This window comes from Lissotriton helveticus, chromosome 2_1 (assembly GCF_964261635.1).
Source record: "Lissotriton helveticus chromosome 2_1, aLisHel1.1, whole genome shotgun sequence".
Classification (NCBI taxonomy): Eukaryota; Metazoa; Chordata; class Amphibia; order Caudata; family Salamandridae; genus Lissotriton; species Lissotriton helveticus.
Genome location: NC_136059.1, coordinates 5,667,856 through 5,812,034, shown reverse-complemented (window position 1 = coordinate 5,812,034; position 144,179 = coordinate 5,667,856). Strand labels below are relative to the sequence as shown.

At 46.5% G+C, this 144,179-nt stretch overlaps 2 protein-coding genes across 2 annotated transcripts; one reads left to right on the top strand and one right to left on the bottom strand.

The window, feature by feature from the left end:
* The first annotated feature begins 42,592 nt into the window (after positions 1-42,592).
* LOC144819171 (vomeronasal type-2 receptor 26-like) lies at positions 42,593-43,796 on the top strand. The gene has a single exon (XM_078677144.1). It carries the CDS (start codon positions 42,593-42,595, stop codon positions 43,502-43,504), a length of 912 nt encoding a protein of 303 aa, XP_078533270.1. The 3' UTR covers positions 43,505-43,796.
* Positions 43,797-79,347: 35,551 nt separating this feature from the next.
* On the bottom strand, positions 79,348-136,393 carry LOC144817662 (uncharacterized). Its single transcript, XM_078674390.1, has 4 exons — positions 135,600-136,393; positions 123,424-123,558; positions 122,810-122,854; positions 79,348-82,283 (listed from the first exon to the last, which is right to left on the bottom strand). The coding sequence occupies exons 1-4, from the start codon at positions 135,616-135,618 to the stop codon at positions 79,678-79,680; spliced, it is 2,805 nt and encodes a 934-aa protein (XP_078530516.1). The 5' UTR covers positions 135,619-136,393; the 3' UTR covers positions 79,348-79,677.
* Between the last annotated feature and the right edge of the window lie 7,786 nt (positions 136,394-144,179).

Genomic DNA, 144,179 nt, shown 5'->3' with positions numbered 1-144,179 from the left:
CCCAAGGTACGTCTGCGCTACGAAGGGCACCAAGAGCCTGACCCGTCCCCCTGCATCGAGGGATCACTGTCCACTTGCTGTGTCAGTGCGCCTACTCAAGAATTCTACAACGGGCTCGGGGCCCGCACCGTTCTTATTTCCCCGCCAGCCCTGTACGTCGCGTACCAAGACTGCATGCCGCGTACTCCTAAGGACCTTCAAGTTTGCCCAGAGTGCCCGGTACCTCGCGTACCTATCCGCAGCGCATTTGAAATCCAAAGCGCATTTTAGAACTGAAGAGCCTTTGAAGTCGGAGCGCATTCCCTTGACTGTACCCTTGCCCCGCCTGTTGTGACCTGTTCTCTAGATTGAGGCTGTGCGCTGCGAACCGCCTGGTCTGTACGCCGCGCACCCCTCTCGGTCAGTCTCTCAACCCGTACGCCCCGTACCGCGAGATGCGTGAGCATCGGTAGGGCCGCGGGAAATCGCACGGTAAGAAGCACACAGGAGCGCTGCGAAGCGTACAGTTCACTTCCATCCTTCCAAAGGAGCCGAGACACTAGATTAGGTGTTTTGAGAAGGGAAAGGAGCCTGAGTGAACATTCGTAAAGTAACTTTAATCATTTAAACTGTAACAGAAGGAGAATTTGCCTATTTTAAGATCTTGTGGCCTAAAACTGTGTTATACTGGTCTTGTGATGAGAGTGTACTTGACGGAGGCGCTAGGGGGCGCACAGCGGAATGGCTGGGTGACAACACAGCTCCGCCAGACGGCTCCCTAAAAGCGGCTTAACCTGTCCAGTTTGGCCCCCACGACCGCCGGAAAACATGAAATCAGGGATGTGAATACATCCAGCAACGACGGCGACCAACGAAAGCACCCGAATAACGCTTTGGCGACATGAATCGGCGAAAGTCTCTGGAGTCCCGGAGGCGGGATGGCAAGATGGCGGCTGCCGCCGCGGTCGTCTGATGCGCGTCGCAGGGCTGAGATCCCGGAGGCCCCTGAGATCCATCCGGAGATACCGAGTGATTGCTGCAGACGTGGACTTGCAGACGCCAGGAAACACTTTAATGAATGGCTCGGCGCAATTGTGAGTGGCCCCTTTAAGACACCCTGGCCGTGGAGGCAAAATGGCGGCGCCCGTAGGCAAGGCGCGAAAGAATGTTGATAATACCCAGAGGCGGCGAGTGACACCGTAGAAGTCCGGCGAGGTGGAGGATCGCGGAGGCGGCCCCGAATAGTAACGTGGTGTGGGGCATACGGAGGGTGCCTGGAGAAAATCGCCGTGGTGCACTCACGATAGCGGGACTGCGGAGCCCAACGACCTCCTGACCAAACGCGCGGTAGGCGGCCACTGCCCCCTCCGCATATCAACAACCGGGTAAGCCTCTGAGCCGGGTCTCGATACGTACACCTGGGAGGACGGGCGCGAGCTCCGCACCACAATCTGTCAATTGCGCACGAATTTCCCGCTGGCAGCCTGGGACGGAGGGAAACGATTAGCAACAGTGGAGCACATCTCAGGGGACTTGTCAGGAGCAGGAGACGTATACGCCGACTAGCTGTAACACACGGGGTAAAGCTGGGACTACATCACAGCAAAGAAAACGTCAATCTGCGAAGGGCACTGACCCTATCCGACTGGACACCTACCACGTGCAAAAGGCTGAGCACAGGGAAGCTCCATAAGGGCACTATACATCCGCGACTTGTCAGACGCAACTACGGTCTGTGCAGACGGCTTAACAATTGGGTCACTAAGCAAACATCTGACAATACCACTCCATCCCAAAGGCTCGCAGTTGGAGAACAGCAAACGTATTGGCCCGCTTAGCTCTTGCCCAATAAGTGGCGCGGTACGGGGTAGGAAGAATCTGGGAGACCTAGACACAGCGGAGCCTCTCAGAATAATTACTCGAAGTGCAACGGTAGCGACCAGACCCTCCAGATCCACGAGACAGCTAGGGAATACTGAGCCCCCTGCATCGTCTATAATGGGAAAACCGGATAAACAGCAACAGAAACTCTCTTTTGAGGGCAAGAAAGCGCCAAAGGGCACGGAACAAGTGACGGAGGGAGACGGGGCGCCGACTGTGGAACCTACATCAAACATGGAGAAGATATTACTGTCTATACAAGCGAATGTACAAGATATCAACGGAAAATTGGATAACCTTACATGTAGAATGGACGGTATGTCGGACAAGCTTGAGAAGCATGACGAAAGGCTGGAGCACGCAGAATCAAGGATATCAGCAGTGGAAGATGAATCGCACGCCACGACTAGCAAATGCACCGGTATGGAACGAATCCTGGAGGTGATTAAAGCAAGGGAAGAGGATTTGGAAGCGCGCTCCAGACGCAATAATGTACGCATTGCGGGCCTGCCGGAGTCCACCAACACGGGCAAGATGGAGGTCTACATAGAGCAACTATGCAGAGACATCTTTGGGGCGGAGGCGTTTTCGCACATTTTCATAGTTGAAAGAGCCCACAGATCGTTAGCGCCCAAACCAAAGCCGGGTGCACCACCAAGACCGAATGTGGCACGAATCTTCAACTACCGCAACAGGGATACCATTCTGAGGCTGGCACGCGAGAAAGGGAAGATCACGCATCAAGGCAACACCCTGGAGTTCTACCCGGATCACACTGTTGCGGTCCAACAGGCACGGAAAGAATTTGCATCGGTAAAGGCCAAACTTAGGGAACTGAACGTCGGATATTCCATGCTGTACCCGGCACGACTGCGAGTGACATGGAGAGACAAAGCGGTGGTGTTGCTGTCTCCTAGGGCAGCCCAAGACTTCGTCAAAAAAGTGGTGCAACACAACAAGCAGCGAGCACGAGACGACCAACACACGGATTCCGACAGAGTAGAGTAAGCGTGGAAGGGGAACTGGGTCGGAATTATGGTAAGACTCCCTTTCTTTGATCACTCAGGAATGCTGCACACCTAGGACATCAAACCCGCAGACTTTATTGACTCAAATACGTAGGTTATGACCCGAATCTTGTGAATAACACGGCTGGGCTGAAAAGTGCATTGACAGCATACCCCTTGCATGTTTCTGAAGTGTTGTCTTGCAGGTCTATATGGCCGGGGATTCCACACAATTTAACACAGTGCATTATTGATCACCAGAAGGGAGGGCTGCGCATAAACAAGCACGGACTGCGCAACTATTGAACGCTGTGCTGCACTACTGCGTTAATACTACAGGTTGCTGCATTAGCAGGGAGGATTCAGCAGCCAAAGAGTACTGTCTTAACACACCGGTATGTCCGGGGTCGATGGGGGTACTGAGTTGGATAGCCATAATGCGACCATATGTATCGTAAAGGTGGGAGTCGTCTGCTCCCATTTAGTTGGGTGTAGAGTTGTGCCGTAGGCGGACCTCCAAAAGGGTAATCCCCACCAAGTTGTTTGTATTTAACTGTTGTATAAGGGATGTTTACAATGGGTAAATGGCTTCGGCAGAATTGGGGTGCTGGAGTGGGCGGGGGAGGGGGACAGGGGGTAAGAGTTACAGATTTGAGACTGGAGAGGATACCGCATGTTCATTTACGTGGGATTGAGGTGCAGGAAACGGGTGACGCACCGTTGTTTTCAACTGGGGATATGTATTGCTGTTCTGTGTTTATTAGACATCTGCTACTTAGGTCAACCAACCCAGTGGACGGATGGCACAGGTAGCTGGAGACACCAGTAGGAAACACATAAACCTCCTCACATGGAATGTGCGAGGATTAACTCAACCGAAAAAAATAAGACAGGTGTTCGCTTACTTGAAGCGATGGGAGGTAGACATTGCTGTATTGCAGGAAACGCATATTGCACCTAACACACATACGCAGATTGGGGGTCGCTGGTCGGAATCCTCCTACATGGCTAACTACTCCTCTTATTCGAGAGGAGTGATCACGCTAATTCGAAGAGGCTTGAACTTCACAGTACATAAGGTGATAAGTGATCCGAATGGCAGGTATGTTATTGTGTCAGGCACCCTACGTGGACAAAAGATAACACTACTCAATGCATATGGCCCGAACACGGACTCCCGGAGTTCTTCCAGGAACTGTGGGTACATCTCCAAACACTAGCGACTACACACATCATATGCGGAGGGGACTGGAATGTAACGATGGTAGACGGGGTGGACCGTTCCTCACACTCAACGGAACAGCACAAAAAGGCCAGGGCTAAACTTCAACACATGATCACAGACTTATCACTGACAGACATCTGGAGACACAAATTCCCCGATCAACCAGGGACTACACACATCACTGCTGCTCACCATAGCTGGTCACGCTTGGACTACTGGCTGGGTTCGGATAGCATCGCATTGTGGTCAAGAGACATCAAGGTCCTACCCAGGACGCTGTCGGACCACAATCCAGTGTTGTTGGCGCTGGTACTCCCGAACTATTCCACCCCCCCTTTTCACTGGAGATTTAACTCAAGTGCACTCACAGACACGGTCTATGCGGACACTATTCATAAAGCGATAAAGGAATACTTCCTTGAATGAACCTATGGTAGACGACCCGGGACTATTATGGGAAGCATTCAAGGCCACGATACGGGGAGTGTGCATGAGCACCACGATTGGTATCCTAAAAGACATCCGTAGGCAAATTGCACGTTGTGAAACACGCATGAGGGAACTGGAATTGGCCTATGACGACACACAGGATATCACAGTCCTAGGCGAATTGAGAACACTACACTCGGAACATTAAACATTCGTTGAAGACGAAATTAGGTATTTAGATAGGAAACACTCAGCCAGAACATATGGGGAGAGCGGCAGACCAGGCAGTATACGGGCGGCCAAAATTTGTGAAGGCAAGGGACACACGCCTATTCTACGTGTTAAAACGAAGGAGGGCGCAATCCACACGCAGGCTTCAGACATCTTACACTGTTTTGCGGAGGAGTACGAAGAACTATACAGATCCCGACCGACTGCATCACGGGAGGACACTTTTCACTATTTAGATAATGTTGCAATAGGCTGGCTTTCAGACGGACAGAGGGAAATATTAGCGGCACCGATCACGGTAGAGGAAGTCACCGAGGTGATTGGAACTCTTCCGAATGGGAAGGCTCCGGGACCTGACGGGTTCACTAATGAATTTTACAAGAGATACGTGGATATTATTGCCCCACATATGGTAGGCATGTACGGGGCAGCGTTTGAAAAGTCGGAACTACCACCAACCTTACGTGAGGCAGCAATAATAGCGCTCCTTAAGCCAGCCAAAGACCCGGAGAAGTGCGACTCCTATAGGCCACTCTCACTTATTAACACTGACTCAAAGATATTGGCCAAGTTACTGGCCCTACGTCTGAACCCACTAATGACAAATTTGGTCCTGCCAGATCAGGCGGGTTTTATCCCTACTCGTTCCACTTCCCATAATACTAGGTCACTGTTTGCCCTCTCCCATTATCTCCACCCATCAACTAAAGCAGTGGCGGTCATGTTGGATGCCGCTAAGGCATTCGATTCCATTGAATGGGAATATTTACTTACTATTTTACTTCGAATGGGGTTCCCCAAACGATTTGTGCAATGGGTCTCACTCATATATACCAAGCCATGTGCCAGGGTGCGCGTTAATGGTTATGTATCGGAGTCGTTTCATATTCAGCGAGGTACCAGACAGGGATGCCCACTCTCGCCGCTGTTATTCGCGCTAGCACTCGAACCACTAGCCTGCATAGTACGCCAAAACTACAAAGATTCGGCGTTACAGTTTCCAGCTAGACCACTCCATATATCTCTATACGCAGATGACATGCTGCTATATATCCGCGATCCCGTCACACACTTAAATCCAATCTTACGTGAATACATTAAATTTGGTGGTCATTCGGGACTAGCTATAAACTGGTCTAAATCCTCGATCATACCTCTGACTGATACGACGGCCCCTCAGGACACTGACTACCCGCTGGAGTGGCAGTCGGACCCGGTGAGGTATCTAGGAGTACTATACCATAGAGACCCCGAAGTGGTTGTCAGATCGAACTATGGCACAACTATATCTAAATTGGAAGATAAAATAACACGTTGGATACAACTGCCCCTGTCACTAGCGGATCGAATAGCGATCGTTAAGATGAACATTCTACCTAAACTATTATACCTCTTTAATAATATCCCTATAGAACCACCAGCAGCGGTGTTCCGTAGTATCAAATCACTGGTACTGAAACTTATATGGGCTGGTAAGCAAGCACGGGTGGACCTTCAGACACTAACACTGCCTTATGACAAAGGGGGTCTCGGGGTACCAGACTTTCTACTGTACTACTTATGCGCTCAAGCGCAATACGCTGCATATTGGTTCCACGAAATTCCATACCTCACACACACTGCTATTGATGAGGGAGACGCGGCACCAATACCATTGACGTCGATCCTCTCCCATATCCGACCACCCCTACATGCGCAAGACATTAACACCGTGGACACCACAGTTAAGGCTTGGAGGAGATTGGGGCGATTAGCGCATAAAACACCTTTATACGCGCAGGCGATGCCATTACCTTACCACCAAGCACTGTCAGTCACGGGGGAAAAAGTGGGCATGTCACTATTACAGCAAGTTGGTATTGAGAAGATGGGAGACATGTTTCACGAGGGCTCCTTTATAGGAGCGGATGAGATGGTATTTATCCAAAATAAAACACCCATGTTCCACTTCACACACTATAGGCTAAGACGTGCTATGCAGGCGCACTTCCCAACATTCCCTGCTGAACCCGATAGCCTGAACGCACTGCAGATGATCATTACCACACAGAATCTATCACACCTGGTGTCTAGATTGTACAGCACAGCTAAGGCTGAGATACCGTATACCACGGACAAGGCCAAAGCAAGGTGGGACGAGGGGCTAGAAGTACCACTATCTACAGAAGAATGGCAAGAAACCTGCTCGCTGACTCAAATCCTCACTCCCAACGGTAATCTAAGAATTATACACTACAAGTTTCTACATCAAGCATATTACACACCTGCGCGGATGTATAAATTTGGTCTACAGACGGAAGACAGATGTAAACGTTGTAATAGAGAAGGGGCAGGGTTTACACATTTAGCGTGGTACTGTCCCGCGGTACATGATTACTGGAGGGAAGTGGTCACTGCACTATCTGCCATGTTAGACGTTGAGATAGAATGCACAATACGCACATGTCTGCTGGGATTGATACAGCAACTTAGGGCTACGCGACGTAAGTTTTGTGCGATAGCACTGTTGTTAGCCAAGAGACAAATTGCACAATGCTGGCACAGCAAGCAAGTACCCAGAAAGACCAGGTGGTTGCTGGACATGACCAGCTGTAGAGATAAACTACAGACCTACGAGGAAGGACTACCTGCAAAATCTAGGCCCAAAGACGTCTGGTGCTATCTCACGGCCTATTTACTAACTCTGAACACAGGAGAAGAGGACTGACCCAGTAATGGGAACTACTTGGTGGAAATTACGCGTCATTTGGCCCCGTATAGCTATGCACACCGTATGTCAATCTCATACTATTGCTGCACTAGATGTTCTGTGAGAGTCTCAAATCTGTTTTTGTTAATGAGTTTGTACTTTTGGAGTTTACAGTTGACAACCTACAAAATGGGAAAATTCTAAGACCTCAGTCTGTGCGTAATAATGCCGAAGATCATATGGAACTGCCTAGTAATGTCTGAGTAACGTATAACTATAACATGTGTGTTGCTTTGCAGCCGGCCCCAGGGTTGTAGGCGCTCGGCTGAGTATGATTCACGACGTGTAATAAAGGTCTTTAAAAAAAAAAAAAAAAAAAAAAAAAGATACTGGTCTTGTGATAAGTCACTGCCTCATATATATATATATATATTTTACATAAAGGACGTATTTTTGTATAACTTTCCGCCTGGTGTCCATTTGTGGGGGGAATCAGTGTGTTTTACTGTGAAAGGTTACAAATGCTTAACTAACTTATCTCTCCTGAGTTTAGCCTTGACTGCTTGTGCCACGCAACCTAAAGGGTGAGCAGGGGTTATTCTGAGGGGATAATTCGCACCTTGATTGGAGGAGAGGGTCCCTGTTCGTCACAAGTGTATACCTGTGCCAACCAGAGACCCCCAAGTCTAACATTGTTGGCAGCAGTGAGGATTCAAATTTGCATTTGTAGTTTATTTACAGTAAAATTGCTGATCACCACATAGTGAGAGCAGACCTATAACGCAGCCACAGATTTCTGTTCTTTTAATTTTGTTGAGAGATCTCCCATTTTTTAAGCCATTCCTGGCTCACTCCCTGCTGGAAGAGCACTCTCTGTGATCTCTGGAATTGAGGATGTAGATTGGGAACCACGTGGCCTAGAGGGCTACACAGTAGAGCAATTGAGAGGCTACTGCCAAAAGTTCAGAGTTGCACACCCAGGGTGCAAAAAGAAAGCCCAATACATCAAGATGCTGAGAGCCTGGAAGGAGTCAAGAGAGCCACAGAATGCGGTGGAAGTCATACCACCAGATGGCATTGTGGATCCCAGCAGAGGCCTGTCACCAGAGGAGCTGGCGGACAGGGCAGCAGACAGGGCACATGAAGTGGAGATGGCAAAGTTAACTGGACAAATGGAAATGGAGAAGCAAAGATTGGCAATGGAGGAGAAAAAGCTCCAGATGGAACACGACTTGAGATTGAAGGAGTTGGAGCTGAAAGCAAAACGTTTGGAAACAACTCCCTCTGGTGGCAGCACGACGCCGGTGCAGGTAGAGTCCAGGGTGTAAATGCCAAAAGATGTGGTAAAGGAATACTTTAAGGGGGATGACATAGGACAGTGGTTTAGGGCCTATGAAGTAGCCATGTCCTCCCACCTGGTCCCTGACAAGGATTGGGGAGCGGGGTTGTGGGGCAAGTTCCTTAGCGAAGGGCGAGACACACTGCTAGATTTACCCTCTGGAGAACACAATTCCTATTCTCACATGAAAGATGCCTTAATGACCAGGTTTGGGTTAACTCCTGAAATGTAATCACAGAGGTTCAGGTGTTGTACTAAGATTCCTGGGGGTACGTATGTGGAGTATGTAACCTTTTTCTGCAGAGCACTGGATGGTTGGGTGAAGGGTAGCCAAGTGAATGATTTTCAAGGGCTTCTTGATTTGATTGCGTGGGAGCACTTGTCTGGTAATTGTTTTCCTGAGCTACGCCCGCACCTGATTGACAGCAAGCTGTCCAATCCGAGGAAGCTTGCTGAGGAGGCGGACCGCTGGCTCAGCACCAGGGTCCACAAGGGTCCAGTGGGAGACTCCGCCAAAGGTGGGCAGGGTCCCCAGCAGAAGAGTGGGGGGGACAGAGGTAAACCAAAAGGGTTCCCCAAAGGCCCCCAAAGTAATCCCCAAGGGAACCAAGGGAAAGGTTCTCAGCCTCCCCCACCCCCGAAGCAGACCGGGGCCCCGACAGGTAAACCTGTTCCAAGAGGGCCCTTCAATTGTTTCAGGTGTGGTGACCCGGGTCAAATTGCCACTGACCCTAAGTGTCGCCTGTTTGGTAAACCAGCACCCACTGGTGCTACGCCCCGGCAAATGACTAGTGTTAATTTTGGGGAGGAAGTAGCAGTCCCAGGGGGTGGAGATCCTGTTCAGATGACCCTAGTCTCTTTAGGAGACAGTGAAATGGTCCCTGAGAACTACCTGCCCTCCAACACTAAGAAATATGGGCAGGTGGTGACCATCAATGGTAAGAAAGCTGAGGCTCTTCGAGATACAGGAGCCAGTGTGACTGCAGTGAGGCAGCACCTGGTGTCTCAAGAGCAGGTTGTACCCCATGCCTATTGCCGTGTTGTCAATGCTGACAACACAGAGTCGTAGTCCAATGGCTCAGGTTCCCTTAGAGTGGGGGGGGGTCTCTGGTACTCTGCAGGTTGCTGTGAGTACTTCCATGCCTGTTGACTGTTTGCTGGGAAATGACTTGGAAGACTCCCCTTGGGAAAAGGTGGAGAAAGCAGCTCACCTGAGGATGGTGGGTTTGCCTGACTGGGCGTGTGTAACCACCCGGTCAATGGCAGCCAGTAGGGGTGCTCAAGAGATCCTGGGGCCTGAAGGAGAGGCCCAGGAACCGGCCTTAGAGAGGAGGCACAGGGGGCGTGGGAAACCGGCCCCTGAAGTTCCCACGGTCCAGGAGGAAGCAGACCTCGAGGGGGATGCCCTGGAGCCTACAGGGGAACAGAGTGCTGAACTGGGGAACCTGCCTGAGCTGACCCATTGGCAGCAAGAAGGAGGCCCCTCCAGGGAGGAATTCTGCCGGGAGCAGAAAGAGGTGCCCTTCTCTCAGGGGTATGGCAGGCTGCAGACCAGGCCAATGGTGTTCAGTCTGGAACACATTATGTGTACTGGGAGAATGACCTCCTCCATTCTGAGCCTAAGGTTGCTGAACCTGGGTCAGCCCGTGCGCTGGTGGTACCCCAGAAATTCAGAGCCTTCCTACTGGGGCTGGCTCATGATGTGCCTTTAGCAGGACATTTGGGGATGGACAAGACCTATGACAGGCTTGTCACCCACTTTTATTGGCCCCAAATGCACAGGAGCTCAGATGCTCACTGTAGGACCTGTCAGACTTGCCAGGCAAGTGGTAAGAGTGGAGGGAAGCACAAGGCTCCTCTCCAGCCCTTTCCTGTGGTCAGTACTTCATTCCAGCAAGTGGGCATTGACATTGTGGGGCCTCTGGACCCCAAGACAGCCATGGGCAACAGGTTCATCCTGGTCTTGGTGGACCATGCCACCCGGTACCCTGAAGCCATTCCTCTGAGGACAGTGATGGCCCCTGTGATGGGACGGGCACTGATGGGAATTTTCTCCCGAGTGGGATTCCCTCTAGAGGGGGTGTCTGACAGGGGCACCAATTTCATTTCCAAGTATATGAAATCCCTTAGGCAAGAGTGTGGTGTAACCTACAAGTTCACCACCCCTTACCATCCCCAAGGAAATGGGTTGGTTGAGAGATTCAACCGAACCCTGAAAGGCATGATTATGGGTCTGGAAGAACCCATGAGGCGTAAGTGGGACGTCCTCTTGCCATGCCCTCTCTTTGCATACCATGAGGTGCCACAGAAGTCCCTGGGGTTCAGCCCCTTTGAACTTCTGTATGGTCACCACGTGAGAGGACCTCTGAGTTTGGTAAAGGAAGGCTGGGAGCAATCTCCCAGGAAACCTCCCCAGAATGTATACAGTTACATGCTGGCATTCAGAAATCAAACCAGGTGATTCAGGCAACTTGCTGAGGCAAATCTGGAAGCCAGCTAGGAAGAGATGAAGCGGTGGTACGACCAGAATGCCACTCTGGTAGAGCTTCAACCTGGACAAGAGGTGTGGGTCTTTGCCCCAGTGGAACCCTGTGCCCTTAATGACAAGTGGACAGGTCCATTTGACGTTGTGGAGCGCAAGAGTCCGGTAACCTACTTGGTGGACATGCAGTCTCCCAGGAACCCTTTGAGGGTCCTACATGTTAACCGCCTTAAGCCCCACTTGGAGAGGTCCAAAGTGGGCATGCTGTTGGCCACAGATGATGGGAAGGAGGAGGAGACTGAGCTATCAGCACACTGAGCAATGGCGAGACATAGCTTCGTAAATACCTTCCCCATACCGCCGTGCGCGCACATGTACACATATACCATTACATGCGCACAGCTATGACACACATAATTGATGACGCCCTCCAAATTCTGGATCGCAATGAGTCCTGCCTCCTCATCCTTCTTGACCTCTCGTCTGCATTTGACACGGTCAAACATGAGAACTTGCTGGAGCTGCTAAGTACTAGAATGGGGCTATCGGGAACTGTTCTCAAGTGGTTTTCGTCCTTCCTTCACAACCGGTCTCAGAGGTTCAAGATCGACAATGTGCTATCTACACCTGTGCCTGCAGATCTAGGTGTTCCACAAGGATCCACCCTCTCCCCTACACTGTTCAACCTCGTTATGGAACCGCTCGCCACCTTGCTTCAAGCATCCAATGTTCAATTCCATATGTACGCCGATGACACACAACTCTATCTAAAGGTACAATCCCCGGAAGATATCAAACATCTGAATTCCACGCTTATTAACACCCAATCTTGGCTGGCCGATAATCACCTTAAACTAAATGCTCTGAAAACTGAGTTCCTACTCATCTCACCCCCGGCGAAAATCTCCACCACCCAAACCTGGCTCAACAACCTAACAGCACTCAATGTCCAACCTACCATCGTGGACTCGGCGAAATCCCTAGGCATCACACTCGACGCCAAGCTCAACATGCAGCAGCACGTCAGCAAAGCCACAAAAGCAGCTAATTTCCAAATTAACACGCTGAGGAAAATTAAACCCTTCCTCCCGGCCAAAGACTTCCAAACTGCTGTACAAGCTTTAGTCATCCCTCGAATAGACTACGGAATTGCGGCCCTCAGCGGTCTCCCGCTATCCACAACAGCACCCTTAAGAGCCTCCCTGAACGCTGCCGCGAGACTCATTACTGGCTCTAGAAAGCATTCGCACATATCCCCAGACCTAAAGTCTCTAAAATGGCTGCCTTTTGAAGCCAGAATACAGCTAAAAATTGCAGTTATGACACACGCGGCCGTGCACCACAAGGCACCCAACTACCTCGCTCAAAAGCTGTCTATATCAGGAGGCTCGAGATCCAATAGGAGCACAAAAAATCTTCTCCTGAAACCTCGTAGATACCGGAAAGTGAAAACTTACAAGCGCTCCTTCTCAGGAATGGCACCCAGGATCTGGAATGCGCTCCCTCCTGAAACCAGGCTGATCTCCTCCACTGCACTCTTCAAGAAAGAGGTGAAAACCATCCTTCTGGCCAAGATCTCCTGATCGTTATAGATGTTGGTTCAGAGACTCTGCACTGCTTTGTATCACTGCTCACCCTATCCCCTGGCACTATACTATACTTGCGGGGGGCACTACTACGCTACTCTCTTACTACCGACCAAGATATGATACACGTTGGTTTACTGATCCACCTGTACACCTCTGTAGTGGGATCAATGACTTGTGCTGTCCTATATTACTTCCTTACCTGATTGTATATGGATTGGTTTTATGTATGTTTTTATTATCCATGTTATTACCATGTTATTGACTATTATACTGCTCCCATTATCTCTGTTGACTCCTACTGCCCCTTCCCTGTCTTTGTGAAGCGCTCTGATATCTGTAAGGATCCTGTTCGCGCTATATAAAACTTTGAATAAATAAATAAAATAAATAAATTTCTAAAGCAGACTTGCACATCTAACCTGGGATTCTATAAGAATTCTATAACGCATATTAGCAAGCCCTCTATCGCCGTTTTAGCTGCAGTTTCCTGCTGATAAAATGGCGATCATTTTACGCAGGGTTCTTGCTAATATGCCCCATTATTAGTTAAATGTCATCCACAAGTAAACGCACAGCCCACACGCGAACAATGGTAAAAACAAAATACACACACTACCAGACATCTTTTAGACTGCCCTTACATTCACTCCTTCTGCGGGGGGGGGGGGTTGGGGGGGGGCACTCTGGTGCTTAACATTCTGTCCTGGTTTATTATTTTGCAAAGATTCCAGAAAGCTCCTGTACCCACAGAGTCTGTGTTGCAAATGACAGAGGTTGCATGGAGAGGCCAAACCATAGTGAGCATGACCGACAGCCCCAGGTCAAGTTCTCAACCCCGGCATTGTGCAGCTTCTGCCAGAGGGAGTGGGGATTTCTTTTATAGAAGGAGGATGTTTAGTTTGGTTTTGAAATATGAAGAATAACCTGTGATATTGGCCAGCTATGAGCATACAAATCACAGCTATCGTCCCTGCCATAAAAACAGTAAGCACTGCTTACAACCACACCATATTTATACAAATCAATAACGGATACAGACAAACTAATGTCATTAGACACATCTCCAGACAGTCATGAGACTGAATCCAGAGTGACCTTTATAGGAATGTTAATGTGGTATGCTACGTCACCAGTGTCATTTGTGATGTCACCCATGACATCATGCGTGATGTTGGAAGCACCGCATTGGCAGTGCCCACTCTGTAGTTCTAGTTAGAATTCAGAGAGAAGTTAACTCATCAGATTTGGGCTTCCTAATAACTTTCTCACCGTTTGATGAATCTCCAGGGAACTTTGCAGACCTATTCTATTTTTCCTAGGTTGACTGATGATGCAAAGTTTCATGATGATTCGGTAAGGGTTTGCAAAGGAAACAAGCACTATTTTGTTAAAGTTTTTCATCTCCCTGTAAACGGGCAGGACCACACTCTGGTCAGGATATTTCTTAACTTTTGGGTGTAAAAGGCCCCAAACAGCGCTTTCACGTGAATGGCGGCCCCGCCCCTTTCTTCAGACGAGCTGTGCCTAAGGAAAGGCGCACATTAAAGTGAAAGCGCTGCACAGGGCGCTTTTGCCAACAACCATTTGTAATGCTGTAGGTCTCGCATTTTCGAGAGTTTAGTAAATGCGAGCCTATTGCATTGCAAATGCTTGTCTTTGTCGTGCAGCCCGATTGCAGATATATTTGGGAGCTGAAGCTACTACTCGAGCTTTAATCACCGAGACAGAGAGCGCCGCCCCAGCCCCTGCAGCCTCTTGAAGCCTCTGTTACTCGACAACGCTGATGGCACTTTCACGTTTAGTTAGTCTCTTAGGGGCAGATTTACAATAACTGGCACATCCCTGCATATCAACAGGGAAGTTCCATTTATGGGGTAAAAACGGCACAGATGCGTGACACATCTGTGCCGAAAAGGCGGCGCATTGCTGGAGTTGCGTCACAAGCACGACGCAGCTCCAGCAAGGCTCGGGTGCCCTATCTTTAAAATGCTGTGTCAATCCTTACACCTGCTTCAAGCAGCGCAGGGTTTTGACGCAGCATGGGCCCAAAAGTGACTGAGTGAAATATTGTAGATTTCACTCCGCCATTTTTAGGCGGCGTTCCTGCACCGGAACACACCCCCATGCGACGGAATGCCTACTTCTGGCGCAGGGCTTTACAACGTGACGCATCTCCCAGATGAGTCACGTTGTAAATACCCTGCACCATGGCGCATCTTTTGCGCCGCCGCTGCATCACAAAAGTGATGCAACGGCGGCACAAAAGAGGCGCGAGTTTACTAAGCTATTTCATGGAGAAATATTTGCCCTGGTGAAAGCTTGCTTTTTTCCGCTTTAGAGAGCAATAGGAACGTGAGGGTTGATTACAGACACAAACCATATGCACAGAATATTTCAGTGAGGTGTTTTCGGTATCGTTACCTTATGCTGTGTTTACCCTGGTTTCCTGCCATCATACGCAAGAACATCCACTGTCAAAGGCTTTCTTTTTTAAAGAGAAAGTTTGTCAAAATGAAGAAAACGTAGCATTTTTTACATTGCACATTTAAGCTTTTTTAACTTTGTCAAGTTACACAGCAACTACAGTACACTTTGTTTTTAATTACCTTTTACAAATTTAAATAATCAGGTTAGAAAATAGCATGGACTGCAATAAAAAAAGATATAAAAAAGAAAATAGCTTCGGTGTTTACTCCTAGCCTTTTGGCTTTTTTTGCTTCCGTGTGAAATGGATCCAAAAATAAAGAAGCGCGAGCGCACAACAGTGCGAGCCCTAAGTTTCAATTATCATGCCCGTGTCTGGGCACGATAATTGAAACCACGTGATGGCCTATTGGTGTCTATTACGTGCACCAAGCGTGTAATAGACACCAATAGGCTGTGGGCGGAGCAACGCGCCTGCCTTTGGCCAATTGCGTGCAGTCTTTCATTAAAAAACGCACGCTAAGGCCAATGGGGTAGCTGAAAAGGAAACACACGCGCATGAGCGTGTGTGATTCCTAGGTCAGCTACCCAAACCCCGTTTTTCACTTACTAAAGGTCTCGCGACCTGCGCAGTGCAACGCAGGTCGCGAGACCTAAAAACTGGTAGGTCACAGGATTATTAGATCACGATGAATATCTATTTCTCAGAACTAACCATCCACGAACACCATGTTTATGTCTGTTGCCTAAGATTCACAAGCATCCCACTGGACCACCAGGGAGACCCATTGGATCATCTAATGGGGGTCTTCTGGAGAATACCTCGATTTTTCTTGATTATTTTTTGCCTGCCTTTGTAGTTAATTTGAGATCATATTGCCGTGACAGTACTGACATCTTAAGGAGAATTCATGATGTGAAATGGGAGAGTGCATATTTGATGATATCACTGGATGTATGCTCACTGTATACATGTATTGAGCAAAGAAAGGGAGTGGATGCCTGTATGTACTTCCTCCAAGGCAGGCCATTATCCATGTTAGAACACACTAACATGTTGTTTAGTTTAGTTTACTAGTTTATAAAGCGCTCACCTCACCCTGGGGCATCGCGGCGCTGTCCAGACAAGACAACCTACCTAAAGGGGAAGATACGAAAATACTCCAAGTTTAAAATAAATGGGCTTTCAACTGTTTCCTAAAACCGTTGTAGCTAATTGTTGTACGGAGTCCCAGCGGAAGTTGGTGCCAGGTACGAGAAGGCTTTGCCTCCCGTCCTGACCAGTCGAATGTGAGGGGTCTGTAGCAAATGCTGAGTTGTGGATCTCAGGTGCCTACTTGGGGTATATTTCCGTATTTTATTCCGTAGGTACACTGGGCCAATCTCATTGACTGCCCTGAAGGTCAGGCAACAGATCTTAAAGAATGACCTCGTCAGGCAACAGATCTTAAAGAATGACCTCTTTTTTTACTGTCAGCCAGTGCAGTTTCCTCAACAGTGGCGCTGAAGGGGAACCCGCCGGTTGGTTGAGGATCATTGTAACGGCGGTATTTTGCACCACCTGTAGCTTGGCCAGAAGTGTCTCCCCGACTTCCGCAAGTAGGGCATTCCCATAGTCCAATCGTGAGGTGACCATTGCTTGAACTAGGGTTCTCCGATGGTGGAGCGGAATGTAAGGTAATATTTTCCTCACAAGTTGGAGGGCATAATAACATGAGCTTGTTATTGCCGAGACTTGGGCTTTCATGTTTAAAGCTTGATCCAGCTTTAGTCCCAGACTTTTCACTGTCCCTTTAGGTGATGGTGCAGTCCCTAACTCTTGTGGCCACCAATCATCTGACCAGACGTCTGTTGCTTTACCTAATAACATCAGTTCGGTCTTATCCGGGTTCAACTGGAGATAGTTTGCAGTCATCCAGTTCGCGATGGTAAGCATCCCCTTGTCAAAGCGAGTTTTGTCTAGAGTGGGGTTCGATCCGATATTAAAGATCAGCTGTGTATCGTCTGCATAAGAGACGATTCCAAAGCTTAATTGCTCCACCATCCTGGCCAGTGGGGCCATGTACAGATTAACCCCTTCCATGCTGATGACGGCCCCCAGCGCTCATGTGCTGATGACGGCTGGGGGCCGTCATGACCACGCCCGCGATCGGAATGTCCAGCACAGAAGCGGAATTCCGGCCGCGGGCAAGGGGTTAAAAAGTGTCGGGCTTAAACAGGAGCCCTGCAGAACCACTCTGCTCAGGTGCCTTTTTTTTTATGAGTAGGGACCCAGCACCACCGTTTGGAATCTCTCTGACAAGAAGTTGTTAAGCCACTTCAGTGCAATTCCGTTGATCCCTGCCTCTATGAATCTCTCCGCCAGCCTAGAATGCGAGATGGTATCAAAGGCTGCAGAGAGATCCAATAGAACTAAGATTACTGAACCTCCTGCTTCGACAGTAAGTCTTAGCGAATCCGTTACCTCAAGGATCGCCATCTCGGTACTGAACCCTGGTCTAAAACCTGATTGCGAAGGGTCCAAAAGCTGGTTTACCGCAAGATAAGAGCTTAGTTGCTGATCCCTTCCAAGATTTTGCTGAGAAGAGGCACGAGGGAGATTGGTCTATAGTTTCCGAGTGTGGCTGGATCCGCCGAGGTTTTTTTTTTAAATCGGGCGCACAAAGGCCTCCTTCCATATTGGAGGGATCGCACCCGTGAGGATTGACAGATTAAAGATGTCTGTGATTGGTTGAACACAACTGGTTGCCAGCAGCGTCATTATCCTGGGGGGACAGATATCAGTCGGAGATCCAGACTTAGCTGTCATTAAGCCTTTTCTGGACCTCCTCGTTAATGACTAGTGAGAAACTGCATAAGGAACATGCTGCAATTTCATCCGTCCTTCCTAACATTTTTTGAGGCCCCTCAAGGGGTGGATCAGGTGGGGGGAAATTCTCGTAGATTTGAGAGATTTTGTTGTGAAAGACGTGTGCTAAGGAGTCACAGAGCTCCTGTGACTCCACTGGGGCCTGACTACATACAGTAGGGGCCACAAACTCCTTCACTATCCCAAACAGTACTTTGGCAGAGTTGGGAGCGCTCTCTATCTGGGTCGTTATAAACATCCGCCTAGCCTCTTTCATATTCAAATGATATTTGGCCAGTGCCTGTATATACGAAGTTTTGTTATCATTAGTCTTGTTTGCCCTCCACCTTCTTTCCAATTCTCTACAGCGTGCTCTTTCTTGTTTTAATTCCCTGGTGTACCAGGGGGCTGAGGCCCTCCTAGTTAGGATATTCTGCTTCTGTGTGGGAATTATGGCATCCAATGCAATTTCCAAGGCCGAGTTGAAGGCTTCCAATTTGGCCCCTACCTCACTAACGGATGTGGAGAGTCTCGAGGGAAAGACCTCCTCAAAGGCTTCTGCTGTGAGCTTATGCCATTTCCTCCCTTGCCTGAAGCCTGTGTGCACAGGTCGATTGGCTGCATGTAGATTCGAAAGCTGCACCTTGATCTCGATCAGAGAGTGATCGGTCCAGAGGATGGGTATCGGGGCCTTACACAAGAGCTGGTCTATATTAGAAAAATCTAGGTCCAACTGGAGACCCGCTACATGTGTAGCCCCTTCTCCTCTTGGAGTACGTCCTATTAGTTCTAGTGCAGATAAAAGTTTATTTACTTCCAGATCGGATCGATTTTCCCCGTGGAAGTTAAAATCTCCCAGCAGAATAAATCTGTTTGTGGCTAACACGTGCAGAGCAATTTGTTTCATCAGGCGATCAGTAAACTTGGCTTTTGGTCCAGGGGGCCGGTAAATTAAGGCACCATACCATCCCTCCGAAACCGACACCTTGACTTTAAAAATTCCCAGTTCTAAACAGTCATCACTCATTGTTGATATCCAATTCACAGTCAGATGTTTTTTTAACGCAATGGCGATCCCTCCTCCCATTTTTGTTACTCTGTCGAGGTGAATACATTTATAATTCTCCGGGATGGCCAAGGTTATGGCTGGTTGGCTCGCCTGACTTAGCCAAGTCTCTGTGAAAAAGCACAGGTCAGGGTCGTGAGTATCTAGCATATCCCATATCTCACATGAATGTCTCACCAGGGATCTGACGTTACACATCAGGAGACTCTGTGAGTTCGCTCTCCTGGTGAGAAGATATGGTGTTCCTTCCCCTCTTATGGAGCCCTCTACCAGTGCTTCCATTTGAAACTGGCAGGAGCTACAACTTACTGGTCCTTCCAGCGCCGGCGGTACCTTCTGGTTACAGTGTCCCAGCCCCTTCCCTGTCTGCGCTTGTATTGCCCACAAGGAATCGGCTGAGTAGATGAAAGTCTGAGTGCCTCGAGGGGCCATTGTACCAGAGACAAGATCCCAGGTCGCTGGGCGCGATCTGGCGTGGACGGGCGCAGACGGGCCTGCCTTTGGCACGCAATCGACGCGCCCGCTGCACACGTCCGCTGCGCTTCCGTGTGATCATTTCTTTTATCCTGCCCCCCGTGTCAGCCACTATAGCGCTAACCGCACTGTGAACCCCAAGATGGCTGCCCGCGTGGCACGTGAGAGCCCCTCCGTGTTCTGCACCAGCTGGAGAGACGCAGCGTTAGCCTGCAATGCGCCCCACAGTGATATCAGGTAATAGCTTTGAATGATACCAGTGAAACAATCCTCGATCCTTAAAAAATTTTTTAACTTAAAACACTCCCAGCTTCCGCCTCAGGAGAGCTGTCTATTCTGCAGGTGGTGATGCTTTACTGTCTAGAACAGAATATTTTTCTGTTTGAAAAGACATTATACAGACAAAAGTCAGGTCCAGCTATGGGCACCTGCTTCGCCCCCAGTCTAGCAAATCTTTTCCTGGGATGGTGGGAGGAGCAGGTGGTCTGGGTAGAAGATAATGAAAAATACATGGAGCACATCCCAATTTAAATAAGATATGTTGATGATCTGTTCCTAATTTGGGATTTTGATGAAAGTACAGCCAAGGAATTCATCAGTGTATTGGAGAGGAATGATTTTAACCTGAGTTTTACTTACAGTATAAGAAGAACGTATTGTGAATTTTTGGATGTAGCCATACGTATTGAAATTGACAAACTACACACATCCCTTTTCAGAAAGAAGACAGCTGGCAACAGTATATTGCATGCACAAAGTCACCATCCGGTCCCACGTATCCATAGCATACTTCATGGGGAGTTCCTTAGAGCTCACCAGAACTGCAGCAGGGTTGAACCTTCAGTAAGGAACATGAAGCCATGAAACACAGGTTTTAAAAACAAGGTTACTCGCATAGAATACTGTCACAGGCCAGTAAAGAATTACAGGGAATGAAGCGGGAAGATGTCCCATTTACAACTAAGGACACCACCAAAAACAAGAGTGATGATAGCAAGCCAAGGCTGATTACAACTTACAGCAACAGATCTAATCATTTTAAACAAACCCTGACCTGACACTGGAGCCTGTTAGTAACTGATCCCATAATTGGCAGTATAATAGACAATGCACCCCTTGAAACATACAGGCAGCCACAGTCATTGAGGGACACTTTTGTACATTTCTTCCAGGATCCAACCCCTATGACCAGGTGGCTAGGTACCCAAAGGGGAGGTTTCTCTCCCTACAGTTCATGCAAAGCATGCAAGAATAGCCCAAGTTTCAAAAGTTACATCCTGTGGAATGGAAGAACCAGACAGATTCTAAAATACGTTACCTGTGCTACCGATTTTGTTATATATGTCCTGGAATGCCCTTCTGGCCTAAGAAATGTTGGTAGTACCAAACTCCCCTTAAAGATGAGAATTCTCCAACACCTACAAGCCATTACCAATAATGATTCAAATTATCTAATAGCTCGTCTCTTTCAGGCAACACACAACAGCAACAACAACCAACTGAAAGTTTTTGGTATTGACTGCATTGTGAAACATACAAGAGGGGGTGATAGAGAAAAGAAGTTACGAGCATTGGATTCCAGATATATAATTTATCTAAACACTAAGATACCCCATGGGATGAACAGCAGTGAGGAACTTACAACACATAATGGATGACTGGACATCATCTCCAATCATGCCCCCTAACTTACACATTTGTATTCACTTATTTTAGCACATACCTTTTCACTTATTGGCACTTTGTAAGATAGGTGAACACTCTCCATCTATATATGGGCACTTGCTCGTTATTGACATTTTGGTTGAGGCTTTTAGGAATTGTGACCATCCTGAGTCACAATTAGGCCCAGTGGTTCACTCATATGTATCTATTAAGGTATCATTCAAGTTTTAGGGATGTTCTCTAGAAGTTGACAATTTTGGATTGACTAGGTTGACAACCACTTTTATCCCACGTGGAGCCTAGATTTACAGAGGCTTATTGTCCAGGGGATGCCTATATTCCCAAAGCCCAACACACACATTATTCATGTGTGAAATATTAACTTTGCGAATGTTATCACCTTGTGTACACATTTCGAGTGCCAGTTTATTTAATTATGACCTTTTAATACATCTGAGCAATGCCCTGAACATACGCTGCTAGCATTGGAATTGAGCTTAATGGTGATATTTTCATATGTTATTTAATATGATGAATTATTTTTTATTTAGAATATTGATTTATGACAAGGTTCTAATTTAGATCAAAGTGGAATGAATTGTACAAAGCATGATTGTAAAGGAATTCCGATCATCGCAGTATTTTGTCCATGTCCATTGTAAGCAGGCGTATTTCTATGGTGAGTGGTGCACACTGTGTAAACTTGGCAAAGGCTTCAGAGCTGAAACGCTTTGTTTTGCACATTAAATCTCTCTACTACTTCACTTGGTGTGCCCCTTTTTATCATTCTGGATAATTCTACTGGTTTACTGTGGAATATATTGGATGGTTGATGCTACCATCTCAGGCACCGGCACTGTGAGGCGAGTCGCAGCGTTCGAGCAGCTCTTCTGGTTTGAAAAAAAAATATTATATACATATATATTTTATTTCCTCCCACATTTCCTTTCTTCACTAAAGAAAAGACGGCACTTCAGTATGTGGTTTCAACAAGTGTGCTATTTATTGAACAATCAGTCATCGCCAAGGCTAAACATTTATGCATTTTGGTCTTACAGCAGCCTTGATCATGATGTTGGGCACCATATTGTTTGAGTATTATATACCAGCGTGTGTACAACTATTGACATAAAGAAAATATTGCATTACAAACTTATTAAATGTATATAACTTTCACTGTGGCCTTCTTAAAAAGGTTTAATAAATTCACGACTTCACACAATTCATTCACATAATGCCAATCTTAATACATTTTTTTCATAATGACAATTATAATCCAACTTGTATACCAGCTTTCATTAGTTCAATCTTGTTATTTAACCTACACGATAACTACTCACGGCTCATTAAAAATAATACATAATTCAGGTTTGCTCACCTCAAGCTCCAGTGAGCAAATTATCTCAAGTACATAATCATTATATAGTTACATTCTGATGTCAGTCACATTTACTTCTTTCCTGACTCCAACCTGTAATATACCTAAAGAAAAAAGAAAATGGAAACAATTTCTATCCATTTGAAACCCATGTCCCCCTTGCTGAATACAACATGAATCATATTTAGACACCCTTTCCCTCAACCAGTACTTCAGCTGTAGTGATTCAAATATATACATGTAATTCCTCATCTACATTCAAAGTTCTAGGTTCCAGCGAGTCTAGTCTGAGGATATTTCTGGATTGCATTTTACGTAAATCCTTTTCTCTGTTGCCCCCTTTGACCTTTTTGGGAATGCTGTCAATTACTATGTATCTCAATTTACTAGTATCGCCATTTTGCTCTTTCCAAAAGTGTTTCACCACTGGGTAACTTTCGTCTCTCCACATAGATGTGAAGCACCCCTTCACTATGATTGGTTGGCAACAGCTAGTCAGATTGAAGAGAGGAGACTGAATTCATTCTATTGGTCAATCCACTGATAAAAACAGCCTTCTCAAAGGGTGTTGGATAAGGATTGAGGAAAGAAAACACAGGTTGTCTTTGCTTCCAGTGAGTTCAAGGTCATACAACATTTAATTTTTATTTAAGTAAGTGTTTTTCTGTTTACACAGGCCTCTGTGGAAAGGTCTGGTGCTTTGCAGGAGACAAGGGGTCTCCTACCTGTGCCACAAATCAAGACTTGGAGAGAGGGCTACACAGTTAATCTGAAACCTTTTTTGGTTTCAGTTTCATGGGTAAAAACTCTGTGCAGGCCTTGCTCTTCTTTGTTTCCTATACAACTAGTGCCCAGCCCCTAAAATCTGCAAACTGCAGGGAAAATAAACAAAGCAGCCTCAGACTAAAACATGTTCTTTGTTTCAAATAAAGCTGAAACCAGAAAAGGTTTCTGATTAATTGTATTACCATCTCCAAGAGTTTGTTTTAAACATTTTATTTGTTACAAAAATTAAAGTGAAACCAGAATGTTGCGGGGGTGTTGATGAATTGTATTACCGTCTCCAAGAGTAGATTTTAAACATTTTATTTGTTACATATTAAAGTGAAACCAGAATGTTGCAGGGATTCTGCACATATACAGAACTATGCACAGGAAAACAGGACCGCGGTGTGTAGGGGCTAAGCCTTCCCGCTGCCTCAGTACCCATAATCCCGGAACAGCCTAGCTATAGTGTCTCATTCGTTCTCCTACATAATCACGAAGTTACAAATGATTAGACAACCCAGAACACAACACTCCCGACTCTCTCATGAATCGTGGGAGCAAGATATACCATTTGGCTCACTCACTCGTACTTGTCCACAATGAGATTAGACAGAGTCACTGTTATAGTTCAAAATGTTTATTTTTATCTATCGTGCTCTATATTGCTGTATACGAGCAACTACCAGCAGAAAAACGTGTAAACCTAGCACAGCATTGTAGCAAGTCCATAGACTATGAAAGGGGAAATCATCATATACAGACAGTGGATAAAGGACTATGGGCCAGATGTAGGTCCTATTGGGTGCTAAAATACCGAATTCAGGTGTGCATGCACATCTGTGCATGCACACCTGTGCCATGTGACACACAGACATGCCCTTAGGGCATGTCTGTGTGCCACATGTCACACATGCCTGTATTTGGGGTGCTAGAGGGTGTCAAAGTGACACCCTGGCAGGATTCGGTACTTCACAGCCCATAGGAATCAATAGGAAATACCGATTCGGTATTTACCGAATCGGTAAATACCGAATGTTAACGATTCGGTATTTCTATTTTCAAAAATACCTACATCTCCCACCTTCATATTTACCGATTCATAAATACCGAATCGGTAAAATTCGGTATTTATGAGTCGGTCTTTGTCAGCAGACCCCATACCTTAGTGCATAGATGGTAGTTTTTACATCATGGGAACAGCATAGCTCTTCTCCCTGGAAAGGTCCGTCTCCAAGTGTGTGCTAGACCAACATGCAATCCCATAATATCAAAGTACGGGGTTTCCAGCAGCAGCAGCTGTGTAGCATGTTTTGTCTAAGTGCTAGATAATAACCAGAACAGAATAACAAGGGGCATTGTTTATCGACCTTGCACATCGTGTTCAGATTAAACTCCAGGAATAAGCAGAGAACGGAGAAAGCAGACAGTTCTCATGTGAAAGGCACAAACAGAATCTTGCATAATAAAGTCATGTAGTAACGTGCACAAAAGCAGAATTAATGACAGTCGACAATGTACCCAATGGCCGTATAACAACCTCCCCCTGCCAGGTAGTAGCATATAGATAAAAGGACTCCAACAGAGTTCAAAGTTAAGCATAGTCAAGAAGCGCTCGAAAAAAAACACATTTAGAAAATGTAAAAAAATGTTAAAAATTGTATTACTTTGTTGTCGTTCATTTAGAACGGGATTAATTTGGAGTTGGAAAATCCATCAAAGTACATGATCCCAAGATTGCAATTCATTCCAAAAGGTCATCCCTATCATTTGTAGCAAAAAGGGATGCCATCCAATCAAGTATCTCAAAGGAGCACAAGTGTTCCTCATAATCCGATGCCTCCAAGAGCATATCTGGGTAACTTGCGTGATGTTCGATGAAACTCCGTTTCAAGAGGTGCTGTGCCGCTGCACAGATATTCCATTCAGCCAGCACTTCAAGCGCAGCCGCAAGTGCCATGCGGCCATCCCATGAACAGGCCTGGTCATGGGCCACTAAGGGACCCAATAACAGATCATAATCTGGGTCAGTGCATGGCGCATTGGAAAGGGATAAATCCAAAGCCCAATAAAAAGTAGGCAAAGCGAAAATTTAGTCCATAACTAATTGTATGTTGCATAGATACATCTTTTTGATCTAGGAGATTTAGGACTATGGCACAGTGGATAAGCAGACCAGGACAAAGTTATAAGGGTTCACGAGTTTTGGGTTTTATTAATGTTTAATACAAAGAATTGTGGGAACTGTTGTGGTCTTGTCCCTTCTGTAGTTTTCCAGCTGGGGTTCTCTTGGGCTTGGGAGGTTCTTGCCCCGCTCCAGAGTTTGCCGGTGACTCAGTACACGGATGGGAAAAGAAAACAAAAACGAATTGTAAGGAAGGGGTCTAGGTTTCTGGAGGTGTGTCACAGGAAGCCACGGGGGTGTAGACAGTGAGGGAGGGGCCACTGCACCGTAACCTTCACCAGTGTGTTTGTGTTTTTACGCCCGTTCTATACTCAGCTCAGTTACGCGCTAGTGCTTTCTCCCCCACCACCCACTCCTCTGCTCTCCCCACTCGTGCAGCCCTACAGAAGCACCAAGCGTCCCCGTACCTTGGTTAGCCATGAGCCTCAGAGGCCGTGGCTAGAGTCTTCGTGGTGCCAGGTGGGGTCTGGCTGCCCGTCTGTTCCTCCTGTATCTCCTGCCGCGTTAGGGCGTTCCAGCTGTCCGCTTGTACCTTCGGCGTCTTCTGTTCCGGTTTTCCTGACGTCCCGTGGCAGTACAAGGAAGGTCCTCACTCGGGTCTCCTCTTCCACGCTGGCTTCTTATCCCGGCCTGACGAACGCCGTCCTTCCTCCGTGTTTCCGCTCTTGAGCTCCCCGAACCCACGTGACTCCGTCACATGACCCTGTAGTTCCGGGGTCTTAAAGAAACAGTACTCTGGGAAGGTCTGTGAATACAGAAGTGGAGACGGAGACAGGTAAGGGGGAAACTGGTCCGTCTGGGGGTCCATGGCATCATGGCAGGCGCGTCCTCACAATGACCCAAGAGAAAGTCAGACAAGTTGATGTCGCTTGACAAGACTGACAGAAGTTGTTTCACAGGTGACAGAGAGGAATGTTCTAACCACTGTTGACACAATTTTCCCACTAAATATGTGGTGACCGAGTGTGAATGTGGGTACTGGGGATCAGGTCTGGTTTGTGTGAAACCAGTGGTCATATTATAAAAACAAGCATTAGAATTGGTTTGCAACAACAACCATTCCAAAGAGTCAACATCTGAGATATTGAAACTGTCATTTTGAAACAGAGCTTGTAGGCTATCTATTGGTTATTTGGTGTGATTAAGCCAATCATCAAATTCCGCAAATGATGGAATAGAAGGAGTATTTAATTTTTGGCAGTAGCCAGGCTAAAAAAAGTAGTTTAGTGCACTATGTCATTCAATAACAATATTTGAGTCGGTATCAGACATACACGATGCAAAGCCTCTGCTCCTTGCACCTGCCAAGTCTTAGAGCCCCAAATAACCCTGCAAGGCCAAGTCAGTCCTAAAATTGTTTGAATATATTAACTTTGTGTGTGTCAAAATAAATTTAGATTGAGTCTGCAATTTCAATTTAAAGACATAGAAGTCTGGATTGGATGTGTAATAATCAGTGAAGTAAGTGAACCTATTTTTAAGTGTTTTTGAACTACCCTGTAAGGGAGTTGGACAATGTTCCCACTGCGTGTCATTAAAATTAGGTCTTAACGTGTTTGTCTTTTGCAGGAAATGGTGGCCATAATGTTGATAACAGAATAAGTCAGCATAATTGGCAGTATTTAAATGCATATCTTTAGCATCAAAAGGAGCATAATATTTCAAATCAGAAAACAATGAATACACTGCCTGTACATCCCATTCATCAGAATGTATGTCCTGTGTTACCACATCTCCTAAGGAGACCCAAAACATGTATGGTATCTTGAGGACCTCCGTTGGGCCATGAATTTCGAATGCCACTTTATTCCAAACGATGCCATCTGCAACTGGGAAAGCCGAAATGTTCACAAGGGCTTGATCACATTTCATGATATGGGACAATGTGTGGGGATGTAACAAGAAACTCCCTGTGTTCTGTAGCAGATTTTAATTGCTGAGGGAGATTATCCCTAAGGGGTTTCTGCAACAATATTAAGGGGCGAACTCAACGGTAGACCAATGTCAGTAAGCAACAAAATTTCACTGTGATTAAGTAATAAGCATATACAAACGAATAGAAATCAATTTGCGATTTATTTGAACCTCCCAACTGGGTTAAATTAAAAACAACTAAAAAAACCTTTTTTGAAAAGGTCAGACATTCAATCTAAATACACTTTAAAAATTATTTCAAGACAAATCAATTTACAAAACAAGTCGACGCGGCGTTTCGGTGTCTTTCAATCTTTACACCTTCATCAGGACAAACATATGTATTTTGAAGTATCTGCAATGTGGTTACAGACTCAAGTTTAGTCAATTTCATCAGTTCTTTTCTCTTGGCGTGGACTAGGTTGTGATGATTGAGCCACGATTGGAAGCTTTTGATTATGCCTCAGCGTTTTCACATTGCACGGAGGAACCACCGTATATCGGTGAGAAAGGATTTCTCAAGTCTGGATTTCTGTTTGATGTCCAACTCAAGATTGGTTAGAATTGCCGGTGTGCTCTCTGAATTATGCACCTCCACTTGGTAATCTCATTATCAGGTCAACGATGTCTGTGGTTTTTCAGCCGGCCTCCCTGTTCCTCCGTGCGTTCGCCTTCGTGTAGATTCAAAGGGTCGGGGAGCCAGTATACCATCGACAAACTTTACAGCAAAGCTTTCTGATAAATAAAAACCATTGATGAGCAAGAAGAACACTATCACAAATCCATTCAACAGAAAAAGAAAAATCAGGATAAGCACCAACTAGATGTAGGTCCAGGGTGGGACCAGAAAAGTCTTATTGAACCAAGAGAAAAAAACATTTGTTTTTGAAGGTGGCGATGTCACAGAAGAAGAGGAATAAGAGTCCTATGAGAAACTCGTACGGTCCTCAAAATAACCGCTTGCACCCACATTCAACAACTGTGGCAGGACAGCATTAGCATCATGTTGTAAAGGACTGTCCAGTACCTCAATATGGAACTCATCAGCAGGATAAGTATATTCAACGTCCAAGTTGGAAGGCACTGTGGATGAAGGCACAGCAGGTAAAAGACTAGTCGGACTTTCTATCTCACCATCAACGACACAGGGATTAGTTGAAGATGCAGGCGACACCAGATTCAAAGCAAAAGCGTTGCATGAAACACCCGGAGTAACACTATTGAGAATCAGTCAGATGGTATAGCTTTACATTGTCAACTTAAATGTATCTATTGTCATTGCGACCAGGCAAAGATGGCAGTGTCACTGTACAAGTACCCTTCAATCCAAGAACCGGGACCGGTCCACGATAAGAGGGACCAAATTCTTTTTTGTTCTCCAGCTTTTCTCGTACCAGATCTGCAATCTAAGGAAGCCAGCTGGTGACAGGAATCAGCATTGCTGTGTCAATGCAAGAGGGTATATGTTCAGTAGCGTAGCTGACACAAGTCTTTTTTAAGGTCCTGTAACATAGTAGAATGATTATCTACGTCAAATGTGGCAGCTGTCGCCACCACGACTAGACCATCAAGATCAGGCACAAACATTTTGATACCAAATAGCATTTTGTATTGGGTCTGCCCACCCAGAGATCTTCTTGGGAGATTATTAAATGCACGTTGTACCCCATACAAATGGGCCAGCCAGTTCCTGCCAGTACCTAAGACTGAAGCTGTCAAAGATTTCTTTAAGTCACAGTTAATTCGCTCCACTATGAAATTCCCCTCAGGCCTGTATGGAGACGAAAACTGCACCAGCACCTCCAAAGACTTCATTGCGTCCTTCTACGCCTTAGAGGCAAACGCTGGACCTTGGTCCGAATGGAAGGTGCCACAGGCAAAGGTCCAGAAAAAGACACTCACATCTCTAATGACATTTCAAGGGTCAGCACTGCGTTGTGGCCAAACCCAGAGGAATCTAGTGCACTTATCAACTGCAACAAAAATATATTTATATGCAGTATCAGAAGTCAATGGACCGCAGTGATCAAGATATATACAGCGGAATGGCTTATTTGATATATATAGATGTGTCTGCAGTGGACGTGAAACCGTAGAGGGCTTGATTTGTTTATATAAACCACGCCACCAATAGTGTTGTTGTAGAATAGACACTGTCACAGAAGCCATGCCTTCATGTGCTGCTACGATCAATGGAAGTCTGTGATCTATGTTGGGAATCAGCCGACCCCCAACCGATGGAATTGAAGCATAAGGAACTTGTTCGGGAGATAAATGATAAGAATATTTAGATGGGAGATGGGCTGCCCTGTGGGTAAGCAGTTCCATCTTTCATGGCAGCAATAGCTGCCAGAATTTCATTATCTATCTTAGTCATGGATCTTGTAACTGCTGCAATGGAACAAATGGTTACTGCAGATTTGGCCGCCTCGTCAATAAAAGAATTACCAACAGCATGTGCTCCCACAAGCTGATGGCAAAGAGTATGAATAACGTGTGTGAGTGACAGAAGTTTTTTAAGCACCGCCACTCGAACCCATAGCATTTTATGCTTTATTGCGCGACCCTTAGAGTCTTGATAATCATTTTAAGACCAAAAGAATAAGTTGTCATTAAAAGACTGGACACAATAGTAAGAATGGAAAATAATAAGAGTATTCACATTAGGATCAGCAAACTCGAGAGCAAGAACAAGAGCACGCAGCCCTGCCAATTGTGCCGTATAGTCTCCAAGTCCTTGTGTATGCACAATGGAAGACTTAAATTAGCCATTTCCAATCGAACCATCAACAATCGCGCAAGCCGTGGAATATGCATGTTTGGATCCGATGGCCAGTTGAGCCGAGCCGTCGGTGTAAATGATATATTTGTACTCTTCCAAAGGAAGCATTGACAATGGAGGAGGATAAACATGTTCATACTGTAAAACCTCCTGTGTCTGGAGAGCAGGATCAACTATAAACATGACATCAGCCGATATCAAAGGAGTAGCCTATTTGATCCAAGGGATCTCGAGGACAACTCGCTTCTGGACCCCACTCAAACTGGATTCAGATCCAACAATAGCACTGAGGCTACGCTGCTGGCAGTGTCGGACAGTGTCAGATGCATCACTGACCAAGGGGGCTCGGTGGCTCTGATACTGTTGGACCTGTCGGCAGCGTTCGACACAATGTCGCACAAATGTCTATTGAACATTCTCCGGAGCAAAGGAATACAAGACATAGCGTTGCAATGGATTGAATCCTTCCTGTGCAACCGCACCCAAGCAGTGCATATGGGCCAATTCCATTCTGAACCCTGTCCCATTGGCTGTGGAGTCCCACAAGGGGCTTCCCTAAGCCCCACTCTCTTTAATGCCTACGTATCATCTCTGGCTGACATCGGAAGAAAGTGGGGCATCGGCATTTGCTCATATGCCGACGACACGCAGCTGATGGTGACCTTGGATGAAAGATCGGAAAAATTAGAAACAACTAAAAACAAACTCCACAGCTGCCTCTCCGAAATGGCGGACTGGATGCGTAACCACTGCCTCAAGCTCAATGCCGGAAAATCCGAAATTCTATTGTTCGGAGGAGCCAAACTTTCGTGGAACGATTCTTGGTGGCCACCGTCACTGGGAACAGCCCCCGCCCCGAAACAATATGCCAGGAATCTGGGCATTATGATGGACGACGCACTATCCATGAAGTGCGCACACTTTGGGGTAAGGGATTTGCAATCCTGAAACTCCTCGCTAAGATCTTCACATGGATCCCACTTGACTGTCGTCGTACGATCACCCAGGCCCTTCTAGTCAGCCGCCTGGACTATGGCAATGCTCTGTTCGAAGGAATGAACGAGCAGTTGTTCTCCCGCCTTCAGGTTCTGCAAAACCAGGCTGCCAAGCTGGTATGTAACAAAGGCAAACGAGACTCTGCATCGGCATGTCTAAAACAACTCCATTGGCTGCCGATGCGCCAGCGCGCCACATTCAAACTACTTTGTCATGCGCACAAAGCCCTCCATAAAGCAGGCCCTACAATCCTGCAAGGGAAAATTGAATTTTATATTCCAAACAGGAACCTAAGATCCATTAACTCAGCCCTAGCAAAACCCAAGCGTATTTACAAAACAAGAACAGGAGGACGAGCCTTCTCGCACCTGGCGGCCAAACGATGGAATGAACTACCTATGGATCTGAGACACACTGTGAACCTTCTTTCATTCCGGCAAAAACTCAAAACACATCTCTTTCCCAAATACTAACCCCCCCTGCTCAAACCTCAGCAGCCCTTTCTTATTCAGCGCCTTGATATCCCCTGGGATGAATGCTGCGCTTTACAAATACCACAAATAAAAAAATAAAATAAATAAAGCTTAAGAGTTTGGTAAAATTGCCTTAGTCACCGCTTCTAGAGCAGGGATAGGTGAAACCATTAGAATGTGTTTCCCCTGCACCAGCGAGCGTTCTTTCAGAATCGCCATTTGAACTGCCGTAAAAAAGAAATTAACATTGGAAAACACATTTCCGCTGCTGTGTACAGATGTGATTTGTATGCAATAGGTACTGTGTACCCTTTGTTGAATGTTTTGCACATGAAACCCACCGTTCCTGGTACTATACTTATGACTAGGTTCGTAGAATGTCCAGTGTAGTCTTATATTTTTTAGGAACTATACTGTTCACTAGCGTAGAGCTGTGGGTGTTCTGTACCACAAATGTACAACAATGTCTATTAAAATTTTTATAATCTAATACAATGCAATATGAACTGTCCGGTTTTGATACCGGAAAAAGAAGCTTATTCATCAGTGATAGACAGGATTCAATTACCCCTTGATATTCCAATTGAGTCAGAATGTCACAAACAGGAGCCTTAGCTTCCCATCTGATTAGATATTGCGGTTGTGGCTGCAGACTTGACCGTAATGGAATCTCATGTGCTGGGGAATCTTTATCTCAGCCCACTTGATTGCAGTACACTGCCGGGGCAAGGGCCAAAGCCCACACAGCTGCGAAAGCCTTTGCATGTTCCTCAGGGACGTATGGTGAAAAACTCGGAAGTATCATGTCCTGTCCTCTAGAAGCGGGCAACACAAATGGTGGAGGCCAATCCGCCGCCACCAACAAAATATCATAGGAAGAAGTGAGATTTTCCCCCAAAACACTGTAATTGTACGCTGTATATCACCCTCAGTTTGGAGGACTATCTCATAAGAGTCTATCCGGGGGAGCAACTTGGCTATCTGCTGTTTCTACTGTAATAAATCTATCAGTTGCTCTCGCCTCCAGACAGGGACGCATTGCCTCCGCACACAAGTAACCTCCGCTGCACTGTCGAGCAGAGTCACTGCCCATCGCCAGTCTAGGAGTGGGGTCCTCACCTTCTGAGGCATATTCAGCTGTTAAAGCGGCAATCTTTTTCTTTTGATACAGGGGTCCAAAACGAGGCAGTCCCTCTTGTTTGGCTTTCACGTCAAACAGGCGAGGTTGATCCGTCCTCGCTGTGTGGTCGCACCTTTGCCACGATCCTGACGCTCCCCTCCACTGACTTGAGAATCAGATGAGTCCTGTAAAGAACAAGGAGAGCGCTGCTCAGGGACTTGAAATCTACCAGGAGATTTAATTTTTACACAATCGCGCAAATTATAAGTTCGATAAGAAGCTTCAGGTGTCGTGAACCTGCACGCGGACCCTGCTTCTGTTGTTGCTGCCCCTGTTTTTTGGTTTTCCAGTTCTTTTTCGGAAAGAACGGGCGTGCTTCCTTCTCAGGTTGGGCTTCCTGTGTTGATATTGATTTTGAGGTTGCGGTGGAGTAAAAGGCTTAATTCCCAGACGATTAAACCCTAGGGTTTTATAAGCTTTAGCAATAATCTTCTGCACTTTCGCGCTGTTTGTGTTTGCAACAGCATAGCGCCACCTGCAAGCTTACTGCATCACCCTTAACATTAGCACGGATCATATTGCAAACAATACCAAACACTCCCACCAGTTTCATTCCCAACTCCAGTGCCGCCTCAGCCCCATGTTCATATCTTACACACGTTTAATCATGTATGGGAGAACGGTCATGGAGGGGGTGCCGAAACACATCAAATAAATCGCTGCAAACACTCTGCCCCAAGTGTTACAATCAGCTAACTTGGGAACCAGGCCTTTAGGTAAACTCATTGTCAGGATTCTGTGTTTCTCCACTGGTGTGGTATTTGGAAAAACAGCTTCGAGTTGTCCGATTTTTTCAGCAAGCCAATAAGGAAGTTTGTACTTATTTTGCGGTCGCTTGGCCATTACTGAATTAATCATGACGGGACTGATAATTACGCCACTAGGTCCGGGTGGTTGTGCAGCAATGCCAGGTGGTCCCACCTGGAAGTTGCGCAACACGAACTGAATACCAGCTCTATGTATATGTATTAATGAAGTGTGTGATACGCATAGCTCTGCGACTGGGACATTGAGGTAATTTGGATGTGGGGTATACCCAGCCAAAATGGGTCATGTGGTCCTATCAAATTGCACAGGGGCCTAAATGGACCGCAGTTACAGGGTGAGAAAGGGCACCATTAAACCATGTAGTATGTTGCGAAGCCGTTAGCGGAACTTCAAGAGATCTATAAGGTTGATAATTCTGCGGAAGAGCAGTGGCAGTATACTCGTGGACAACTTATTTGTCCCATCGACTGCCAGAAAGTTGGGTCAAGAGTAACATACCTCGATGCGATGAGCTGCATCTGCTTCATCAACAAAAATAAGCGCAACATCGGCATCAGGGACTCCTTGTTCAATCAATCAATCAATCATTTGTAAAGCGCACTACATGCCCGCGAGGGTCTCAAGGCGCTGGGGGCGGGGGGTGGCTACTGATCAAACAGCCAGGTCTTGAGTATCCTCCTGAAGGTCAGCAGGTCTTGGGTCTGTCATAGGCTCAGTGGGAGGGTGTTCCATGTCTTGGCGGTGAGGTGGGAGAAGGATCTCCCACCGGTGGTTGTTCTTCGGATGCGCGGGATGGTGGTGAGTGAGAGGTCGGCGGAGCGAAGCTGGCGGTTGGGGATGTAGAAGGAGAGCTGTCTGTTGAGGTAGGCTGGGCCAGTCTTTGGGAGTGCCTTGTATGCGTGGGTGAGGAGCTTGAAGGATATCCTCTTGTTGACGGGGAGCCAGTGCAGGTTTCTCAGGTGGGGGGTGATGTGGCCGTTGTGTGGTACGTCGAGGATCTGTCGTGCCAAGGCGTTTTGATGCGTTGTAGTCGCTTGGTTAGCTTGGTCGGGGCTCCCGCGTAGAGGGCGTTTCCATAGTCGAGTCTGCTGCTGACGAGGGCCTGGGTGACTGTCTTTCTTGTATCTGTTGGGATCCATCTGTAGATCTTGTGGAGCATGCAGAGGGTGTTGAAGCAGGAGGAGGAGACGACGTTGACTTGCTTGGTCATTGAGAGCGTTGAGTCGAGGATGATTCCCAGGTTGCATGCATGGTCGGTGAGTGTCGGGGCTGCACCTAGTGCCTTCGGCCACCAGGAGTCGTCCCATGCTGAAGGGTTGGAGCCGAGGATGAGGACCTCCGTCTTGTCTGAGTTCAGCTTCAGACGGCTGGTCTTCATCCAGTCGGCGACGGCCTTCATTCCTTCGTGGAGGTTGGCTTTGGCTGTGATGGGGTCCTTGGTGAGGGAGAGGATCAGCTGAGTGTCGTCGGCGTAGGAGATTATGTTAAGGTCTTATTGAGTCAAATAAGCTGTGACTGGTATGCGGTTAGTAGGTGCTATGGCAACGGCCATAATCAACTGTAGAAAATAACAACGTATGTGTGTCAGCGCAAAAATGGGTAAAAAGAATGAGAAAGATTTTCTTTAATTCAAGCTTGAAAACCCTATTAAATATTACAATATAGGAGGCTACACCGTCAGTGACAGAAGTGAGGGGTTTGTGGACAAGCACAAGCACTTCTCAGGCGTCTCGCAGATAAGTACCAGACCAAACGTTGGCGGCGCCATGTTCCAGGGATTCTGCACATACACAGAACTATGTGCTGGAAAACAGGACCTCGGTGTGTAGGGGCTAAGCCTTCCTACAGCCTCAGTGCCTAAAATCCTAGAACCGACTAGATATAGTGTCTCATTCATTCTCCTACACAGAACACAACACTCCCGACTCTCTCAGGAATCATGGTAGCAAGACCTACCCTTTCGCTCACTCACTCGTACTTGTCCACAATAAGATTAGACAGTCACTGTTAAAGTTGAAAATGTTTATTTTTACCTATCGTGCTCTATCATGCAGTATACGAGCCACTACCAGTACCAGTAGCAAAACGCATAAACCTCACTCAGTTAGCATTGTAGCAAGTCCATAGGCTGTAAAAGGGGAAATTATTGTATACAGACAGTGGATAAGGGACTATAAGGCCTAACCACCCTCCCCTTGGAATGAAGAAGTTTCATCATATAAAGGACGATCTCTGGGCTTTGTCAGCAGGCCCCATACCTTAGTGCCTAGATGCTAGTTTTACATCATAGGAACTGCAGAGTTCTTCTCCTTGGAAAGGTCCCTCTCCAAGTGTGTGTTAAACCAACATGTAATCCCATATTATCAAAGCACGGGTTTCCAGCAGCTGTGTAGCATGTTTTGAGTAAGTGGTAGGGACTGACCAGAACAAAATAACAAGGGGCATTGTTTATCGACCTTGCACATCGTGTTCAGACTAAACTTCCGGAACAGGCAGAGAACGCAGAAAGCAGGCAGTTCTCATGTGAAAGACACAAACAGAGTCTTGCAAAATAAAGTCATGTAGTAGTGGCCACAAAAGCAGCATCATGACAACAGAGCTCATGCTAACTTAGCAATGTTGATAATGTCCCCAACCCCTGTCTCCAAGTGTTAATTTATGGCCCAAGCCAAAAGGAAGTGATTTGAACTAATATTTGCTTCCATTCCCGAAAAACTGGAGATAATGTGTGTGTTATGAATGAACTGATAGACAAGCATCGTTGAGATATGTCTTCACCAACCAGTCCCATTTGGAGTGAACCCCTTAAACATTGTATCCTCTCAATTTTGAAGTGACTGCATCGGACAAAGTTGTTCAAATGTTTTAGATTCACAAATGGGCAAAAGCCTCCAGACTAAGAAGAGGAAACCTTTGGAATAGAGAGAAACTTCCTGAATTGTGCCCTTTGAGAGTAACTCTTGAACATCTTGGGCAATCACTTCTTTTTCCAGTACAGAGAAACATGGACAGGGAGGAATTAACTACACTAGGGTAGCATTAAACTCTATTGTTTAACCTAGTATTGTATGTACCACCCATTGGTCTGATGTGATAAACCCCCATTTGTGACAAAAGAAGGCAATTCAGCCATCCAAAAGAATTAAATTGATATGACCTACCTGGATTGGCACAAGCTCTTCCTCTCCCTTGTTGAACCTTTCCTCTGTATTAGTTGCCACTGTAAGTAAAGAATGAGGCATATCCTGCTCTGTCACTGAATCTAGCAGTGCGGCCTCAACTGGGGGAATAGAATGACGGTAGGAATGAGCTCTTTTGAGGCAAGCCAGAGGAGTTCTCTCTCTCTCTCTCTCGCTCTCTCTCTCAACCGACTTTTTGAAAAACACGAGGTAAGAAAATGTTTTTAGGTTTGTTGTGCTTATCCAATGCATGAATGTTAGCACACAGGCAGAAATAATCGTTACGAAATGATCCGCAAACAAGTGACCATCTGCTTCTGTACCCAACTCCTTCGTATCCATTCCAGATAATTTGAGATCAATCCCCTTGAGGCCCAACAATGGTCCTGATTTAGATATCGTTTGATGGGTTACTGCGTGACAACAGTTACGGATATCCTGCCCGCCGAAATATAAATCCAATACGATATATATATCGGCGGACAGGATATCCGTCATCGCTGTGACGGTTTTACCCGTCCGCCGAGATTTAAATCAGGCCCTAACTTTCTTTCTCCAACAATGACATGGACTTTTTTCCTGACCAAGCAATACACTTAACTAAGCCGTACTGTCAGGCTACTTGGGTGTTCCTTTTTAACTGTCCTGAAGAAGACGCTTTTTGATGCACAACTGATATGCATTCACAGCTGAGCTGGTCCAACATAGTCCTTGGAAATTAATCAGAAATGTTCTGAATGTAGAAATTTTATGAACTATGTCCTTTGACCACGCTCTCATATCAAACAAATGTGAATGCTGTTTATGTCTTTTCCATGTTTTTTATACACCAATTTTTGCACAGCCAAAGCGACTTTTGCCCCGTCAGCAGAAACCATTGTAAACTTTATTGGTGCATTGGTTTCATAGATTGTCACCTATAGCTTTTAACTCCTGTGTGTTTTTGCTATATCTTCTTTCTATAAATATCAAGTTAATCTGCAGAGCCATTTAATGTGATGAAGATATTTAGAGCCCAGGATCCCCGCAGAGTGCAGATCCATGCGGCATTTTCTGGGACACATATATTCATGGTGGAGCCCTTGCATTACAGGCTGAGCCCACACAGCTCAAGGTGCATTGTGGGAAGCCCTGCCCCCACCCCTATTTATATTTATCACCCGGTTCCCCTCTCTGAGTGGCGTGGCCCTTGCCTCCTCTCCTGATCCCCATTAGCTGTTTTATGGGGGAGACAGCCAGGGCCGGACTGGCCGTTTGCGGGCACTGGGCAATCGCCCGGTGCGCCACAAGGGTGGGGGCCGGTTTTGGACCCCTGGGGGCCGTTTCTATTACATGGCCGTGTATGCAGCATAGCTGCAAAATCGACCCTGCAACAAAATCGGCCGAAAACCAGCCCTGGCAAAGCGCTCAGACCTCCACCCCGGGGAGCAGGCCGAGCACTTTGCCGGGCCGGTTTCGGTTCCCAGTCCGGCCCTGGAGACAGCCCCTGCTTCAGTGGATAGAGGCTGCTCGACCCCTCTGCCCGGCTCTCATTCTCTTAGCCCAGCCAGGGGGCGGTGTAGCCCCGGGCCAAACATATGCTTCTTTCCAGCGTTCTAATCTGATGAATAATTGCCGCCATGTCCACGGTTCCCAGGGCTTTTGTCCCCCTCGATCAGGCACAAGCCGGCTCCTGTTGGGGGGCTGTCTGCTCCCATCGGAGCCTGAACTCTCTGCAGCGCTTTTCTCTCCCTGCTTCAGGTGACGGTTCAGCCAGGGGCCCCAGCCACCCAACACTGGTGTTTCTGCCGCCTGAATCACATGCGCGTTTATGTGCCAGGCCTACTCTTCTAAAGTCAAAATAGTACTACGTAATTTTGTATAAAGCGCTTTGTAGCGCACTGCTGTCATTCAGAGCGCTGTAAATAGCAGGTGCTATAATTACACAGTGCAATAGTACAGATAAACAAGCATTGAAAATACAATAGGTCTCGCCTTTGATTAAGTTAAAGCCATTTGCTTGCTAATGGTATTGTATAGCAAAGCAAATGGCTTTAACTTAAAAGGTGAGGCCTATTGCATTCTTAATGCTTGTTAATATTGCCTATTAGTCTCAGCTATACTACTGAAACTAGGCCCATTGGCTTTGCCACTGCTTATGTAAACTTTTGAAACAAATACTTACAAATAAACTTTTTGAAATTGGGTGCGTTTCGTGGATGGGATGGAGTGTAGACGTAGAAAACAGCACACTCTGGGGAAAGCCATTTGAACAATAAAGAAAATACAGTGGCGGCAGCAGGCCGCAGCAGAGAGCAGAGCATGGAGTAGGCGGGAGCTGTTGCTATGTAGATAGCCGGGGAGGGGCCTGCTTAGCCAGGCCTGGCTGCTGCCTACACCTGGGGCAGTGGAGTGGCGGAGGCGTGGTGTGGTGTAGGGGAGGTGAAAGATGAGTGTGGTGCTAGGAAGGGGGGAAAGGGCAGGGTGAGGATGCCCTCCCACTGAACTCACGCACATTGCCCGGGCAGGGACAGGTGCACCGAGCAGCGAAGAGCCTGAGTTAAGAAGAGAGACACTTAGCCTTTTTTTCCACCGGGCCCTACACACCAAGAGTACGAGGTGGCACAGAAGCGACTATACACCCGCCTTCCGCGCCCAAACGCCCTCCATGCCGCAGGTGGGTCACCTCAAGTGAATGTCTGTTGCGGATCTAAGCGAGCCTCAGATTCTTGTTTAAATAGTTACAGAGCAGGAGAGTTGGGGTCGCTTGACACTATTGACAGCACTCAGTGGGTCAAGGAACCCGGCAGAGAATGAAATCGAAAGCAGCATCCTTGAGGGAGGGAAGGTGACGAGCAGGAACTTGCTGTGGTGGTTGTTGTCCAGTATTTTCATGCATGTGGTTGGGCGTTAATTCGTTTGCAGGCCATAAGTGCTAAACACGCATTTCTAAAGCCAATATGTTTCATCTATGTGAGACCTATTGGCGTTGTCAATGTGTGTGTGTGTTTTTTTTAAGATGTTGCACTTTCACAGCAGCACGGGCTGTGGCACAACATGCTCAAAGTAAATACAAGTGCAGAAAGACCAGCGCGGTCCCGCGGCCGCGAAAGTTAGCCGAGAGCAGGTTTGGCAGGAGAGGAGGAGGCAGCAGGGGGAGGGGAGGGAAGAGGGGGCCTGCGCATGTTTCCCTTGCGGGAGCGAGCAGGAACCATATGTTAATTAAAAACACATGGTTTCAAAGCTCACTCCCGCAAGGGAATCGCCAAAGGTGCACGCGTTGCATTCAAAGCAATGCAACGTGTGCACGTTTTTCCCTGAAAAACTGAATCGATGGCTAAAGGTCTTTTTCCTATGCGTGCTGCGAAGGCGAGACCTAAAATGAAATGAATAACGTGGGAGAACTGTGTCAGAGAAAGCAAGCTGCATATCAGTGTTGCAGGTAAAAAAAATTCTCCTACTGTGTCACCAACTATTGCTGCAGGCTTCATCCGCTGAAGGCCGTGCCAATCTCCCGGCATTTAGTTACTGAGGCTCCATTGCAGCAGAGAATAACCCCCAGTTCTGTTGGCCATATTTTTAAAGAAGCTTGACTTAAAGGTCAAAAATCCTAAATGACAGAAAACATACCCGTGTAGTGGCCATGAAAAGGGGGCCTTTTCACCTTTTCTACCTTGTTACTTATTCAACTAGCCACACGGCTATCGTCTTCTTTCTCCTAGACCCCCAGCTCTCTGTGCTGTGACAGATGCCCCCCTGGAACCAGAAAAGCCATCCGGAAAGACCAACCAATCTGCTGCTATGAATGTGTGCCCTGCTCAGATGGCGAAATGTCCAATCAAACAGGTATGCAACCTATATTGTTAGTACAAGGAAAAGAAGCTGGCACCTGGTACCTGTGTGGTAGCCCAGGAAGGACGTTGGGAAAAATTAACAGGCTGGAGAGAGGGTCTCAGTCCTGGCATCCACACCTGGCAGTCAACCGTGAGAGGGGTCTATGTCTTAAATACACCTTTCTGATTATTTTGAAATTATCAGGCCACGAGATGAATAATGTAAAATACAAAAATTAGCATAGGAATTATGTTGCACATTCACTAAATTCTATTACACATTATATGTCGCATTAATATATATATATATATATATATATGAATAATTGGTTGGCTTTCAAACTATAATAAAGCAAACATTATATGTTGAATATGTGCTATCAATCCTACAAAAGCAAAAAGAACAATTGATGGATGGAATGCTGAACAATGTCATACATTCACCCCAGTACAGAGATCTGGGCCTAAATCCATCATTTTTTTGCTCACCATGCCATTCCAGTTTGGACCCAGCCATATGCAAATCAACCTTGACCCTGCTCCCCATGGGAACAGTCCAGCCAGAACTGCCAGGCCAGACCCTCCCTGGACTGGAAACACGCATCCTGGGACGAGGTTTGGGGTATCACCCCTCACCAGCCAGGATAGTTTGAATTTAGTGGCATGGAGAGCATGGGACCCACGTCTGGGCATACCCGCCCCACTCGGGGTGCCCAAACAGCCCAAGTGCAGAAAGCCGCGGTTTCTGTCCTAATTCAGTGATGGTGGGTGCGCACACTGCTTCCATGGAGACCACTCCCACTGCGTCACTGGTGCTAGGCTGCAGGATCCTTCTCGGGCACAGCCATGAGGTGCTGGTGCAGTAAGAGCAGCCTGTAATATCATTACCCGTGTTGTGACCTGGTGACTTAAGTTTTCACATTCCTATTATTTTTCCCTGGCACAGTTGGAGTTATATCTGAACAATTTGCAATGCACAGATCTGTATTTGAATGATTTCTTAATTATTGATATTTCAGGAACCATTTCTGGCTGGCCATCTTGACATAGTTCATGGTGTACTGGAATGTGTAATTATGCATCCCTTTACACCACCACCTTGTGCAGAACTTTGGCTTTGTTGTGCGAGCTCACTACCAGAAGTGAAGAACACAGACTTTGAGCCCAGTTTTTTTGTTAACACTGGTAGTAACTGTTCTGCTGGGTTGAAAGAAAGCTCAGGTAGTGCAACAGTCTGGAGTTCCTAACTATCCCATCACTACTGACCCATGAAAGCCAGACCATGAGAATTCCCTTAAAGAGGAAACATCCTTTACAACGCAACTTTTACCACGCAGTGCCTTTACGACGCAACTTTTACAACGCAAACCATTACAACGCATTGCGCTGGGGGGCGCTCTAGGATAGGGAATAGGTTTAATTTACTATCCAACACCTTCCCTACTATCCACGGGGACTAGAGTTGGAATAGTAAATTAAACAATTCACTATCCAGCGCCCCAAAGCCCTATGCGTTGTAAAGGCATGTGTTGTAAATACCGCGTTGTAAAGGCATGCGTGGTAAAAGCATGCGTTGTAATGTCATACATCCCCTTAGAGTGGTGAATGTAGGCGAGTAACCAACCATTAGTCAACCTTAAGTTCAATTTGGGGGGTTCAAGTGCAAATTCTCATTGCAAATATTGAGCGACAACATGATATTCACTGAACCTGCCCAGACCATGCCACTGTGCTTGGGTTACTCTGCCAATGGTCTCACTGCAACACATAGCCATAAAGTTTATGTCTAAAACATAAAACTAATATTATAATTTATTCAATTGTTTCCAGATATGGACAGTTGTATAGCATGCCCAGAAGACCAGTGGTCCAACGAGAAGAAAGACGCTTGCGTCCCCAGAACCATTGAGTTCCTATCTTACGACGATCCCTTCGGTGCGAGTTTGGCTTCCATCAGCGTCTCCTTGTCAGTAATCACTGTTGCCGTGCTGGCAATCTTCCTGAAACACAGGGACAGTGCAATTGTGAAAGCTAATAACCGGGATCTCACCTACATCCTCCTCCTGTCTCTCATGCTTTCCTTCCTCTGCTCCTTGTTATTTATTGGACGTCCTCAGAAGGTGACCTGCCTCCTCCGGCAGGTTGCCTTTGGGATTATTTTTTCTGTCGCTGTTTCCTCTGTTCTGGCCAAAACTATCACCGTTGCCATTGCTTTCAATGCTACAAAGCCCGGCAGTAAGTTACGAATGTGGGTCGACTCCCGGGTATCCTTTTGCCTTATCCTTCTTTGCACACTATGGGAAGTCATCATCTGTACCGTGTGGCTGACCCATTGGCCTCCATTCCCAGACTTTGACACAAAGACTGAATCTGGGAAGAAGATCCTGCTCTGCAACGAAGGGTCTGTCACTGCGTTCTATTGTGTGGTTGGATACGTTGGTCTTCTGGCTTTGTTGAGCTTTATGGTGGCTTACAAGGTGCGGAACTTACCAGACAGTTTTAACGAGGCTCAGCACATCTCCTTCAGCATGCTGGTGTGCTGCAGCGCCTGGGTCGCCTTCATCCCAGCCTACCTGAGCACGAAGGGCAGGTACATGGTGGCCGTGGAGATATTCGCCGTTCTAGCCTCCAGCGCTGGACTGTTGGGCTGCATATTCATTCCGAAGTGTTACATTATCTTACTGAGGCCAGAATTAAACACCAAAGAACAACTAATGAAAATAAAAAATCTGCATCAAAAGTAGAAAGCTATGAACAGCTCTGGGGTCTTCTATGCCGCATTGCATCACATAAATTAGAGATCAGAAAATGGAAAGTAGAAAAAGATCACACTTGTTATTTAGAATGTATGTTCAAACACTGCCCAGGATGCTCCATCTGCTTCAGGAATTCAGAGCATATAGTTAGAAAATGCAATTAATCTAGAAAATTGAATTTATGTATACCTATTCAGCAATGGTAATTTGTTATATTAATGTATATCTGTTTTGACAGAAGTCACTGTTTCTAACCTCAAAATTCAGATTGTATTGATTCAGATCTAGGCAGAGATCAACAATATTCACAATTGAAAATCATTACAATTAAATGTGAAGAAAATAGGCCTGAGAGTCTCAGTGCAACCCTCACAATAAATACATGGGTAAAAATGATTTTAAAAAACGTGTGCGAATTATAACAAACAAATTCATCGGGAGGTGACTTTGCTAGGGCAAGCAGTCTGTCAGTTTTGAGTATGTTATATTTAAGATACAAAGGTTTTAAAAAGGGCTTTCTAGCCTCCTTCACCAGTGTAGTGGTACAAACTAATGAATGTGCTTAATTTCCTGTGTCCCACCATTCCAAAGTTCACACATTCCAGTCGTCTTTCCTTTATCAGAGCAGTGCTTTTTGAAATTATATAAATTGCCCAAATACCATACGCGATGTTCACAGAAAATTTTAAGTATTCTTGATTCTGTTGAAAAGATATACTGTCAGAGTAAGGCTGTTATGTTCCTAACAGCGAACAGGAGTATAGCTGGTTCTGGCAGCCGTATTTTTTAGAAACACACTGGGGCATATTTACAAGGGCCATATCTCCGCTCTTTTGGCTTTTAAAGCCAAAAAAGCAGAGGTAAAAATATTGCCCTATTTACAAGAGGGTGATAACATGCATTCACGCATGTTTGCACCCTTTTACCTGACGCCTCTCTTTGCATCTCTAATGAGATGCAAAGTGGGCGTCACTGGGCAGAACAACCTTGTAAATATCGCTGATGTGCACATCGCGATATTTCAGGGAGGCCCAGGTATTTTTGCAGACGTTAGTTTTTGGAGAAAACCGCTGTTTTCGCCAAAAACGAACATCTACTAAAATGCAGACTTAGCTATACTTATGATAGGGGGTGGATTATGCTGATACGACCGCAGGGTCGTATCAGCAAGGTTATCGCCGTTTTCCATGGAACATCACTGGAAAACCAGCGATGTTCCATGGAAAACATCGATATCGCTGGGAAATTATCGCCCTTGCGCTACGCGTTGTTAATACAGCGCTAGCAGCGCGATAATTTTCTGCGCTAACTATTTTCTCGCCAGGCGCGGCCAGCGATAATTATCGCTGCCGCTTGTTGATATGCCCCTTTGAACTGTGCTGGTGTCCGCAGCTGCAAGGGGGCAATAGTGCACTGGAACTGCACTCGTACAACCTTGAGATTATCTTTAAAGGTATACACTCTTACTTTGAAAGTTTCCTGCCTCAGCTTAGTTTAACAATATTATCTTCAGGAGAAGCTTTGCTTCAAATAAAATTAAAACAGACCATTTGCTTATGGGAATACGTTCTAGGGCATGAGATCAAATAAGAGGTACAATTGCCCTATAAATATCCAAGCGGGTTATAAAATGTTGGCCATCGGAGGAACGGTACAACTTTTTTGAAGCACCTATACGAGCTACTGCCTTAAAGCCTCTGTGGAAAAGAAGAGATGTGTTTTGTAGAGACTGAGAAAAGCCCCTTCCTTGGTATGTGTATGTTTGCACTCTATCCAGTGGCCTTCCAGCCAACCTCTAATTAACAGGGTGATGCCGCCCCTTTCCTCTGAAAGGCAACGCCCTGGTCTTAGCAACATTCATTTCCAGAAAGTCATCCTCCGCGTACTCACAAAGAAGATCGAGATCCTGCTGAGGACCAACGGGCGTGAGATCAGAGATGACTACGTCATCAGCGCACTATAGAACAAACAAACTATGAAGCGCCATTCGAGGAGGAAAATTATTAACATTGTTAAAACAGTCTGATAAATCACTTAGATAAATTGAAAACAAAAGAGGAGCTAAAATACAGCCCTGGTTCAATCCATTTTGTGTTCAAATCCTAGGATTCAGCTGCTTGCCCCCCCCCCTTTAAAACTCTACACCAGGTGGACGTTTGAAGCGCAATCATACGTCTTAATAAATCGCTTGGGATCCCCAGATTATCCCGTTTTCTCCAAGGGTAAGCCTACGATCCTATCAAATGCTGTCGCGAAATCAACGAACAAAGCCTCATCCCGCGGATTCTATTTGTGACCTGGAACGCAGGAGGTGCGTGGACGGAAGACCGAGCAGAGTGAACACAGGTCTGCAAGATCTGCATGACCGCGGGTCTACATGATCTGCATGAACACAGAGGTGCATGACCGCGGGTCTACATGATCTGCGTGACCGCGGGTCTACATGAGCATGGATCTGCATGAGCATGGATCTGCATGACCACAGAGGTGCATGACCGCGGGTCTACATGAACTGCATGAACACGGATCTGCATGAGCATGGACCTGCATGAGCATGGATCTGCATGAGCATGGATCTGCATGAGCATGGATCTGAATGATCTGCATGAGCATGGATCTGCATGAGCATGGATCTGCATGAGCATGGATCTGCATGATCTGCATGAGCATGGATCTGCATGAGCATGGATCTGCATGAGCATGGATCTGAATGATCTGCATGAGCATGGATCTGCATGAGCATGGATCTGCATGAGCATGGACCTGCATGAGCATGGATCTGAATGATCTGCATGAGCATGGATCTGCATGAACTGCATGAACACGGATCTGCATGACCACAGAGGTGCATGACCGCGGGTCTACATGAACTGCATGAACACGGATCTGCATGAGCATGGACCTGCATGAGCATGGATCTGCATGAGCATGGATCTGCATGAGCATGGATCTGAATGATCTGCATGAGCATGGATCTGCATGAGCATGGATCTGCATGAGCATGGATCTGCATGATCTGCATGAGCATGGATCTGCATGAGCATGGATCTGCATGAGCATGGATCTGAATGATCTGCATGAGCATGGATCTGCATGAGCATGGATCTGCATGATCTGCATGTGCATGGATCTGCATGAGCATGGATCTGCATGATCTGCATGAGCATGGATCTGCATGAGCATGGATCTGCATGATCTGCATGAGCATGGATCTGCATGATCTGCATGAGCATGGATCTGCATGATCTGCATGAGCATGGATCTGCATGATCTGCATGAGCATGGATCTGCATGAGCACAGGTCTGCATGAACAGAGGTCTCCATGATTTACATAAACACATATCTGCATGACCTGCATGACCAGGGATCTGCATTATCTGCATAAATACAGATCTGGCATGAGCACAGATCTGCATGACCGTAGATTTGCGCGAACACTGATCTGCATGATCTGCTTGACTGCGGATCTGCGTGAAGACAGATCTGCATGATCTGATGAACACTGATTGTTTTCACTCATTTTGTCATTTGCCCTCAATGAGTTCATGAGTGAGCGGGACAGCATTTATAGCACCCAGATGCAGTGGAAGACCTCAAGGAATCCTCGCAGAACACGTTGAAGAAGACGCGGTCCTGGGGAAGGACAAACAAAGAAAAATCAAGAAAGCAGCCAATAACATTATAGAAGAAGGCCGTCCAGTGAAAAGCCAGTGCCACAAAGCCGACCATCTGGAAAGAATGTGTTGAATTAGAGAGAGAAGCTCTTCCAGGGCTACAGCTGTAGGTGAGCTCCCCCAGCACCATTCACAGGGTCAGCAGGGCAAGCACACATGTTGTAGCCACAGTTGAAATGAAACAGTGATATGTATGTTGTAGTACTATGAGGTCAGGCTTACACGTCACCGGAAGGACTCAAAGAGTTGAAGGCCAGTTGCCTGCCAGGGCCGTAGCTATCAATGGTGCAGCGGACTCAGGACCCCAGGGTGTAAAGCGCTCTCTGTACCCTAACGACGGGTGTCTTTCAGTAGCCAGTGGGTGTCAGGAAAGCCCATATTCCCTGGTTGCTTGAGGGCCAAGGAACTCCTGCGCCAGCACCGCCGCCGCCTGATGAACGAAGGGACGGTGAACAAGCATCAGAGCTCTCCCCGACTCTTTAGGAAAACAGTTTATTTCTGAGAAACGTGTAATTGGAAAGATGAACCTATTACCTGAGAACACAACCCCTGGCACCTCTCTGGAGCAGGATGAAACTCCCTCAAGAGACGAGGCTCACCCTGCGAGTCTGAAAGATCTGCAGAGCAGGCGTCACTGGTTCCGCTGATCACGAATGTCCCTAGTACCAAAGCTGAAGAGATTATGGATTAGCTACACCCCATAGTAAAGTCACCTACAGCTAACATGCAACGGGAAGACCAGGCATTGAAATTGAAATATCATTTATAATGCGCAGCTAAGCCCAGTGGGCGTCAAGGCGCATGTAGAAGTATATGCAGAAAAGACAATGGCAAAGCCGATTAGTCTGGTGATGACTTCCAGTCTCTTGGCTTTGCCAAAGCTTGTTTTGTTTTGGTATGGGATGGTTTTTATAATAGATTGTTGTAAGAGCCACCAGGCCCTCTCTAAACACTACACAGTGGCTGAAACAAATCTTTTTTGGTAGCAAAAGCACAGATAGCCATAGTGGCCCCTGGCACTGAAGGGGACGTCCTTGTGTGTGGCTGTGCTCCTTGTGGAGGGGCAGACTGCTGTCACTCACAGGGAGGTTAGCCAATAGCTGAAGTGGGCTGACCCACTGACCTGAGCGTATGCTGCCATGGGCGGAATGTGAATGACACAATTCCATACCAGCGGATGAGGAGGGCGGGTGAAATCCACTGTTAATATCCGATACAAATACTTTCACTAAAAACAAATGGTCTTGGCTAATGCCAGGTGTGGAAAAGATGAATGAGGTATGTTTCCTCACTCACAGAAATGCAAAGTGGATACAAATGCGATAGATGAAAAAATCTAGAGGAATAACAGCGTTGAGTCCAGTAACCGGCCAGCAAGAATAGTTCATGAATGCAGAGAGTGTGGCAAACTTCTTCTGTTCATACAAGCGGGCCCAACAGAGGCGCCCCTGAGCTCACGCCTGTGCCTCCCTCAGGGAGGTGAGCTCGCGCCTGTGCCTCCCTCAGGGAGGTGAGCTCACGCCTGCGCCTCGCTCAGGTAGGTGAGCTCACGCCTGTGTCTCCCTCAGGTAGGTGAGCTCACGCCTGTGTCTCCCTCAGGTAGGTGAGCTCACGCCTGAGCCTCCCTCAGGTAGGTGAGCGTGGACTGGGTCTCGGTGCAGGGAGGGCCCTATGAACAACCATCAGCTGAAGCTTTTCAACCCTCCAGGCCAGCACCTCAGTCCCACCATCTCAGCCACACAGCTTCCACCTCTCTGGGATTCCAAGGCATGGATTGCGTCTTCTCACCGTCATCCGAACCTGCGGCCGGAAAGACTTTTTATGAAAAAGAAAGGTTATTCATTATGATTGTGTTGACTGTGCGTTATCATATTTGAATTTGCAATCATCCTGTCACACAGAGCTCCCAAGGTACAATTAACACCACCCTTAGCCTTGCAACACAGGACACTTATCTAAAGGACCTTTCAAAGACAAGGGAGGAAAGGACACGCTCACCCTTCTTCAGGAGCTCAAGGAGGGAGGAAAGGACACGCTCACCCTTCTTCAGGAGCTCAAGGAGGGAGGAAAGGACACGCTCACCCTTCTTCAGGATCTCAAGGAGGGAGGAAAGGACACACTCACCCTTCTTCAGGAGCTCAAGGAGGGAGGAAAGGACACGCTCACCCTTCTTCAGGAGCTCAAGGAGGGAGGAAAGGGCACGCTCACCCTTCTTCAGGAGCTCAAGGAGGGAGGAAAGGACACGCTCACCCTTCTTCAGGAGGTCAAGGAGGGAGGAAAGGACACGCTCACCCTTCTTCAGGAGCTCAAGGAGGGAGGAAAGGACATGCTCACCCTTCTTCAGGAGATCAAGGAGGGAGGAAAGGACACGCTCACCCTTCTTCAGGAGCTCAAGGAGGGAGGAAAGGACACGCTCACCCTTCTTCAGGAGCTCAAGGAGGGAGGAAAGGACATGCTCACCCTTATTCAGGAGCTCAAGGGACTGACTTGTACAATCTCATTTTTACAATGATCATTTTTCAAGTGGTTTAAACTACTGAATAGTAAAATAAAAGTGAATTAATATACCTTAAGAAAATGAAGTGAAGTCTGTCGTTCTACCGCACTCCACAAGTCAGGCTTGAACCTTTCACTTTGGAGGAAGAGGCTTTTTTATTTACATTTGAAAACGCTTATTAAATTGAATAAAAAATACATCATATACATCCATATCTCAGTAAAATCAAATAATTCCAGAATAATAATACATATCTTTTAAATGAAAGAGGAGGGGTAATAATGAATCAGGTTAGTGTTAATACAAGCTTCAAAATGAGATCAAAAGAAGGAAGCGATGAAAGAAGAAAGAGTGAAGGAGGGAAGGTGAGAAGAATCACGGGCACATTCAACAGATCAAAATAATCAATCAGATTTGTAACATAAAGACACCGGCCCAGACTTATGGAGCATTTACGCTGCCCTTGCACCATGCAAGACGACACATGGACGATGCAAAGCCTTCTGTAATATTTACAAAGCTGCACTTGGAGTGGTTTGCACCGACTCGCGTGGCTCTGTAATGAAATGTAATGCTGCGCGGGTGCTTGCACTGTGTTCCATGACATTTACACTTGGGAGCAGTTCTTACTCGTCCATCCATGGATTTGGGCGCATTTCTAGATTAAAAAAATAGTAAACCTGGGAATTTGTTCAAATACTATGCCTTCCCAGGGAAAAATTCTACGATTCCACGTGTCTTCCGGTGAAAATGGTACCTTCCTTGTGTGGGTAGGCTCGTGCCCACAAAAGAGAAAAGGGCTAAAAAGAGCAAAGTGGACACTTCACATTTTTCCAGTGAAAACTGGGCGTTTATTGCAAAGTGAATAGCAGTGGATTTTGAGCCCTAGCTCAGTCAGCAAGTAAGGAAACAGCAAATATGTATATTTTTTAAAACTTGACACCTAGGGAATTCCACAGTGGGGTGGCTTGCATGGCTCTCACTGGGTGATTTTATGCAGAAGTCCTTGCAAACCTCAAACTTTGGCAAAAAACACACTTTCCTCACATTTCTGTGATAGAAAATACTGGAATCTGCAGTGGGACACAAATTTCCTATGTTTTTTTCCTCCGGGTGCTGAGTTCCTGCACGTCTCCCAATAAGAACATTAACACACTTGAGACCAACATACAAAAGGCCCCAAAGGGCTACGTTGAGGGGTAAGGAATAGGGATTTCTGCAGTATTTGGGGCAGTTCTGTGTCGCCACCTATGCAAACCTACTCACCATAGATATTTTTTAAAACTAGACAACAGGGGATTCCAGGGTGGCGTGCCTTGCAAACCTCAAACTTTGTATAAAATGATGCGTTTTGGTTACATTTCTGTAATGGAAATGTCCAGAATCAGTAGGAGTCCGATTCCTACCACACAGAGTTATACTACATGTGCCAATAAAAACTCTGCCCCACTTGTGTGGCTCGGCCTTACACCTGCAACAGGAATGGATCGAAACAAGGTGATCCTCTCCAACACCTTTCTTTTAAATTATGGAGCGCAATTTCTGAACAGCCCCTTATTAAAGCTTTAGCTGCATCCTCATCCTCAGTGGAGGATTCTTTTAAGGATATTTTCTAGTGTGTCAACAACTGGATATCATCAACTCTAAATAACTTGGCCTTCCCTAAAGTAAAAGTTTCAGATCGCTCCTCCTGGTTCTCACAAGCCCTAGGGGAAGAAAGAAGCAAGCGTAAAACTCTTGGAAGTACATGGAGAAGGAATGATGTAATTTACGATAAATACACCTACAAAGCGGCTATAAACAATTGTTGCAACCCCGTCAGGAAAACAGAGGCAGATTTTTACACGCACAAAGTTACTGAAGCACTTAATGGCCCTAATGACAATTTTTACAGCTGTAAAGTCATATTTAATCCCCAGACGTGCAACCCTGCCACCACTCCCTCTCTGATCTTTCAGAGTTCTTTCATGACAAGAGTGAGACAATGTACCTGGATTTTCTGGATTCTCCAGGTAACTTTGATGTCTTGCCTACTATGGAGCGGGCGACCCTCTTCCTGGGTTGCACCTCTCTCAATGTATCATCATTTCACTGGAGGCTCCGGCCTAAGCCTCGCTTAAGTGCCGGTCTGGCTCCCCTTGGACCTCGTACCCCACAAGTGTTCAAGAAGGCCCTACTGATCCCAAAACCAAAGCTCAACCCACTCTTTAATCAGTCTCTAGAGATAACTCCTGACTGCTGCAAGCACCGGTGCTGCTGCACCCTTTACATAATCCTTCTCTCGGATTCCCGGCCGATGTAATTGCTTCCAGCAGCCTAAAAAATGATCGAAAAGTTATTTTTCGGCCAGCCCGCGAACTAGCTAGAACAAAGCAGGTTTCTGCATCTCACGCAATCCGTTTTTTGCTCAAATCAAAATAATGGCGATGGCGCAGCTTGACGTTACTGAATTCATTCAATTCAGCGTGGGTCGAAGGTCACTCTGCTGAGGCTTATCCGCTTTATTTGACACTGTGACGTACCCATCTTGCTTGCAAAACTTGCTAGACTTTAGGGCGATGGGCTGGCTGTTATGTTTATTATATTTCTCCTAACTGTTGTAGGAGAGTAGGATCTGCTTCTTATAGTTACTCCCACTTTTTGCTGATGTTTCAGTTTTCAACTTAGTCTGGCTGGGGTCCTGCTATTCAGGACCCCAGCCAAGCTGCATTCTCCTCTAAATTGATTGCATGTACATTAGGTACACTCCAGATTGGATTCTGGGGTACCCTTGTAAGTACCTAGTATAGGGTATACTATGTACCCAGGGCTGCAGCATGTATTGTGCCACCCCTGAGAGACCACTTAAACTGAAACCACGAGTCGGCTGCTGCGGCCTGGGTAAGGTGGTGCATGCACTATATCTACCTTATCACTACACATACAAACCTATCAGTCACACCATTGGCAGGCCTTATCAATCTTGAAGACAGTGTGCTGGGTGAGAGGGTGCCCATACATGAGCAGAGCCCCTCTGCAGCCTTCGGAATCTATCCTCCGGGGTTGTTAGTGATGCAGTCTAGACCATATACTCGTAAGCGCATTATAACCTCATGGTAAATGCTAACTTTAAAACGGCTGCACAGAAACAGGTTGTGTTGGGTGCCAAACACCTTGGAATCATACCTCCAATCCACTAACTGGTGTGGGAGGTATGATTCCTCCATGGTAGAACCACTAATGTGGGGAACTGGGCTACCCGGTACCAGCATTCCTCGACTCTGGCATCACAGGATGGATGCTGCCAGCCACAGACACGAGTCTGCCCTCCTGCTGCTGGACGAAACTCCGGCAGGGGAGGCCTGGACAATAGGTTTCCTGTCACAGGGAGGTGTGTCCACCTCCCAGACAGGCTTTAGTGTATTGGGGCTGGGTGGGTGCACTCCAAGAGTGCTTTGATGTCTGCACTGGGACCACTTTTAGTGTCCCTGTGCGTAGTCCTATTCAAACCGGTTGCAGGAGCTGTTGGCTCCTGCTCTGGTGCGAAACTGGACAAAGGACATGGGGGTAGCCACCCCTCTGTCCTGACCCTCCCGTAGGTGGGTCCCCAGAGTTTGTCCCACCCCTTCCTTGGGTATAAAGTAGGAGCCCCTGACTAAAGGACTTTAGATTTTACCTGGACGAAACTCTGCTACCTAAACCAAGTACTTCGACGATCTACACGACTAGATGACTAAAGAATCTCCCTTGGAGTAAAGGAGTTACTCCCCTGCTAAGCAGACACAAATGACGCATCTGACCGGTTTGCAACTTCAAACCTCCTACGGACTCCGAAGGCTTTTGCAACACAAGAGGTAGGTTTCCAAGTGTCCGCGAGGTCGACTAGTGTGCTTAGCAATCCTGAAACCTGTATCCCTTGTGGGGACCGTACAACCTGAACCCCTGGGCATCATGTCCATTTGCAGAAGCAACTGCTTTCCGGCGACCCCTGAAACTGTGCTTTGGGCTACTCAAAGTCCAAACCCCAGGTAGTGATTCCACCGAATATTACCGGCCTACACTCCACAAGTGTTCCGTGGGCTGGTGTTTTGTGATTCCTCTCGAGGACTCTTCGCGATCACTGGCCGTTGGCCTGTGGGTCCCTGGGAAGGTAACTTTCACTTCCTAAGGGTTTTTCTGGTTGCTCCAGAAGTGCTCTGACTCTTCATTGCTTGGGGAGTCCCCAGGACCTTGCTGGTCCTCAGCGAAGCATCTTTTCTCTCACCGCGTGGGTTGCAGTTGCCAAGGCTTGTTGGTGTTCAATCCGGACACTGACCCCCCAGCACTCAACATCCTTCGTGGGACAGCTCGTCTGCGGACTCAGGTCATCGTCAACATCTCCTGATCCCTGTGGCTGTAGAGTCAAGCTTCACCTCATCTCACCTGAAGCACCAGACATCGGTGGGCATTCGTCTATCATGGCCCTGATCACTGGAGGCCAAGCGCTGCGAGGCCTCAGGGTAGTTATGCGCTATACAAATGCAATTTTTCATTTCATTTCATTTCAACTGACCCAGAATCTGTCCCCTCTGTTTTCAGGTTCTTCTCAGCTCCGATCCAGGCTTGGATCACACCGGACACTTTACCTCTTCACGGCAGCAGCACTTTGCAGCATCTCACCATTGAAAACTACGAAGGTTCCCAATACGCTTTGACACCTATGCACCCAGCGTCCCTGGGTTAGGTAACACGAGTACTCCGGTGCTCACATGGGTGCGGGCCTTAGAACCGTCTAAGTTTGAAATGGTTTGCTCAAAGTCCTCTTCTAAGTATCCTTATTCTTTAAAATTCCAACCGCGACTTTGCCATAGAGTTGTACAGAGCTCGCTGCTGTGTTCTCACACTGCACACCACCGCCGTGGGTCCCGTGTCACTACCTTGGGTGGTTCCTTGGGGGCCAGTGATTCTATGTGCTCTCGCACTGTGTCTAGTCAAGTTGTGGCTGTTATACCACTTTCTTAATATATGGACCGGTCTACCCCTGGAGCCCGCTGTATATTGTGCTCTTTACTGTTGTTGTAGTACTGTAATATTGTGTGCCTTGTTCTCTAATCTCATAAAGAGGTTAGTAGAGAGTGGTAAGCAATAACTATATTTATTTTATATATACCTTGTGTAGTTATCTTTTCATTTGGTCATTCAGGAGTTATAATCTGGTAAACCAAGCTGCTTTACAATCCTTCGAGACTTAGCCTGAAGGCTGCTCTCCACAGCTACCACTAGGATAGCTTTCAATAAAGGTTGTCTTTAACCTAATCATCAATAAGGGTCGATTGGACTGGTACAAGGTGCCCAGTATAACTAGTGGAGAGCATATACCAGGCCGACTGCTCACAACTGTTTTACCTGCAATTGTATGTACTTCATCGGTCTCGCGACCAGCCTCGCGCCGTCTCTTCTGCTGCGAGCCCTCGCCCAGGGTTCTATGACGTCCATGCGTTCTGTGGTGGAACCTTGGCATGAGTGGCGCTGCTGGGAGCCCGCGCTCAGAGTTCCATGAAGTCCATGCGTTCTGTGGTAGAACCTTGGGCAAGGGCGGCGCTACATGAGCCTGCGCCCAGGGTTCTATGACGTCCATGCGTTCTGTTGTTGAACCTTGGGCATTGGTGGCTCTGCCATGAGCCCGCGCCCAAGGTTCTATGATGTCCATGTGGTCTGTGCTGGAACCTTGCACATGGGTTCTATGACGTCCATGCGTTCTGGGGTAGAAACTTGGTCATGGGTGGCACTGCCACAAGGCCACACCTATGGTTCTATGACGTCCATGCAATCTGTGGTAGAACCTTGGGCAGTCCATGCGTTCTGGGGTAGAACCTTGGGCATGGGTGGTGCTGCCGGTGAGTCCATGCCTAGGGTTCTATGACGTCCATGCGTCCTGGGGCAGAACCTTGGGCATGGGTGGCACTGCCGCGAGCCCACACCCTGGGTTTATGACGTCCATGCGTTCTGTGGTAGAACCGTGGGCATGGGTGGCGCTGCTGGGAGCCCGCGCCCTGGGTTCCATGACGTCCATGCATTCTGTGGCGGAACCTTGGGCATGGGTGGCACTGCCGCGAGCCCACACCCTGGGTTCTATGACATCCATGCGTTCTGTGGTAGAACATTGGGCATGGGTGACACTGCCGAAAGCCCACAACCAGGGTTCTATGACGTCCATGCATTCTGTGGTAGAACATTGGGCATGGGTGGCACTGCCGCGAGCCTGCACCCAATGTTCTATGACGTCCATGCGTTCTATGGCGGAACCTTGCGCAGGGGTGGCGCTGCCGCGAGCCCGCGCCCAGGGTTCTATGACGACCATGCGTTCTGTGGTAGAACCGTGGGCATGGGTGGCGCTGCTGGGAGCTCGCGCCCTGGGCTCTATGACGTCCATGCATTCTGTGGCGGAACCTTGGGCATGGGTGGCACTGCCGCGAGCCTGCACCCAGGGTTCTATGACGTCCATGTGTTCTATGGCGGAACCTTGCACATGGGTGGCGCTGCCGGGAGACGGCGCCCAGGGTTCTATGACGTCCATGCGTTCTGTGGTAGAACCGTGGGCATGGGTGGCGCTGCTGGGAGCCCGCGCCCTGGGTTCTTAGATGTCCATGCATTCTGTGGCGGAACCTTGGGCATGGGTGGCGCTGCTGCGAGCCCGCGCCCTGGGTTCAATGACAATTATGTGTTCTGTGGTGTCATATTGCTACTGATATTCTAAATACTGTGTTAAGTTAGAGTAGGCTCATTTAATGTTTAAACGCCATTTTTTCCTTTGCTGCTTCTGCACACGTTACATAATTGGTGATTTAGCTTTCACCTTAGTAGCTTACTTGAGAATAATATGTTATTGCTTTCAAATCAGCGTTGCTTAATAAATAATGTCTGTACAGTGAGTGCTGAAGCCACAAGGATAACAAGACACAGATTGTTGTGAGAACTGATCTCCGCACCTACATAGACATAACATAAGTGCAGCTCCTGCCAAATTCTGGTTTTAGGCGGGTTTTATATTGCAATGCTCAGGGCACATACACACACTTGATGCTGTTCGCATGCAGAGACCTGGTGAAGATAGATGTGATTCCTTCATACTAGGATCTTGAGGTATGGGCCCGCCCTGACAAACCCAAAGAGACCTTCTTATATATTAATATAATATACTAATTAGGGGGTGTGAGAATTAGGTGTGGTTAGCACGTGTTTATTTCAGCATAATAGCATGCTGTCACCGTTTGCCTTCTATGGACTAGTAACTATGCTGATAACTTTGCTTCTGATAATATGTTTCCTTGTATTATCTAAGATACTGCGTTTGAGACAAAAGCATTAGTAAATAAATATTTCAAATATGCACGTGTCCTCATTACTCCACGTTCTGGATTGAAATGATTGTATAACGAAAGAGTGCTCATGTGTTCCACGTAACCTGAGGTATTGTGAGTTCATGTTCTGGTTAGTCTAAGCATTGGATGTTCTTTTATATCCAATGAGACACTGTAGCTAGCTCGGTAAGGGGTTTTTTGGGTACTAAGGTGAGTTTTGGGTCACCCTCATTCGCCGAGGTTCCAATCCTCTGTGCACACTTCTGTGGGAGAACAGAAACCCTGCAACATGGCGCCCAACGTTTTCGGTGGTCTTATATCATGACACTTGAGTAGTCTTTCATTCAATCCTTAACCCCTTCACTGTCGTTTCCGGTAAACGGTGGTGTCGGAAAAACCTACCTATTTACGCAATAGGTCTTTTCAAGCTTGAATCTTTCTAAAACGGTTTCCTTGAATTACTACCCAGTTGTGCTACAAAGTTTCCTTTGTTTCTCCGTAGTTCCGGTGCATCATGGCACAGGCTGTGGACATCCCGGTGCATAGTCGCATCGCGGTGCGCAACCATTTACAGACTTTTCAAGTTCCAGTGGATGGCTTGGCTGTGATTTTGGTGGTGTCAGCGGATCCGGCGTTCCCGTACGAACTCTTTTATTCGTGGGTGACGTTTCCGGCACTAGACGCAGTTTCTGGTGTGTTTCAAACCTACACCCCCTCACCTGTACCGGCTGAATATACACCGTACAGGGCACTGGAAATACCTATTGATCATTGGCAGCATCGCGTTTGGTTTGGTGGCGCCCTACCCCATTCATTAACCGCTCCGAGGTTGGGTCCTTTGTCCATTCCGGGCACAAATTGGCCTGCTTTGGCTGGATTTACTCCTCATCCTCAACACGGCAATTGTACCTTGGTGGAGGTTCGTAGACTACATGTTGTCTCGATTGCCGTGATTCGTGCATTAGTGCAATACATAGGACGACATCTCCCGGGTGGTTCCCCGGGGGGTCAGGCTGTCCGAACGGAACATGGCGGTTTAAAGCTCAATCCAGTGATGGTCAATTCAGTTTTTGGCAAACGCCCGGATGACAGGGATGATTTTCCTTTCTGGCTTGCCGAGAAGTTTGATCAACTGGAGGCTGTGTTGCCGAACTCTACTCCTGCTGATAAACATAGAATGTTGACGATTACTTTGCCTAAGGATTTAGCTCCTGAGTTAATTGACTGTGAAAGTTGGGGGAAAACTTTTGCGGCTGTTTATGCGAGGTGTTTCGGCACCCCATCGATGGCTGTACTGCCTACGATCATAAAACGTGTTCAAGATGATCACGGACCGGAAGCAGCGGTTGAATTGGGTATGCGCCTGTGTGGTTCTTTTGAGATTGTTAGTGATCTCATTCTCTCCAATGTCAAAGGGGATGCAGTGAACTTTCAGGTGTTTAATGCTTTGGCTGCTATACCCGAGGCCGAAAGACCCCGCCAGTTGGCGAAAATTGTAGTGGCCGCTTATAAAACAATTGGTCGCACAAGTAAGGGCTTAAAGTATTTCGCAATTAAGGAGAAGAAACAACCACAAGGGCAATCTGCTGAGGCAGATGCCCAGCCCAAGTCCAAGAAACAAAATTGGCCTAAGAAACAGAAACAGGGAAAGCAACTGCAGCAAACACAGGATTCTTATCCTGCGGTTCAGCAACCTGCGCCAACAGAACGAGTTTATGATTTGCGTGATCGCGCATTGATTAAATCACCTGATAGATTTCAGGTTTCTGATCAACGCTCTCCTCGTTCCTTTCAGGACTCATCGGCCCCGAAGACCGGTGGAGGAGGAGGCGGTAGGGGACGTGGTGGCCAACAGGGACGTGGCCAACCCCGCCAGACTGACGGCGCAGGGAAGCAGGAAGACTCAACGCCAAAAAGACCGCAGTTTGCGAAGAAAAAGGTCGCGGCTTTGACAGCGCATCGATATGCCACAGATAGTGAGAACGCGGCTTCGGAATCTGACGTGGGCTCTGACCTTGCTGGACAGCGCGGCGGAGATTACCATGGTCAGGGAGACGCTGCGTCCACTACTGGAGGTGACAGCGACTGACGTTTATGTTGTAATAGAAACGGCAGACACGAGAGTAGCTCCCCCTGATAGACTTTTTGAAATTGTCCTGTTAATTGAAGGAGACATACAACGCACTATTAAAGGGGTGTTTTGGGAAAACCTTTCGTCTACGTATGACATTTTGCTTTCAGAGGCTGACTGGCCCCCACCTTTTGTGCTCGCAGCGCTGCGAGGGGAGGAGGTAATCCTCCCCAGTTTCGCGAACACTGTCTCGAAAGAGCATGCGCAGCATTTTGCAGAAGAGTGTGCTCTGGCTCTAGCACCGGCTCTGTACCGCAACCAATGTGGTTGGAATAAATTGTCCCCAGACCACGAGATTCCGTTGCGGTCTCAGCCGCAGCCTCAACCTCAATATCCCATCCGTCGGGAAGCGAAGGCTTCCGTCGCGGCAATCCTTGAACAATTGGAATATCAAGGTGTAATTGAAACGTGTGTGTCTCCGATGAATAACCCCCTTTTCACTGTGACAAAGCCAGACGGTACATTTCGTTTGGTTTTGGATTACAGGCATTTAAACTCGCATTGCCGTAACTGTGCAGTACAGAATACTCACGGCTCTGCTTTTGTGGATAGTCTTGTGCGTAAGCGTTTCAAAACAACGCTGGACATTTCCAACGGTTTTTATGCCCACAGATTGGACGGTCTAAGTTCCCAATGGACAAGTTTTACTGTGGCTGGAGTTCAAAAACAATTCCGGCGTCTTCCAATGGGCTATAAGAATAGTCCTGGGATTTTCACTGCCCGCATAGTCTCTCTTTTGGAGAGAATCGATCCGGATGCTAGTTCTTATGTGGATGATATTTATCTCACAGACGACGAAATTTGTGGGCATCTGTGTCGAGTGAACAGTATAATTTGTAACTTTGCAGATATGGGTTACAAGTTTAACTTTGCAAAATCGCACATTGCAGAGTATACGGTGTTGTTCCTGGGCTATGAGCTTAGCAATGAAGGTAGAGGTTTGGCTCCTCACTTCCTGGAGAAATGCGCCCAGTTGCGCGCTCCAACAACACTGAAAAAATTACAGTCTTTACTGGGTTTTTTAAATTTTGGAAGGACATACATTCCGGAATATGCCCAGCGTATCAAGCCTTTGTATGCTTTGATACAACTTACATTTTCCAAATCATGCTGGCTGCCTGAACACTCAGCCGTTTTGCAATCTTTGCAGGCTGATCTACTAGCTTCTAAATTTCTACTGACTCGTGATAACCACACTAACCTGGTGATAAGAATTGTTCCTGGGACGGTGGGTTTCACGTACCTGACTTTTAATGAAGGAGACACAGTACCTATTGCTTACAAGTCACACTTGTACACTTTGGCTGAAATGTGCTTTTCCACTGTGGAAAAGGTTTTAACAGCTGTGCAGATGGCGATCCTGAAGGAATGTGCACTGTCACAGGGAAAACGCATGTTGGTTGTTACACCCTGCCCTCATTTAGAGGCGGTTACGAAAGCCAGTGTACCAAATTCTAAAGCTTTGCACCCTCGGTGGATTCAATGGGCTGCATCCTTGACATCCACGGATGTCACGTTTATTTTTGACGCCTCATTGCGTTCGCAGGAGTACTTGCAGTATGAATTCGTTCATCCCGCTCCTCTTGCGATGCGACCTTTGGAGGATTTCCATTGCATCATTTACACTGATGGTTCGGCGCAGGTTGCGCATGGCTCTAAACACGCCTACGTTTCCGCATGCGCTATTGTGGTCGGTGCCATGGTGAACGATGAGTTCAAGTCCAAGTTGGTACAATCGCAGACTCTAGGGGACTGCACCGCACAATTAGCAGAGCTTCGTGCTCTTTTACTAGCGTTAGAGTACGCAGATCCGAGTGTGACAACTCTTATTGTGAGTGATTCTTACTACTGTGTCCAGTCTTACAATGAGAACTTGTTCTTTTGGATTCAGAATGAATTTCGTGATTCCAAGGGTAGCACAATAAAACACAAGATGATCTGGGTTCGAGTGGCTGAGCTTAAGGCTCAGCTGCCACTTGTTTTTGTAATTCATACTCTCGGCCACCAGCGTGTGGGAGTCCACGCTGTCGGTAACTCGCTTGCTGATGAGGCAGCAAAATTAGCAGTGTCTAAGTATTTAGTTGCAGCAGTTACACGGTCCAAAAGTAAGATTGATAATGATATCTTGGCGGCAGTAGCTGCCACTGAGAAGGGAGGTAAACATCCTGCGGGATTCCCTTCGAAGTACACATACCACTTAAGTCCCGAAAAGGTTCCTTTTGTGAAAATACCTGAAGTTGGCGAACGCTTGATTCCCAACTCAGATCGCAGGGCAGACTTGATTATAGCGGCTCATGAAGGTGTGGCGTCTGCGCATGCGGGCGTCTCAGCCACTGTGACTCAATTACAACAACGTTTCTGGTGGCGGGGACTGTACAAACAGACGCGTGACTATGTTCTTCAATGTGACATATGCCAGCAGATTAAACCTTCTACTGCAACGCGTCCGCCACAGACACAGTTGTACATCTCGAATAAACCCCTTGGTTGTGTTTATTTGGATCACTGCGGTCCCTTTTCTTCTGACACTGCGTTTAAGTACATCTTAGTAGCAGTGGATTCATGCACACGCTTTGTATGGGTATGGCCCCATCGCAGCGCTGATTCACGGACTGTCATCAGAGATTTGCGTGTCTTTGTGGGAATTTTTGCCTGTGGTACCTTCCATTCGGATCAGGGTCCGGCTTTCGCCTCTAAGGCGTACAAGGATGCCATGACTTCGATGGGGGTCCAAGTCAAGTTTTCGTCTCCCTACAGACCTGAGGGTAATAGTGTAGTGGAACGGATGAACCGCAACTTAAAGCAATCTTTGACAGCCCGAGTTATAGGCACTGGCAGAAACTGGCTGGCCCACCTCAATGGCGTGCAGCGTGCTCTTAATAATCTCCCTAGAACGTCTCTGGGTGGGCGGACCCCATACGAAATGCTCTTTGGCATCAAGATGTACGTCCCTGACCTTGACGGTCTAGACTGTGTGGTTCGCGCCACTTCCTTTGACGCAGATGAACATTGCAATGTTTTACAGAATCTACAAGAGACCAGAGACAGTCTTGCAAAGGAACATTTGCCCTCCACATCGGATGTTGCGTTGCAGATCCCGGTAGTTGGCTGGCTACCCCAAGTTGGAGAACTGGTTCGTGAGAAGATCGACAACAAAAAAGAATTTGGTCCTTCCTATCGAGCTCCGGTCCCGGTACTTGGCGTGAAGGGTACAAGAACAGTCATTTTACCACCTCTGCCAGGTCGTAAAGAAAACAGGTTTATTTCCATTGACAATGTCAAGGTACACAGAATGGCCGATTCTTCTTAGTATGACACCAGCAGTATCCTGTCCTTCTATGGTGAGAAATTCTGTGTTGGCTACTGCTTCGAATCCTGAACCTGATGTGGCCATCGAATTACCTGCGCTTTCCAGTCCTTTATTAAGTACTTTGCCTGGCACTGACCATGATGATATCGATTACACTTATCCCACTGACTTATCGATGCCTGACCTACAAGCCCGTTTGGCTACTGAATCAAGATTTTCGTTTGACACTGTTTCCCTAGCCTCGAAGAAACCCTCACGATTTGCTGTTTGTGCGACATTATTTAAAAAACATTTTTTGATACCCCCTTGGACATACATTTGGCTGGTTCTTTTTTCAGTTTACCTTTTTATGTCAATTGGTTTTGTGTTTTATTTTTTTCGACTCATCAATGGACACTATGTCGAGGAAAGAACATGCATTACACATCTTAATGGAACTTTGGCCCCACTTTCCTCGTCACATTCTGCACACAGTTTGAAAAGAGACTTGACTTTGGTTAACATCACTGCCTGGCCGGTCCTTGATGGTATAGTGTGGGATGCAGTTAGATTTCAAATTCATGGCCCTACAGAAGTCGTTAATGTTCCTAATGTCCTTAGAGTAAATATGGGAGATGTAGTAAAACAAAACATTCGTTCTGATGACTGGGATGTTCATGCTGTAGAAAGTTTGTTTTCTGATTTGAAATACTATGCTGCCTTTGGTAAACAGACATAATATCGATTCCAAAATATCGTTTGGACAAAATATCGAGTAAAAAATATAGACTAGCCAAAATATCGACCAGACATAATATAGACCACAAAAATATCGAGTAATATCGATAATAATAGCCAAAATATCGAATCAAAAATATAGACTAGACATAATATCGACTAGATAGAAAATAAGGTAAGTTTTTAATATTTTTTAATAATTGTGTAATATAAATCTGTAGCAGGTTGTGGGTTTATAGGGGAATAGGGTGGGAAGTAATTTAATTATAATTAATTAATCATGTAATGTAATTGTAATTGTTAATTAATTAATAAATGTTAATTAATTAAAATCTAATTGGTAATTAATTATAATAGAATAATTGATAAATAATTAATTTTTAGTGCATTATTTTCAGTAGCGGGTTGTGGGTTTATAGGGGAATAGGTTGGGAAGTAATTTAATTATAATTAATTAAATATGTACAATAATAATTATTGTTAATTAATTATTAATTTGTAAATAATTGTAAAAAAATTGGTCATTAATTTTAATTGATTAATTGATAAGAAAACAGTTTTTTAGTACATTGTTTTATATAGCGGGTTGTGGGTTTATAGGGGAATAGGGTGGGAGGTAATTTAATTATAATTAATTAATTATGTAAATTAATTATAATTGTTCAATAATTATTAATTGCTAATTAAATAAAATATAATTGGTAATTAATTATAATTGATTAATTGATAAATAATGAATTTTTAGTAAATAATTTTCTGTAGTGGGTTGTGGGTTTATAGGGGAATAGGGTGGGAAGTAATTTAATTATAATTAATTAAATATGTAAATGAATTATAACTGTTAATTAATTATTAATTGTTAGTTAAATAAAATATAATTGGTAATACAAAATAATTGGTATTGATAATTAATTTTAATTGCTATTTATATTTATATTCATTATATATATATATATGAAGTATTTACTTTCCCTACTGTTGCACCCATTGGAGTGGGAATAGTACATTTTAATCCCTACGCTATCCAACGCTTTCCCTACTGTTGCACCCTCTGGAGTGGGAATAGTAATTTTTAACCTTACGCTATCCAACGCTTTCCCTACTGTTGCACCCACTGGAGTGGGAATAGTAGTCTTTACCCCTACGCTATCCAACGTTTACCCTACCGTTGCATCCACTGGAGTGGGAATGGTAATTTTTACCCCTACGCTATCCAGCGCTTTCCCTACTGTTGCACCCACTGGAGTGGGAATAGTAATTTTTACCCCTACGCTATCCAGTGCTTTCCCTACTGTTGCACTCTTTGGAGTGGGAATAGTAATTTTAACCCCTACGCTATCCAGCGCTTTCCCTACTGTTGCACTCTTTGGAGTGGGAATAGTAATTTTTACCCCTACGCTATCCAGCGCTTTCCCTACTGTTGCACCCACTGGAGTGGGAATAGTAATTTTTACCCCTACGCTATCCAGCGCTTTCCCTACTGTTGCACCCACTGGAGTGGGAATAGTAATTTTTACCCCTACGCTATCCAACGCTTTCCCTACTGTTGCACCCACTGGAGTGGGAATAGTAATTTTTACCCCTACGCTATCCAACGCTTTCCCTACTCTTGCACCCACTGGAGGGGGAATAGTAATTTTTACCCCTACGCTGTCCAACGCTTTCCCTACTGTTGCACCAACTGGAGTGGGAATAGTAATTTTTACCCCTACACTATCCAACGCTTTCCCTACTCTTGCACCCACTGGAGTGGGAATAGTAATTTTTACCCCTACGCTATCCAACGCTTTCCCTACTCTTGCACCCACTGGAGTGGGAATAGTAATTTTTACCCCTACGCTATCCAACGCTTTCCCTAGTGTTGCACTCACTGGAGTGGGAATAGTAATTTTTACCCCTACGCTATCCAACGATCTCCCTAATGTAGCACCCACTGGAGTGGTTACATTACATTTAAACCTTTTGCTATGCTACGGTAAATTTATTATATATGTTTTATTAATTAATATGTATTTATATATATATATGTATTAATTTTTTATATATATTTTTTAAAGTTACATTAATTATTTAATAATGTTACATGTATTTAATAATGTTAATAATGTTTATATTAAATATATTTATTACTATATTAGTTGTAATTTAATTTAAAGGCATATAAATATGTATTTATATATATATATAAGTATTATATTTTAAAAAAAAATTTTTAAAGTTACATTAAATATTTAATAATGTTACATTTCTTTAATAATTTTAATAATGTTTATATTAAATATATTTATTATTATAATACTTTTCAAATTATTTTAAAGACATATAAAAAAAACGATATTTTGACAGTCTATATTTATAACACTCGATATTTTAAACTCAATATTTTTGTACTTACCTTTGTAAAGATAGGAACTCGATATTATGTCCCTCGATATTTTTTCCTCGATATTTTAGGTACTCGATATTTTGGTAGTCGATATAATTTCAGTGATCCGCTGCCTTTGATGCTGAGGATTTATATTTAGAATCTGCTAATTATGGTGATTTGTTTTGTTTCCAACATTTTGGCAATCACTTCTTACACAAAACATCCTCCAGGAGGGATACTGTTAATTTTACGCAGTGGGAACATTGCCCAGCTCCTGCACAAGGCAGTTCTGACACATTTCTGAAGAAGTACACTTATTTTACTGACTTTAACCAATCCAGTCCCGAGTCTTTTTATTTTAAAATTGCAAAGAAGCCAATGTCCAAGGTTAGACTTACCGATACTAAATTGTTGTATTCGAAGTCCTTCCTTGATCAGTTAGTTACTGGAGGCTACGAACTATGGAAGGAAACCATCGACCTTAAATCAGTTTGGGGCTCAAAAGCTTGGCAGGTACAAGGCACTGAGGCTTTGCACAGTGCATGTTTCATCCCGAATCATATGTTGTTTTTGAATGAAACAATTTCCCAGACCACTTGCTTTGGATTGGCTAATTCTAAAAAGTTAAATACCCCTACAATCCCAGATTTGGAGGAATATAATGGCTGGAGTCATTTTACTCATTTGTCCATTAATGAATTACAGGCCCTTTTCCTTAATTCTTCCTTTAACATTTCCAGCTTGGATCCAAAAGGTTGGCTGCTTTGGCACCGAAGTGCTGATTCTTGCCAAACACAGGTTTTTGGGTAAATCTGACGGTTTTAAAATGGTTAGATCGGATCCCCGTTTTGACATGGTCCACACTGTCACAACTTATTCTGTAGGCAAGTTGTGTCAGAATTGGCTGAAACATTTTACTTTACCTGCAGTTAAAAGTCACCTTTCTAAACTGAATGCAGATGTAGATTTGAATAATTTCATAAAGGGCCCGGCTAGTGGTAGGTCAAAAAGGTGGAAATATGCTATTTACAATGAAATCTGGAAAACATCACAGGTTGAGGCTGCTACACGCCTTAGAGCAATTGATCAAGCTAATCTTGAGAAAGTGCTTGCAGTAGTTGATAATAGTATTAACATGCTTTCCTCCCGCATTTACACATTAGATAATATTATGTCCTCAGTTTTGGATATTGTACATGATGAAGTGTCAGTTTTATACCATGGCCAAAATCAATTGCGTTCAATCATGCAATTTGCATGGACCCTGCAAACTTTAAAATCTGGCAAGGTGCCATGGACGTACATGAACGTTTCATCTCTTTTTGCCCCTTTTAATTTAACTGACAAGCAGCACTTGCTTTCAATGTGAGATGCATCTTTTGCCATGTTACATATTGAGAGGTTGGAGTCTTTGCCTTTTTCTGTTGCAGAGACAACTGCTGCTACGTGGCTCATCCACGGATTTATAACGCTGCCTTTTGCTTTGTATAAATTCACTAACTGTATGCGGTATGTGCCCATTGGTCGTTATGAACCTTTAGGTAGCGGTTTTCTTCATGAAATCTGGTCCCTTCCATATACTTACAGATGTTTTAAAGACGATCAAGAGGTTTATCTCAATGGAGAGGAGTGTACAGAGACGCCAGATCATTCATTAATGTGTAGACACATACAATTACACGGTTTATGTAACCAACAACGACCAAATTTAGCTTGTGTTTTAAAGGGCACACCGGTTCCTGCTATCATCCCCACGTTTACCTTATTAAGGAATGGTAGTTATTTACTTTTGAATAATGAAGATTGTTGTGGGTTAATAAAAGGTATTCCTTATGTGGTAACTGTAACTGAAAGGGTAATTTACTGCAGAAATGTTCTGTATCCACCCACACATGAACACAGGGAGGCCTCCATCTGGCCGCTCATCCCAACCTTGAGAGCTGAGTTCAGCGGCATGAGCAGAATAAGGGCTCTTTTGTCCCAAAAAGAAGTGTCCTTGAGTTCGGCCCGTGAAACCTTCGTTCTTCACATAGCCAACACCCGTACAGAGGTTCAGGCCCTTTTAAATACTGATTTGCCTTTGCATTTCGGCGAGATGGTTCGTACTATCTTTAACGCGTCCTCCACAACGGACCTGGCACATTTTTTTAAAATAGTTAGCGGCGGTCTTGTGACTTCCTTTGAAAAGATTTTTGGAGTCATTCCTGCTTTCTTTCATTCCATTTTTTCGAGTTTGTTTGGTGGATTCCCGGTTTTACTGGCATTAGCAGCGGGCGCTCTAGTTGTTTTCTGTTTCTTTAAATATGGATGCCCTTCCTGTGCAAGACGCCGCCCAGCCCCTTCTGACGTTGTTTCGCAACCGGATGCTTGAATATTATGGCATATTGCCGCTTGCGACTTTAAGCACGGCATATGGATTATCGTTTCGATTTTCCTACTTCACCTGCGTCCAGCCTGTGTTTCACTGCCTCAGCTGTGACTTTGATTGGGCCATTGATTTGTGTCTCTGCCGACCAGTTTCTCCTGACATCGACTTTAATCAGCTGATGAGTCCCGTCGTTACTCACGAGTTGGTTTGTACTGGCGAAAGGATTATGGCCTTAGCAGCGATGCATGGACTAATGGGTCCCTGGAATATACTCGCAGCTGCTCAAGATTTCTTGGCTCTAAGCTTTCTGGAAAACCCACCGAGTTGTCCTCTGATGGTGATAGAGGCTCCGGTACTAGAGGATCACGTATGTTGTTTTCCACTGTTAAATTGGATGGCTGAACTGTTTTCGGATGAAGACGGTGATTTCATGTTAGAGGCTGTTGCTGCTTATTTTGCATACACGGTCATGACCTAGATACTTTTTGAACTTCCAACTTGAAATGGCATGCTGATAACTAGCGTTTCATTTACATTTTTTTTTCTCATCGAAATTTATGTCAGCATTCTAAACTTCCAAAACAATAGAGGAAGTGAAGAGGTATTGACAGAATCACCCTCCAATCCGATATGCATAAACAAAGAGATTCTATCAATGTGTAGTGATTTAATTTTTTATATTTATTTTTTGTGGGTGGTGAAATAAAATATAATAAACTCTCTCTTAGGGTGGTAAAGATGAGAGCACAATGTGCTTTTTAAAATACCCCTCACACACTAAAAAAATCCAATAGTGTCATGCTTCATCATTGGGGTCTTCCCGTCCCTCTACGGGGCGGGGCGTGCTACGACCTGGCGAACTACGCGGGAGCACTAGTATGGTGACAAGGCTATGTGACAGTGCAAAGTGAGTGGTGTCAGTGAAGTGTAGGGACCTAGTAATGTGTGGGAATTAAAAAAGTTAAAAATCCTCTGGCTAGTGGAAAAAAACAATGTATTCACTTCCCTAGCTGGGGACGTTAAGAAGGGGGTTTTGAGGTAGAGCAATTAGCTACAACCTGGTCTACATGTTTCGTAAGCAGTCCCCTACTGCCTACTCATCAGGACCTACTAATGGCCCCTACTAGAATAAAGCTCAGTTGCTAAATGTGGTAAGCCTATTGTCCTAAAAACTAGCAGTAAAAATCCACTGTTAGTTTTAGCTTCAGGGCATGAGCTGGCCCCAGGGAAGCAAAAATTTCAAAAAGATGACCTGATTATGGTCTCTGTAAAATAAATGAGGAAAAAAAGGGAGAGAAAAGCACAAATTATAACAATTGTAGCTGTAATTTGTCTTTAGGCACACATAATTCTTAGCGCCACAAGTCCCACTTGTCATTTGCCCGTTTTATAAAGAATATACTTAAGACTTTATGGACAGAGTGATGGTTCAATCTGCCATCCCCTGAATGTTCGTTTTTTTGCCCGAACATTATGTTGCCCCATGTGATTAGGGCTGGTTTCATCTCAACACACACACATTCATAACTCAATGCACACAACGACACTCCACAGGGTTAAAAACGAGGAACCCAACTCTTTTTATGCCAGTAATGGTTTTAGAAATAATCATTAAAATCCCCAAAAGGCACATCCAAGTGATTGGATAGTTAGCGATACATACTGCTGTGGTGCATGTGGTATGCCCCATGAGCTGACAATCGGTAGGTATTCAACGCGGCGCTCTGAAAAAGAGAAACCACGCCCTTAGCGTCGCAAAAACACACATAACAAACATATGAGCCCCCGTCTCCAATGCCAAGTGTTTAGAGACCTTTGACAAAGTCTTTTACTCACATTGTCCGCATAATCATATTGCCTTACTTCTACCCATATTGCCGCTCTGAAGAATGATCGCGTCTGGGCTAGCGTGATCATAAAAGCTCCACTGAGCGCGGGTGTCGCGTTAGAGGTCTGTTTGCAAGACTAGCGCGCTGACCTAAGATGGCCGCCTGGGGTGGAACAAGGGTGTGTTTAAACGGAAGTCTGTCTTCCGTGTCTACTAAGTTATCACAAAGCTTTCAGCCCGATTATTATTATTCAAAAAACGTGATTGAAAAAAACGTAATCCCATCATCTAGGTTCGTCCGTTCTCAGTGTTAATTCTAATAAACGGGCATTTGTGTAGATTCTGTTTGTTAAATCACACTGGAACCCCTTGAATTGCAAAAACGGGCCGTTGTGAAGTCCTGGTGGCCCCTCTAGAAGGTTCGGGGGGGGGGGGGGGGTTTAGGCCCAGATTGTGTTACAGGTTCGCAGAAGAAAATCAGAAGAAAATCTGCCAGTCTATAAAAAGACTGTCAGTTACTGTTGGGCTTGTGCCCAGATTATGTTACAGGATCACAGTAAGAGATCTATCAGTGTTTTTAAAAAGGTATGAAAAGTGGGGACTGTCCATGGCGGATATTCTCCAGGGGCTGGGTAATTTCTACAGAAATATTTCCGGGATATATTTTAAAAAAGTTTTAGGCTTTGCGAACTTTGCTCTTATGGTTGGAAGGGCATAGCAGAAGTGCTGAAAAAATGCAAAAATGTTCATTCCATTGTACAGTTGCATTGCCAATGATGTAATCGAATGGCAGATTTTTCTCCATCACTGGGCTCTTGAGGGGGACCAAGTTTGTGTGAATGGCTCATGGGCGAAGGGGTGCCTATCAATGGGGAGTGGGTATATGTCATCTATAGCTGACCCCACGGAATTTCATCGTTCAACCCATGTTTGTTGGACTGGACACGAAAAACCCATCTTTGTTCTTTCTCCAGCAGGTGTTTCTCATTGTCAATCTGTTCAATTACTGTCCAGGCTATGTCCTCAGGTTTATGCCCCCTTTCCAGGAAGTGGTTTGTTAGTTTTGTACTTGCCTTCTTACATTTGATTGTACTTTTGTGCTCGCCTATTCTTAACTTTACTGCCCTGCTCGTCATGCCAATATACTCGAGGTTACAGGGACAGGTAATTAGATAGACGACATTGGAACTGTTGCAGTTGCTGAAGCCTCTCTGTTCCCATGTAGTCCCATTGTTGAAGGTAAGTTTCTTGCTCTTTCTGGTGAGGCAGCATACCTTGCATCCGCCGCACGGGTAGTGTCCTTGTACAAAATTGGGGTTGCCTTGGGTGTTGGCCTTGTTTTCCTTGGGTCTGGTGTGTACCAGTATATCTCTCACACTCTGTGCTCTTTTATGTGAAAACATGGGTTTCGGAATTTCGAGACCTCCGCTGTTAGAAGAGCCTCCTGGAAGAAAAAGTGAAAAAAGTGGAAGTGCAGAGACCTATATGTGTAACCACATATAATACCAACTCAGATCAAGTAACCAAGATCATTAATAAGAATTGGAAGATTCTTAACAGCGGAGGTCTCGAAATTCCGAAACCCATGTTTTCATATAAAAGAGCACAGAGTGTCAGAGATATACTGGTACACACCAGACCCAAGGAAAACAAGGCCAACACCCAAGGCAACCCCAATTTTGTACAAGGGCACTACCCGTGCGGCGGATGCAAGGTATGCTGCCTCACCAGAAAGAGCAAGAAACTTACCTTCAACAATGGGACTACATGGGAACAGAGAGGCTTCAGCAACTGCAACAGTTCCAATGTCGTCTATCTAATTACCTGTCCCTGTAACCTCGAGTATATTGGCATGACGAGCAGGGCAGTAAAGTTAAGAATAGGCGAGCACAAAAGTACAATCAAATGTAAGAAGGCAAGTACAAAACTAACAAACCACTTCCTGGAAAGGGGGCATAAACCTGAGGACATAGCCTGGACAGTAATTGAACAGATTGACAATGAGAAACACCTGCTGGAGAAAGAACAAAGATGGGTTTTTCGTGTCCAGTCCAACAAACATGGGTTGAACGATGAAATTCCGTGGGGTCAGCTATAGATGACATATACCCACTCCCCATTGATAGGCACCCCTTCGCCCATGAGCCATTCACACAAACTTGGCCCCCCTCAAGAGCCCAGTGATGGAGAAAAATCTGCCATTCGATTACATCATTGGCAATGCAACTGTACAATGGAATGAACATTTTTGCATTTTTTCAGCACTGCTGCTATGCCCTTCCAACCATAAGAGCAAAGTTCGCAAAGCCTAAAACTTTTTTAAAATATATCCCGGAAATATTTCTGTAGAAATTACCCAGCCCCTGGAGAATATCCGCCATGGACAGTCCCCACTTTTCATACCTTTTTAAAAACACTGATAGGTCTCTTACTGTGATCCTGTAACATAATCTGGGCACAAGCCCAACAGTAACTGACAGTCTTTTTATAGACTGGCAGATTTTCTTCTGATTTTCTTCTGCGAACCTGTAACACAATCTGGGCCTAAACTCCCCCCCCCCCCCGAACCTTCTAGAGGGGCCACCAGGACTTCACAACAGCCCGTTTTTGAAATTCAAGGGGTTCCAGTGTGATTTAACAAACAGAATCTACACAAATGCCCGTTTATTAGAATTAACACTGAGAACGGACGAACCTAGATGATGGGATTACGTTTTTTTCAATCACGTTTTTTGAATAATAATATTCGGGCTGAAAGCTTTGTGATAACTTAGTAGACACGGAAGACAGACTTCCGTTTAAACACACCCTTGTTCCACCCCAGGCGGCCATATTAGGTCAGCGCGCTAGTCTTGCAAACAGACCTCTAACGCGACACCGGCGCTCAGCGGAGCTTATATGATCACGCTAGCCCAGACGCGATCATTCTTCAGAGCGGCAATATGGGTAGAAGTAAGGCAATATGATTATGCGGACAATGTGAGTAAAAGACTTTGTCAAAGGTCTCTAAACACTTGGCATTGGAGACGGGGGCTCATATGTTTGTTATGTGTGTTTTTGCGACGCTAAGGGCGTGGTTTCTCTTTTTCAGAGCGCCGCGTTGAATACCTACCGATTGTCAGCTCATGGGGCATACCACATGCACCACAGCAGTATGTATCGCTAACTATCCAATCACTTGGATGTGCCTTTTGGGGATTTTAATGATTATTTCTAAAACCATTACTGGCATAAAAAGAGTCGGGTTCCTCGTTTTTAACCCTGTGGAGTGTCGTTGTGTGCATTGAGTTATGAATGTGTGTGTGTTGAGATGAAACCAGCCCTAATCACATGGGGCAACATAATGTTTGGGCAAAAAAACGAACATTCAGGGGATGGCAGATTGAACCATCACTCTGTCCATAAAGTCTTAAGTATATTCTTTATAAAACGGGCAAATGACAAGTGGGACTTGTGGCGCTAAGAATTATGTGTGCCTAAAGACAAATTACAGCTACAATTGTTATAATTTGTGCTTTTCTCTCCCTTTTTTTCCTCATTTATTTTACAGAGACCATAATCAGGTCATCTTTTTGAAATTTTTGCTTCCCTGGGGCCAGCTCATGCCCTGAAGCTAAAACTAACAGTGGATTTTTACTGCTAGTTTTTAGGACAATAGGCTTACCACATTTAGCAACTGAGCTTTATTCTAGTAGGGGCCATTAGTAGGTCCTGATGAGTAGGCAGTAGGGGACTGCTTACGAAACATGTAGACCAGGTTGTAGCTAATTGCTCTACCTCAAAACCCCCTTCTTAACGTCCCCAGCTAGGGAAGTGAATAAATTGTTTTTTTCCACTAGCTAGAGGATTTTTAACTTTTTTAATTCCCACACATTACTAGGTCCCTACACTTCACTGACACCACTCACTTTGCACTGTCACATAGCCTTGTCACCATACTAGTGCTCCCGCGTAGTTCGCCAGGTCGTAGCACGCCCCGCCCCGTAGAGGGACGGGAAGACCCCAATGATGAAGCATGACACTATTGGATTTTTTTAGTGTGTGAGGGGTATTTTAAAAAGCACATTGTGCTCTCATCTTTACCACCCTAAGAGAGAGTTTATTATATTTTATTTCACCACCCACAAAAAATAAATATAAAAAATTAAATCACTACACATTGATAGAATCTCTTTGTTTATGCATATCAGCATTCTAAACTTCCCAGGACTATTGGCTTGAACTAGTAGGATTTTTTTTTACTGTTCTAAAAAATAATTTTTCTTCTGGATTTTGACACTTTTCCCATCAATTTGTTAAATACAACAAGCTCGTATGTTGTTGAACTCTGCTCTCATGAGATGGCCCTTCTGTTATCTTATCTTGTCCGTGCTCGGATCATGGGGGGGGTGTCATATTGCTACTGATATTCTAAATACTGTTTTAAGTTAGCGTAGGCTCATTTAATGTTTAAACGCCATTTTTTCCTTTGCTGCTTCTGCATACGTTACATAATTGTTGATTTAGCTTTCACCCTAGTAGCTTACTTGAGAATAATATGTTATTGCTTTCAAATCAGCGCTGCTAAATAAATAATGTCTGTACAGTGAGTGCTGAAGACACAAGGATAACAAGACACAGATTGTTGTGAGAACTGATCTCCGCACCTACATAGACATAACATAAGTGCAGCTCCTGCCAAATTCTGGTTTTAGGCGGGTTTTATATTGCAATGCTCAGGGCACATACACACACTTGATGCTGTTCGCATGCAGAGACCTGGTGAAGATAGATGTGATTCCTTCATACTAGGTTCTTGAGGTATGGGCCCGCCCTGACAAACCCAAAGAGACCTTCTTATATATTAATATAATATACTAATTAGGGGGTGTGAGAATTAGGTGTGGTTAGCACGTGTTTATTTCAGCATAATAGCATGCTGTCACCGTTTGCCTTCTATGGACTAGTAACTATGCTGATAACTTTGCTTCTGATAATATGTTTCCTTGTATTATCTAAGATACTGCGTTTGAGACAAAAGCATTAGTAAATAAATATTTCAAATGTGCACGTGTCCTCATTACTCCACGTTCTGGATTGAAATGATTGTATAACGAAAGAGTGCTCATGTGTTCCACGTAACCTGAGGTATTGTGAGTTCATGTTCTGGTTAGTCTAAGCATTGGATGTTCTTTTATATCCAATGAGACACTGTAGCTAGCTCGGTAAGGGGTTTTTTGGGTACTAAGGTGAGTTTTGGGTCACCCTAATTCGCCGAGGTTCCAATCCTCTGTGCACAGTTCTGTGGGAGAACAGAAACCCTGCAACAGTGGCAGAACCTTGGGCATTCATGGAGCTGCTGCGAAGCCTGTGCCCAGGGTTCTATGGCGTCCATGCGTTCTGTGGTAGAACCTTGGGCATGGTGGCGCTGCCGCGAGCCTGCACCCAGGGTTCTATGACGTCCATGCGTTCTGGGGTAGAACCGTGGCCATGGGTGGGGCTGCCGCAAGCCCACGCACAGGTTTCTATGGCGTCCATGCGTTCTGTGGTAGAACCTTGTGCATGGGTGGCGTTGCCATGAGCCCGTTCCCAGGGTTCTATGACATACATGCATTCTGGGTTAAACCCTTGAGCATGGGTGGCGCTGCCGCGTGCCTGGCCCAGGGTTCTATGAAGTCCATGCATTCTGTAGTAGAACCTTGTGCATAGGTGGTGCTACCGCAAGCCTTCTCACAGGGTTCTATGAAGTGCATGCATTCTGTGATAGAATCTTGGGCATGGGTGGTGCTGCAGCGAGCCCGCGCACAGGGTTCTTTGGTGTCCAAGCGTTCTTTGGTAGAACCTTGGGTATGGGCGGCGCTGCCGCGAGCCCGCGCACAGGGTTCTATGGCGTCCATGCGTTCTGTGGTAGAACCTTGGGCATGGGCGGCGCTGCCGCAAGCCCGCGCCCAGGGCTCTATGACGTCCATACATTCTGTGCTGGATCCTTGGGCGGTGTTAGAAGTCATCCTTGACTTAGGAGAACATTTCTTGAACATAACAAAAGGATTAAATGTTGCTAAGTGGAAAAGATGGATAGCCAACTCCTTACACCAAGTGTAAGCCTTACAAAGAGCAGTGTAAAGTTCCAACCTCTGATCTACTCTATCAACACCACCCATGTGCCTATTATAATCTAAAATGCACACAGGTTTGCGCACTTCAGCAACCTGACCCCAAACTGTCACAGGTGACGTACTTTCATCATGGATGGTAGTCAGCATGAAGACATCTCTCCTGCCTGCAAACTTCACAGCTAGAGGTTCCTGACCAGGCAACGCACTGCACTGTCCCTGCTCAAGCTTTTGGCAAACAAGTTCTTTTGGGAAACCTCTACAGTTAGAGTGGATGATGCCACAAGCAACAGTGTCCACTTTGACCAATTCCCTGAACAACTGCAGACCAGTGTAGATGTTATCTTCCTATATGTACAACACTTGAAAGTCTGAGTTTATTAAATGCAACTTTATTCTACATATATTACCTACCTTATGCATATATATTCCTTCCATGTACTTATGTATCTTTATATTTATTAGTTAGCGTTTAATTCAGCATATCCAAAGAACGACTCTCTCCAATGCACTGCCCAATTTCTCACTGTATACCACTCTCAGTATATAATCTACCTCAACTCTGTGACTCATCTCAGAACTCATTCCACTACTCTTTCCAATGCACTACCCTATTTCTCACCCTGTACCTCTTTCAATATATCCTTTACCTTCACTCTCATTCATCCAAACAAACCCCATACTACTATGATCCCTAAAATAACTCTTCCTAGACTCTTACCACCCTTACCAGTCCTTTCATCATCTCATACCTTTCACTATTCAGATCTCCTAAACAAACCTTTCCAAAACTTCCCTCTGACTCTTCCCCCTCCAATTCCCCTTTACTCCTAATGCTATGAGCTCCAAAAAACAAACTTTCTAGACCCTTCCCTCTTCTATCCCTCCACTATTCCTTTTCAATCCAAATAACAGACTAACATTTTCACCACTGACATTTATTTCATATTTCCTTATACTAATTCCCCAATAATCCTCTTTGGGTTCCGGTAGCGTACTACCCGCCAAAAAGCATGTCAACACCTCATCAGGGGTAGAAAGCGCTATATAAATGCAACCCCTTCCCTCTTCCATACCTCCCCTATCCTTTTCAATCCAAAAAACAGGCCAACATGTCCAGCGCTCAAATTAATTTCTTATTTCCCCAGACTAATTCACCACTAATCATTTTTTGGTTCCGAATTAGCGTGCTACTCACCTAAAAGCGCTGCAACACCTCATCAGGGGCAGCAAGCGCTATATGTGTTTATTATGTGTTTATTTTTGTATAGCGCATATGTCACCGTTCGGTCTCAGAGCGCTTGCTGAGTCTGAGTTTGGAGAGACAGGGGGCAGTGGACTGATTAAAATAGCCAGGTTTTTAGATTCTTGCGGAAAGTTTTGTGGTTTGGATCAGTTCTAATGGATAATGGTAAGGAGTTCCAGGTGGTGGGGCCTATTTTGGAGAAGCTTCTGTCCCCATTTCTGACAGTCCTGACCTTTGGGACTTTTAGAAGGTGTTGATATGATGAACGTAGAGCCCTTCCCGGGCAGTAGCCCTGGAGCTTTCTCTGCAGGTAATTTGGCCCCTGTCCATTAATGGACTTGTGCACTAGGCAGCAGATCTTAAATTTGATGCGCTTTCTAATTGGGAGCCAATGAAGAGTCCTTAGGCACGGAGCTGAAGGAGTACGGGGAGGGAGGTCGAGAATCAGCCTTGCAGCGGAGTTTTGCACGGTCTGAAGTTTAGTTAGGAGACCTTCGTTCACATCAGCCAATAGTGCATTCCCATAATCAAGGCGACTGATTATAAGGCCCTGGATGAGGGGTTTCCGGGAAGCAAGTGGAATCCACTTAAAGATTTTTCTTAGGTTTCTCATTTGCCCAATGCAGGTATGAACCACTTTATTTATGTGTTGGGACAGGGTCAGCTTATCATCGATGATGATACCCAGGTTCCTAGCAGAATTTTTTGGAGCTGGGCAAGGGCCTAGGGATGATGGCCACCATTCTTCCGACCAGATTTTATTGGCCTTGCCAAATAGCAGAATTTCCGTTTTCGCGGCATTTAGCATTAAGTGGTTGGTCGTCATCCATTCTTGGGTGGAGATCATGCACTGTTGGAATCTCCCTTTGACATCTGAGTGGTTTGGTCCTAGGGTTATCAGTATCTGGGTATCGTCGGCGTAAGATACCGTCTCAAAGCCATGAGCTTTGATTACTTTAGCTAGAGGTGATAGGTATATATTAAATAAAGTAGGGCTCAAAATCGAGCCCTGTGGGACACCTCTGTCATTGTCCACGTAAGATGAGGAGAAAGGGCCTAGTTTCACCTTTGATCGCCTCCCTGTCAGATAGCTGTGAATCCATCTGTGTGCTTGACCCTCAACACCAATCTCAGTTAGCCGCTTGAGTAGGACGCTATGAGAGATGGTGTCGAAGGCTGCCGACAGGTCAAGTAAAATTAGGATGGCCGATTGCTTGGCGTCAAGGGACAGCCGGATGTTATCTACAACCTCCAGGAGAGCAGTCTCGGTGCTCTGGCAAGCTCTAAAGCCCGATTGGGTGGAGTCCAGTTACATGTTGTCCTCTAGATGTTTGGTTAACTGGGAGTTGATTAGTGATTCCATTATTTTGCCGGAAAGTGGCAGAAGAGAGATAGGACGGTAGTTTACTGGTTGCTCCGGGTCAGCATTGTTCTTTTTTAAGATGGGTCTTACAGTAGCTTCTTTCCAAGACTCAGGAAAGATGGCTATATAAATGCAAAGCTTTTACCTCTTCTATCCCCTCACTATACCTGTCATTCCAAATAACAGACTAACACATGGCTTTATGGAAGGAGGACCCCGCTACTTACTACTGCTCCAATGGGTCATGAATTTGAGTTTTGTCACTGTGAAAAAAGGCTAATAAAAAGGCCAATCCCCCTTAAAAGGAAACCCAAAACCAAACAAATATCCTCCAAAAGAAGCCCAATTGACTGCCGAAATAACAAAAAGGCAAACAAATAAAATCAACCGGCAGGAGGCACGTGGAAGGAGGCCCTACTGCTCAGTACCTCCCTGATCTACCTGGCTGCAGTTATGACAGACGTGAATTTGTTTCCTCGCTGTGAAAAAGGCTGAAAAAGTAGCCCAATCCCCCTTAAAAAGATGCCCAAACCCAAACTAATATTTTTCTAAAAGAAGCCCAACTGACTGTCAACATCCAAAATTGCAAAAAGGTTAAAAAAATAGAAGCAACGTTGAGAGGTACGATGCATGAGGCAGCACTAATACAACAGTGGCATTTAGAGAAGGTGGAAGAGAGGAATGCTAAATTAAAATGTAAGCAGCTTTGGTGCCAAAGCTGAACACAGGCAAACAGTAACAGAACAAGAAACCAAGAAAAAAAATAGTCCCCCAAAGAACAGATAAAGAACCATAGCATAATGAGACAGTACGTAGTCCCTGCTCCATGGGAGGAACAGAAGAGAAAAAGAAGGGACAAAGAGGCAGGACTAGCCGCTAGCATGCACGGATTTATAAAGGACACACTGAGACAAATAGCAAGCAATGGGTGGAGTTTAAAACCACAAACCATCTACAACAAGTCGCTAAGCAACAGAGCAAGCACTGTCTAGGCTCAACCTAAAAATGTAATACTGCACTTTAAGATGGTCAATCAAACATACACAGAATAGTCACAGTATGGTGCATGGAGGATATGCTGATTTTATGCATCAAAAAGTCTTTACTTCAATAAAAATTAAATTTGAGCTTTCTCAACTCCTTTAATGTTATCGGTCTGTATATTCTTTCTGTAGAAATAACTACGTACCATATACTACTCAAAGATAGGGAAGTATTGTTCATTTTGGCGAAAGCAATATTTGACATCACTGATCATTCTTGTGTTTTATATGCATTTTCATGTGTTCGGTCAGGTATTTACGCTCTGCATATTTCTTTCCACATTTGTTGCACACAAAGCGTTTCTCTGCAGTGTGTATTCGAATGTGTTTTGTCAAGGATGTAGATTCAGCAAATCTTTTTCCACATTGAATGCAAGCGTAGGGTTTCTCTCCAGTGTGCGTTCGAATGTGTTTTGTCAAGGAACTAGATTCAGCAAATCTTTTTCCACATTCAATGCAAGTGTAGGGTTTCTCTCCAGTGTGTGTTCGATGGTGTACAAACAGGCTTGATAAGAACGCAAAGCGCTTCCCACATTCATTACATTTATGAGGCTTCTCCCCGGTGTGCACCTTCTGATGTGATTTCAAAGAAGATAACACACTGAACCCGTGTCCACATTCAGCACAAATATATGGTTTTTCGCCTGTGTGAATTCGCTTGTGCTTAGTCAAATCCCCAGAGATAGCAAAACTTTTCCCACAACTGTTGCACAGATAGGGTTTCACACCTGTATGGATGCGAAGGTGTTGGTTTAAGTTTGAGGAAAATCGGAAACTCTTCCCACACTCTGTACATTTGAAGGGCTTCTCTCCTGTGTGCACTCTTTGGTGTGATTTCAATTCTCTTGATGAAATAAAGCTCTTCCCACAGTCACTGCATGAAAATGGTTTGTTTCCTGAGTGTATCATTTGATGTTTCATCAAATTTCCTAGCTGGCTGAAGCCTCTACTACACTCACTACATATAAATGGCTTTTCTCCTGTGTGTGTTCTCTCATGCTTTCTCAGAGATGCCTGGTATCTGAAACTCTTACAGCATTCTGTGCACTTAAAGGGCTTCTCTCCTGTGTGCAATCTCTCATGAGATTTCAATTTTGCTGATGAAATGAAGCTCTTCCCACAGGCACTGCATGAAAATGATTTGTCTCCTGAGTGTTTCAATAGATGTTTTGTCAATTGATCTAACCGGCTGAAACTACTACTACATTTACTACATGTAAACGGCCTTTCTCCCGTGTGTGTTCTCTCGTGCCTTCTCAGGGATGACTGAGAGCGTAAACACTTCCCACATTCGATACATGTATGAAGTTTAACTGTTTGGGTACGCCGTTTTAGATGAGCTGAGTCTCTGAATAGCTTTCCACGCTCATTACAGGCGTAGGTTTTATCTGTCTCAGCTGTCGACACGGTGTGCATTTTCTGGTGATTTTCTAGGATGTCTTTTCGAGAGAACGCCTTTTTACATTCAGTGCAAGGGTATGGTTTCACTCCTGTATGTATGTGCTGGTGTTTTTTCAGACTGTCTAGCCGATTAAAACGCCTTCCACACTCACTGCACTCGAAAGGTTTCTCTCCTGTGTGAATCTTCCAATGGGTAACCAGACTTGCGGAATAGCTGAAACATTTTCCACATTTAGTGCATCTATACGGTTTCTCTCCTGTGTGAAGGCGTTGGTGAACCGTCAGATGAGATGAAACCACAAAACGCTTTCCACATTTATCACATTTGAAGGGTTTTTCGCCGGTATGCACACGATGGTGAATTTTTAGACTCATGGCATCGCTGAATCCTTTTTCACATTCTCTGCATATATATGGTTTTTCACCAGTGTGTACTCGCTTGTGCCTTATTAGGTGTGATGACTGCCTGAAACTATTCCCACATGTGTCACATGAATAAGGTTTCACCCCTGTGTGTATTCTCTGGTGTAGACGAAGAAGAGGTAAAGAATAGAAACTCTTTCCACATTCACTGCATAAGTATGGTTTCTCTCTTTTCTCTCCGGCATGTTGGAGCCTGTGGCTTTTCAGACCATCGGCTCTATTGAAACGCCTTCCACACTCACACTTGTAAGGTTTCTCTCCTTTGTGAATTTTTCTATGGCAGATAAGATATCCAGAGTGGCGGAAACATTTTCCACATTCAGGGCATACAAAAGGTTTCTCTCCTGTGTGAAGCCGCTGGTGAATCTTCAGATATGAAAAAAAAGGAAAACGCTTTCCACATTCGAAGCATTTATGGGGTTTGTCTCCTGTGTGTACTTTCTGGTGCACATAAAGATTGGACGAAGACGAAAATCTCTTTTCACATTCACTGCATTTATAGGCTCTAGGCTTGGCATGCTTGCGCTGTAGTTTAGGGTTTTGAATCTCAGTAGAACACTCTTTATATTTTGATGAAAATAACTGACAGTCAGAATGTGCCCTTCTACGTCGAATTAAGATTGAGTTACTTTGAAATGTGGTTCCACATTCGTCAGAAGGATACAGTTTCCCATTGGAATGAATCTTCTTATGTTCAATGAGAATATACTTTTCACTAAAGATTTTCCCACATTCAGAGCACATATATGTTCCATTAGATGTGTTCTTTCTTTGGCCAATCAGCTTTAATGTATCACCATCACTTCCTGTATATTGATCAGCTCTGTTTTTTCCAGGGGCTGTATTCACGCTCCTTGTTGTGTACGGTATTTTATTGCTAACTCTCTGCATAGCCACCACTTTATCTTCTCCGATGAAGGCTGCCTTTAGCCCGGGTTCATCACAGCGTTGTTCTTGGTTCTGGTGCAAACTCCTGCTTTCCATTTCTGTTCAAATGAAGAAGAATAGGAGATTTGTTTATAATGTGACAGTAGACATCACTGGAACAATAAATAACAACACAATTAGAGGACAAGCTACATCACACAATGGAGAATAAATATATACCTCAGCTGCTAAGAGCGCCCTGAGTTCACAGAATACTTAGTGTAAAGTATTGACAATCCCGATTCCAGGGTCTGTATCCTGCGTTCTGCTTTTGCCACTCCTTGGGAATGTTTCAATTTCCTAATCCGTTCACTTTTCAAGTGCAGCTTAACTGCGTGAAAGAACTGTGGCTACACCCGTCTCTCTGGCAGCTCTACTACTTAAGCACAACTCTGGTGGGCTCTCACCATCACCAAGATCAACCTCGATTGAATATAGCGCTAGGCACCAATGGAGATCACCGCTGACCTCAAACTGTGGATGTGTTTAGGGAGGGGACTTCATGGGAGGAGTTAAGGGTTTTGGAAATGCTAGCTCACATGGTGAACTATATGTAGAGTTGAGTAGAAGGGGGAATCCAACATTTGCCACATGGATCAAACCGTCCATTAATAGTTTAAGATGCCTAACAAAACGTTGGAGAAGATGAACGCCCTCCATGAAAGTTTGGCTTCACTGTATACAGGAAGTAGAGGGAGGAAATGACACTCTCTATTACCTTTTTACTAGGAATGCGAACAACACCATGAAAATGCAAGAGGGACACTAATCATCCTAGTATAAAATCATCTTAGTATAAAACGATTTGTCAAGCAATGTCAGTGCAAAAAGAGATTGGTGAAAAATTGTGAACTATAGATATATATTTTCATAGACTGAGTTTGAATTGTGAACAATAGATATATAGTTTCATGGATAGATAGAGTTAGAATCAGTATGTTATTTACATATGCGGTTGTTATATAAGTACACAAGAAATATATACAACTATGTACTGTTACAGACATTTATATATTGTGAGATCATGTGTTATCCATTGACCCTATGTTGCTTTAATTACATTTGTGAGCATGGTTTCATCTTGTATCGGTCTACCTTTGTCTTTCAACTGTGAACACTGGCAGGTCCCAGGTTACTTGCGCGCACAGAACTGCTTAAGCTTTTCACCTCACTGAGAGAGATAAGCTGTTAGAACCGACAGTGTGAGAGCTGTACAGTGTCCAAGGTTGAGAAAGCAAAGAATTCTACCTCAGCTCTCATCGGAGCCTGGCCAGCTCCGTTGAGTGACCTCGAAGCAGAGAGTGAAGGCAGCACCAACAGTGCAGATGAAGGGGGGGAGGGTCTAGAAGTCTCTCTATATGTTAGTAAAGCGTATAAAGATGGAGACCTCTAGGCGCTTTGACATGAACTCTTCTAGAAGGGGGCGCACTGTCTAGAGCCCTTTTTTTGGCTGAGAGCTCTTGCTGAGACTGTCAACGGGTTCCCCAGTCCTGCTGGCAAGATGATGCAAGACAGACAGCCGGTGAAGTATTCCAAGTTTTAATTACTCTTTTTTGTGTACATGCAGTTATCCTTCTACGCATTTATTCTTATTTATACATGTTCACTATATGCATTTATTTTACTTGCGCATTATAGCTTTTTGATATATGGGAACTTACTGCAATAAATATTCCCCTTCACTTAGCAAATGAGTGTTGGGCTTTTGTTTATTTTGCATTTTGGTACTTTACAGTGTGTTCAGTCCTATTTTGAAGAGTGTTCACCTTGTGTCCTTGTATTTTGAAGTATTGCTCAGGTGTTCTAATGAAAAAGCAAGACATTTTGGCATCACTAGCAGGATAAGAAGCAAAAGGAGCAGAATGTTTGGTAGAAAACCAAAAATGGATAAAGCAGGTTCGCAGCCCCAAATGAAATACCAGGATGGGAATTAGTTCCATATAGTGAACGTGCTCATGAGTGGTTGCATTGTGCTGTTTGAGCAGCAGTGAGTGTAGATAGATTCCGACAGGGGTCGGGTGAAACATTTATTGCATGGACAATGGGCGTGTTTGATTTAAGGGCACACAGAGTGCATTTAGAACATGGAGATGGGGCAACATTTTATATACTAAGAAATGATCCTGTTGTGCAAGACGAGTTCAGGAAGTTTCAAGGAAATGCACTGACCACTTTACTGCAGTTAGCGGCAGATGGATGTCACGCAAATTCCCAATAGAGTCAAATTGGCCGCCAACTGATAAGCCCTGGTTTACACTAAGGGATGCAATGCAGAGAATGAATGAGGATGTAATAAAGATTGTAATTTTCATAGGTGTTCCTTATGATTTGATGAATGTATTGCTATCAGTGCGAAACAAGATAAAGATTTTGGCTCCTTTGTACAAGGTTACTCGTAAGAAACATGAGTTTGAGTGGAGAGAGCAGCAACAGAATGCATTTGAATCTGCAAAGGAGGCTATACAGTGTACCTTAGAGTTTTGGCCAGAATGAGAGGGGGATATTGAGCTAAATGAGACTGTCCAAGGGCAGTATGCTAATTGGAGTTTGTGGCAAGAAAAGTTGAAGCAGGGAAAGAAGAGGGTGCCTTTAAGATTTTGGGCAAAGAAGTTACCAGATGCTGGAAAGCGGTACACTCTATTTGAAAAGCAGGTTAATGGGCCCTGGTGGACACTGGGCAGTTGACCCTGGGGCACAATGTGATTTTGAGAGCTGAAATTTCTATAATGCAATGGGTGATAATTTACCCCAAGACTCATCGAATAGGGCATGTTCAGGAAGCCGGCATTATCAAGTCGAAATGGTACATAGAAGACAGGGCCCGAGTAGGTCCCGAAGGTACTGCAGTATTGCATAAGCAGGTGGCGCAGGCCCCAGTGGAAGATGCAGGGGTGTTACAGGATGTGCCTGAGATACAGGAGTCCCCTGTGAAGTGGGGTCAACCGACTGTAGCATTGTCTTCAGAAGACAAGAGACATGTATGGTTTACTGATGGCTCAGCCAGGTATGTGGGGGCTAAGAGGCATTGGACAGCAATATCGTACAATAACACCACAGAGGGAAAGAGTAGCCAGTGCAGAATTGTATGCTGTGCATCGGGCTTTAAAACAAGAATTACCTGGAAAGTGTTCTATTTACACAGACTCGTGGTCTGCCTCCAAAGGTTAGCCACCTGGCCTCCCACATGGCATGCCCATAGCTGGATGATACATTCAAAAGAGGTGCGGGGTAAGGAGTAGGGGCAAGAGATCTGGGAAATGTTACCACAAAGCTCAGTTACTGTATATCCCGTAGATGACCACTTCCAACGGTGGAGTAATTCCTTTGCTGATTTTGGAGGCCACAGTGACGACACAGGATTCTGATTTGGTGGGAATGGCTAGGAAGAGAAAGCCACTCACAGTTGGGCAGAGAATATAAGGATGCATATTCCCCTAGATTTGATCAAATCTTTAATTATGCAATGTCCCATTTGTCAGCATACACAACACAGACCAGTCCCACAGGTGGTGAGAGGTCAGCTAGGTAGGGGAAAGTTGCCAGGACAGATATGGCAGATCAACTACATTGCGCCAATGTCAATTAGTCAGGGTTGCCAGGATGCATGTACAGGGGCGGATACTTACTCTAGCTACTTGATAGCCTTTCCGTGTAAAAGGGCCACTCAGCAGAATACTTTGGAAACATTCAATTTACTTGTTTCGTGTTATGGTATTCTATTGTCTAAAAATGGGACAAGTCACCCCTTTGCTGAAAAAACCCGGCCTCGACTCTACTGACTTGAACAATTTCAGACCGATATCTAACCTCCCTCTACTCGCCAAAACACTGGAACGCTGCGTTCTCCTCCAACTAACTCATCACCTGGATAACATCAATCTCCTGGACCCCCTCCAATCTGGCTTCAGGCAAGGTCGTAGCACAGAAACCGCAATGCTGAACATCATAGACGACATTCACGGTTCTCTTGACGCTGACAAGTGCTGCCTCCTCATACTCCTTGATCTCTCCGCAGCGTTCGACACGGTGGACCACAAGCTCCTCATCAAAACTCTGCAAACAAGAGCTGGCCTCGGCGAGGTAGTTCTTGACTGGTTTTCTTCCTTTCTCCATAACCGCTCGCAAATAATAAAACTGAAGAACTTCACCTCCGAAACACAGCAAGTCAACAAGGGTGTCCCCCAAGGATCAGTACTTTCTCCTCAGCTCTTCAACATCTATATGGAACCGCTCGCCAAACTACTCAGGAATGCCAACATCCTCTTCCACCTCTATGCGGATGACACGCAGATCTACCTGGAAACCTCTTCACCTAACGACATCCATAGACTAAATGCTGTCTTAAAAGATGTTCAAGATTGGCTGACAAAAAACCACCTGAAACTCAATCCCGACAAGACCGAAACCCTTCTCATCTCTAACAAAGAAGACAACCCTCAAGTAACCGAGTGGCTGAAGTCGATCGATGCTCTTAAAGGCTCACTCACGCCAACTGACTCCGTCAAATCTCTGGGTTTCACCCTAGACCCTAAACTAACCTTGACAAACCACATAAAGAACTCGGCAAAAAGTGCTTTCTTCAACCTCAGACTGCTGAACAAAATCAAACCTTTCATTCCAAACAAGGATCTTAAACTTGCCACACAATCTCTAGTTCTATCTAGACTGGACTATGGGAATTCAATCCTTACAGGTATCCCCAAATCACACTTGGCGCCACTAAAAACAACACTACATGCGGCAGCAAGAATGATCACAGGATGCAAAAAATTCGACCACATCTCCCCAGCACTTAAAGAACTCGAATGGCTCCCGGTGGAAATGCGTAGCACCTTCAGAACGGCCTGCCTAACCCACAAGGCCCTCCACACCGGTAAACCAGAATACCTGGCAACCAAGCTCAAAAAAGCAGGCCAAAGCAGATATCTGAGAAGCTCCAACTCCCTGCTGCTCATCCTTCCAAAAACCAGAAAGAAGAAAACTGCGGACTGCTCCTTCACTGGAAATGCCCCCAAAATATGGAACTCTATCCCTCCGCATATCAGAACTCTACCGTCCTATGCGGAATTCAAGAACCAACTCAAATCCTTGTTCCTCATCCGCTCCCTAGGTCCCAGATAACTAAGATCTCCTACTGAACTATGTGTTATCTATGTATCCTTATACCAAAAGTCCCACTTTACGAACTTTCCCTCCCCCAATATTGCCTTTCGAGGACTGCCTCTACCTGTTACATGTATTTTTGTTCACCCTGTCACGCCTGTTACTGTGAAGCGCTCTGCTACCTTCGGGTCTTGTTAGCGCTATAGAAAACTTCTAAATGAATAAAAAATAAATATTGCAGATCAAAAGTGACAATGTGTTTAATTTCAAAGGCAAACTGGTGCAGGATTATAGTGCACAGCACAACAAAGAGTGGATGCTGAAAACATTGTTCAATGGGTCATTAAAAGTTTGGAGAGATAACGTGCATGATGCATTGTTAATTTTAAACAACAAGCCTTGGACAAATGCAGAAACTCCGTTTATGCGAGTGTTGACACCCGCTTTGCAGATTCAGCCTCACGTGGCCCTCAACGCTATCTTGTAATCGGAGACAACACTCGGAGCCTGGCTCGGAGCATGTTGGAGTGATTGCCTCTCGCTCCAGGCTTGCCTTGAAAGGTATACAAGTTTTGGGAGGGGTAACAGACTCTCATTACCATGGAGAGGTAAAAGTGGTGCTGTTGAACAGCGGAGACACGGATTTAGTAGTGCAACCCGGAGATCGAGTTGCTCAGATTATCATCATGCCAGTTTATGGAGGAATTGTTAAGAAGGGGACTGCCCCAGCCCTTTTTACTGTGTGAGGACAAGGAGAGTTCGGCTCCACTGAGCCAAAGTATGGATTGAATCCCCCAACAACCCCAAGTCTGTTGAAACCATAGCTACAGGAAAAGACAACATCCTAGTTGTCATGAGACCTGGAGAGGAGAAATGGGAGCATGTGCCAGCTGATAAATGCTATTTGTGAGAATTAATAAGACGTGTTTGTTCTCTGTTCTTCTAGATCACAGTGTGGCGTGTTTACGTCCTGATTGCTCTGTTTGGACTGTGTTTGGGCATGTCCGGAAGGGACCGGGAGGGTCCAAGGATGCCCACAGCCAAGCAATTCAATCGCCAGTATCAAATTCATGTTAAATTACTCAAGGGATGGCTCTTTTCACGTGGCATTATGTCATGTTTTAATCTGGTTTTTATTTGCATGTTTCTGGGTGTGTTATACTCAGTATTTTTAATGCATTTTTAAATGTGATGCAATATTTTTTAAATGTGATCTGAACTTTGCTTTTCTGCAACTCTTTGCACTTGCACTTTAGACGACGGGGCTCCTCTCCAGTGAAGGCCATCTTGTTATGTCTCTCGTTAAGCTCCAGTTAGCGGTCCAGCTTTTACGCTGCATCTCCCCTCGGACCACTACTTAATGGCCCGGGAGTGGACGCGTAGCACTTGGTAGGTTCCATCTCTGCTTTTAAATACATTGAGTTCACAGAAACTTGGAACAGCTTTTAAATAGATTGAATTACGGGAACTCGGAATAGCTTGTTTTATGTTTTAATCTGGTTTTTATTTGCATGTTTCTGAGTGTGTTATACTCAGTATTTTTAATGCATTTTTAAACGTGATGCAATATTTTTTCAAATGTGACCTGCACTTTGCTTTTCTGTAACCCTTTGCACCTGCACTTTAGAGAACGAGGCTCTTCCCCCGTGAAGGCCACGAATGTTGTTGTCCCGTGCCGCTCCACTTAGCGGTCCAGCTTTTACGCTGCGACTCCCCTTGGACCACTACTTAATGGCCCTGAACCGGACGCGCAGGGGACGCACCGATGGCGCGCCAAATGCAAGCCCGTCTGCGCCTTTCTGCGCTCGACCGGGACCAGGGGCCTCGACCCCATGTCAATTCGACACAATGAAAAAAAGATACGCCACTAAACAACTGTTAGAATTTCGCCTGCCCCCTTTTCCCTATTGTCAAAAGATTGTTCTAGACAAAGCTCCTATGATCCTATGAACTGCCAGCACTGAAGGTTCTCCTTCACATGTGGTCTCCCTGACAGCTCCTGAAACTTTGAACTCCTGCCCTCTAGCTCCCCCTGTTTATAACGACCTTGACACTACACTCCAGAGCGGCTAAACTCACCCAGAGCATTCATAGCTCCATTCTGGACCTCTTGAACCTCCTTCACCTTGCCGAGATCTCACTTGCTAACCTCAAACAACCACTTACTTCCCCCTCACCGAACACCGAGGCTCCCAAGCACCCACTCCCACTGCCTCTGAGACATCTTCGCCCACGTAAACCGTCCTGCCTCCTCTCTGAGGAGGAATCCTGCGCTCTCGCACTCTCCTATAACGCTCCTACAGTCTCCTCCAATCCTCTAGACCTCACAGGAAGCGAAATCCTAGCCATCCAAGACTACAACTCTGTCCCAGTCATCCCCCGTATGTTAGATATGAGTCCTGAACACCCCATCAGCACAGTCACCATCAACCCTAACAGGCGAGCAACCCTCAATAACAGAAGTGTGGTAAAAAGCAACCTCGCGCCTGTATCTATATCCGCCCAGACTCCTGACACTCCTCCAGACACCCCCCTATGTGGTCTATAAATAAACTGCGGTTCAGCAGTCAAACATGCCGCTGATATTGCTGAACTCGTCCTGGACAAAAACCTAGCCATACTAACCGAATCTTGGCTAAACAAATACTCTTCCCCCTGTCTGGACCTATTAATCCCGCCTAATTACTACATCGCCAGACTGGACAGACGCTCCAACAAGAAAGGAGGAGGCATTGCCTGTATCTATCGATCCTCCCTGCTTGTCACAGAACTCACAACAGTCTCCACTGACTCCTGCGAATACCTCGCACTCTCCATCAGCAGAAACTCATTACACCTTTGTAACCTGCACATTTTCTACCACCCCCCAGGTTCCAACGACTCTTTCACTGATCACCTCTTGGAAATCATGACAACAAAGATTTCTTCCAATACCACAGAGGTTTATCTGGGTGATTTCAACCTGCACTGGAACGACACTAAAGATCCCCACGTCAACGCCATCAAAGACCTCTTAAGTGACCTAGCCCTGACTGTTATGTTATGTTATGTTATGTTATATCCTTTTGTATAGCGCACGAATCACTGTGAGGCATCTCGGCGCTTACTCAGAACCCTACCCAAGGGAGGAAGACGAAGCAAAAGAGAGAGAAGCCTTTAGTACAGGAAAGCCTTTAGACGTTTCCTAAAGGTTTGACAGGATGAAATTTCTCAGATGGAAATAGGGAGGCTGTTCCAATATTTTGGAGCTAGGTAGTAGAAGGCCTTGCCTCCTGACCTGTGGCGTCTAATTCGGGGTACATGTAGCAGTAGTTGTGAACTAGATCTCAGTGGCCGGCTAGGTATATGTTTCACCAGCTTGCTCTGCAAGTATTTTGGGCCTCGCCCCTGGAGGGCATAGAATGTCAGACAGCAGACTTTAAAGATGGATCTTTGCTTTACAGGCAGCCAGTGCAGCTTTCTCAGCAGTGGCATCGAAGATGATCTAGCAGGCATGTTCAAGACCACCCTGACTGCTGTATTTTGGATCACCTGTAATTTTTTGAGAGATGTTGGCCCAGCTTCTGCTAAAAGGGCATTACCGTTATCCAAAATGACTCCAATGACTCAAGCCTGCTCACTGCCAACACACTCAACAGGGGCCATCCTCGACTGGATCATCTCTAAGGACTCCGCAGTCAAGCTCATCTCCATAGACCATTGTGACTGGTCCGATCATCACTCCATCTCTTTCATTTTACCTGGGGCCCGCAAGACTAAGTCGTCTCAACCGGTGATTCCCAAAAACTGGACCAGAGATACTAAGAATCTTGACCTGATGAGACTAGAGTCCCGTTGCAAATCTGACCTCCCCCCCTTCGCACATAACCGTGGTCAGCGACCTCAATCAGCATTACTCGTCATCCATCTCAAACATCTGGACGACCTTGCCCCCCTTAAACTAAAAAGAACTCAATTCAAAGACAGAAACCCGTGGTTCACTGGCTCTCTCAATATGCCGAGGAGATCCCTACGGCAATCTGAAAGAATCTGGAGACAACACCCCTCTGCAACGCATCTAAAACTCCTCCGCCAGGCGAGAAATGCCTACAATAAGCACATCCTCAATTGCAAAAAAGAATATTTCAGATCAGGACTGGGAAACGCCCAGAATAGACCCCAAAAGCTCTTTGAACTGGTCAAACTCCAATCTAATAAACTGGCAAAAACACCGAAAGAATCCCCCAAATCGCTAATATCGTCAGATGAATTCTCCTCTTTATTCGCTGAAAAAATATTGGCACTAGGAATTGAACTCAGTACCACCACCTACTCCCAACCTCTTCCCGTCCTGCCCCATTCTTCCACACCAACCGTCCTAGCCCCTCCAAAGAACAAAGCCCACTGGACTGACTTTGAATACTATACCGAAGATACTATCTCAAAAATACTCTCTACCTTAAAGCATAATAACCACTTCAACGACCCGCTACCCTCCAACTGCCTCGCTGCTGTCTCCCAATCCATCGTCCCTTGCTGGACTACAATTATCAACGCCTCTCTTCAACAAGGCTTGATCCCGGACCCCTTGAAAGCTGGCCAAATCCTCCCCATTCTGAAAAAGCCCACACTGAACCCAGCCTCCCCTGACAATTTTAGACCTATCTCCAATATCCCGCTTTTAGCCAAAGTTTTGGAGAAGTGTGTTCAACAGCAACTAAGCCAGCACATTAACAACTTCCACCTACTTGACGACTTTCATTCTGGCTTCAGACCAGGGCACAGCACTGAAACCACCATGCTCCACATCGTGGATGATGCCCTCCAAGCCCTAGACCAAGGCAAAGCCTGCCTTCTAATCCTGCTTGACCTATCCTCTGCCTTCGATACGGTCAACCATGAAAAACTACTTGAACGCCTCAAATTCAGGATGGGTGTGGATGGCGTGGTCCTAGAATGGTTCAGGTCCTTCCTCCACAACCGTTCTCAGAGATTTCTCATTAACGGCAAACTATCAGTTCCCACCCCAGTCACGGTCGGAGTCCCCCAAGGCTCAGCCCTGTCCCCCACACTCTTTAATCTTTACCTAGAGATACTCACCAAAGTTCTCCGTACTGCCAACATCTCCTACCATATGTATGTGGACGATACCCAAATATACATCAATATCTCTTCGCTCAAGGAGATCCTCTGCCTGAACGAGACCCTGAAAATGACCCTCCAATGGCTTGACAATAACCAACTCAAACTTAATGCAAAGAAAACGGAATTTCTCCTAATCTCCCCTTCAAAAGCCAATCCGGAGATTCAAAAGTGCATCAAGGCAATCGCAGCCCTCAACTGCCCACCAAACACTGTGTGCCAAATCCCTGGGCATAATCCTCAACGGCAACCTGAACATGCAAGACCACATTGACTCAATGGCTAAAGCAGCCAGATTCCACTTGAGCTACCTCTGGAAGCTGAAACCTTTCATCGATGCTCCTGACCTAAAAATGACAGTTCAGGCACTAGTCATCTCCAGACTGGAATATGGCTGTTCCACCCTCACTGGACTGCCCAAGATCTCCTTAGCGCCTTTAAAAGCCTGCCTCAACGCGGCCGCCAGGCTACTTAGAGGCACCAGGAAGTTCGACCACATCTCGCCACACATGAAAGCACTGAACTGGCTCCCTCTAGAGACCAGAATTCAGCTCAAACTTGCATGCATCACACACAATGCCCTATACACAAACTCCCCCGCCTATCTGGCACAGAAATTAGTGATATCTGGAAGAAGCAGGAACTCCCGGTCCGCTAGAAACCTCCTACTCCAACCCGCCTCCTTTCAGAAAATAGAACCTACAACAGGGCGTTCACCGGAGCGGCACCAAGAATTTGGATCTCTCTCCCACCTGCTGGCCGAAGATTCCCTTCTCTAGCGGGGAACATCGTTTACAACGAAACTTTTACCTCACACTACCATTACAACGCAGGAATTACAACGAAAGTCGTTACAACGACTTTCGCTGGATGGCGCTGTTGGATAGGGAATAGTTTAATTTTCTATCCAACACCTTCCCTACTATCCACGGGGACTGGAGTTGAATAGAAAATTAAACTATTCCACTATCCAGCCCCTCCCAACGCTGTAATACCTGCGTTGTAAAGGCATGCGTGGTAAAAGCATGCGTTGAAACGTCATACAACCTTCTCTAGCACGTTTAAAAAACGGGGCAAAACCTTTCTCATGGGTAAATTCCTCATCTAAGGCCCACTCGCAACCACCGCATTGCCTGACTAATCCAAGACTACCGCTTTCCCAGATCACCAACTCATCACACCGAGATCATATGGGTCCTGCGCTATTACAAACTTTCTCACTGATTGTAACCCTACATGTTGATCTTGTATATTTCTGCACTTTAAACTTTTTATTTGTCTCACTGTATACCATGTAAAGCACTCTGATACCCTCACAGGTCAAGTTTGCGCTCTATAAAACACAAAAATAAATAAATAAAATAAATGTGCATTTAACAATGACCACAATGAGTGGGCTCGTCCCCTAAGTAGTGAACCTGAGATCTCCAAACACACTGATTTATTAGGGAAGACTACACACATAGCCACACCTCTACTACAACAAGACTTTACATTTTACAGTATTAATTGTCGATCGTTCCCGAAACATATAGATGACATTTATGATCTTTTATTCAATAACCAACCGGACGCTTTCTTTCTAACAGAAACCTGATTACATGATAGCTCAGGGCCTGATGTGGCAGCAGCACTTCCAATGAGTTACTCCATCTTCAGGAATGATAGAAAATTAAGAATGGGGGGTGGTATTGCTATTATCCCCAAAAGCTCTATTGAATGCAACTGTGAGGATTTATCTGCCAGTGAATGTAAAGCCTTATTATTCAAACTCACGTTCACACCTAAGTTTACTATGTCTGGTATACTAGTGTATCGTCCTCCAGGCCTGTTTGGATCTTGGGCACCGTCCTTCCCTGACCCAATAATCTCGTATGTTTTGAATGCTGCAAATGTTACCATCTTGGGTGACCTGAATCTTCACTTAGAGGAGTCCGCATGTACCAAAAGTGCGGCTTTCATCGCTGACCTCGAAGCATTGAATATTCATCTCTGTAATTCAGGTCCCGCCCATGCAGCAGGCCACCTGCTTGACCCAATTCTTTCCAATTTGTCGGATCTTATCTACCCCCCGCCTTTTCCCTTCTGTTGAAAGTAGCAGGCTTAACCCCGGCAGGCGCCACTGGACTAAAATCCCAAAGTCCGACATTGGGCGAAACTTGATCTTGAAGCCTTAAACATTCTCTTACATGACTCCAGACTTCTGATTTGAGTGCTATCCAAAGCTGGATCTCTCTTGTACTAGATACCCGCCTTCCCCTCTCCAACAAACGTTTCGGTAACCATCAGTTGCCAGCCCCTTGGTTTACTGAGAAGCTTAAGACTGAGAAATCCAGATGCAAAACTCTTGAAAGGGAGTGGAGGAAACATTACCAGATAGATGCCAAGATGGCCTAGAAGAAGGCCTTAAGTGACTATCATAGTCCATGCAAAGCAGCTCGCACTGAGTTCATCTCTCAAAAAATTACTCAAGCTCACAACTGCCCTAAAACTCCTTTTAAGGTAGTTAAAGAATTATCCAGTTCTAATACTCAGACCACCCCTCTTGTCTAACAAGAAAGCAATGTGAGAACCTCGCTCTCTTCTTTGTGGCTAAAGTGAATAAAATAATATATTCTGCACTGGCCAGTGAAAACTTATTAATTACCTCACACACTATCGACACCACACCTACTGTCACCTGCACTGGGGTGACTCAGATACACGATAATGTCAAACCCACCGTTAAACAGGAAGCGTGGTCCCTTTTGGATCTCAGCACCTTCAACCGACTCCTGGCAAGCATTAAATCGGGCTTCCTAATTCTGTGATGAAACAGCTCGATGCCCCCACGCTCTTGCTGATCATGGACCTCCGCAATGCCTCTTCCCAGGAGATTTTTTTTCCTCCAGAATGGAAACCTGCCACCGTTCTCCCTCTTTTAAAGAAATCCACCGTAGAACCAACTGTGCCATCGAACTACCGGCCTATTTTGTTGCTCCCGGCCTTTTACAAGATCTTCGAAAAACATGTTAATTCCCAGCTGACATCTTTCATCGATTCTTAGAACTTCCTTCATCCCTCTCAGTCGGGTTTTAGAGTAGGATTCTCTATGGAATCTACTAAAACTTGGAGTCACCGAAATGCTGAGACATCAACTGGACCAAGGTCATGCGGTGGCTCTCATTTTACTCGACCTCAGCGCCGCTTTCGATACAGTGTCGCACACTGTTCTGTTGAGAGCCGTGCATGCCTTGGGCCTTGGCGGTTCAGCCCTTCAGTGGCTCTGCTCTTTCTTAACTGAGCGCACTTTTCAGGTTTTTTCTACCTCAGCAAGCTCTAAACTCCACCCTTCTCCTTATGGAGTTTCCCGTAAGTTTTATGCTTACGTTCATCCCTTGTCAGATATTGCCGAAGAGGCGAGTTGTCCATATTCTCCTATGCTGAGGATACACAGATAATCTTTTCCTCGCTTCATCTAAGGGATCTGATTCATCTGCTCTGCAGGCTGGTTTGAGAAAACTTGCGTCTTGGATTCAAAACAACTTACTCAAATTGAATGAAGAAAACACTAAAGTCATGATTCTGGGAAAAGAACAAGATCTCTGGGGATCACAACACTGGCCTTCTGAAATGGGTGCCCTACCTCAACCGGTACATCAAAATACATCATTGACGACCACCTGTCAATGAAACAGCAAGTCACCAAGGTGGCCTCAACTTGCTTTACCATTCTAAAATGGTTAAAGAAATGTACAAACAGCAGGAGTCCTAGCTTGTGCCAACCACCGATCCCCAGAATTTAAGACCCAGCACATAAAACTCCCTCCAACCATAGCCCATAAAACATCCTTTAGCAAACGGAAGGTAGGAGTGCCAGTGTAGGGAGAGGAATGACAAGAAAACCTACGCAATCCTTTCCTCCCACATCCGGGCCTCAGTGTTTCAAATGTCTGGACTGCGGACACATAGCGAAAAATTGCCATATAAAGAATGAAACGTCGGAACCTATGGAGGTTGGTGTGACCCGAGGAAGGATATTGGCCACTGGAGAAACGATTCCCCATTATAGAAAAACCATTCGCATAAATGGGAGGACTGTAGACGCACTCCTAGATACCGGCTGTCACCACACTGTGATATCCCAAGACCTAGTTCCTCAGAGCCACATTAAAAACGAAGCCCAAATACAGGTATCCTATGTCCATGGGGATGTCTGGCTATACCTGGTAGCCACTGTCCTTATGGATATTGATGGAGACCCCCAGATACACACAGTGGGCGTAGTACCGACCCTTCCAGAAAAACTAATATTAGGAACAGACTTGTCCGGGTTCGATGAGTCCCTGGCTACCGTGTCTAAAAAGTCCCCCGAAACAGAATGGTTGCAAGAAGCCCCCTTTGCTACCTCTGAGTTCCCACAAAGCAAAATAAAGATTCCAAAGTCCCGGTCAGAAAAAAGGAGGGCGCGAACAGCTTTTAAGAAGTCTTTATATTCCCCTGTTACATGTCTTCTTTCCTCCACAAAGACAAACGAATGGCCAGCCCGTAGCTTCAGGACCCCTCCACGAGATGACAGCACTCTCACTCATGCCTGGAGTCAAGCCCATCAAGAAGATCTTAACCAGGTAGGACCATATTTCCTCGTTAAAAAAGGGTTACTTTATCGGGTCTGTAAGACTCCCACTTCACGGAAAGAACAGCTTGTAGTACCCCTTTCGTTTAGAAAGCAAGTCATGCACATAGCACATTGCCAGGTTGGGGGTGGTCACTATGGGTCGGAACATACACTGCGATATCTGTTAGACAAATTCTATTGGCCTGGTGTTTATAGAGAAGTGGCTAAGTTTAGTACAACTTGCCTGAGATGCCAACTAGTTAACCCGTCTATGGATAAAAAAGCCCCTTTAAGACCTCTGCCTATAATCGATTTCCCTTTTAAGCGAGTAGGCATGGACCTGGTTGGTCCTCTGTTACCTTCCACTCGGGGGCACATATATATACTTGTGATTGTTGACTATGCCACCCCATACCCTGAAGCGATACCGCTAACAAGCATGACTACCGCTGTAGTCGCCCCGGCGATAATCTCTTTTTTTTCGAGGGTTGGTTTTCCCACGGAAATTCTAACCGAGGTTTCTACCGCTTTTGGTCGCCATAAGTGTGGCAGGGTATGCTCAGACGTGAGTCCCTTGCTCACTTTGCCGCTGGATTCAAGCAGGCCGGGCTGAAGATAGCTGGAATGCCAGAAACCGGTCCTCGGAGGCTTGTTTCCGGTCCAGGAAAGGCATGGCTTGGCAGTTCGGGCTGGACTGTTTCCATGAGGCAGAGGGTCAGACTGATTTGCATATAGCCATGTCTGAATTGGGGTGGCAGAGTGGGCTAAAGAATGGTGATGGATTAAACCCAGATCTTTTGACTGGGTGTGAGTGTTTGATTGATTCAGATGCTCCGTCCATCACCACCCCCTTTTGTACCGCTTTTGGTCGCCATAAGTGTGGCAGGGTATTCTCAGACGTGAGTCCCTTGCTCACTTTGCCGCTGGATTCAAGCAGGCCGGGCTGAAGACGGCTGAAATGCCAGAAACCGGTCCTCGGAGGCTTGTTTCCGGTCCAGGGAAGGCATGGCTTGGCAGTTCGGGCTGGACTGTTCCCATGAGGCACATGGTCAGACTGATTTGCATATAGCCATGTCTGAACTGGGGTGACAGAGTGGGCTAAAGAACGGTGATGGATTAAACCCAGATCTTTTGACTGGGTGTGAGTGTTTGATTGATTCAGATGCTCCGTCCATCACCACCCCCTTTTGTACCTAATCTTCATGTCTAGATTGATGAGAGAAGTCTGTACCCTACTGGGTATTCACCAGATCCGTACGGCTGTTTACCACCCCCTGACGGACGGTCTGGTAGAAAGGTATAATCGAACTATTAAGACCATACTTAGAAAGTGCATAACAGAGTCAGAGAAAGACTGGGACCGAAAACTACCATTGGTCCTGTTTGCCATACGCACACATGAACAGGCATCAACAGGATTCAGTCCCTTCGAGCTTGTTTTTGGCCGAAAACCCCGCACCTTGATTGATATAACGTTGGAGCAATGGACCAAAGAGGAAGAGGAAGGAAGACCCTTGTTAACATATTCCACTACCCTAAAAAAAACGCGATCCTCCCTTTGGGAGGAAGTACACCAAAATCTCGAAAAAGCCCAAAAACAACAAAAGGCGGCTTATGACAGGCACGCACAACTTCGTCAATTGGAAGTTGGAGATAGAGTACTAATACTAATGCCCACTTCAGAGAAGAAATTGTTAGCAACCTGGCAGGGCCCCTACACCGTCACTAGTCAGGTAACCCCTGTCACATATAGAGTGGCTATACCAAGAACAAAAGCCAGGGAACAAGTATACCACATCAACCTGCTCAAAAAGTGGGAAGGACCCCCATTCAAGCTGGGAACAATATAGTATCGGTGAACCATATCACCTGTACAAAACCACTAGAAATACCTGAGTATCCTTTACCTCCCTCAGCAGTTGAGCGTCCTAACGTAGGAGAAATGCTTACAACTGAAGAAAAAACACCGTTGTATAATGTGTTGGATAGTTTTCCAGGGGTATGTTCCAGCACTCCGGGAAGATTGAATCTAGTCCACCATGACATAAGAACCGAATTAGGAGTAGTTGTGAAGTTAAAACCTTACCGCATACCGGCAGCTAGACGACAGGCTGTAGAGCAAGAAGTGGACTCCAAGTTACAAGCAGATATTATTGAACCTTCCTAAAGTAACTGGTGTTCCCCAGTGGTCTTAGTACCGAAGCCGGACGGTAGTTTACGATTTTGCATATACTTTCGCCAACTTAATGCACATTCTGAATTCGATAGTTACCCCATGCCAAGGGTTGATGAACTCGTGGAAAGGCTTGGGTGTGCGTGTAATGTCCACTATTGATTTAACGAAGGGCTATTGGCAGATTCCCCTCCATCCCTCTGCTAGAGAGAAAACAGCTTTTTTCACCCCTTCCGGCCTATACTACTTTAAGGTCATGCCCTTTGGATTACACGGAGCACCCGCCACGTTCCAGAGATTAATGGACATCATTCTACGAGCCCATCAACAGTACGTAGTAGCCTACCTAGATGACATTGTGGTATACAGTCCTGACTGGGAGACACATTTAGACCACCTTAGGTGTATTGTTTCGGCTTTCCACCGTTCAGGCTGAACCCTCAACCCCAAGAAGACCACGAGGAACCAACCATATAGAATATTTGGGCTACTGCATTCAAAATGGAACAATACGGCTGCAACGCAGCAAACTAGAGCGATAAAAAATATACCTCAGCCAACCACAAAGAAAGACATACAAGCCTTCCTTGGGCTAGTTGGGTATTACCGACGTTTCATCCTAAACTTTTCGTCCTTAGCTTGCCCCCTAACTGACCTCATAAGTCATACACACCCTAATAACAGAATAGAATGGACAGAGCTTCAAAACAATAGTTTCCAGAACCTGAAAACATTGCTGTGACAGACCCCAGTCTTAATATGTCCTAATTTTGAGAAGCCCTTTGTTTTACAAACGGACGCTTCTGACCGAGGACTAGGGGCTATTCTCTCCCAGCATGACCCAAAAGGGGAATTAAGACCGATATTATATCTCCCGAGAAAAACACATTACTCTACAATGGAAAAAGAATGCCTGGCCATCAAATGGGCCATGGGAGCCCTACAATATTATATGTTAGGGCGTCCTTTCTTTTTGATCACTGATCACGCCGCTCTCACCTGGCTTGCCACTCACAAGGAGACTAACCCCAAAATACTCTGATGGTTTCTTTCCTTGCAACCTTTTTCTTTTCAGACTATTCATGCCCCTGGACGAGCCCAAGGGAATGTGGACTTCCTTTCTCGGTATCCGTCAGAAACATGGCCCGAACGTCAATGCCTGGAAGGAGAGCAATGTAGTCCTGCGCTCTTCACGAGCGGAACTCCTAAGATGGTGCCCGCGACTAGGCTGCAGGAGGCGGGCGGTCTAGTCTTTCAGGAGGCACTGACGCCGCCAGCAAGAGCCTGGAAACAAGAAGAAGACGCGGAACACAGGGAGTCGGCGGAGCGGAATCCAGACGAACCCGGACCTGGTGTTGCGAACGAAACACCGGACCAGCGGTAGGACGCCGAGGATGACAAGACGACTGAGTGCCCCTGTAGAGAACCGCCTAGTGGCAACGTCTTGGGAGGCAAAGTCAGGCTGACCCGAGGAAGAGGAGGAGGGCGGCAAGACTCCATCAGCCACGACCCAGGAGGGTCGTGGTCTTAGGCAAGTACCGATCTTGGGGTTTTTCACCGGTTGGTGGGGGTCGGGAGTGTGATCACTCGCCCTCTTCCCTCCTTTTTCTCACACCCCTATACACCCCTACTTGAGCACTAGACAGTTTCCCCGTGTTCCACACTGGTACTTGCAGTGTTGGTGATGGTTATTATTTCCAGTATGTGCCCTGGTGACTGACTGTCGGTATTGCTTGTCCTTTTCGAGGGTCAGAGCCTGAAACAAACCTTTGCAGCCCAGCCACCCGAGGAAGAGGAGAAAAAGAACACGTCCTCACCGCCGGAGTTCTCATACATCACTCTCCACTAACGGAACGGACAGACAACCAGGAAAATCCCTCCTCACCTTCCCTGACTCCTAATGCTATCTCCCTTTCCTTTGTTCCTTCCCCTACGAGAATCTCACAGACTTGTACCACTATAAAAAAAAGAAAGTAACTATTCACTAAATAAAACAAAACTATATTCACTGTAGCCAGTCTTGTCATAACTCTGTGCCCTGGGAAACTACAGCCACAAACATGTCTCTCCTGGACACTATATTATTATCAGTACGAGTTTCAGACCAGGAGGACCTCTCAGTCTCATTCCACTCCCCTACGCACTCAATTCATGTACTGCCTCAAGCATCCGAAACAAGGGATTACCTGTTTTTAAGAAGCTGACTCTGTATATACTATACCAAAGTCCAGGGAGTCCCCAGAGGTATAGCAGTGGCCACATTAGGTAAGTACTAACAGCTTTTTTTGAGGTAGTGTGGCCGAGCAGTTAGGTTAATCCAGAGGGTGTGTTAAACATTGTATTCACTCTATTAAGTACTGATACACACACTCAGAGACTGTACCCAGACCAATTAGGTAAGTATGAAAATGGTATACTCATGTTTTATTTTAGAACCAAGTTGGACTTGACACAGGTGGGTAAAATACATTCTTAAATGCAAGACTTTGAAGGATCTCACAATACAAGGAAAGTAAGGCTTTTTATACTTAACAGTTGAGTTCTCTTTTCTCCAAACAAACATCAGTTCAACACTTAGAACATTTTAAGCCCCAAATCTCTTAACATGGGTTCCTATTGGAGAAAAGTGTTAGCGGTTTCTCGGGTAAGTACCCGACGTACTATTGGAGTTATGGGGGTTAGGGCCAAGATTCCTCACGGTCTAGATGGGCACTCGAGTTGCACCGCCAGCGGCAACGGGGCAGGCTCTTTGACCCAAAACACAAAACTCTCCCTTTTTCAATGGGCACCTTTTGTAAGCAAATTAATACATCTTCTGGCAGCGCGTCAGACATACACACACTACATTTCTCACTGCGACCACTCATGAGCAAACTGACTATATGGAACTAATTCCCATCCTGGTATTCATTTGGTATATGGAAACCTACTTCATCCATTTTCATTTTTCTGCCAAACATTCCGACCCTTTCACTTCGTAGACTGTTCGGCGCGCCAAAATGTCTTGCTTTCTCTTCAGAACACCTGAGCAAGACTTCAAAACACCAGGACACAATGTGAACACTTTTCAAAATAGGACTCTATACACCTTAGAATATCAAAATACAACGTGAACAAAGCTCAATACGTATTTGCCAAGTAAAGGGGAATATTTATTGCAGCAAGTTCCCATATATCAAATGGCAACAATACACATAAATACATGTAATGAAGGTATATAACAATAGAATAAATGTATAGAAAGATAACTGTACGTGCACAAGAATAAGTAATTAGAACTTGGAATACTTCACAGGCTGTCTGGTTAGCATCATCCTCGCCGGCACAACTAGGGAACCAGTTGACAGTCTCTGGCAGGAGACTTCAACAGGGCACAAAAGCCTTGGGCAGTGTGCCTACTCCCAGGAGAGTTCCTGTCAAAGCGCCAAGAGGTCTCCTTCTTTATAGTCTTTACTAACTTGGAGAAGCTCCCCCTCCTTTCCTCTGCGCTGTAGGTGCTGCTGCACTCTCTGTGTCAAGGCCACTCAACGGAGCTGGCCAGGCTCCGATGAGAGCGGAGGCAGAATTCTTCACATCCTCATCTTTGGACACTGTACGCATCCCACCCCGTATGCTCCAGCAGCTTATCTCTCTCGCTCAGTGAAGAGAGAAACATAAACAACCTGTGTGCACAAGTAACCTGGGCCTGCCTGCGTTCGCAGCTGAAAGACAGGGTGAGACAGACACGTTGAAACCGTGCTCACAAATGTAGTTAAAGCAAAATGGAGTAAATAGTCGATACACGATCTCACAATGTATAACTGCCTGTAGCCTTACAGTTGGAGATAGAACATCATCTATGTACAATGCCACCGACCTCAAGGAGATACCAGGGGGATTATCCATCATTCTTTTTTCCTGGGAGCTCTACACTTTGGATTTTTTCATTAATAATATTCACAGCATTTCTTTTTTTTTAGTAAACAACACACATTACAGTGAGCAACTGTTAACTGTGGAGCTCTCAGCCTATTTCTTTGCATATGCAGGGAGTCAGCAAGATACACGTTTAGCATTTTACGATCAAGCACTACACACAAATCGAAAAGTTGTTTGAGTGGCTCACTGCCATGTAGAGAAAGTGGAAAGGGGGAAGGGACGGGGGAGAGATAGGAAGAAGAGAAGGAAAACAACAATACAACAATGTAAGTGCTCTACAGTCCACAAAGTTTACATTTTGAGATACTGAGTTTATGACGGAGAGCTATGCTGCAGTCCAGCATGTGTGTGTGTCGCTACGTAGTGGTGACAGGTGGGCATGTCCGTTAGTCACCAATTGTGCCATAAGTGAGGAAGTGAAGGGCCGACTGGGTCCCTGGAGAGGATCTGTTGGATGGGGTGGTCGCACATGGGGGGGCTTTGCAGGGGGTGTATGGAAATGGTGCAGAGGTTAAGTGCCATTGGGTGTAAAGAGAAGTGATAGCATGATCATCAGGGTGTCGCCCATTAATGCTTCTAGGAGGAAAGTCAGCGTTACACAATGTGTTCAAGGTGGACGTTCGTCAGTCTTGGCTTCAACTGTAATCAAGAACGTCTCCCACTCTTCACCCCCCTTGTGGGAATTGCCCCTCATGCAGAGTAATCTGAGAATGTGTCTCTCAACTCTGGTCCACGTCAGCAGCACTCAAAGCCATCCTCGGATCTCCAGGGGAGCAGGGGACTTCCAAGCTACAGCAATGTTCAGTTTAAACAGGACAAAGGCTAGGTTGAAGCGATGCAAGTGTTTTTCCCACTTCACAAAAGGGATCGCAATCTCAGTAGGCAGGATTAGGAGGAGGTGAGAGAGGGTGCATAGACAGTTCCGCCACTGATGAGGTAACTTCTGTCCATGTCTATGATAGTGGTGTGCAAGTCCATATCATGTGCATGGAACCTGCGTTCTGCAGTTTGCAACGGGGTGTACAGGGAGAGTGTTGGGAACAAGCAATGGACGCGGTCTGGGAAGAGATAGGTGTGGTATATGTGGTAAAACTGGGTGAAATGAAACCTGGGTTTGCCGGAAACATTCTTGGTCAACTGTAGGGCGCGAGCCAAAGCTGCATCAGTGAGAGGTTGTTGCAGCACTGCATTTCATTTGGCACGTGCCCTCACGGCTTGATCAGGTGAGGCAGCGTTAAGAGCGGAATACAAGAATATGATGGCATGGCGTATGGTGTTGGTCATCAACAATGTGAACAGGGCCTGAGATGCCGGGGGCTCAGCCTCCCCATTACCCCATGGCTTGTGGACCACCTGTCGTAGGATGCAATATGTTAAGAATTGGCCAGCAGGCAGTCCATAAGTTTCAACTATCTCTGGCGAATGACATGAGCGTTCCTTTGTTGTAGAGATCCTCGGCTTGTGTGAATGTAACCTCGGTCCAAGGGGTCGAGTTGATATCCCTCGGTGTCCTACGTAGTAACAGCAAATCCCAGATGGGGATCGGATAAGAGTAAGGAAAGATGGGACCTTTGGGATGGAAATACCTATGCCAGTAGGTGTGGGCTACCGTCATTTGTCAAAATTCGAGCGCAGGACGATTGGTGGCATCAGATAGCCAGGTAAAAATGTTTGTTCTCTGCAATGCCGCACCTACAAGCAAGGATTCGGGGTAGGACGGGCGCCCAACCAGGATATAGGCACAGTAGTTGTGCTGCAGTGTAATAAAGCTTGAAATTGGGTGCCCCCAACCCGCCCTCAATGAGTGGGCGCTGCAGTGCAGAAGAGCAACCTGATGGCCGCTCGAGCTCCAAATTAACTCCAGCAACAATCTATGCAGATCGTGGAAGAGGCTTCTGGAGAGCACGATAAATGTAAATGTCAAATGTCATGGTACTTATAGAGCGCACTGTCACCAGACGGTCACCTTGCGGTGTCGCCTATGCAGTTTCCTGGCGCTGATACTCATACCGCTGTGGAACCCCTCCTGGCTTTCCCTGTGAAGTGTCCACTCCTGGGCAACCCCAGGGTGAAGCCAGACATCCTTAGCGCTGTTGGGGCCGGTGTGGAGGCTAAGCAAGCTATTGCCCAGAGTTGCAGCGTGGGGCCCATGATTAGAATAGGCACCGAGGCGAGAATTAACAGTTCCGAGGAAATTGAGCCCGAGACCCCGCCGAGGCGGGAACCGAACCCTGGTCCCTGGCCAGAACTCTGCATCAGGGTCTGCCGCGCTAACCATTGAGCCACACTCCTCCACACGATGGGTAGGGCTGCGAACCAGTACAACAGGCGGGCAGTATAGGCATTTTGGAGATTGCGACCCAACCCAATGGAGACAATGGAAATGATTGGCAGAAGGGGAGCGAGCGGTGAATGGATCCAATAGCCCTGTACAGATTGCCCTCCTTGAGGTCCTGTTTTGAGTGGTATATCTGTATGACCAGATATTTGAAGGTGTTGTAGCACCACAGCAAACGTGATTTTGGGTGTGTCAGTCTATTGTCAATCGGCACATGCACCAGAGGGAACACATAGGATTTGGGTCAGTTTACCCATAAACTGGAGAGGGTACCGAAGTCCTCCAAGATCTGTATGAGGTCCGGGAGGGACGATTCCATGTCTTGTAGGAAAATCAAGGCATTGTCAGTATATAGTGAAATTATGTGGCGCATGTCACACTCGTGTATGCCCCAGTCTATGCTCGCTGGCGTAGCCGACAGGCCAGAAGCTCCATGGCAAGGTCAAAGATGAGGGGAGACAGGAGGCAGTCCTGCCTCTGCAGATGGTGAACTTATTGGAGATCACCTGTCGTTTTTAACATGCACCTCCGGATAGGAATAGAGGGTGGACACCTAACTTAGGAATCCCGGGCTGGACCCCATGTTGGTGAGTGCTGAGAATAAGTATTCCCAGCCTAAAGTGTTGAATCCTTTCTCTATGCCCAATGACACCTCCACCCGGTTGTGAGCATCTGGTGGGGTACTTTGCAGGAGTCGACATTTGTTCAAGAATGTGTTGCAGCCCAGGATGAACGCAGATTGGTCTGGGTGGACCAGCGATTGTACGAGGGGAAGAAGACAATTTGCCAGGATCCTGCCCAGTAATTTGCAATCCAGGTTAAGCAGGGCTAGGAGATGATAGGAGCGGACATCCAGGGGACCCTTACCAGGTTTGGGTAAGACTACTATGAAGGCCTCACGGAGCGTGTCAGTTAAGCGACTGCGCTTCTTGGCCTCATTAAAGAGGTCAAGGAGGCGTTGTGTGGTCTAGGTGAAGAATGTAGCAGAGTACTGGATGAGTAGGCCATCGGAGCCCAGGGTCTTACTTCGGGCGATCTGAGATACGGCAGTGTGCACCTCCTCCAACTGTAGGAGTTCATCCAGCTCAGTCCTACGTACAGCATTTAGAGGAGTCAAGTGTAGAGCATCAAAGAAATCCTGCAGGTTGTGGGGCGGCCGGGAAGAGTAAAGCCCTCAATAGTATTCCTGGAAGGCCCCGTTGATATCCAATTGCGTGGACAGCAGCTCACCATCAACTGATCTTATTGCGCCTATGGTGGTGCGCTGCTGGTCATCACGTGTCAGCCACGCCAACAGTTTCCCAGCGCTTATACTCATGTTTGCTCAGAGTTTGTTCCGCTTCAGAGCGCTGCCTGTGCAATTGTTGGAGATGATCAGTGGAAGACGTTTGATTAGCCATACGTACCTCCATGAGACTGAGGTCACGTACGAGCTGGGGATTGGAGCGTTCTAAAACTACGTCCGAGACACAGTTAAAGTCTTTGCCCCAAAACACGGGGGAGGACAAGTCGCTCAAAAGTGCCGGGGTCAGGGTGTCAAGGAACTCACACTGGCGTTTGTTGGGAGCACATATCGCAGTTAGTGCTACGGGAGAGCCATCCAGCTGTCTCTTGAGCACCACATATCTACCCTCTGCGTCTACTTTCTTTGTGGTAACGACATATGGTACCCCTGGCGCTAACCATATGAGGACCCCGCGGGTAATGGCAGATACCGTGGTGCCATGTACCTGGCCCCACTACTTAGCACAGAGTTTGTGTAATTTGGTGGCAGTGGGGTGTGTTTCTTGAAGCATCGCTATGAGGACACATCGCCTTTTGAGGTAAGCATCAATGCGGTGACCCTTGGATGAAGTGTCTTAACAAAAATGTATCGTGATGTTCCTAATGAGAGAGAGAGGGGTCAGTACAGTCAGTGATGCAAGTGAATTATGGCAGGGTAGTCAAAAGATCACCCTGGGAATCCATTTTGTTGGATTTTAATGCCCTCACACACCTTTCAGGTGTCATGCTTCATCATCTGGGCCTGCTCCTCGTTGGGTCGGCGGTGCAATACCCAACGGGCAACACCTCATAGAGGGGCACTTTGGCGGAGATCTTTTTTCCAACTGCCGTATAGATGAAGTGCGGGTATGGGGCCAGAACTGAGTGGTAGACGTGAGTATAGTGAATTAAAAAAGACTAGTGATACCAAGAACTTTATTTAAGAGGTCCACTGCCTTAGTTAAAATAATTAACCTGGAAGAGAGAAATGAAAAATAATGCTTCCAACTCTTATCCAAGGGTTATTGTAGTCCGGTCAACATGTTTCTCGCTATGGTGAGTCTATCAATCGATTCTTCAGGACCATGAATGACTAATTAGCAGGTATCTAATGGTGAAAGGAACTGTCTACACTACATTATCTAGAGTGTGGTGTGTGTATGCTCGTGTGGCTACCACACTCGTGGGTGCGAGAGGATAACAATATTATATTACCCTTCTTCAAGTTGTGATTGTCAGTACCTAAAGTTAAAAACAATCAGACAACGACAGTGTCCAGCGGGTAAAGCTTCAGGGAGTTCTTCCACCATGAGGTTGGTATTTCCTGAGCTTCGCTTATTTCACCTACCCATCGCCGCTGGAACCGGGTGGATGAAGTGGCCATGCCCCATATGTTCCTAGTCATGTTATGTTATGTTATGTTATGTTATGTTATGTTATGTTAAAAGCATTTATACAGCGCACGGACACCAGGCGGTTTCATGGCGCTAGAGACGAAGAGGTAATAATGGACATGTGAATTACTCGTAGGCTTGCCGAAACAGATAAGTTTTAAGAAGTGTCCTGAAGGAGACGTAACTGGGGGAGAGTCTAAGTTCACTCGGAAATGAATTCCATAGCCTGGGAGCCAAAAAAGAGAATCTAAGGCCACCATGTTTTTTCCGCTTATATGAAGGAATAACAAGCAGGTTATGGTGGGAGGAACGAAGGGCACGAGAAGGGGCATAGCGATGGATTCTGGAGGCAATGAAGGCAGGGCCCTGATCAGAGAGAGCATAATAATATGATATTCTAGAACATGTGTGTTTGTCTGTGTGATAGCCATGTGATTCATGCCATGAATCAAAGGGAACAGGAACGCAGTACATTCTCCAACTCCCCTGCCAAACCCAGGAATTCCTGTGCAGTGTAGAACAGATTGAGGGAATGTCGGCAGGTGATGAGAATCATTCCAAACACTTGTAGTGCAGCTCGTGAGATCATAACAGCAACGTAATAACATAATCCCTGCCAGTACAATTGACTCTCTGTCCCGTCCAATTAAACACCCCTAAACTATTCAGCGAAGGTAATAATAAATGTGAAAAAGGAAACAATAAAGCATTTAGACATGGAGTCCACGTAGGAGTTTGTTGGTGGCATGGCATCGGAGTAGGGGAAGTAGTTGACACAATAACAGCAATGTCTAGTGGAACTGTGGTGTGGGCCCTGCTGTTGTAAACATCTATCAGTCCCCTGCCCATGGTGCGTGGAAAATATGGTTCATGTCCCCATCAACGGTGCATAGTTTAGCAGGGAATAAGAGTGCATATTTGAAATTAAGCTCCGGGAGGCACTGCTTGACTAGCAGGAATGATCCGCGACAATGCTATACTTACAATGTAAAGTCAGGAAAGGCTGATATCTGAGAATTCTCAAAGGACCATGGGTTTTTGGCGTGGCAGTGCTGCAGGAGCAGGTCACTGTCTCGGTAGTTGAGAAGACGTGCTATGATGGGGCGGGGAGGAGCTCCCAGGATGGCCCGGAGTGCGGTGTGCCCGCTCAAACTAAAAAGAAGTTCGATGCCTTTTCATCAAGGACATTTTTCACTAGCCATTCCTCTAAGAACAGCTCCATGCTGGGGCCCTCTGACCGTTCAGGAAAGCCTATCAGGTGGATGTTGTTGTGCCTGGACCTGACCTCGGCATCTTCTGCTCTGCACTGTGTGGTACTGAAAATTCTGGACCCGTGTCATAAACATCGTCGTACCATGACGATTTTGGTATCAGCGGACCGAGAATGACGAGTATGCTATGTACGAGCATTCTCGTCGCATTCGAGTGGCGAGATCACCCTGAGACCAGGGATCTCGCTCTGAACCTTCGGGTTCCATTTTGTATATGAGAGCCATTTTGTGGTTGCCCTCACATAGGCCGATGACTAAAGCCAAAAACAAGTCTGAAGGACACGTACACCTTTGCTGACTTCTCTATGACCTGGGCAAGCAGACTCCACTGCCTGAAGCCAAACCTGTTCGGTCAATTCCTTTCCCAGTGGCCGATCAAGATTAGATCAAGGCACGGCATACCATAAACCCTTCATCGCACACAAACCACGCCTAATCTTACACACACCTGTCTCTGTTTCTTACTTTATGACCTGCTTTACGAGGAGGAGGTGCCCGATTTTATTAGGGGTCCATCGATATCTGATGAAAAATGTTGGGCCTTGCCGGGTAATTGATTGTGGGCTGGACAAACTGAAAATAAGCTTGTCATCATGATTCTGCTTTTTCTTTGTCATCAAAATATGTGAATGGTCAACTGTAAAATAAGGAATGTTTGCCTAAAGCATAATATTTTGTATAAAAGGGATGGCTAGCTTTGTAAGTTTGAGCAGTCTCCTGAGAATATACACCGTGTTGTACTTCTAGGATATCTGTTACTGGCTGCAGCCAATAAATTCGATCTTTGACTACACCTAGAAGACTCTGTGTTTCTGTAGTCTGGGACAGGAAGGACTCGAAGTCTTAGGGTGTGTTCCCTGGCACCGCTGGGTTCTTAAAAACCCAGTACTTCAGTTGGCGCCCAACATGGGGCGATTTCAGCGGTACCGGTCCAAGCCAGAGGTTCGTGAGGAGCTTCGTGTGAAAATTCTGGAGGAAGGCCAACCACTTCATCGACTCCTGTATGTCGTTCGTGGTCCGAAAGTCTTTGCTGCGAGGTTCCCCACTTCCCGACGGCTACGAAGGACTGCTGCCCTGACTATCGCCCTGTCTTGGACCCTTTGATGATTTGTAGAGCGAAACGATAGACGAGTCTTCTGGTGACTTCATCGATACCTCAGTTAAGTATAAGTGGAGCGTTTCCCAGTCCTTAGTTTGGTTCTTAGTTTGGGTATCCCCTTGGGATCTTTGATTTGGAACTTGCAAGTACCAAAGCCGAGGGACTCGTGTATTGACGAGACTATCGTATTTCGATAATCCTTTGAAGTTTGAAGCTAGACTAGAGAGCGAAGATGCCTGGTCTTAGCAGACTTGGAAATTAGTTTTGTCTTGGTTGTAACAGGGATTCCCGGTTGGAGGACTCGTGTCCGGTTCCTCCGATTGGAACTCTGACCTATGAGCTCTATGTGAAGCACGGCGTAGGCCCCATCAGATATAATGAAGTATGGATCCGATACACCAGAAAGGATGGTGTTTTTAAATGGCCCCAATATGGTAGTTTTGACACAGAGATATTAGATAATCTAGAGGTTAGACTTTTTAAGAAGAAAGCCCGGCCGGCGATGTTTGACTCTTTCCGCCTATGGCGAAAGGAAGTAAAACAGAAAGAAATTAAATTAGCTAAAAAGAATAAAAAGAGAAAAGGGTATTTCGATAATGCAAGCTGCTATGCAGTATAAAGATGATGAAGAAGAACAAGCGAGTGAGCAGTTGCACAGGCAACGTAAACTGGCAATCGATAAATGCTATCCAGTTTTGTCACCTCTCCAGCAGGACACAACAAAGGAACTTGAGAAAGATCCTTTAATGTCGTATTTATTGAATTCACCACCCCCCTATGCGCAGAATGCTACTGCACCTCCGCAACCTTTAGTTGTGCAACCTCCGGTTGTTGTGCCTCAGGTTCTTCCACAACCGCCAGCTCCTTTTCAGTTGGCTCCTACTGCTACGGCTCAGCCTCCTCATGGGCCGCTGTCTTTGCTACCTGCTCCCTCTGTACTTCCTACGACTTTGCCTACTGCATCAACTACCTCTTCTGATGTTCCTCCTGTTATTGCCTCTGCGTCTGCATCTGCATCTGCTTTGCCTCACTCTGCTTTTCCCCCTGTTCTTTCGACGACTTCTCCTTCTGTTCGACAGAGAATGACTGACACTGTTGCCAGTCTCCTGTCCCCTCTTTTTGGGGCAGCAAGTATGACCCCTGTTTCAACGCACAAACAGTTGCGTAGTCAACTGCCCGACTCTAAAGAGCGGGAAACATTGGATTATTTGGCACATAAATGGGTTACAGACCCCACAAGATATGAGCTAGAGTCTGTTATGGATGTTTTCCATCAGTGGGAAGCACCGAAGCAAAGATACGTTTTTGATAAAATGTGTACTTTTCTTTGTGAGGATTTGGAGGATAATGATTTGGAGCCCAATCCACCTGAGTTGTGCCGTGTACGGTTCGAGTTTGCAAAAGGAACGATTGTGGGTTCTGATGTTGAAAGAGCAATTGCGACCTTGTTGTCATTTAGGAGGGAGACTGTCTCTCGGTCGTTGTTTGAACCTGATCCCTCTGTTAGAAGGAAAGCGAGACAGTACCCAATGAGAGAGGTTCCTCCGGTATGGAAGGAAGAAATACCTGCTGGTGCAAATAATAACCCCCCAGCTGTGCCAGCACATTTTCAGCGTGTTTTTGTACATGTTCCTTGGAAGCGAGCTGAAGTCTTGGCTCTTAAGCAGACTTTGCCTGACACCCGTAAAAATCCTGCAGGGTATTATAAGGAACTATCTCAGACTGCAGACTCATGTGTTATGAATCTAGCTGACATCGACATGTTATTTGGAAATGTGGTTCCACAGCCTTTGTGGGGAGTGATTCGTCATACTGATCATGCGCAAGAGTTAGGTGATACCTGGGTTAATATTGCACCACAAGTTGGTGGTGCTAAACCTGAGCCTTTAGTTGCAGAACTCCCTGGTAAAATCGTTACTTACATGAAGACTTTAATGCCTGCTATGCGAGTGAATTGGGACAAATTGTCTGCATGTAAGCAGAAGAAAGAGGAAACCGTGTCTGCTTTCTTCACTAGGTTTGAGGAGACTTTTATCGACCACAGTGGTCAAGATATGAGTACAGAAGGTGGTCAACGGTTGTTCGTTGACAAGTTCGTACATAATTTGCTTCCTGAGTTGTGTAAAAAATTGAAAGATTCAGAGAGTTCTTGGGCCGTTTCCTCATCAGCACAGATATTGGCTACTGCACAGTATTATGAAAATAGAGATAAGGACGAAAAAGATAGAGCAGACAAGAAAACTAAAGAGTTAAAAACGAAGGTTCTTTTACAGCAAGCGTATCCGCCTCGTGGTGGCCAGCGCAATTATCAGCAACCTCAGCAATTTCAGAGAAACTCGCAAAGGTTCGAGTTTTCTCAACTACGTTTTCCTGTAGGCCCTAATCAGTGTGCATATTGCAAAGAAGAAGGTCATTTTAAAAGTAGTTGCCCTGCTTTGTTACAGCATATGAATGGTGTTTCTAGCGCACGAGGTCGAGGTGCTCCACAAGCGCCTAGAGGTAGAGGACGTGGAAATTTCCCCCAGAACGCGCGTTCTTTTCCGTCTCAGAATTCAATGAATAGTTTTGATCAAAGGAATAACGCGTCTGGTAGGACACCTCAATACTATGCTGATGACTACTATACAGAAGATGAGAATATGCAAGGTAATGATTGCTAGGACAGCCATAGACAAAGAGAGGGAGTTGTTTCAGTTCGAGTGGATCAGAGTGGACCTTATGTTGAGGTGATTACATCATGTGTGTCAGAGCCTTTTCTGTTGGATACTGGTGCTACAAAGAGTTCTATTATACACTCTAAACTCCCTGGCGCACCTTTGTCTGGCGAAATGAATGTTTCAGTAGGTTTTTCTGGCGCCCCGGTTAGGAACCCGATTTCTAGTCCTATATCCCTTTCTGTTAGACCTTATGAATTGGAAGCACCCCTTATCTTGACAACGGGTTGTGGTGAAAACTTGTTAGGATTGGATCTGTTAAAAAGATTGTATGCAACCTTGTATTGTTCTCCTTCAGGAGTACAGCTTACACTGGGTAAGAAAGTGGTCTCCTCAATGTATTTGTCGAAGAATAAACTTCCGACAGAATTGTTATCTCTTCCTGATATTCTTTGGGCTACTGGCCCTAATGATGTGGGTCTTTTGGAAATACCGCCATATGTGGTGACATTGAAAGCGAATGTTAAAATGCCACGCATTCCCCAATACAAGATCTCTAATGAAGGTGAGAAAGCGTTGCTAGCGATCATTTATGATTTGATTGAAAAAGATGTAATTGAAGAAACACGAGGCAACGTTTGCAATAGTCCTGTTTTGCCTGTTTTGAAGCGCACTGACCCTTCCCAGCCACCTGTTTACAGATTTGTAATTGATCTTAGAGAGGTGAATAAAATAGTTGTGCCACAATTTCCAGTTGTCCCTGATATCACTGCCTTATTAACGATGATTCCAGCTTCCGCCACTTGGTTCTCAGTGATTGACCTGAAAAATGCCTTTTTCAGCATCCCAATTGCCGAGGAGAGTAGGGATATTTTCGGCTTCTGTTTAGGAGGACGAAGCTTCCGGTTCAAACGCGCTCCCCAAGGCTATTGTGAGAGTCCATCGATATATAGTCAGGCTTTAAAAACACAGCTTGATACGATTGTTCTACCTGATGGCGCTACCCTTATTCAGTACGTTGACGATTTGCTAGTCGCTGCAGATACTGAGGAAATTTGTAAAGAAGCAACATTGTCATTGTTACGTCATTAGTCTGATTTGCATCACAAAGTATCCCTTTCGAAGTTACAATATTGTCGACAAGAAGTGACCTACTTAGGTCATCTCTTATCGAAGGAGGGAAGGAAACTGACCCCAGAAAGAATTCAGGCAATTGCAAAATTGAGTGTGCCAAGGACACAGAAAGAAGTGCGTGCTTTCTTGGGTATCACGTCATATTGCAGGCAATGGATACCGAATGTTTCTTTACTGGCCAAACCTTTGATAGCATTGACCTGTAAAGATACACCGAATCCCCTTCCATGGTCTGAGGATTGTCAGAAAAGTTTTACAGAATTGCGTGATGCATTGTGTTCGGCTCCTGTGTTGGGTACCCCCAACTACAGTAAGCCTTTTACACTGTATGTCCATGAGAAAGAAGATTGTGCATTGTCAGTGTTGACACAGTCTTTTGGGGACAAGCAACGTCCATGCGCGTATTTTTCGTCGACTTTGGATCCGGTAGCTAGAGCGTTGCCGAGTTGTTTGAGAGCCACAGCGGCAGCAGCTGTTTCTATTCGGCAGTCTGCTGGGTTAGTGATGAATAATATGTTAATTGTAATGGTGCCACATGCAGTGGACATTTTGTTAAACAGGACCAAGACACAGCACTTAACTAGTGCTCGATTGTCAGGTTACGAGTTGACACTTTTAGCGAGTCATGTGCACATAAAAAGATGCAACACGTTGAATCCAGCTACGTTGTTGCCGATTGTAGCAGAAACAGATGTTTCTGAACAGCATGATTGTTTTCTGAAAACAGAGGAAGAAACGAAAGGGAGAGATCTTAGGGACCTCCTGTTTTCTGAAAACAGAGGAAGAAACGAAAGGGAGAGATCTTAGGGACACTCCTCTTGTGAAGTGTGATGGTACCTTATGGGTGGATGGTTCATGCTTCAAGCTTCCGAATGGTGATACGACTTTGCATATGCTGTTACGACTTTGCATACGATTGTTGAAGCTGCACGTATTCCACATAATTCAGCTCAAGCAGCAGAGTTGATAGCACTTACAAGAGCGTGTGTGTTATCAAAAGGAATGAAAGTGACCATATATACTGACAGCTAGTATGCATTTGGTGTGGCCCATAGTTTTGGCCGATTGTGGAAAGAACGTGGATTTCTGACCTCGCATGGAGCCAAGATACAGCATGGTCAGTTGGTGAATGAGCTTCTTGAGTCACTTACCTTGCCGTTGCAAGTCGTGATTGTGAAATGCAGTGCACATAAGAAGGTTACTGATGATGTTGGTCGTGGCAATGCATTTGCTGATGAAGTCGCGAAAGAAACAGCAAGCGATGTGATGAGTCGAATGTATGTTGCGGGCCCTGCGAGATGGGTTGGTGACATTGGAATGTGTGAAGATACGTTAGAGAGTGTGAAGTCTATTCAAGCTGAAGCTACAGAGAAAGAACTGAGTGTGTGGAGAGAAAGTACGGGTAAATTGGATGCAAATGGTTGTTGGGTTGAATTGTCAGAGCATCAGCGATGGTTGTTACCCGATGCATATGTGCTTGCAGTGGTTACAATGGCCCATCGAATGGCTCACATCAGTGTGAAAGGGATTTGTAAGTTGTTGGCTCCAGTATGGCAAAATGCTAGAATCCCAAAATGCGCAGAGAATGTGGTCAAGAATTGCAGGGTGTGCTTGAAATACAATCCTGGTAGGGGAACCCCAACTCCAGCTGGTCATTTTGCGCCTCCAACGTACCCGTTCGAGGTATTGCAGCTAGATTTCATCCACATGGAAAGGTGCAACAATCTGAAATACGTACTCGTTGTTGTCTGTGCCTTTTCGAGATGGGTAGAAGCATATCCCTTGAAGGACAACACTGCCATGTCCACAGCTAAAGCGCTTGTCAAAGAATTCTTCCCCAGATTCGGGTTGCCGAGAATGGTCTGGAGTGATAATGGGAGTGAGTTTGTGGGTCGAGTGATGAAGAAAGTATGTGAAGGGTTAGGAATCCAGCAAAAATTCCACGCTGCAAATCAACCCCAATCAGCTGGACTAGTAGAGTGCTATAATGGCACGTTAAAACTGAAACTGGCCAAGATACAAGCAAGCTCTGGCCTTAAATGGCCCGATGCCTTACCATTAGCACTTCTATCGACAAGAATGACTGTGCATTCACGAGTGGGACTTAGTCCATATGAAATCGTGTTCGGCCGCCCGGCCAACATATGGGGAGTGCCTAGACCGACGAAATTCAGTGAAATTGAACACCCTGTACTGCTTTATTATTTGTATGATCTGACGGCTAAATTGCGTGTTTTACACCAACAGGTTCACGATTCTCTGCCTCAGGTTTCTGAAGATCCAGGTCACACTATCAATCCTGGTTCGTGGATTTTGGTGAAAATTTTCCAGCGGACAAAGAACGATCAGCCCCGCTGGACAGGCCCCTACCTAGTCCTGCTATCAACAAGATCCGCCGTGCGAGTGGAAGGGAAAAAGAACTGGATCCACGGCGTACACTGCAAGAGGGTTCCTTTGCCTCTGCCGTACGACCGATGGGTCCAGGAGGGTATTGCTGACTCTGAGACTGAGACTGTGCCTCGTTTTCTGCCTTTCAGCAATGCACGTGTATAAGGAACAATTTCTGAACGTGAAAGTGACAATCTTTTGCAGGAAGCTGTGCCACCGTCAATTCGATTGGACACTACCGAGCCTGAACTCTTGTTCCAAGACCAGACATTACCTGGAAAGAGACGTTACAACCTGAGGCCGAGAACTATGGACTAATAAAAAAAAAAATTCTTTCCTCTGCTATTTTTTTGAAAGTGCAGCTCCCTCATCGGAGAAACTTTTTTTATTTAGTTTTTCGAACCACCATCCGGGTTCAGCTGTAGGGTCGTGGTTGCCGAAGTCTTTGGAGTGCAGCCGAAGACGTTAGGTCAACGGTTCTGGTTGGTCTAAGGGAGTTGCCCTGGACTGACAGAAGCATTCCTTAGCATAGAACACCCTACCATCGCGAGCAGCAATTAGAGAGGATGGAGTTTTTCGAGATGGAGAGACCTGCCAAAGAGATGAGCCTTAAAGCTAAAATTTGTAGAATGATGACCAAGAAACGTTTTTTGTTATTATGCATTTTCATGTTGTTTAGTGTAATGATATTTTTAATAGGATATTTTTTATTCTCTTTTCAAGTGACATTTGCACCCACAGCACAGCCCATGCCTCCTTCTACTGTTTCCTCACATTCTTTTCACCCTTTACCTGAACATGAGTCCGCTAGGAGATTAGAGTTTATCAATAACTCCTTCGTTCAGCTTTTGCACCAACACCAATTAGTAGTGAACACAACTAACTGTTGGGTGTGTGGTCTTATGCCTCACACTACTGATAAAGGTATCCCTTACCTGGTCCTGCCTTTCAGCCATAATGGTTCTGTGTGGGCATACAGAACGATGTTTATCTACGCACATGAAGTCAACCCCCTACGTTCTGTGAAAGACAATCCAAAGAATAGGTCTCCGGTTAAGGGAATAGTAGATATGATTAGGGAAGATACTTCCTATGAGACTATCCCGAGAGATGAGACACTAGCATATATTGGATGGAACGTGATCGGATACGGAGTTACTCTGAGTGGGAAACAGCAAGCTAAGAGATCCTCCCCGATTTGGATTGTACCCCATCAGGGTCACCTATGTCTGCAAGGTAATGGCAAGAATCCCAGAGATCAGTTAGGAAAGAGTATCTGCACGGAAACATATGTCTTTGCATCTCAGACTTCCCCTTCGTTCCTAGCAGCTAAGGGTACCTATTTCATCTGTCATGATAGAGCCTACACATGGTTGCCCCCTGACTTCTCGGGCACATGTTTTGTTTCGTTCCAGTTGCCTCCCACCTACACAGCTGCGGCAGATTACCATAAGACAAGGATAGTTAGAGGTGTCTTCAGTAAAGAAGACACTGCAGGACAAGAATTTGGAGACTTCTTTAAGGGTTTTCTGCCGTTTTGGGGACCTATGGTTAACAGCAGGAACATAAGGAAACTGACGAGGGTGGTTGAGTCCACCGGAGTTGAAACTGCCGGTGCCCTTAGTAACTTGACTGCTGAGCTCCAGTCGGATCGCCTTATGACCCTTCAGAACAGGGTTGCGCTAGATGTCATACTTGCAGACCGAGTTGGGGTATGTAAAGTGATCCAATGAGTTGCTGTGTTTTCATTCCAGATAACGCTCCAACAGTGTACTGGGCCATCTCTAAACTACACAAGATCTCTGAATCTATTCATGTGGATAAAGGAGATTGGTCGTTGATGGGGTGGTTCTGGGAACTGATATCCGCCTGGGGATGGAAGATTCTGATGGTCATTGGGATGATCTTAGCCATCCTTTTCCTGTTCTGTCTGTGCGTACAGTGTGCTCCTGCTATATGTGGCCTCTGTGCTACATCGTGTGTAAGGAAACCTATATCAAGGGACGAGCTAAGTAATAGGTTGATGCTACAGCAACATCTCAATGATTTTAGGAATAAAGACCTGGACTCAGATTAGCGTGAGTGTAGGTTAATTGCCTATGTAAGGGCAAAAGGAGGGTCTGTGGTACTGAAAATTCTGGACCCGTGTCATAAACATCGTCGTACCATGACGATTTTGGTATCAGCGGACCGAGAATGACGAGTATACTATGTACGAGCATTCTCGTCGCATTCGAGTGGCGAGATCACCCTGAAACCAGGGATCTCGCTCTGAACCTTCGGGTTCCATTTTGTATATGAGAGCCATTTTGTGGTTGCCCTCACATAGGCCGATGACTAAAGCCAAAAACAAGTCTGAAGGACACGTACACCTTTGCTGACTTCTCTATGACCTGGGCAAGCTGACTCCACTGCCTGAAGCCAAACCTGTTCGGTCAGTTCCTTTCCCAGTGGCCGATCAAGATTAGATCAAGGCACGGCATACCATAACCCCTTCATCGCACACAAATCCACGCCTAATCTTACACACACCTGTCTCTGTTTCTTACTTTATGACCTGCTTTACGAGGAGGAGGTGCCCGATTCTATTAGGGGTCCGTCGATATCTGATGAAAAATGTTGGGCCTTGCCGGGTAATTGATTGTGGGCTGGACAAACTGAAAATAAGCTTGTCATCATGATTCTGCTTTTTCTTTGTCATCAAAATATGTGAATGGTCAACTGTAAAATAAGGAATGTTTGCCTAAAGCATAATATTTTGTATAAAAGGGATGGCTAGGGGGGAGGAGCCAAGCTCGCGTCCGAGATGGCCGCGTTTTAGCTCGGCTCCGATCACTCTCCTGCCTGCAACAAATATCCTGTACTTTATCCTGCCCCGGGAAGTATTCCACGATGTGCAGTGGAACGACGATAACTCACAGGCACTTACCGTTTGCTCCGGTGATTCCTGGGTGTCACGGATCCTGAGTTACGCCACTGTCTGCTTCGGGGCCTCCGGAGCGGCCGGGCCTGGCACTCCATGGCGGCGCCCGGGCTGGACGGGGCGCGGTGGCCGGCCCTTGGTGGTGGTGTGGAGTCGGTCGGAGGGGCCGATGTGCTAATAGACCGATTGCGGCCTCCCGGGCCTGGTCCGGCGGTCCTGCGGCCTGGTGTTGGGGAGCTGACTTCCATGGACGGGGTTAACCGTACATCTGGCTCGTCTCCCCTTTGTTCTCCGGCCCGGCCATTTTGAGTTCCTCCGCCCGGACTCGGAGAACGGTGCCGGCGGCGTGTGGGGTGCCGGCGCATCGCCTTCTTCTGGTGGCTCCCCTTCCTGCCCTGGTGGCACTTCCGCTGGTGGTTGCCGGTGTCCTGTTTTGCCCCGCTGATATCCGGGCGGGGGTCGGTGTTTGCAGCGGCCCCGCCGGGCTTCTAAGATGGCGGCCGGCCCCATGATTCTCGGCCTTGCGGGGACCGGCGATGCGGGTCCGCCGCGCGGCACGTTTGCTGAATACTGTGAAGGTGAGCCTACGCTTCGCGACATCCTCGCCGCCCTGCGCTCCTGGGGGGCACCCATGACCGCGCCTACTGCTATCCTGGAGGGGGGTCCCTTTGTTGGGCCTGCCGGACCCCCCTCGGTTTGTGCGGCTTCATCTCTGTTGTGTGCTGCTGGAACTTTCCTTGGGGTCGTGGACCTGGAGGCTGCTGTTGGTGTGGATGTACGGGGGCCCGCTGCCCTTCTTCGTCCTGTGCCTCCCTCTGCTTCGGAGGTTCCCCGGCTGGATCCCGTCTGGACCGACCTCGATGGGTCTCCTTTTCCTCTTTTGCCTCACATGGCCGTACGAAGATCCTGTGACGATGCCGCTGGACCGGCTTTCTCCGTATTCTCATCGGAACTTTGCCTGCTTCGCCTGAAGTGGTTACGGTATTTTCTGGATCATCCGGGTCACGATTGCTACAACTTGAGTGTATTTTTGATTCGACTCCCTGTTATTCACCTCCTGTTTTATGTGATCTGGTTCCTGGTACGCTGGACGATTACAGTTTGCGAAAAACGAGGACAGGGTTGAGCTGATCTTGCCTCTGTGGACTGTTATTTTGTGGTATGGTTGGGTGATCCGTTCATTATTGTATGATTATGCTTGATACGTCTTTACGTTCCTGGAGCTTATCCGTGTGTTTATTATCTTCCCGTGGGCTCTGAGTATTTTCGGGCGGGGGGTGGGAGCTGAAGGGGTTTTGATTCTGTGGCTCCTCTCCCGCTGTTTTTCCCTGTTTTCCCTTCCCCCCTCTTTTTAATCTAAGTGATTCTTTCTTTCTTATATTTCTCTATATTTCGGGCTCTAATTAGGGCGACAGGCACGCTGCTGGGGGGTAGGCCATAGCCTTCTGCAGGGGTGCAGGGTGGGCTGTGCGGGGTGGTGGGGGGGTCTGTTTATTGTATCTTTCCCTGTTCCTCTTTTTGGTTCTATGGCTCTTATGTATCCCCTAATTTCGTGGCGCGGTGTCGGCGCGTAGCCCCCCGGGGTGTTTGTGCTGGCATGGCCCTTTTGGTATGTCTGCTGTCACGGTTTACTACGCATTCATTTCTCCTGTTGCCACTAGTTCCATGTGCCGAATTAGTATTGGGTGCTTTGTTAGCCGTGGGGGGCGTGCACTGACGCTGCGCCCTCACTTTCCCCCTCCCCTTTTTGTAGTCCTCTTCCTCCCCTTTTTTCCCTTTCCCCACCCCATTTTTATTTCTTCCTCCCTTGGGTTGTTGTAACGGAGGGCTTTTAGTTTTGTAAGCGTATTTTTCGCTGTTTTATTATTATGTGCCCTGGTAGTGGTGGGTGGGTGCTGAGCAGCGATTGTGATTGTTCTTGATGTGGGACTCACGTTCTGCCTTTGCCAAAATGTATTGTTCTGTTGGTTTTTTCCTGTATTCGAGACTTCGGCTTGCTCACGGCCCACCACGGCCCTCTGGACCTTACAGATTGACATTATCCTGTGACACCCTTTTTTCTATTATAAAATTAACCTATTTTTATCCTGTCCGTGATGGCGACTCAAAACTTGTTGCCTTTGCCTTTCATATGAGCTATTTAGAAATCCTGTTGTCTCTCCTGTATTGCCTCGTATGTCTCTTTATTGTGGTGGCCGGCCCGGTGGGTTGTAGGCCCGTATCTGTGAGCGCCTTATGTACAATAAAGGTTTTAAAAAAAAAAATTTAAAAAAAAGGGATGGCTAGCTTTGTAAGTTTAAGCAGTCTCCTGAGAATATACACCGTGTTGTACTTCTAGGATATCTGTTACTGGCTGCAGCCAATAAATTCGATCTTTGACTTCACCTAGAAGACTCTGTGTTTCTGTAGTCTGGGACAGGAAGGACTCGAAGTCTTAGGGTGTGTTCCCTGGCACCGCTGGGTTCTTAAAAACCCAGTACTTCAACTGTAAGAGGAAGACCTCTATACTCTACCTTCTTTAGGCGCTCCTGCAGTTCCTTGTTTGAGGGGTGAAGGACTGGCAGTGCAGACTCGGTCTCATCCAATTGGTCTCTCAATTTGCAATGTTCGGGACGCAGTAGGTTTACCTCTGTGCCCCATGCAACCTCAGGGAACCACATGACCTGTCCTGGACTGTATTGGTAAATGTGTGGTGTTCTAAGATGGCCACAAGCGCTAAGGTTAGCGCTGCAGCCTTCCAGCAGTGAGCCTGAGGATTCCAGCACAGCTGAGGTTCGCGCTCTCCCTCAGCTGAGCGCACTTCACCAGGACCGTTAGGCGAGCAGCAGTGCTTGCCTTCTCATCCGTGGCAGCTTTAGAATAGGTTAGAGTGTGTCAGTGTCCGTTTCGTTTTCTCCAGCGGTAGAAAAGCATTTCTCTACGCGTCAGGTGTTTGAAAGAAGCTTTCAAGGAAAAAGGCTTGAGTTGCTTTCTTGAATATGCAGAAGAAATTCCTGACGCATTCCGGAGTGCTTCGTCTCTGACAGGAAGGCCCCAGTCACGCAAGTACCTGTTTAGGGAAACTATTTAGTACACACATCATTGCTACAGAGTATCTAGCTATTGAAAATCTCACTCATAAGAATTCCGTTTCTGGTGGGTTAAAATAATCAAACTACAAATCGTTATTTCAGTTAAGACAAGTCTAGCGTTAGTGGAGATAAACTTACCTGAGGAAACTGTTCCTGAAGGGCATTCTGTGTCCATATATCCACCTGTAAAATCAAAGAAAAGAAAGGGTATTAGATTTACCTACAGCACTAAATAGACAATTAGAGTGTTATAGTCTGTCTAAGAGGAACTAAAATTGTCATTGCTTTTTAGAAGGATATCGCTACGCTCCATTTCACACCATAGTGGAGTTTATGTATTAAACGCATCAATAACCATCAGAAGAGAGGCAATTGCTCAGTCTCTAAGGGTACGTGGTATGAGGGTGTGAAATACATAAATACTAAGCTGTTAAAAAATTGTTTAGATCTTAGTAATTTGTTGTTTGTATTACAGGGTCTAGGAAACAGAAAGAAACAGTGCAAGAAGCAAGATAGAAGTAACAGTACAGAAGACAATAGAAAATAGAAGACAAAGTTGTTTCTTCTCTGTCCCCAACCCCTTCCCCCCTGGATGTTTCTTCATACTTCCAGAAATATTCTTTGGAAGCGTGGAGGTAAACTCAGGGAGGCATGGGGAATAGTCATCATTCTGCTCCTGTGAAGTATCTGGGAAATTTCAATTAAGACTCTGACAACAATTCACTAATCACACAGAGGAGAGCTCTGCCTACCAGGTGGCACGATCATCAGCTTTGCCACCACGCCTGTGGGCGGTTGATGGGACACTTTGCTCGGGTGTCTCAGCTGGATGTACTGTGTGGGAGTCTCCGGGACATCGTCCACATGTTCAGGAAGGTACGTCTCGCCTGTGTGAGAGAAGAGAAAGTCAAATGTATGTCTAGATGTAGGTACTTGTTCTGCATATTGAGAAAAAGTCATTCAGGGAAACTACCAGCACAGACCGATGCAAGTCCTCATGGAGGCATCGAAACAATGTCTCAGAAGAAAAAGAGCATGAATTTTGAGCAACCATACCGTAAAGCTTTATGAGTGGACGGCACTCACTGCTCCACAAACACTAGACCAGGAAGGACCATACATGCTGAATCCGGCACCAGAGGATATGTTTAGAGGTTGGCAAACTGTGAAAGAAGTGTCTTAAAAATCCCTCCACACTCCCTGGCTTCTCTAGCTATGAGGGCTAATGATGGGGGCTGTGAAACAAGGCACCTTCTCACAGCTGAAAACAGTGGGCTTTCCGGATTTAACTGCTGATGGTTATACACGTAAGAACAGGAGGAGGTGGAGCATGGGTTGCAAGTAAACATGAAATAAAACTAAAAAAACAATATTAATGAAAAGGGTGCCCAGGCAAATGTGATACAAAGGCTGATTCAGTCTAACTTCCCACCAAGGCGGTCTGAAAGAGATGGCTAGTGGTAAACAAGAATTTGTCCATCTAATAGTTATGATCTATTTATAGTGAAAGCGGTTCTTCAATCATTTTCAAATTCATGCATGTGGTTTTGTGGATGAGGGAATATGGAAACGAGGCAATGGTGCAAAAAACTAAACCTGAAATTAGCAGACTGTAGTCCCAAACTCCCGTCATTCTTACACTCATCGTTTCGTCACTGTCTCAAAGCTACTGGTTGCTGCAGCTATTTTGGGGAATGATTGAAACATTATAATGAACCTAATCAAAAAGAAGAGATAACATCATGAGAATTGTATTTGAACAGGCTATGAAACTATGTTATTTGTAGTGATTGATATGTTTAAGCGTAGTTTGAATGTTCTTCTCTGCTGTAGGGTTATAAATATCTAATCACGTGAAAAAAACAAGAATTTTGAAGTAATACAAATATGTACATATTTTCTATTAATTTTGTATGCCTACTACAGCCTTGAAAAAGAGGTGTTGCCTCAAAACGCATCAGACTGATCCTTAGAAAAGAATGAATTCGATCTTCTGAAAAGAGGACTAGGCTTTGCTCCTTTGAAACACCTTAATCAACAACAGAATAAAGTTGATTTATTTAGATTTGATCGTAGATTGACACTTAACGATTGTTGACAGGTTGCCAGAACAAAGGTCAAATGTGGAGATTAAAGAGGATAGAAGCGATAAATCTATAAAAGAGTTGGTTGGTACAACCATACTGATGAGCTTGGAGGATGGTACACATATGGCTATCGAAGATCTAGCCACTCAGTTGGAAATAGTTGAACGCATCCAAAGGAAATCGATCTCAAATGCAGGCCTAGAATTACTCCAGAAATACAAACAGATAATGTAATTAATATTGTTTATGAATTGATACTGCAAGATTTTGAGGCATTCACTTATGTAAAACAACATTCACTTTGAATAAAGATGAGTTTGCAGAATTGAAAAGGTTGAAGGAGCAAACCTCAATAATTATCAGACAACAGGCTGATAAGGGGGTAATGTTGTTGTAATGAATTACTCAGATTAGGACATTGAAGCTAATAGGCAGTTAAATAATGTTGAGAACTACATGCCAACCAATGCTTCTGTCATAAAAGAGTCAAACTAACTAAAATTACACATTAATCTGTTGGAATAGCATCATGTTGGATTACTAAATGATGATTGTAGGAGAGAAGGATCGGCTTCTTATAGTTACCCCCACTTTTTGCTGATGTTTTGCTGTTTTTCGACTTTACTCTGGCTGAGGCCCTGCTATCCAGGACCCCAACCTAGCTGCTTACCCCTCTAAAATGATTGCATGTACTTTAGGTACATCGCAGATTGGATTCTGGGGTACCCTTATAAGTCCCTAGTATATGGTATCCTATATACCCAGGGCATAGTTACCGCAGAGGCCGCTCAGGGGCTGCAGCATGTATTATGCCACCCCTGGAAACTGTCAGAACCGTGCCAAGTCCTATATTTAGGGTCCATGATAATCCTTCACCACAGTTCCCTATTTGGGGGTTGATGCAGAGACAGGTGTTAGGCGACAGTCAGCAGGATGGGTGGATTACGCTTCCTGATTGTGCCATTCCGCTCAGGGGGTTAGCGTTCTAGCTATTTTCCTGTAGTCTGCCATTTCACGCGCTTGTTCGTTATGAACGGCGCACTTCAACCGTCATTTGAGAGCAGCAAGACGCGTATGTTAGCGCTCGTCAATTAAGCCTGCTATTAGTCTTTGGTTCCCGCATTTTCAGTAATTCTGTTTATAGTCAGTCCTGGGATATTGTTCTGAGAGGCGTTGTACTTCGTGGCCTCTTCTGTCGCAGCTCCGCATTAGAGAATTCGTGGAGTGCGGCAGAGTCAGCAGCGGCATTTCGTTTCCTCAGGAGTATATTTCCCGGGAAGTGTAACCTCCGCCTTTGAGTCCAGTGAACCTCCGCCTTTGAGTCCAGTGAGATAGGCGGTAAGAGTATCTGTTCTATTCTGACAAAACGATAAATTCAGAGCAGCCAAGGAGTTTTCCTGAAAAGAGCAGCTGGTAAGAGAATCTGTTTTCCAATTCTGACAAAACGATAAATCCAGAGCAGCCAAGGAGTTTCCTGAAAAGAGCAGCTAGTTCCTAAGCAAAGTATTGAAAGAGTAGCAGAACTGCATACAGTGACTTTATTCATTCATAGTGAGCTGAACAAACCAACAGCTAGCATCTAAAAGATTCTACGTTATTCTTGAGAGGGAGAGAGAACCAAGGAGTTTTTTCTCTTTTCCTTACTTCAAGGCGAGAGCAGAAGATTCCAACTAGTAAATAGGAGTATTATCCATATGCATATAGAATACTGTTATTTACCATCTTTATAGACTCTGCAGAACGTCAAGTCTATTCAAGATTGTATATAAACCCCTGCACAAGGAAAGACAATCTACAAGTACTTAAAACTCAACAGAGAGAGGCTAATTCCCACACAGTAACAGGTATTAGTCAAGGGGTGGAAAAAAGATATTTAGAATTAATGCCAATTTTTATAAGAACTGTAGTAATGTTGTGCTAATGTTACAGGTCATCGTCAGTGTTCTGAATACAAGAAATAGCTGAAGAAGACCAGTGAGGCAGTCTCTCTTGTTTGTTATCCACTTCCCCTTTCCCTTCCATTTCTGAGCTTGGAGAAATCCGGGAGCAGGAGTGTTTGGGAATTGGGAATTACTCTACACGAGGTTTCGGTCACCAGCTCCTACGGAATCAGGAAGATTCAGGTACTGCTTCTGACAGAAACCCATGCAAAATGACACAACAGGTCTGCTACAGCAGCCTCTGTAAGGTGGTGTATACACCCATTACTCAGATATAGGTTTCCTATATCTAACTTATCCCTACACCTATGAACCTATCAGTCACCCCTATGGCAAGCCTTACCAATGCTGAAGGCAGGGTGCTGGGTTTTGTGTGAGAGGGTGCCCATGAATGAGCAGAACCCCTCTGCAGCCTTCAAAATCTATCTTCCGGGGTTGTTAGTGATGCAGCCTAGACCATATACTTTTAAGTGCATTATAACATCGCTGTAAATACTAACTTTAAAACGGCTGCACATAACCATGTCCATAACCATGGAATCATACCTCCACACCAGTAACTGGTGAGGGAGGTATGATTCTTCCATGGTAAAACCACTAGTGTGGTGCACCAGGCTACCCCGTACCAGCTTTCCTTAACCCTGGCATCACAAAATGGATGCTGCAGGCACAGACATGAGTCTGGCCTCCTGCTGCTGGACAATAATCCATCAGGGGAGGTCTGGACAATAGGTTTCCTGTCACAGGGAGGTGGCACCACCTCCCAGATAGACTTTAGTGTATTGGGGCTGGGTGGGTGCACTCCAAGAGTACTTTGAAGTCTGCACTGGGGGCACATTTGGTGTCCCTGTGCATAGCCCAGTTCAAACCGGTTGCAGGGGCTACCAGCCCCTGCTCTGGTGCGAAACTGGACAAAGGAAATGGGTGTAGCCACCCGTCTTTCCAGACCCTCCCATAGGTGGGTCTCCAGAGTTTGTCACACCCTTCCTTGGGTATAAAGTAGGAACCTCTGACTACAGGATTTTAGATTTACCTGGACGAAACTCTGATACTGAAACCGGGAACTTTGACTATCTACACGACGCTAGATGACTGAAGAATCTCCCTTGGACTAAAGGAGTTACTCCCCTGCGTGGCAGGCACCAAAGACGCATCTGACCGGTTTGCATCTCTGAAGCTCCCGCCGGACTCCGAAGAATTTGCAACACAGGAGGTGGGTCCCCAGACTTCCAGGAGGTTAACCCGAGCTCCCAGCAAAGCTGAGACCTGTAGACCTCGTGGGGACCGTGGAACCGTAACCCCTGGACACGTACACATTTGCAAGTGCATATTCTTCTTGGCGATCCTTGAGGCTGTGCTTTGGGTTACTCATAGCCCAGACCCAGAGCAGTATTTCCACTGAAGATTGCTGGCCTACACTCCACAAGTGTTCCTTGAGCTGGCCATTTGTGTTTTCTCACAAGGTACCTTTGCGATCCCGGGTCCGTCGACCTGTGGGTCCCTGAGAAGGCAACTTTAACTTTCCTTTGGCTTGCCTGGTTGCTCCAGACGTGCCCTGACTCTCCATCGCTTGGTGAGTCCCCTGGACCTTGCTGTTCCTCTCCGAAGCATCTTTTCTCCTTCTGCGTGGGTTGCTGTTGCCAAGGCTTATTGAGTTCAATCCGAGCACCGATGCCGCAGCACTTGACATCCTTGGTGGGACAGCTCTAATCCAGTTCCTGGTCATCGTCGATGCCTCCTGGCCCTGGTGGCGGCAGAGTCAAGATCCACCTATTCGCAACTGAAGCATCCGACATCGGTGGGCATTCGTCTATCGTGCCCCTGGTCACTGGCAAGTCACCAGACTCTGTCCCCTCTGCTTTCAGGTTCTTCACATCTTTGATCAGGCTTGGATCACTCCGGACACTTTTCTTAATCACAGCAGTAGCACTTTGCAGCAGGTCGCCATTGAAAACGACGACGATTCTCGACACTATTTGAAAACCTATGCACCCGGCTTCCGTGGGTGAGGAAACTCGAGTACTCCGGTGCTCCCATGGGTGTTGACCCTATAACCCTTAAATCTAAAGTGATTTGCTCAAAGCCCTCTCCTAAGTGTCCTTAATCTTTAAAATTCCAACCGCGACTTTCCCCATAAAACCTAACGGAGCTCGCGGCTGTGTTCTCACACCGCCTGGACCTCGTCCCGAACGGTTGCTCCCCCACGCTGCCTGGCTCCTGCTTGCAATCCTTTTTCCAGTGCCCACAGCTGAAGCGTTTTCAAGCAGCCCTCGTGTGTGGTATCGTAGCTCTTGGCTCTGTGCCTTGATAATTGTAGTGGCGCTTATAATAGCAATCAGCCTTCGTGTTAATTGTCATAGCGCTTGTGCTCTGTGAATTGATAATTGTAGTGGCGCTTATAATAGCAATCAGCCTTCGTGTGCATTTTCATAGCGCTTGTGCTCTGTGCCTTGCTAACTGTCTCGCTTAAGTAGCAATCAGCCTTCGTGTGTATTTTCATAGCGCTAGTGCCTGGCTCATTTGGGCAGCGCTTGAACATAACTGCATTTGGTAGCGCTTTTTACATATTCCTAACAGTATTAAGTCCTTAGCGCTTTACCTGCTTTCAGTGCATTCCTTCATAGCTGGCATTGCACTGTGTTGGTTTCGATTCCTACCCCTCCCACCATTTTGTTGTTGTGCTTTCCCCTGCCCCGCCTCCCCGCTACCGCCTCCCAGCTGACCCGCCCACCCACGAACAGAGAGTCCTCCACCTCCAAGAGAAGACTGTGACCGCCTGGACCTCGTCCCGAACGGTTGCTCCCCCACGCTGCCTGGCTCCTGCTTGCAATCCTTTTTCCAGTGCCCACAGCTGAAGCGTTTTCAAGCAGCCCTCGTGTGTGGTATCGTAGCTCTTGGCTCTGTGCCTTGATAATTGTAGTGGCGCTTATAATAGCAATCAGCCTTCGTGTTAATTGTCATAGCGCTTGTGCTCTGTGAATTGATAATTGTAGTGGCGCTTATAATAGCAATCAGCCTTCGTGTGCATTTTCATAGCGCTTGTGCTCTGTGCCTTGCTAACTGTCTCGCTTAAGTAGCAATCAGCCTTCGTGTGTATTTTCATAGCGCTAGTGCCTGGCTCATTTGGGCAGCGCTTGAACATAACTGCATTTGGTAGCGCTTTTTACATATTCCTAACAGTATTAAGTCCTTAGCGCTTTACCTGCTTTCAGTGCATTCCTTCATAGCTGGCATTGCACTGTGTTGGTTTCGATTCCTACCCCTCCCACCATTTTGTTGTTGTGCTTTTCCCTGCCCCGCCTCCCCGCTACCGCCTCCCAGCTGACCCGCCCACCCTCCGCCCCCCTCCACTCTCCATTTATGTCAGATGTCCCAACGCGCAGCGTCCACGCGCTACGGCCTCGCCGAAGGTACGCCAAAGGTAAGCCCGTCTACGCCCGTCCGCGCCTGGACCGCGCCCAGCGCCAGACCCCCTGCCCCTCGCACTGCGCAGCCCCCCCGCATTACCTACGACGCCGCCACCCTCCTAGCCCTTAACCCCGGTCGCGCCCCCAACTGCGTCCATGCCGCTCCTGGACACACCCATGGACCTTTCTCCTGCTACTCCTGCAAATTCACCGGCACCGACAACATCTCCGCTACCACCACAACACAAACCCCTGACCCCAACCACCTACAATGCATCCTTCTCAACACCCGATCAGTCCACAGACACGCCATTGACCTATGGAACCTACTAGACACCATCTCTCCGGACGTCGCCTTCCTTACAGAAACTTGGATGAACGCTTCCTCCGCCCCAGACATCACCATTGCCATCCCGGAAGATTATAAGATCATTCGCAAGGACCGCACCGGCCACACAGGAGGAGGAATCGCTATCGTCCATAAGAAGTCAATCCGCATCTCAACCAGCTCTGACGCCAATCTCACCAACTCTGAACACCTTCACTTCCAGATCCACATCGACCCCAAGACCACACTCAGAGGCACCCTCCTCTACAGACCACCAGGACCCCGCGCAAAATTCAGTGAAGACATCACGGACTTCATCACTCCTCACGCACTCCCCTCCAAAGACTACATCCTTCTGGGAGACCTCAATTTTCACCTTGAAAAGATCAACGACCGCAACACCACCACCCTCTTGGACAATCTCGCCAACCTCGGACTTAAACAACTGGTCACATCCCCCACCCACATCGCAGGTCACACGCTCGACCCCATCTTCACCTCCAGCAATCATGTCTCCTTCAGCCACACTACGGAGCTCCTCTGGACTGACCACAGCTGCGTTCACTTCACCTACAACAAACCAAAACCCACCAACCACCTCCAACCAACTCTGCAAAGAAACTGGAACAAAATCACCACGGACCAGATCTCCGCATCGCTCCTTCTAAACACCCCAGCCCACTCTTCTAACGCAAACGAAGCCGCCACCAACCTCACCCTATGGTTATCCAACACCGCCGACACCTTAGCACCACTGAAGAAACGTCAAAACAAACCTGCCAGCAAGAAGGCCTCATGGTTCAACGATGATCTCAAGAAGTCCAAGAAACTCTGCCGCTCCCTCGAAAAGGCCTGGAAAAAAGACCCAACTACTAGCACCAAGGACGCCTTCAAAAACGCTACCCGCACTCACCACCAACTAATCCGTAAGGCCAAGAAAACAGCATTCAAGGATCGACTTGACAACAACGCCCACAAAAGCAAGGAACTTTTCAACATCGTCAAGGAATTTTCAAATCCCTCGGCCAACTCCAACGACATCACCCCCTCTCAAGCCCTCTGCGACTCCCTAGCTTCATTCTTCCACAACAAGATTGCAGACATCCACAACAGCTTCAACAACCAACCCGGAAACCAACCCACCCTACCTTTTGCTGAACATTCTCCCCCCGTAAACACCCTTAACAACTGGAACCCAATCTCCACTGAGGACACAATCCGCCTGATGAACTCCATCCACTCAGGATCCCCCACAGACCCATGTCCTCACCACATCTTCAACAAAGCAGACTCCGTCATAGCACCGCACCTCCGAGACGTCATCAACAGCTCCCTCAACTCCGCCACCTTCCCGGAAGACTGGAAACACGCTGAACTCACCGCCCTTCTGAAGAAACCCACAGCGGACCCCACCGAACTCAAAAATTACCGCCCCATCTCGCTCCTTCCATTCCCGGCCAAAGTCATCGAGAAAGCTGTCAACAACCAACTCGCCGCCTTCCTCGAAGCCAACAAATCCCTCGACCCCTCACAATCTGGCTTCCGAGCAAAACACAGCACTGAGACCGCCCTCATCGCAGCAACAGACGACATTCGAACTCTGCTGGACAACGGAGACACAGTCGCCCTCATCCTCCTCGACCTCTCTGCAGCATTTGACACAGTCTGCCACAGCACCCTTTTACAACGCCTCAATAACATCGGAATCCAAGGAAAAGCACTTGAATGGATCACCTCTTTCCTCACCGGAAGAACTCAGAAAGTCCGCCTCCCACCATTCAAGTCCGAGGCCACTGAAGTCATCTGTGGCGTACCACAAGGATCCTCACTCAGCCCCACCCTCTTCAACGTATACATGAGCCCCCTCGCGACCATCGCCCGCCAACACAACCTCAACATCATCTCTTACGCGGATGACACTCAACTAATCCTTTCTCTCACCAATGACCCCAGCACCGCCAAAACTAACCTACACGAAGGAATGAAAGAAGTTGCCGATTGGATGAAACAAAGCCGTCTGAAACTGAACTCAGACAAAACAGAAGTCCTCATCTTAGGTACATCCCCCTCTGCATGGGACGACTCCTGGTGTCCGGAAGCCCTCGGAAAGGCACCCATCCCGACAGACCACGCACGGAACTTAGGCATCATACTGGACTCTTCACTCTCAATGAATAGACAAGTCAGCGCCGTATCCTCTTCCTGCTTCAACATTCTTCGCATGCTTAGAAAAACATTTCGCTGGATCCCCACCGAAACAAGGAAAACAGTCACCCATGCTCTGGTCACGAGCCGACTGGACTACGGAAACACCCTCTACGCAGGCACTACCGCTAAACTCCAGAAGAAACTCCAAAGAATCCAAAACGCCTCAGCCAGGATCATATTAGACATCCCACGCAACGAACACATCTCAGGTCACCTTAAGGACCTCCACTGGCTACCCGTCAATAAGAGGATCACTTTCCGACTGCTAACTCACGCACACAAATCACTCTACGACATCGGACCAGAATGCCTCAACTCACGACTGTCCTTCTACACCCCCTCCCGCCAACTACGCTCTTCCAACCAAGCCCTCGCCACTGTACCTCGCATCAACAAGACCACCATGGGCGGCAGATCCTTCTCATACCTGGCTGCTAAAACATGGAACTCACTCCCCGCTTACCTTCGCCTTACCCAGAACCACCTAGCATTCAGAAAGCAACTTAAAACGTGGATATTTGACAAGTAATCTTCCTCCCCTCTCTAAGCGCCTTGGGACCCTCTGGGTATGTAGTGCGCTATATAAATCCTCTGACTTGACTTGACTTGACTGCACACGTCCCCCGTGGGTCCCTGTGTCACTACCTTGGGTGGTTCCTTGTGGTCTCGGTGTTTCTACAGGCTTTAGGCCTTGTGTCTAGTGAAGTCGCAGTTCCTATACCACTTTCTTAATATATGGTTTGGTCTCCCCTTTGGGGCCCATTGTATATTGTGCTATTTACTTAAGTTCTATTGCGTTTATATTGTGTACCTGTCTCTGCAATCTACTAAAGAGATTACTAAAGAGTGTTTTGTAATAAATACATATATTTTATACATATACCTTGTGTGGTTCACCTTTCATTTAGGCATTCAAGAGGTTATTATCTGGTAAACTAAGCTGCTTTACAGTCCTTCAAGAAATAGCCTGAAGGCTGCTCTCCATAGTTACCACTAGATAGCTTTCAATAAAGGTTGTCTTAACCTATCATCAATAAGGTTTGTTTGGACTGGTGCAAGGTCCCCACTAGAATAGTGGACAGCATATGCCAGGCCAACGTCTCATAGTGGGCTGCTGTGGTGGAATAATCTGCACAGTCCGAGCCTCCTGGGCTGCTGTGATGGAATAAACTGCACAGTCCGAGCCTCCTGGGCTGTTTTGTTGGAATAACTTTGCAGTCCGCGCCTCCTGGGATGCTGTGATGGAATAACTTGCACAGTCCCGCCTCCTGGGCTGCTGTGATGGAATAACCTGCACAGTCTGAGCCTCCTGGGATGCTGTGATGGATTAACTTAGACAGTCCGCGCCTCCTGGGCTGCTGTGATGGAATAACGTGGGCAGTCTGAGCCTCCTGTGCTGCTGTGATTGAATAAACTGCACAGTCTAAGCCTCCTGGGCTGCTGTGATCGAATAAACTGCACAATCCGAGCCTCCTGGGCTGCTGTGATGGAATAACCTGCACAGTCTGAGCCTCCTGGAATGCTGTGATGGATTAACTTAGACAGTCCGCTCATCCTGGGCTGCTGTGATGGAATAACCTGGGCAGTCTGAGCCTCCTGGGCTGCTGTGATCGAATAAACTGCACAGTCTAAGCCTCCTGGGCTGCTGTGATCGAATAAACTGCACAATCCGAGCCTCCTGGGCTGCTGTGATGGAACAACCTGCACAGTCCGAGCCTCCTGGCTGCTATGATGGAATAACCTGCACAGTCAGGGCCTCCTCGTCTGCTGTGATGGATTAACTTAGCCAGTCCGCTCATCCTGGGCTGCTGTGATGGAATAATCTGCACAGTCTAAGCCTCCTCGGCTGCTGTGATGGAATAACCTGCACAGTCTGAGCCTTCTAGGCTGCTGTGATGGAATAACTTGCACAGCCTGAATGTCCTGGGCTGCTGTGATGGAGTAAACTGCACAGTCTGAGCCTCCTGGGCTACTGTGATGGAATAACTTGCACAGTCTACGCCTCTTGGGCTGCTGTGATGGAATAACCTGCACAGTCTGAGCCTCCTGAGCTGGTGTGATGGAATAACCTACATAGTCTGCACCTCCTGGGCTGCTGTGATGAAATAACCTGCACAGTCTGAGCCTCCTGAGCTGCTGTGATTGAATAACCTGCACAGTCTTTACCTCCTGGGCTGCTATGATGGAATAAACTGCACAGTCTGAGTCTCCTCGTCTGATGTGATGGAATAAACTGTGCACAGTCTGAGCCTCCTGGGCTGCCGTGTTGGAATAACCTGCACAGTCCAAGCCTCCTCGGCTGCTGGGATGGAATAAACTGCACAGTCAGCGCCTCCTGCGCTGCTGTGATGGAATAAACGGCACGGTCTGAGGTCCTCAGGCTACTAGGAGAGAATAAACTGCACCGTTTGAGCCCGGCCAGCTCCTGAGAAGGAAAAGTTACAGACTGAACCTCTAACAGCGCATGTAACAGAATAGACTGCAGTCTGTGCTCAATCAGCCCCCACCAGTCCTGTAAAAAATAAAATGCACAGTATGAGCCCATCCAGCTCCTGTGATAGAATAAACAGCAGCCAGAGCTTATATCAGTTCCAGTGACAAAGCAACCTCCACACCCGATTCCCATCAGATCCTGTGATAGAATAAACTGCACCGACTCTGCCCCATCAGTTCCAAATATAGAGGTATCCACCCACTGAGCCCCGTCGACTCCTTTAATAGCATAAACTGAAGCCTGAAACTCTATCAGCTTCCGTAACAAAACAACCGCCTCACTCTGAGCCCCATCGGCCCCCAGGAGAATAAACTTCTTGTGATTCAATAGAGAGCACACTCAAAGTATCATCAGATCCAGTGACAGATCAAACTCCAGTTGTGGGCCCGCCTCTGCTCCCAGAGAATAAACTGCACGGTCTAACTAACTGGCTGCGGCACATTTAAACCAAAAGAAAATGTTACCTGCTTCATCGCATTCCATGGCTCTGGAATTAGGAGTAGAACCTCTGTAATAAAGCCTTTCTGAACACCAGTCTGTAAGCTGGAGGCCACTGAGAAGCAGCACACTGTGGACCTGTGAGTAGGAAATAGTCACTGAGGTGTATCTGCACACTGCGGATGTGTGAGCAGAAAGATATAATGTTGAACATCTTTTGAATGATGATTTCTGAGCAGGAAGCCGTCACTGAAGGGTATCTGCAGACTCAGGGTCTGTGAGCAGGAAGCAGTCACTGAGGAGTTTTTGCAAACCATGGGTCTGTGAGCAGGAAGCAGTCACTGAGTGTGTCTGCTGTCACTGAGTGGTATCTGCAGTCACTGAGGGGTATCTGCTGTCACTGAGGGGTGTCTGCAGTCACTGAGGGGTGTCTGCAATCACTGAGGGGTATCTGCAGTCACTGAGGGTGTCTGCTGTCACTGAGGGTGTCTGCTGTCACTGAGGGGTATATGCTGTCACTGAGGGGTGTCTGCTGTCACTAAGGGGTGTCTGCTGTCACTGAGGGTTATCTGCTGTCACGAGGGGTGTCTGCTGTCACTAAGGGGTGTCTGCAGTCACTGAGGGTGTCGGCTGTCACTGAGGGATGTCTGCTGTCACTGAGGGGTATCTGCAGCCACTGAGGGGTATCTGCTGTCACTGAGGGGTATTTGCAGTCACTGAGGTGTATCTGCTGTCACTGAGGGGTATCTGCAGTCACTAAGGGGTGTCTGCTGTCACTGAGGGGTATCTGCCGTCACTGAGGGGTATCTGTCACTGAGGGGTGTCTGCTGTCACTGAGGGGTATCTGCTGCCACTGAGGGGTGTCTGCAGTCACTGAGGGGTGTCTGCAGTCACTGAGGGGTATCTGCTGTCACTGAGGGGTATCTGTCACTGAGGGGTGTCTGCTGTCACTGAGGGGTATCTGCTGTCACTGAGGGGTATCTGCAGCCACTGAGGGGTATCTGCTGTCACTAAGGGGTGTCTGCTGTCACTGAGGGGTGTCTGCAGTCACTGAGGGGTATCTGCTGTCACTGAGGGGTGTCTGCAGTCACTGAGGGGTGTCTGCAGTCACTGAGGGGTGTCTGCTGTCACTGAGGGGTGTCTGCAGTCACTGAGGGGTGTCTGCAGTCATTGAGGGGTGTCTGCAGTCACTGAGGGGTGTCTGCAGTCACTGAGGGGTGTCTGCTGTCACTGAGGGGTGTCTGCAGTCACTGAGGGGTGTCTGCTGTCACTGAGGGGTGTCTGCTGTCACTGAGGGGTATCTGTAGTCACTGAGGGGTGTCTGCAGTCACTGAGGGGTGTCTGCTGTCACTGAGGGGTGTCTGCAGTCATTGAGGGGTGTCTGCAGTCACTGAGGGGTGTCTGCTGTCACTATGGGGTGTCTGCAGTCACTGAGGGGTGTCTGCTGTCACTATGGGGTGTCTGCAGTCACTGAGGGGTGTCTGCAGTCACTGAGGGGTCTTCTGAATAAATAGATAGGAGTCAGTGAGCTAGTCATGGCCCTCGTCTCCCTGCTGAAGCACTGTCTGTCTGCAGGAGGCGCTCCTACCCATGCAGGAGGGATCACAGCTCCCCTGGGGCCTGCAGAGCGCAGGACGCTGATGTTGAAAAAGAAACTCCAATACTACACAGGCGCAGCAAGGGCATCCCTTAGTACAAGGACCCCAGTGATGGCCGCCACGTCGCTAGACTAGACCGTAATGATTTAGTTACCACCACCAAGATGGCCCTCACGACACTAGACTATAGCATTAGAGATGCCGTATCCCACGCAAAGATGGCCGCCGCGGCGTTAGAATAGACCGCAGGGATCCCGTCCTCTCACAAAGATGGCCGCCGCGGCGCTAGAATGGACTGCAGGGATCCCGTCCCCTCACAAAGATGGCCGCCGCGGCGCTAGAATAGACCGCAGGGATCCCGTCCTTTCACAAAGATGGCCGCCGCGGCGCTAGAATAGACCGCATGGATTCCCTCTCCTCACAAAGATGGCCTCCCCGGCGCTAGAATAGACCGCATGATCCCTTCTCCTCACAAAGATGGCCTCCCCGGCGCTAGAATAGACCGCATAGATCCCGTCTCCTCACAAAACTGGCCGCCGCGGCGCTAGAATTGACCGCAGGTATGCCGCCTCCCTCACAAACATGGCCGCCGCGGCGCCAAAATTGACGGCACGTATCCCTTACCCTCACAAAGATGGCCGCCGTGGCGCTAGAATAAACCGCAGGTATCCCGCTCCCCTCACAAAGATGGCCGCTTTCACTTCCGGTCGCCGCACGTCATTCACAGCGCGAGTTTCCGGTGGTGCCCATGGGGCCAGGACATGTTTGGTCATGTGTGGCGGGTCCATGTGCGCTCATGTGACACACACCGGGGTCAGGACAACAAAGCTGCGCCGTCCACGCAATGATAGAAATATTAGAAAAGGCTCCTTTTAAGCTTTTTAAACAACAAAAGACAAGGCTCCTTTGCTTGAGCCAGGGCTGTCTGCAGCTCTGCCTTCTGCTCAGCCAGGGCTGTCTGCAGCTCTGCCTTCTGCTCAGCTCAGGGCTGTCTGCAGCTCTGCCTTCTGCTCAGCTCAGGGCTGTCTGCAGCTGTGCACTGGGCTCACCACCTGCCTTTCCCCATCCCCACCCACGGTCATTTTATTGATGACATTTGACCTTTTTTATGCCAAAATATAGAACCTGCAAACAAATGTGCACCCCAAAACTAGCGGGGTGCGTTTGCGCAAATTAAGTGACCGAATGTACAATCGACAAGACGCATAGCTGCCAAGGTTTCAGATTGACATTTGTGACATTTCCATAATTTCGGTGTAATTATGAGTGACACTATCTCTGTCACCGCTGACCAGTGTCACCCCACCATCACCAGCGCGGCCTAAACATAGCTGCCAAGTTTTCAGTATACATGAGTAACATTTCTATGTTTTCAAGTCAGGTATAAGTAATTTTCACATCTCCTGTGCAACACCTTCAGTGATACCTTATAAGGAGCAGTGGTTTAAGAAAATGTATGGTACAAAACGAAAGTGTAGTACCTGGATTAAATACCCCACTCACACCTGACGTGATTTGTGAAGCTGCCCTGCGTCCTTTCCTACCATACCTACCTGTAATATTTAGGTCTCGGCTAGCGTGGCTGCGTACATGCGCAGATCGGTCAGCAAGATTTTATGATTTTAACCCCTTCCACGCGGGGCTTATTCCCCCACGGTGCCGTGGGAAGGGGGGCCTCATGCGGCGGCACGTTGCTCATGACGAGCTCAGCTCAGTTCACTTTTAATGGCAGCATAGGTGATAAACCGCTTTTGACCCGTAGCTCCTTTTCATTGATTCACATTAGACAAAACCAAGTCACATACGGGAAAGTTCCGGTTTTTATTATGTATAAACAGCAAAATCCAAGCTTTACAAAAAGTGGAGGCCATGAAGCCCAGACTGTCTGGTTTGTCATTGGCTCTCGGCTCGCACCTGTGCACCAATCTGTTCAATATTGAGATGTGTCTGCTACAATAAAATGTGTATCTGTAAAGTGCGCATCTGCTCCTCGAGGCCAGATCTGCGCTTGCTCAAATATGGAGAACGCATCTTAAATGTAATGTCAGCGTTATTGTCGCTTGAAGAAGGGGCTTTGATTTCAGGGCGTGGTCGTATGTGTGTGTGTGTATTATTGCTTGCTGAGTCCGCCTCCTGGTTATTACTGACACCGTTTTGCTGCAAATAAAGTTGCTAATTCGATTGTGGTGGGGCCGATGCCGTCTGCTTCACTAGGACTGTAGAATCTTTAATTATGATCACATTTTGCACACCTGCAGGCATGGTGCAAATGGAAACTGCAATGAAGTTACCATTTGCGTTTTTAGGTCGAGCCTAGGCATTGCTTTAGCAATGCTTGTTGGCGAGATATTTAGTGGGGCTTTCAAAAGTGCACGCAAAGTGCGGATTAGGTACAGTGCATATGAGCACAACCACGCGCATTGTGAACTGCTGCCATTTGCTAGCAGACACTTCGTGCGCGCATGCTGCTCTCCGCCTCTGCTGCCACTTCTGCTCACGAGGCTGCACAACCCCTCGCTCGCCAATGTCCCTCCCAATATTCCTTTGATCTCGCCGCAAGTTGTTACAGGCTAATGGCCCTCCCCCTCCCCCAGCACAGAGCGCGCATCGCTTGTTTACTCTCCCAATTTGTCACTGTAGTAGAGTAGGGTCTGCTTCCTATCGTCACCCCCACTTTTTGCTTTGCTTTACTGGTTTTTCGACTTTAGTGTGGCTGTGGGCCTGCTGATCAGACCCACAGCCCAGCTGTTATCTCTCTAAATTCATACCAAGTACTTTAGTTACATAACCAATTGGGAATTGGGTCACCTTTGTGAGCCCCTGTATAGTGTACCTTAGGTACCCAGGGCATAGGTGCATCCAGGGTCTACCAGGGGCTGCAGCATATATTATGCCACCCCTGGCTGGCCATCCAAACTGACACTACTGGCTGATCACTCAGCTGGGGCAAGGTGGTGTAATCACCCCTTGCTTTAGATATAGTATACCTGTTGGACTTGGGCCTTAGGGCAGGTTCACCCCGAGACTTTTTGCTTGAAATGGGGACCTGGTGATGGTGATTTTTGGGATTCTGCGCACTTTCACTGTGTCCCAGTGGAAAGTGCGTGCGCACTCTGAGTGCATGTGCTGAGCTAGGCCTGCCCGCCCATAGGAATGCATGGGGAATGTATGTGTCCCTGGTAGTTCCTGATGCGTGGGGTGTACAGGCTTGAGTCTGGTATGTGTGAACTCGTGAGAGTGAATGCTGCGAGATGGTGTATGCAGCATGTATGTGTCTAGAAGGGAAGTGCTACTTCTAGACATGGCTGTACGTGTGCAGTGAGGGTGCTGGCGTGTGATTGGCTGGAGCTGGCTGGCATGCCAGGCTCCAGGAAATCTGGATGAGTCTGCCCGGTGGTGAGTGGGAGATTAGCATGAGTGATGTGTGGGAGGAGTGTACCTGTGTCCTGGATGGGCTGGGTTTTCCCCACACAATGCTGGCTCCGCCCCCCTGTGGTGTGTCTAATGACCCAAGCCCTGCCAGTGAATAGAGAGGGTGGTTGAGGTAAACAGAGTACTCAAGAACCAGCTGCGACTGGTTCCGCCCCCACCCTGCACCTTCAGACAAAGGGAAATGGTGTATAAAAATGGGGCTGTGTCCCCACAGAAGTTGGTCTCTTCCAGGATCCTGAGGGGGGCTGTTGCTGTCGCTGGGCCAGAGGACCGCCACTTGGACTGTCTCCCTGCCTGGAGACCCAGTGTGCTGGCTCTGGGCCCAGCCTTGCCCCCCCCCCTGCCTTGCTGGACTGGGGGTGCTGAATTGGATTGATAGCGCTGGGAGCGCTTTTCTTTTCCCTCCTAGCGCTAAGAGCGCTTTATTTTGCATTTAGCGCTGAGGGGCGCTTTACTTTTGGAAGCCGGAGCTTCCGTGACGAGTCTTGAACCCCCTGGCAGGTGCCCACTCTGCCGGGGACATTGCCGCCTTTCGAGCGCGTGCCCACCGCGCTTTATGGTAATTAAGGCCGGTGCCCACCCGGCATTGCCCCTCGAGATTCACCGCCGCAGCCCGGAGTGTTTTTAAAACGTTGCCGGGCCGCTGCCAAGTGCGACCCGGAAGTGATTGGCCGGCCGGCCAATCAGTGAGCGGCCCGACGGAAGTCCCGCCCCCGCAGCCAATCCGGAAGCCGACACCGCCGACAGTGAGATCCTTCGTGGGACAGTCTGTATCCAGCTCCTGGTCATCGCCGACGCCTCCTGGTCCATGGCTGCAGAGACAAGCTTCGCATATTCACCTGATTGCACCCAACATCGCCTGGTTCCTTCCTGATTCCTTCCTGGTCACTGGCTAGTGACCCACTCTCTGTCCCCTCTGCTTTCAGGTACTCTTCATCCTATATCCACCCTTGGATCCAACCGGACATCTTCCTCCTGGTCGCCTGCAGCATCTTTTTACAGGTCTCCATAGGATTCGACGACGAAACCCGACACAACTTCACACCTATGCACCCGGCTTCCCTGGGTGAAGTAACGCGAGTACTCCAGTGTTCTGTGGGTGTTGACTATCCAAGTGTCCTAGTTTAAAGGGGTTTCTATCTAATCCAATCGGAAGTGTCCCAAATCAACTAGTTTCTAACTTTTACGTTACCGTTGTATCCCTATGAGAACCCGCGTGTGTGTTTAGACACTGCACACGCTTCCCGTGGGCCTCCTGCTTCCTAACCATTGTTAGTTCAGTGTAGCCCCAGCGATTCCCTAGGCCTGTGGTTCCCAAACTTTGCGCCGCGGCGCCCCAGTGCGCCATTATGAGTAGCCAGGGGCGCCGCGGCACAATGTGGGAAATTGCAGCTGCAGTGCAACATACGGGGAGAAATGCCACCTGCATAATCAGGCAACATGGTTTGGCCCAAGCACTGCCGCCATACGTGCTTGCGTATGTATGTACCCGCTTTCACAGGCGTAGTCTGTATGCAGCACGCACCTGGCACAGTCACATTCCTTCAGGAGCGTGGTGAGATCTGTAACTTCTCTGGCGGGTCCTGTCTTCGCCTGAAATAGCTGAGAGGGCACGTCTGGGAAACAGTTCTGGCTCTCAAATTGAAGTCGGGCTGTCAGCGTCCTTTCTTGTAGCGAGGAATGTCACTGAGAAGCAGGCAATCTCTCTTTCTTCCTTCCCTCCGCAGATACTGCTGGCTCTCCCTCTCACTCTCCATGTCTTCCTTCGGTGTCTTGGGGCTCTGGGCTCCTTTTCTTTTACAATCAACTCCACTACCTCTTCCTCTTTAAATTGGAAGCCCCAGGACAAAACCCCAGAAGCCAGGAAGGCCTAGGCTTGGCTTTTATGATTTTGTCAACGAGCTCCGTGGAGGCCACCTTTTTACTGTAAAAATAATGCTGGTGATACTAATAATCAAATGCCATGCCGATCTTCTGCACAACATCAGTTTTTACTAACTAGAACTAGATTTTTAATGCTGACAAGATCGGGTGTAATATCTACTTCAAGTAAAAACTGAGGTCGGGCAGAAGATCGGCATGGCATTTGATTATTAGTAGTATATCCAGCATTAATTTTACACTAAAAAGGCAGGCTCAACGGACCTCGTTAAGGAAATCATAATGCAGCCTTACACAGCCTCCGTCAGTGCCTGCAGGTGCAGGGGGCAACCTGGGCCATTCGATACCTGTGAGTGGATATTTGTGCTCCTTCCTAATCCCTCTGATAAATACAGGGCTGGGAGGGAAGGAACCGGCCAGGATGAAAGAAATATGGCACTCACCCTCCCCCAGGTTCAGGGACAGGACAGAGCCTAGAGAGCCTTCTCTGGTACACCTGAGCCCCTGGACATCACACCCGTCCCTGTTTTAGAAACTGTGTTATTCTGTCATGAAGTGAAAGTAAAGCAAAGTTCACCAAACCTTACCCTTGTTACCTAACAAGGCCCCAGCGTTCCTTTCCATCACCTTTGCAGCAGCCCTGCGTCCAGCTCAGGGGCAGCTTGCACTCCAGTGTTGGCGGGCTGCAGGGCCCAGTGCTCAATTTGGAATATAATGAGTCCGGCACTCTTGTGTGTCGACATGCTCAATGCCAAGGCTGCCACTGTTTGATTTCACCTCATGTCTGTCATCCACCAGATACTATTTGCCTCTTTATCTCACTTCTACAGGCTCTGTTTTTAATCTCGCTTTCTTCCTCGCTGTTTCGTTTTTCTCTTCCTCTTGGTTTTCCCATTTAGGGTTTTTTTTTCTCTCTTGCTCTGGGTCATGTCTGATGAGGAAAAATAAGTCCCCCCCCCAAATGAGTGCCTGTGTGCCCCACATACAACCACCGGCTCAAATAACCACTACCTTCACCAGATGTGGAAATCCGTTTTAACTCATAATAAGACTTATCACGATAATGGTGTGTATGTGTGTGCAGTGCTGTATTTTCAGCATTTGCATGCGTTTATGTGTGAATGGTAGTGTAGGCGTGTGTGCTTCGATGACTTATATGTGCTCTGTTGCATTTGCTACTTGGATGCGTGTATACTCAGCATTTGCAGAAATTATTCGTGCTTTGCTGCATTTGCAGCTACAGCTTGTCTCTGGTCGGCTGTATTTGCAGCATTGGTGCATGCAGGCATGTGGGAGCTCAGTTATATGTGCTGTATTGGCATGTTTGTGCCCCATTTAAATTTGCTACATTCATTAATATCCTCCTCTTTGTGGTTCAATATGCTTAATCACCCGGCCAAACTGATGATTCTATTACCGATTATACCCTGTTTCTGAATTAAGAAAGTAAAACATATTAATTAAATAACAATTTGAAAAATGAAATACAGTCAACAGGAAGTACTCCCACGGTCGGGCTTACATCCCCGCCCACCAGTAAAAAAATGGTGGGGAGCCACGGCCAACTGCCAATTTGGTCAAGGGAGCCACAGGTCAAAAAAGTTTGGGAACCACTGCCCTAGGCCCTAGGCCTACTCCCTGTTCGTGACGTGGTTCTTATACCACTATTTTAGTATATGGTTTGCAACGCCCCTA

Excerpts from the sequence above, each read along its gene's own strand:
- LOC144819171 (XM_078677144.1), top strand. The coding sequence starts at position 42,593 with ATGGACAGTTGTATAGCATGCCCAGAAGACCAGTGGTCCAACGAGAAG.
- LOC144817662 (XM_078674390.1), bottom strand. Across the intron at positions 122,855-123,423 it reads GCTGATGATCGTGCCACCTG|GTGGATATATGGACACAGAA; the intron begins GTAGGCAGAGCT and ends TTGATTTTACAG. Across the intron at positions 82,284-122,809 it reads TTCAGGAACAGTTTCCTCAG|AAATGGAAAGCAGGAGTTTG; the intron begins GTAAGTTTATCT and ends TCATTTGAACAG.